The sequence below is a fragment of the Bubalus bubalis genome, chromosome 1, assembly GCF_019923935.1.
Source record: "Bubalus bubalis isolate 160015118507 breed Murrah chromosome 1, NDDB_SH_1, whole genome shotgun sequence".
Taxonomy (NCBI): Eukaryota; Metazoa; Chordata; class Mammalia; order Artiodactyla; family Bovidae; genus Bubalus; species Bubalus bubalis.
In genome coordinates this window covers 51,974,159-52,118,337 of record NC_059157.1, presented here as the reverse complement: position 1 = coordinate 52,118,337, position 144,179 = coordinate 51,974,159, and the positions used below count along the sequence as shown (strand labels likewise).

Genomic DNA, 144,179 nt, shown 5'->3' with positions numbered 1-144,179 from the left:
TTTTCCAGTCCTGTGGCCACTGCTGAGTTTTCCAAATTTGCTGGCATATTGAGTGCAGCACTTTCACAGCATCATCTTTCAGGATTTGGAATAGCTCAACTGGAATTCCATCACCTCCACGAGCTTTGTTCATAGTGATGCTTTCTAAGACTCACTTGACTTCACATTCCAGGATGTCTGGCTCTAGGTCAGTGATCACACCATCGTGATTATCTGGGTCGTGAAGATCTTTTTTGTACAGTTCTTCTGTGTATTCTTGCCATCTCTTCTTAATATCTTCTGCTTCTGTTAGGTCCATACCATTTCTGTCCTTTATCGAGCCCATCTTTGCATGAAATGTTCCTTTATAAAGCTGGCTTAAAATTCAACATTCAAAAAACCAAGATTATGGAATCCAGTCCCATCAGTTCATAGCTAATAAATGGTGAAAAAGTAGAAACAGTGATAGATTTTATTTTGGGGGGCTCCAAAATCACTGGGGATGGTGACTGCAGTCATGTAATTAAAAGACGCTTGTTTCGAAGAAAAGCTATGACAAACCTAAACAGTGTATTAAAAAGCAGGGACATCACTTTTTTGACTATGGTTCATAGAGTCAAAGCTATGGTTTTTCCAGTAGTCATGTATGGATGTGAGTTGGACTATAAAGAAGATTGAGCACTGAAGAATTGATGTTTTCAAACTGTGGTGCTGGAGAAGACTCTTGAGAGACCATTGGATAGCACTAAGAGATCCAACCAGTCCATCCTAAAGGAAATCAACTCTGAATATTCATTGGAAGGACTGATGTTGAAACTGAAGCTCCAAAACTTTGGCCACCTGATGCAAAGAGCCTACTCATTGGAAAAGATCTGATGCTGGGAAAGATTAGGGCAGGAGGGGAAAGGGGGCAACAGAGGATGGAATGGTTGGATGGCATCACCAACTCAATGGATATGAATGTGAACAAACTCCGGGAGTTGGGGAGGACGAGAAAGCCTGGCATGCTGCAGTCCATGGGGTCACAAAGAGTTGGGTGCGTCTTAGGAACTGAACAACAACAACAACGAGAGATTGGTGTCCAGATTTTGTTTTCCAGATCACTAACTGCTTATCCAGAAATAATTCTTAGGTGATAATTTGATTTGGCAATGACATGATCATCCATAGAGCTTTTCATCATTCATATGGAATGCTATATTTATGACATACTAAATTCTCAAAGGAATTGGGGTCTTTTTAAAAAATATTCTTCACATTCTTGCATTGATTTGTCTCTCTAGCTGTGGTGGGAAGGTTTGAAAGACGATCCCCACTGATCCTGGTGTTCATGGTATCCTGGTATTCATGCTCTTGTGTAATTCCTTTCCCTTGAATGTGGGTTGGACCTAGTGACTTGCTTCTAAGGAAGTGGACTCTTTTCTAAGGAAAGTGATGGCATGTTAGATCAGCAATTACATTACAAAACCATGACTTCCATCTTGCTAGTGTCCCTCTCCCCCACCCGCCCCCCGCCCCCTGCACTCCCTCCCTCTCCTTTTCCTTGGCTTGCTTTGGTGAAGCCACCTGCCATTTGTGAGCTGCCCTCTGGCGAAGGCATATGGCAAGGAAATGAGGATGATCTCTGACCAACAGCCTGTGAGGAGCTGAATCTTTCCAACAACCAAGTGACTGAGCTTGGAAGCAGGTTAAGGAACTAGGCTTCCCTAGCTAGGCCTTAAGACAACCCTGTGTGCATGCTGAGTCACCTCAGTCATGTCTGACTCTCTTCAATCCTTTTTCATAAGCTGATATATTTTGGGGAAATTTATTATGCAACATTTGAAAAGACGCTGATGCTGGGAAAGATTGAGGGCAGGAGGAGAAGGGGACCACAGAGGATGGCATCACTGACTCAGTGGGCATGGATTTGGGTAGACTCCGGCAGTTGGTGATGGACAGGGAGGCCTGGCGTGCTGCAGTTCATGGGGTCGCAAAGCACTGGACACGACTGAGCGACTGAACTGAACTGATTATGCAACAATAGATCCCTGATACCCTAGTCCTGCCACAAATGTTTTAGCTTCTGGAATTTTATGTTTTAACTTTTGATAAAATAAGTCCTTTCTCATTTTATTTACTCTGAAAAATTTCCTGGGCTATTTCTAGTGTATTTAATATTTTAGATGAATTTGATATGTGTGTGTGTGCTCAGTCGCTTCAGTCATGTCTGACTCTTTGCAACCCCATGGACTGTAGCCCGTTAGGCTCCTCTGTCCATGGGATTCTCCAGACAAGAATACTGGAGTGGGTTGCCATGCCCTCCTCCAGTGGATCTTTCTGACCCAGGAATTGAACCTGCATCTCCTGCATCTCCCTCATTGCAAGCAGATTCTTTACCATTGAGCCACTGGAGAAGCCCAGAATTGAATACAGTTTTGTCAAATACTTCCCAAAATCTTGTTGTTTTTTTCAGGTGATTTTATTTGAAGGTTGAATTGATAATGATACAGGACCATTTATTCAACTTTTCTTTTATGTCTCCTCAGAAAGTTGCAATATTTTCTTCATATTTGTTCTGCACATTCACTCTTAAGATGATTTCTATTTATCTGTTTTGCTCTTTGAGAAATTGCTTAATTACTTTTTTCTCTCAATAGTATTTCTATATGGGAAAAGTGTCTATTTTTACAAGTTACATTTTTTAACCAGTCACTATGGTTCAATCTTTAATGCCATCAAATAATCTCTAATGGGGCTTCCCCGGCGGTGCTGTGGTAAAAGAACCTACTTGCAATGCAGGAGACATAAGAGACATGGGTTCAATTCCTGGGTTGGGAAGATCCCCTGGAGGAGGGCATAGCAACCTACTCCAGTGTTCTTGCCTGAAGAATTCCATGGACAGAGGAGCCTTGAGCGCTGTAGTCCATGTGGTTGCAAAGAGTCAGGCACAACTGAAATAACTTAGCACGCACACATGCACACAATCTCTAATAATGACAATCTTGTATACTCTTTTTCAGTATGTAGACTCCTTATTTATTTTTGTTATTTTATTACATTGAATTTTACTTCCAGAGCAATATGTAGCGTTGATAGCACCTTTGTTTGTGAAATTTAAATGGAAAATTCGAAGTCTGATCATTGTTTGATGATACTTTTTGATGTGATTAAATACAAGAATTGATCTTTTTTACTTTATATAAGGAAAAGATATTGGATTTTATGTCATTTTATTTTTTGGATTCGTTGAGATATTTACCTGATTTTTCTCATGTGAACTAATAACACTACAATTTATACTAACAGGTTCTGTAACATTCTGCAGTGCACGTAATGACTCCAAAATATTCCATCAGGTAAAGGCATTATAGCTTCCACTTCTGTGCAAACCAGTTTTTACTTTTAAAAATTCCTCTTTAACAAATCTCTTTAGGGTGTCCTTGGTGGCTCAGATAGTATCTGCCTGCAATGCAGGAGACCCTGGTTCAATCCCTGGGTCCGGAACCTCCCCTAGAGGTGGAAATGGCAAGGCACTGCGGTATTCTTGCCTGGAAAATCCCATGGACAGGAGCCCGCTGGGCTACAGTCCACAGGGTTGCAAAGAGTCAGACACAACTGAGCACACACACATACTTCTCTCTTTGAGTGTTTTCTCATGTTCCTAGTTCTTTCTTTTGTTATGACACAATGTTTTCTGCTACAACCATAATGAAAAATCTTATAATTTCATTTGCAATGTTTGCCTATCTGAAGACAGTATCACTAACTTGCTTTGTAGGTAACATACAAATACGAAAACTGGCGTGATTATTGGTACAGGAATTGGCTACCAGTGTGTGTCAACTCTTTGAGTCCAAAGACTGTCAGCTTTCTTTAAATATATACAGAATGTTGTCATAAGTTGTCTATCATGTTTATAACTGGCTAGTTCTTGACTTAGCAGTTGGGCTAATTTAAGAGGGTATCTACTACTTACCTGTGGCAGACAGCAAAGAATGGTTTGGAGGCCAAAAAGCCCATCTGCTCACAGTGTCTGTGGACTGTGTTCAAAGCAGGAACTGGTATGATTCACAGTTTTTATCTCTCTAGGAAAAAAGAGTGCAACAGATTGGAACTACTAGCTATAGAAGAAGGCATGGAATGACCTACTTTCCCTGGCTATTTCAGTTGTAAAGGACTGTTCAAAATGTTTTTTTTAACAAGATACACTATTCAGGAAGTATTCATTGCTTTCTAAGCAGCACCTGTCTTGGGCCATACGCTAAAATACAAGGCTTGCAAAAGTTCATTTTGTGATCCTGAGAGAGACACTTATTTTCCTAAAATTTGAGAAAGGGGATAAATTATGCCAATGCATCACAGTATATTTGGCATGGTTATGTACTACCAAGAATTATAAAGAAATGTATAAATAAAAATTCTTACTAGATATAAGTTTTTTTCTATTTTAATTTTGAAAAGACACCCAATTCAGAATATTCTTATTTAGTCAATGTTTTGGAGGAAACTGACTCTTAATCTGAGAGGTAAGTATATAGGAACAGGTCATATTTAAATGTCTCCCACTCCTAGCAATCTTGGTTCCAGCTGGGAGAAATATCAACAGCCTTTGATTTGCAGAAGATACCACTGTAATGGCAGAAAGTGAAGAGGAACTAAAGAGCCTCCTGATGAGGGTGAAAGAGGAGAGTGAAAAAACTGGTTTAAAACACAACATTCAAAAAACTAAGATCATGCCATCTGGTCCCATCACTTCATGACAAACAGAAGGGGAGAAAGTGAAAACAGTGATAAAATTTATTTTCTTAGGCTCCAAAATCACTGCAGATGGTGACTGTAGCCATGAAATTAAAAGATGCTTGCTTTTTGGAAGGAAAGCTATGACAAACCCAGATAGTGTATTAAAAAGCAGAGACATCTCTTTGCCAACAAAGGTCCATACAGTCAAAGCTATGGTTTTTGCAGTAATGTACAGATGTGAGAGTTGGACCATAAAGAATACTAAGCTCTGAAAAACGGATACTTCTGAATCATGGTGCTAGAGAAGACTCTCAAGAGGTCCTTGGATAGCAAGGAGATCAAACCAGTCAATCCTAAAGGAAATCAACCCTAAATATTCATTGGAAGGACTGAGGCTGAAGCTGAAGTTCCAACACTTTGGCCACATGATGAGAAGAGCTGATTCATTGGAAAAGACCCTAATGCTAGGAAAGATTGAAGGCAAAACGTGTGGCAGAGGATGAGATTGTTAGATAGCATCATCAACTCAATGGACATGAGTTTGGTAAACTCTGGGAGGTAGTGAATGACAGGGAAGCCTGACAGATTTCAGTCTCCATTGGGGTTGCAAAGAATCGGACACGACTAAGCAACTGAACAACAGCACCATATTTAAATTATATCTTGGTTTTGCTCTTCACATTAGTGTACAGACTCTGTTTATTCATGCATATGAAATATTGTTGTAAATGGTTTTATCAAGGATTTTTAATGATATGGCATAAACACAAAGCTTTTGTCTCAATAACTTCTTCCTCCCCAACTGTAAAATATAATCATGGTCTGTACTGCTGTGTATGCTGTTTCTTACCAACATCTTGGTTGAGAATCTGTAACTTCCTGTCATTCTAGGCATTAGCTCATACCTATTGAGGTGTCAGAAAATTTTCTGAGACTCTCCCACCACTGAGAGGCATCGTTCCTGTTCCCTCTCCCTGAATCTGAGTGATCTTGGGACTGCTTTAACCATCAGAGAAGCCAGAAGAAATTGCTAGTGATTTCTGAGTCAGGGTCATAAAATACCAGGTGACATTTTTTTTTCCTTGGAGTCCTGGACCATGTAATGAGTTTGATTGGCTGGAAGCTGCCATGCTGTGAGGAAGCTCAAGTAACAGGGAGAAGCCATATTTAACTCTGGTCAAAAATTGAGTCATTAAATTATCCCTGGCTTTGTGGTTTAGTAGCTATGTCCTGTCCTACTCTTGAGACCTCATGGACTATGGCCAACCAGGTTCCTCTGTCCATGGGATTTTCCAGGCAAGAATACTAGAGGGGGTTGCCATTTCCTTCTCCAGGTTATCCTTCTGACCCAGGGGTCGAATCTGCATTGGGTTTCTATATTGGCAAATGGGTTCTTTACCACCAAGCCACCAGGGAAGTTATCAGTTATGTCAGTGAAAATATCCAACTGAGACTTTCCAGCTGAGGCCCCAGACACTGTGGAGAGGAGAATTGCACTTGTTATGCTTTTCTGAATTCTTGGCCCACTAATGCAAGGGTAATAAAATGGTTATTTTTTATGCCACTGTGTTTTAGAATGATACAGTACACAGCGGTGGATAATCAGAATCACATAAAGCTCAGTCTTGGGGGACTGAGTTTCATATGTGATTATAGGCATAAGCTGAGGATCACTTTTCAACTGTGGGAAATGCAAATGTACGGTGGCTAGAACTCTTTGCTCCCAGTACAGGGAACCCAGGTTTCATCCCTAAATCCCACAAGCTTCAACTATGAGTTCTCATGATGCTATGAATATTAAAGAGCCCACGTGCTGCAATTAAGACCCAGAGCAGCTCCCCACCCCCACTCCCACCCCCTCTCCCCCCCAAAAAACACCTTGGTCTTATTTACTTTAAAATTTCAAATTTGGTGTAATGTTTATCCTCCCAGGAATGTTTCTTTATGACTTAGAGGAAAAAATGAAGAAATACTCTTCTCCGCACATTTTTTTTTTTTTTAATTCCTGCTCTTTCCTCTGGTCTGGGCCAGCAGAAAGGGAGAGTGGAGGCTGGTCTCCCTACACGGGATGAGGGTGGCTGCAGGCTTCTTTTTGGTTGATTGCCACGGCACCTCTGGCTAACACTGACGGAGGAGCAACGTCTCCTGTGTAACCGGTTTCCATGTGTTACGTCCCCCAAGAAGTGCCAAAGCCATTAGGAGGGCTTTGAGTCTCCACTCCTCCCCCTCCACCACCACTATTTACCATCACCAGTGTTCTAGCCCAGACAGCCTCCACTTTGCAGGACATTAGAATCACATGAAGACATTAGACCTCCCCAGGGGCTCAGCTGGTAAAAAATATATCTGCCGCTGCAGGAGACGCAAGAGATGAGTGTTCCATCCCTGGGTCAGGAAGATCCCTTGGAGAAGGAATTGGCAACCCACTCCAGTATTCTTGTTGGAGAAATCCCATGGACAGAGGAGCCTGGCGGGCTACAGTCCATGGGGTCACTAAGAGTCAGACACGACTGAGCTCACAGGCAGAATTGCATGGGGGACGTTGTCAAGATTTCAAGGCTCAGGCCTCATCTAATATCAACTAAATCAACCTTTCTTGAATGTGCATCAAGGGATCAATATTTTTTTAAACCACTGAGCCAGGCATCCACTTTTTAATAAAATTCTTTTTTCTTTTCTTTTTTTTAAAAATTGTTGTTTGACTCAGGGAACTCAAAGGGAGGCTCTGTAACAACGTAGAGGAATGGGAAAGGGTGGGTGATGGGAGGGAGGTTCAAAAACGAGGGACATATGTATACCTATGACTAGTTCATGTTGATGTATGGCAGAAACCAAAGCATTATTTTAAAGCAATTATCTTTCAATTAAAAATAAATTTAAAGAAATTGAACTGTAGTTTCAATGTTGTTTTATAGCTGTATACCACATGACTCAGTTATACATATATAAACATCCTTTTTCATGTTCTTTTTCATTATGGTTTATCCCAGAGCATTGAATATAGTTCTCTGTGCCATACAGTAGGAACTGGTTGCCCATCCATTCTATATGTGTTTGTTCAGGCTGCCACTGTTTAAACTTGGCTGCACATTTGAATCACTTGCTATTAAAAAATAATAATATTCAACTTTTGCCTATAATTTATGAATATATAATATGCTGAGACTATGCTACGCTCTTTACTTCTATTATTTACTCTTCACAACAAACATGCAAAGAAGTTTCATTATCTACACCTTTCAGAACTGGACATTAATGGTCTAGGAATTTGAATAACTGGCCCATAGATATGGAGTTCATAAGTTGCAAAGTCAAGATTGCAGAATTTCTGTCTGACCACAAAACCTCTTGTCATTTTTCTGTACCACTGGCTCTGTTCAAGAATACTAATATTCTTCCAATGGGTTATGGTGTTTTAAAAATACAGTTATGAATTCTTAGGGCTTCCCAGGTGGTGCTAGTGGTAAAGAACCTGCCTACCAATGCAGAAGATGTAAGAGATGCAAGTTCCATCCTTGGCTTGGGAAGATTCCCTGGAGGAGAGCATGGCAACCTACTCCAATATTCTTGCCTGGAGAATCTCATGGACAGAGGAGCCTGGCGGGCTACAGTCCATAGGGTCACAAAGAGTCAGACAACTGAGCATGTATGAATTCTTAATGAAAGTTTTGAAAACACCTTTTTACTAAATTGCAACATGAATAAAATGCAGAGTTTTGAAGATTTTTCAAAGGAAATAACCTTCATAAAATATTTCATATTTCTTGGAGATTATTTCTTTAAAGTTTTTCTTTAACCCTACTGCTGTCTTTGCAAAGTATGAAGGAAGAAAATATTCTTTTTTTCCCAAAGACTTTAGACTGAAGGACTTTAGAATGAGATGTAGCAGAAAAAAATGTAGACTTTGGAATTGGACTGAGACTTTATACTTGACTTTAATACTTCAAGTACTTTGGGGAAAGCTTCTAAATGATACCCTCAACTGTAAAATGGAGACAATCCCATTTCCTTTGCAGGATATAAAAATTAAACCAACAAGACACCATATGAAGAGTATCAATCTCAAAGCCTAGTGCATAGGAGATGTTCAGTACATGTTGGTCCTTCCACTGTGCTTCCTTTTGTAGCCACGCTTATCTCACTAACACAGATATTCCAGGGGGAATGAGGATGAAGCACAAAGGAAAGATGCTAAGAGCTAGTCCTGTTTTTTGACCTCTGATCAGGGAACTAAGATCCCACATGTTGCGTGGTGCAGCCAAAAAACAAACAAGAAGCAAAAAACACAATTAAATATTGTATAATACCACTTATATGTGGAATCTGGAAAAATAGTAGAGATGAACTTCTTTGCAAAGCAGAAATAGACTCACAGCTGTAGAAAACAAACTTATGGTTAGCAAGGGAGGAAGAGGGGGTGAGATGAATTGGGGGATTGGGATTGACATGTATAGACTACTACATATGAAACAGACAACTAATGGGAACCTACCATATAGAATGGGGAGCTCTGCTCAGTCCTCTGTGATGACCCAAATGGGAAGGAAACTTAAAAAAATGGGGGTACCTGTATATGTATCACTGATTCACTTTGCTGTACAGCAAGAAATTAACACAACATTGTAAAACAACTTCAGCAAAAATAACAACAATAATAGTTATAAAGAAGATATTATAAAAGATAAAAAAGAGCTAGTCCTGTTCTGACCATTTAAACATAAAGTGATGCTGTGCAGTGGTATTTACAAATGTGGAACATCTCAAACCAACATAATTTACTAAGCATTTAAAATACAGTTCCAATCTAGAAAGATGTTACGGATGAATTTATTTGCAGGGCAGCAATGGAGAAACAGACATAGAGAACAGACTTATGGACATGGTGGGAGGGGAGGGAAGGGAGGAAGGATAGGGTGAAACGTATGGAGGGAGTAACACGGAACGTTGCCATATGTAAAATAGATGCCAATGGGAATTTGCTGTATGACTCAGGGAACTCAAACGGGGCTCTGTATCAACCTAGAGGGGTGATTGGGGAGGGAGGTTGGAGGGAGGTTCACGAGGGAGGGGACAAATGTATACCTATGACTTATTCATGTTGATATTTGGCAGAAAACAACAAAATTCTGTGAAGCAATTATCCTTCAATTCAATTAAATAAATAAATTAAAAAAGATAAGATACAATTCCAAAAGTGTAGGAGGGAAGAGACATGAAGAGACACGGATGCTAGAGGACGAGGCAAACCAGGGGCTCGTGACTGATTTCAGGAGTTCTGTTTTCTTCTGAAATGAGTCAGTGGAAGGTGGAATTAAATTTATGTAACAGGGGTAGCTGGAATTTGGGTGCAGCCTCCTGGCATGTGTTTATCCTGCGCTTCAATTTCTGGAGGCTATGCCTACGTGATTTTGCCTATTATAAACCTCAAATCAATCATCTCTCTCTTTTTTAATTGAAGCAAATTATGCAATCCTTTCTTGTTTGTTTTCCCTAGGGTTTCCTCTGCTTTATCCCTAGCAGGAAAAACTGATCCCTTGAGATTTCCTCTGGGATACGACTATTTGCAGCAACTACAGTTTGATGAATTCTTGATGATTTTCTCCGAATTTATCCTCTTTTTTTTTTTTCCATTCTTGAATACAATCCCTTTGTTCTTGACTGCTTTTCTCTTAGATGCTTTTGAGTAATTAAATATATCCATAGTGTGTATGTGCTACAAATATTGTTCATCATACATTTAGTATCTGTGGTTCATTATTTCTGTGTCCCAGTGTTACATCACAAAGTAATAATCTGCCACTTCTTGTTAACTCCAGCACAGTCAGTTCAGTTCAGACCGTTAAAATCTTTTGCTCCAATGACCAGATCAGCCTCCTAGCTGTTCTCGTTGGTCCTCACTTTCCAGTCTTTTAACACATGTAAGCCAGAACAATCTACTTTAGAATAGAAAATGCTCTTATTTGCTTAGTATCTTTTAAGGGCATCCTCAGACTCGGGGAGCATGATCTGGCCTTTGCCTGGGCTTCCTGCCGCTCTCATGCATGTTCACCTCTATTCTATGTCCTGGTTACCCCGTCCACTTAAGAATTACCTTTAGACATTTTATCTTCCTCTCTCACCTCCTGCTCTCTGCCCCTGTAATTCTCTCTGCCTTGGGAAGTTCACCCTTAGCCTGCAGCTTCTTTTTTTCCTGCTTGTTCAAAACCCCATGTCTCACTGGGGACTTTATCTCATGTCCTCCAGAATGGGTTATGCAATTTTTCATCAATCCTTTTGGCTATGCCTGTCATGACACCATACTCCTTTCAAATTATTTGACTTCTCCATCAAAGTAGAGTCCCTGCCTTAAGAGGTGCTTTCATGCTTAGTCGCTTCAGTCATGTCAGACTCTTCGTGACCCCATGGACTGTAGCCTGCCAGGCTCCTCTGTCCATGGGATTCTCCAGGCAAGACTATCAGAGTGGGTTGCCATTTCCTTCTCCAAGAGATCTTCTCTACCCAGGGATTGAACCTGAGTCTTCTGCATTGCTGAGACACCGGGAAGCCAGCCTCATGAGGTAGGCACCAAATAAATATGTGCTACATGACTGAGTCAATGAATGAAGACAGTGCCTGGAAGCAGTGTGGACCAGAGGGTAAGGAAGAGGGTAAAGCCAGACTAGAGTCTGGCTCCTGGCTCCATCCTAACTAGGCGTGTGATCTCTAGCAAGTCACCTAAGTTTCTTAGTGAGTGAAATAGGGATAAGAATAGGAAACATCTGGTCAGATTATTGTAACCATTAGATGTTAACAGGTATAAACAGAATGGTAAGGGCCCAGGATGTTTTAAGTTAGTTTTATTTATTATTCCCTAGCTTTCTTCTCGGAGAAAGCAATGGCACCCCACTCCAGTACTCTTGCCTGGAAAATCCCATGGACAGAGGAGCCTGGTAGGCTGCAGTCCATGGGGTCGCATTTATTAGACATGACTGAGCGACTTCCCTTTCACTTTTCACTTTCATGCATTGGAGAAGGAAATGGCAACCCACTCCAGTGTTCTTGCCTGGAGAATCCCAGGGACGGCGGAGCCTGGTGGGCTGCCGTCTATGGGGTCGCACAGAGTCAGACACGACTGAAGTGACTTAGCAGCAGTAGCAGTAGCAGCAGCAGCTTTCTTCTGGCAACTTAGTAGCCAAAGTAGAAGACCCAGCTTCTCTGTGGTCTATTAGAAATTGTCTACTTAGCTCTGGAAGAGTTCATGAGAACTGATTTATAAAATGTTGGATTTCTACAACATCAGTTCAGTTCAGTTCATTTCAGTCACTCATTCATGTCCGACTCTTTGTGACCCCATGAATCGCAGCATGCCAGGCCTCCCTGTCCATCACCAAATCCCGGAGTTCACTCAGACTCACGTCCATCATGTCAGTGATGCCATCCAGCCATCTCATCCTCTGTTGTCCCCTTCTCCTCCTGCCCTCAATCCCTCCCAGCATCAGAGTCTTTTCCAATGAGTCAACTCTTCATATGAGGTGGCCAAAGTACTGCAGTTTCAGCTTTAGCATCATTCCTTCCAAAGAAATCCCAGGGCTGATCTCCTTCAGAATGGACTGGTTGGATCTCCTTGCAGTCCAAGGGACTCTCAAGAGTCTTCTCCAACACCACAGTTCAAAAGCATCAATTCTTTGGTGCTCAGCCTTCTTCACAGTCCAACTCTCACATCCATACATGACCACTGGAAAAACCATAGCCTGCTGCAAATGATTAACTGTAACCTATGATGTTGATGTTGTATATTATAATTTAATATTGTAATTATGGAGAAGGTATGTCATAAATTATGGAGAAGGTATGTCATATCTTTGCTTAAACCACAAGAATACTGGACTGGTTTGTCATTCCCTCCTCCAGGGGACTGCATTTTGTCAGAACTCTTCACTATGATCTGTCTTGGGTGGCCTTGCATGGCATAGCTCATAACTTCATTGAGTTACTCAAGCCTTTTCAGCATGACAAGGCTGTGATCCATGAAGGGGAAGTTTTAATACATACTGGTTAAATATGCTGTAAGGAATTAGGATCTACCATAAGCTAAACTATAGTAATGCAGTCTTGATGGCAGAAAGAGTTATATATTAGGGGTCTTTCTCTGCAAACAGTATTTGAGATACTGATCAAAACTTGGCTAGAGGAAGCTACAGAATTTTTCAGATGTGAAACACTGATGAAATCTTAGAGGAAAACTGTCAGGGAGCTCATAAACTGGAGAGAGATCATGTTTCACTGAAGTTAGCGGTGATGGTGTGACTAATATTTCTTGTTTCAGTGCATGGAGAAATGAGAGACAAAGGAGAAGGAGAAAGGCAGGGAGGGGAGGACAGAGGGAAGGAGAGAGAAAGAGAGACATGGAAAGAATATTTTCATCACGAAGTATAGAATCTAGCTACAAACCAGAGTTTTTAAGGTGATCAAAGGTTGGCTGAAACTGCTTGTTAAGTCTCTAAACACAAAGAAGCCAAGAAGACAGATAAGCTTTGGAAAACTAGTTCTCCAAATTAAGAGATTCAGCACAAATTTGAGTTGCTTAAACCAGGGGGTGGGGGGTGGGGGAAGAAAAGCAGAATTCAATTCAGCAATGATTCAGAAATGTTAGAGGTTACTGAGATAACTATACCTAGGTAATAACATCAATGATATTGAATGGTTGAGTGTAATGTTCTTTAAAATTTATATCTTGGTTATTTTGGAAAAAAACGTCAAGAAAATGAAAATAATATGCTATTACATTGTCTTGGGCTTAATTATGTCTGTTTTAGGAAACAGCTTTTTCAGTGGGAAGGCCGTGTTCAATAGAACACCAGCTCCATGAATGAACAAGTAAGAAATTCTGTACTTGCCTTGAGGCAGGGTCGGGCAGTGGTTAGATACACTGCAGTAGGATGTCCTGCGTTTGCATTTTACTGTAAGCCAATGAATTAAAAGGATGCTTCCAACTTCATTGATGATACATTTATAAAACTAAGCCCAAAAATATACTCAATTTTGTACATGTCATAATTGTGATGATCTCTAACAATGGAAACAGTGAGAGACTTTATTTTTTTGGGCTTCAAAATCACTACAGATGGTGACCACAGCCGTGCAATTAAAAGATGCTTGTTCCTTGGAAGAAAAGCTATGATCATCCTAGACACCATACTAAAAAGCAGAGATATTACTTTGCCAACAAAGGTCCGTCTGGTCAAAGCTGTGGTTTTTCCAGTGGTCATGTATGGATTTGAGAGTTGGACTATAAAGAAAGCTGAGCACCAAAGAATTGATGCTTTTGAACTGTGGTGTTAGAGAAGACTCTTGAGATTCCCTTGGCCTGCAAGGAGATCCAATCAGTCAATCCTAAAGGAAATCAGTCCTGAATATTTATTGGAAGGACTGATGCTGAATCTGAAACTCCAATACTTTGGCCACCTGATGCAAAGAGCTGACTCATTAGAAAAGAAACTGATGCTGGGAAAGAATGAAGGCAGGAGGAGAAGGGGACGACAGAGGATGAGATAGTTGGATGGCATCCGTGGCTAGATGGACATGAGTTTGAGCAAGCTCCCGGAGTTGGTGATGACAGGGAAGTCTGGTGGGCTGCAGTCCATGGGGTCACAGAATCGGATATGACTGAGCGATTGAACTGAGCTGAACTTCCTTTTTAATAGAAATTTAAAGCATGTGTAGCTATTTAGGAATTGAACAGGCATTTAAGCCAGGTTGGTCCACACATCGTAGCCACTCTCGCACTGATGTCTGCATTTCCAAGGAGGCTATGCAGACTTTAGTATGAGGGTGCCATAGAAAACTATTCTTCTGTTCAACCTCTGGTTTCCAGGTTTTGTATTTGGAGAACCTGATTAGTGAAATTCATGTTATATATAGTTATAGTGTTAGTGCTCAGTATGCAGTCTTGTCCGACTCTTTGAGACTCCATGGACTGTAGCCCACCAGGCTCCTCTGTCCATGGGCTCTCTCAGACAAGGATACTGGAGTGGGTTGCCATTTCCATCTCCACATCTCCTGCATCTCCTGCATTGGCAGTGCCACCTGGCAGGCATATACACTTATACTTTGTCCCAAAGGCAAGTATATACTTTCATTAAAGTAAGTTTCATTAATCAAATTATGTCTTTCTTGGGATTTCATGATAATATCTGTTCATTAAATATTCTCACCACACAGTGTAATATACATCACATTCAACTACATTGGGCTTCCCTGACAGTGCAGATGGTAAAGAATCTGAGACCTGGTTTCAATCCCTGGGTTGGAAAGATCCTTGGAGGAGGGCATGGCAACCCACTCCAGTATTCTCACCTGGAGAATCCCATAGACAGAGGAGCCTGGTGGGCTACAGTCCATGGGCTCCGAAAGAGGCAGACATGACTGAGAGACCAAGCACAGCACATTCAAGCAGACACAAAACTGCTAGCAACAACTATTTAAGAGGTAAATTGAATACATTTTAACAAGTCAGAAACTTATTGATGTAAATCCTAGACATTTTGGTTTGAAACAAAGCTTAAAAGTCTAAAACAGTTTTGCAACAAAGTCTGAAACAATTCAAAAGTTAGGATTGCCTTAAGGAGCTCTGAGTTGACAATTGCAAAAAAACCCACCATGCCAACCCCAGACCCTCCTCTGAAGTATGTGTTTTCACAGTGGAAGAATAGGCATTGTTTGGAATTTCCCCAGGTAATTCTAATGGGCAGTCAGGGCTGAGACTCTAGTCTAAAGGAAAAGTAGAAGCTCATAATTGAACAGGACAATAAAAATGTGCTGAAGTAAGTACACAGGGCTAAAAAACAAAATCAAAAGCCACATCTGTCAAGCATTCATTAGAATCCTCCTTTGATCTTGAATCCTCTTCAGATGCTATTTACTTCCTTCAGATACTTGTCTCTTAACAGCAGAGGCCACTCTGGTCTTATTAACTCACTTCTCAACCCCTCTTAAGCCAGCAACCATGATCTCCACCCTCCTGAACCTTAACTTACTGAGCCTCTGTCAATATATCATCAATACATTATACATAATAGCATAACCAAAGCATAATATATGATAATATCAATATATATTGCACACCTACCTGAATATTTCCCAGGTGGCACAGTGGTAAGGAAGCAGCCTGCCAGGGCAAGGGATGCAGGAGACACACGTTCAATCCCTAAGTCGGGAAGATCCCCTGGAGAAGGGAATGGCAACCCACTCCATTCTTGCCTGGGAAATCCCATAGACAGAGGAGCCCGAAGGGCTACAGTCCATGGGGTCTCAAAGAGTCAGATACGACTGAGCAACTGAGCACATACTTGAAAACCGCTATGGGTCATAAGTTGTAGTATTTTTTTTAAAACAAAACTTTATACTCTATTCAGATTTCCTTACTTTTTTAAAAGAATTATTTGATTCTGGTTGTGCTGGGTCTTTGTTGCTGCGAGGGCTACTCTCTAGTTGGGTGTGTGGGTTTCTCACTTCAGTAGCTTCTCTTATTGCAGAGCATGGGTTCTAGGGTCGTGGGCTCAGTAGTTTTGGCTCCCAGGCTCTCGAGCACAGGCTCTATAGTTGTGCTACACAGACTAAGTTGCTCCACAGCATGTGGGATCTTCCTGGGTCAAGCATCGAACCCGTGTCGCCTGCATTGGCAGGTGAATTCTCTACCACTGAGCCACCAGGGAAGCCCAGCTGTGCCATTTTAATGATCAATAGGATTATAACACAGAATAAAGCTTTGGACACTATCTTATACTCCAGTTCTCAAGTTTTTTGGTTTTTGTTTTTTAAAGCAACACTTCTCTTTGAAATGTCAGTAGTGAAAGAGATGGTGGGGCTGCTTTGAGTGGTGGTGGTGATGGAAGGCTGATTGCTGTTTCTGCCCATCTTTCTGGCCACCATCCCCTCAGAGGTAGCTTTCTGAGAAGCACAGTTTAAAATCACTCATCTAGACCCCTTTCTGATAGAAAACAGGATATGCCTGCTGCCTTCAGGAAGCTGCTAGGTTTTGTAAATAAAGATACCTATCAGTGGTAGTTATATTATGTTTATTATGTGCCAGGCACTCTCTTAAGCATGTCACAGGTAGCAACTTATTCAGTCCTCATGACAGTACTGTGAGAGTGGTTATTACTACTCCTGCTTTATGGACCAGGACATCGAAGCAGGAGACCTTATGTCACTTGCTGGTGTCACACAGCCAGGGATTGCAGATACAAGTCATGCTCTTAAACACCAATCCTCTGCCTGATATGTTCATGGTGTGCATCTGATAATCTATACGGCACATATGCCTTGTCTTTTTGCAAATGGATTTCCCTGGTCGCTCAAGTGGCAAAGAATCCATCTGCCAGTGCAGGAGACGTGAGTTTGATCCCTGGGTCAGGAAGATGTCCTGGAGAAGGAAATGGCAACCCATTCCAGTGTTCTTGCCCAGGAAATCCTGTGGACAGAGGAGCCTGGTGGGCTACAGTCCATGGGGTTGCAAAGAGTCGGACACGACTGAGCGACAGCACACATACACCATGTGCAATACATTGTTTAACTAATAAATCTCTAGAAGTAATAGCTTATCATGTTGTAGATGCTGGAGATACAGGAGTGAGGAAGACTGAAGAGGTAACTGGCCTCATGGACCCTCTGCAAATAAAAAGGAAATAAGATGATTTGGGTAGGGAATGACGCTACTAAAAATGTACAGTAAAGGGACATCCCTGGTGGTCCAGGGGTTAAAAACCTTACAATGCAGGGGATGTGGGTTCCATCCCTGGTCGGGGAACTAAGATCCCACAAGCCCGTGGAGCAACTAGTCCAGTGCACGGCCGCTACTGAGTCTGCGCGTCACAACCAAGAGAGTTTGTGCACTGCAGCAAAAGATCTTGCATGATGCAACTAAGACCCAACATAGCCAAATAAACAAATAAATATTTATTAAAAAAAATGTACAGCAGGGTAAAACTAAGATCACTAGAACTCGCTGCTTCAGTGACTAGGACAGCAGCTGGGAGCATCCGTGTCATCTGAGAGTTGGCTGGAAAGACAGAAACTTGGCAACCACCCAGACCTACCCCAGAATCAGAATCTGCACGTCCACGCGACTGCTCCCCAGGTGACTCGTGTGTACAGTAAACTCGACAGCAGGTTTCTGTTGCTTAGTGGCCAGGATTCATTTTTTCCTCTTCCCTTTCTGATGCGTGCACACACTCTTACACACACACACACACACACATATATATATAAAAGGATAATGTAGACTTTGCCTTTTGAAATATCATGTTATAAAATAAAAACATTCCTGCTTTGTTTGCACTGTATTTTCAGAAACTTCATCCTTTAAAAATAGTACTTTGTCATAGGTCTAATGATATAATTGGGGGTTATGTTGCTGATTCAACTTGAAATGACTCATAGCTCTGATTAAAAACATCATAAAAGAAAAGCTGTAAGTAAAATTTCTAGAACCCTCTTTAAAATATGCAATTTAATGCTCCAATTCCAATTAAAATATACCATAACATTAATTATATAAAGAACTTCAATTTGCTGCAAAATATGTAGTATATAGAAATGACTCCAATATAAATTTGCTCTAAATTAATATGCCAATTATAAGCATTATTTAAGCATTTAATTAAATGACTGTTCACATTTTGAAGGGAAGAGTCATAATTTTCCAGATCACTTTAAAAAACATCCAATTTTATTTATGTTTATACAATGTTATTTTTTTTCCTGAGGAAAATTCCCTATAATAAGTAATGTTCAGAGTCAAACCAATTACCTTAGGGGTATTAGAAACATTAGAGTTTCTAATGTTTAGAAATATAGAAGAATATAGAAGCATTGCTTCAGGAAAGATTTGTGCCTTGTTTCTTACCAAAATCATTTAGAAAACTGAAAACTACCCAACATCCCTCATCTTTGCATTGCCTACTCCCCAGTTTCCTCTGAGCTTTCATGTAAAAAAAGACAAAAACCACTGGGCAAAAAGTACCAAGGTACTATGTCATTTAAGAGCTAGCTAGACAGTCATCAGTGAGAGGAACCCCCTCAACCCAGTTTACCCAGGACTTTCCCTGACTGTCTAGCACGGACTATCCCAAATGCCAGGAATCCTCTCAGTCCCTGGAAAATTGAGATGATTGGTTGCTCAAAGTTATGACCAACCTAGACAGCACACAGAGTTGGACACGACTGATGTGACTTAGCAGCAGCAGCAGCAGCAGACAGCATATTAAAAAGCAGAGACATTACTTTGCCAACAAAGGTCCATCTAGTCAAAGCTATGATTTTTCCAGTAGTCCTGTATGGATGTGAGAGTTGGACTATAAAGAAAGCTGAGTGCTGAAGAATTGATGCTTTTGAACTGTGGTGTTGGAGAAGACTTTTGAGATTCCCTTGGACTGCAAGGAGATCCAACCAGTCCATCCTAAAGGAGATCAGTCCTGGGTGTTCATTGGAAGGACTGATGCTGAAGCTGAAACTCTAATACTTTGGCCATCTGATGCGAAGAGTTGACTCATTGGAAAAGACCGTGTTGCTGGGAAAGATTGAAGGCAGAAGGAGAAGGGTATGACAGAGGATGAGATGGTTGGATGGCATCACCAACTCAATGGACATGAGTTTGGGGAAACTCTGGGAGTTGGTGATGGACAGGGAGGTCTGGCGTGCTGCAGTCCACAGGGTTGCAAAGCCACTGAACTAAACTGAACTGAGGTCACTTAAAAATAAAACTAAAAATGAATTTCAACACTACAATTACAAAATTGTGAGCACAATATTGTATTTTATTTTGCTAATTTCAGTGAAAACCCCAAAAGAGTTAAACTTCAATATCAAATAGTATAAATTATAATTTAATAGTATCAAATGAATAGAACAAATATTTTGGGAAAAAAATATAGAAATTGCCATCCCTTTCTTCCCTTTCTTAATACTGTGGTGTAGCCTGTTTGAGAGAAAGAGAAGAAAAAAAAGCAGAAAAATAAGCATAATATTAATTATTCACCAGAAAACTGGGCTCCAAGCTAGAGGTAAATTAAGAAAATATTAGAGAGTCCAGTTTTATTTAGCTAGTTTGCCAAAAACTAAAAAAAAAATATAAACTGAGCTTTACTCATATGTAGTGGGCTTTCTTGGTGGCTCGGTGGTAAAGGACCCGCCTGCCAATGCAGGAGACTTGGGTTTGATTCCTGGGTTAGGAAGATCCCCTGGAGAAGGGAATGGCAACCCACTCCAGTATTCTCGCCTGGGCATCCTCCGGATGGAGGAGCCTGAAGGGCTACAGTCTATGGAGTCACCAGGAATTGTACAAGACTGAGTATGACCATGAACAATATACAGATTAACACCACAGAAGTTCCTGGCTTAATTTTTGCCAAAGTAATTAAAAGATGTATTAAAATATGGCACACATAAAACAAACAATAGAGATTCACTGAGTTTTCCTGTAAAGATAAATGGCAGTTGCTGCTGCTGCTAAGTTGCTTCAGTCGTGTCTGACTCTGCACGACCCCAGAGACGGCAGCCCGCCAGGCTCCCCTGTCCCTGGGATTCTCCAGGCAAGAACACTGGAGTGGGTTGCCATTTCCTTCTCCAATGCATGAAGGTGAAAAGTGAAAGTGAAGTCGCTCAGTCGTGTCCGACTCTTAGCGACCCCATGGACTGCAGCCCACCAGGTTCCTCCGTCCATGGGATTTTCCAGGCAAGAGTACTGGAGTGGGGTGCCGTTGCACTTAGAATCATGCTATTTAGCAGACTTTTGACAAACACACACACTTAACTTGTCCCTTCAAAGTAAATATGACATTTCTACATTATGAAAGTGTTTTTTAAAAGAAATGTGTGATATGAAAAAAAGTCTTTTGAAACAGTGTGAAAACATTTCCAATGTGAAATTATTTTATTCCCGAAATGGATATTGAGATCACACAAGAAAATCCAAGACACACCCATCACTAAATAGTGCTTATTAAATGAAAGTACACGTACTTATGAATATGTTAGTAAGAACAGATTAACACAGAATAAATATGTCACATAATTTTGTATTATCAATTGTGCTCGAAGATCAGTGATAAAAATATACTTTATATTGGAGCAAAATGATTATATTTTTGGAGTGATGGCAAAAAATTACAATGAAATATCAAACTTCAAATGAAATCTGTACCATGTTCCCAGCCTTGATAAGAAGGGTTGGGAAGGAAGTGTAAGAGGGACTACTGCATGTCCAATTTCTTGTGACATCATGGGTACAATAAAAATAATGTTTGAGGGAGTTCTCTGGTCGTCCAGTGTTTAAGACTCCATGCTCGCTTCCATTGCAGGGGCACGAGTTTGATCCCTGGTCAGCGAACTAAGATCCCACACGCCTCAAGGTGGCAAGACCAAAAAAATAAAAAAGAGAAGTTTAAAATTAAAAAAAAGTTGAGTTTTATTGTTGCCCTGTAAGGAGTTATCATGACATTTATATATTAATAATATCTTAGAATTGCTCTCTAATTGTTTTAGATATGATTTTTCTTCTCACTTAGATTGTGTTCTTCTCCAAGACAGGGCTGTATTTCTCACTTGCTTTTAAGGAAAATATTAAGGTCATATCAATTTCTAATTAAAAAAAAAAAAAAAAGAAAGTCTTGACTAGCTGTTGAATGTCTTATGTGTTACAACTGGGTATATATACAGATGTTATCACTTTGGAAAATAGACTGGCATTATATATTAATGCTGAATTAATACATATATCAGGTAATCTGGCCATTTTACCTTCAGGAATATATCCAAGAGAAACTCTTGCCCATATATGATGAGCAAGGTAAGAATTCCCTGTAAGAATATTCCTGGCAGTATTGTTCACAATAGAGAAAGCCTGGAAACAGCCCCAGTGCTCAACAGGAGAGTGGATTAAAGAACTATCGTATAACCACACAATAGAATATTATACAGCATTCTTAACTAATATAATGCTGCAACACTTACAACAGGATAAATACCACAAATGTAATATCAAGTGGAAAATACCAAGTGCCAAGAGATTATCTACAGCATGCTATCTTTTTTAAAAATAAAGGTGAAAACAAAATGAAGTATATATGTTTTAGAAATACATACAGATTAAAAGTTAAAAAATATTGTTGAATGTAACATAATTTTAAAACTGATTTTTTTCATGTAGTACTATATTAGCATTGGATTTTTTTGGTAAATTAATTTATGTATTTTAATTGCAGGCTAATTACTTTACAGTATTGTAGTGGTTTTTGCCATACATTGACATGAATCAGCCATGGGTGTACATGTGTTCCCCATCCTGAACCCCCCCCCACCTCCCTCCCCATCCCATCTCTCAGGGTCATCTCAGGGCACCGGTCTCATGCATCAAACCTGTACTGGTGATGTATTTCACATATGGTAATATACATGTTTCAATCTCTCAAATCATCCCACCCTCACCTTCTCCCGCAAAGTCCAAAAGTCTGTTCTTTACATCTGTGGGAATGCAAAGTAGTACACCATTAGATTTTAATTAAAGTTCATGGTTGCCAGCCTCGAAGATGATACCTAATGACCCTCAACTCTTCATGTTCTTTTATAGTCTTCTCCCACTTTGATTAGGATGGTGTTGTGCAACCCACAGGATGTTGTGAAATAAGTGTGTATGACTTCTGAGGCTAGATTATAAAAACAATGTGGCTTCTGTCCTGCTCTCTTGGATGGCTCACCTTTGGGGGAAGTAGCCCCCTAAATGCTATGTCATGAGACTATTCAAGCTGTCCATGGAGAATTCCAGAATTGGAGTATGTGAAGCTTCTTGCCAAGAAATAGTAGTAGGTGAGTGAACCATCTTGGAAAGAATCCTAACCCCTATCCAAGCCTTTAAATATGACCGTGACACTGGGTAATATCTGGACTACAGCTTCAAGAGAAATCATCTGCCAGAGCCCCAACTAACTGCTCCCTAAGTCCTGACCTACAGAAACTGTGAGATAATAAATGTTTATTGCTATGATGAGCTGCTGTGATTTACAGTAATTTGTTACACAACAATACATGCCTGATATGAAGTTAACTAGTTATTATTCTTTTAAGCCCTTGCTTCCAGTGTTGTTTTTTTTCATACCCAGCACCTGGTGTTCACATATTAATAATGAGTTGTTTCAAAATACCTCTTGCTTTGTTATGTTTATACACATTATGTGCATAGTTTATAAACATTACTCAAATATTTAAATATGACAATGAGTTTAATTTCTATACAACAGATCAAGGAAACGAAAGGATTTAGATTAAATATCTGACTGTAACACAAGTACCTTTCCTTTAGCCATTTAAAACTTCTATTAAAAAGAACCAAAAGACTTCAACATTTTTAAGCTAGGATGGCTACAAATTATTGGATTTGTATTTTAGTGAATACTCCTAAAGGGTTTTCTATTTCTCATGTTTCAAACTGATTGCTTAATACCTCTAGATTATCCATGGTTCTGCCTTACCAGAAGTCTTGGTTTCTAGAAATTATTTATATAATGAATAATAGCTGGCATTTTTTGAGCACTCACCAGGGGTAAAGATTGTGCTAAGCCCTAAAGACTCATCTCTTCATTTAATTAGAAGAATGAGAAGAGCTAGACCTATAAAAAGGAAGACGCATTATCCAGAAGCCAGGATCAAATAAAAGATGCATGTCAAATTACATTATTTATGTTTTCTTTATTTTTGATGGCTCCTTGAAGGGCATTTATACTGCTCCATCAAAATATATTTAATTTTATATTTCATTTTTCTTAATTGAAATACTTGGAAGCATTTTGTCACTTAGCAGGAAGTTCACTAAGTTTAAAATATATTTCACTGTAACTAGTAATTTGTAGTTTACATTTTAAAAATTATCTTTACAATGCTAATATTTTTTCATATACTGTGAAAGTTCAAGTTTTGTTTTAGCATGGTAAAGAGTAAATTTCTTAAAGATTATTAATCAGCAGTGGATAGGGAAGCCTGGCGTGCTGCAGTCCATGGGGTTGCAAAGAGTCGGACATGACTGAGCAACTGAACTGAATTGAACTGAGTCAGCAAAGAAGAGATAAAGGACTGCCTTGAGGGTAATGCTATTTAGGGTGAGATAATAGTAGGTGAATCTGCCTGCAATGCAGGAGGCCTGAGTTGATTTCTGGGTCGGAAAGATCCCTGGAGAAGGAAATGGCAACCCACTCGAGTATTCTTTCCTGGAGAATCCCATGGACCGGGGAGCTTGGTAGGCTATATAGTCCATGGGGTCGCAAGAGCCGAACACAACTTAGCAACTACACCACCACCACCACCAATAGTAGGTGTAAAAGCACAGAGCTGATTGTCTCTATAGTAGCAATAAACTGAAAAATAAAAAATAATACCATTTATAGTACCATCAAGTATCATAATACAGGAAGAATAAATTTGACAAAATGTGTATGAGACAATTGATTTTTGGCTATTAATCCTGTATTCTGTGACCTCACTAAATTTATTACAAAATTTATTTATTTATTTATTTTTGGCTGTGCTGTGTCTTTGTCGCTGCTCAGGTTTTTTCTAGTTGTGATGAGTGGAGGCTACTCTCTAGTTGTGGTGTCTGGGCTTCTCATTGCAGTGGCTTCTCTTGTTGCAGAGCATGGGCTGTAGAGCGCGAGGGCTTCAGTAGTTGCGGCTCCCAGGCTGTAGAACACAGGCTCAACTGTTGTGGCACATGGGCTTAGTTGCTCCATGGCACGTGAGATCCTCCCGGACCAGGGATTGAACCTGTGTCTCCAGCATTGGCAGGCAGATGCTTTACCACTGAGCCACCAGGGAAGTCCTAAATTTATTCATTAATTTTAGTAAGCTAAATTTTTTTTCTTACCTTTCTCATTATAAAAAGAAAGTGAAATTGCTCAGTCGTGTCCAACTCTGTGTGACCCCATGGACTGTAGCCTGCCAGGCTCCTCTCTGTCCATGGGATTTTCCAGGCAAGAATACTGGAGTGGGTTGCCATTTCCTTTTCCAGGGGATCTTCTTCCTGACTCAGGGATCGAACTTGGGTGTCTTGCATTGCAGGAAAACTCTTTACTATCTGAGCCACCAGGGAAGGTCTTCTCTACATAAAAAGCATGTTAACTGTTAGCTTAACATTTTAAGTCTATCCATTTTTCATTCCTTTTGTTTATTTTTCTTGCTTTATTGAACTGGTATATTGTAAACTACAAACCATTGCAGTGAAATACTGAAATATATTTAAGTAAATATGAAATATGTCATGTTCATGTATTGCAAGAATCAAGATTAAGCTATCACTTATCCCCAGAAATGGTCTATAGACTTAACACTGCTGCTGCTGCTGCTGCATCACTTCAGTCGTGTCTGACTCTGTGCGACCCCATAGACGGCAGCTCCCTGGCTCCCCTGTCCCTGGGATTCTCCAAGCAAGAACACTGGAGTGGGTTGCCATTTCCTTCTCCAGTGCATAAAAGTGAAAAATGAAAGTGAAGTCACTCAGTCGTGTCCGACTCTTAGCGACCCCATGGACTGCAGCCTACCAGGCTCCTCCGCCCATGGGATTTTCCAGGCAAGAGTACTGGAGTGGGGTGCCATTGCCTTCTCCTATTCAGAATAAAATTTCAGAATGCTTTAAACACTCTTCTTTTACATTCTAAAATTCTTATGTACTGTAAAGGACCAAGAATAGCCAAACAGTTCTGAAAAAGAAGAAAAGCATTGGAGAGTTACATACCTGATTTTAAAGTGCACTTTAAAGCTACCATAATTGTCAAAGATAAGGTGTCCATAGGTGTGTGGATTTCTCTCTGGGCTTTCTATTTTGTTCCACTGATCTATATTTCTGTCTTTGTGCCAGTACCATACTGTCTTGATGACTGTGGCTTTGTAGTAGAACCTGAAGTCAGGCAGGTTGATTCCTCCAGTTCCATTCTTCCTTCTCAAGATTGCTTTGGCTATTTGAGGTTTTTTTGTATTTCCATAGAAATTGTGAAATTATTTGTTCTAGCTCTGTGAAAAATACCGTTGGTAGCTTGATAGGGATTGCACTGAATCTATAGATTGCTTTGGGTAGTATACTCATTTTCACTATATTGATTCTCAGCCATTAAAAAGAGTACATTTGAATCAGTTCTAATGAGGTGGATGAAACTGGAGCCTATTATACAGAGTGAAGTAAGCCAGAAAGAAAAACATCCATACAGTATATTAATGCATATATATGGAATTTTGAAAGATGGTAATGATAACCCTGTATGCGAGACAGCAAAAGAGACACAAATGTATAGAACAGTCTTTTGGACTTTGTCGGAGAGGGAGAGGGTGGGATGATTTGGGAGAATGGCATTGAAACATGTATAATATCATATAAGAAACAAATTGCCAGTCCAGGTTTGATGCAGGATACAGGATGCTTGGGGCTGGTGTGCTGGGACGACCCAGAGGGATGGTATGGGGAGGGAGGTGGGAGGGGGGTTCAGGATGGGGAACACATGTACACCTGTGGCAGATTCATGTTGATGTATGGCAAAACCAATACAATATTGTAAAGTAATTAGCCTCCAATTAAAATAAATAAAATAAAATTAAAAAATAAAATAAAATAATGCTACCATAATTGAAATAGTATAATATCAGTGTAAGGATAGACCTAAAGAACTGAAGGAGAGAATAGCCTAGAAATTGTTCCACTGTTATATGGTAATCAATTCTTGACAAAATGCCAAGCCAAATCAATGGGGGAAATAATTTCAATAATTGGTGTGGAAAATTTGGATATCTGTATGGGGGAAAAGGGTTTCCCTGGTGGCTCAGACAATAAAGAATCTGCCTGCAATGCAGGAGACTGGGATTCGATCCCTGGGTCAGGAAGATCCCCTGGAGAAAGGAATGGCAGCCCACGCCAGTATTCTTGTTTGGAGAATTCCATGGGCAGAGGAGCCCCCGTGGGTTACAGTCCAAGGGGTTGCAAAGAGCTGGACACAACTGAGTGACTAACACACACACAGGGAAAAAATTAACCTTGATCTCTACCTCATGCCATCCACAAAAATCTATTTAAGATGGAAAATAGATCCCAATGTAAAAGCTAAGATGATAAAACTTCCAGAAGAGATAAAGGAGAAAACAACTTCATGATTTTGCGGTTGGCATAGATTTCTAAGATGAGAATCAAAAAACACTAATCATAAAAAAAAAAAACTGATAGATTGGACTTCAGAGTAACACACCAACTAAAAACAAATTAAAAGGCAAACCACAGACAAGACTGGAATCAAATGTTCTCTCTGTTTAATAGATTGACAGTATTAAGTATTGGAGGGTATATGTGGCAAATGAAATGTTCATACATTGCTGATGGAAGTGTAAAATGTTGCAAAACTTTGAAAATGTTTGGCAAGTTTGGCAATTTCTTATAAAGTTTCATATACACCTATCCTATCCCCAGCAATTCCATTTCTAGAGAATAAGGGAGCTAAAAATATATATCCACCAAAAAAAAAAAAAAAAAAAACATGTACAGGAATATTTATAGTAGCTTTATCTACAGCCTCCCTGGTGGCTCAGATGGCAAAGAATCCGCCTGCAATGCGAGAGGCCTGGGTTCAATCCCTGGATTGGGAAGATCCCCTGGAGAAGGGAACAGCTACCCACTCGGGTATACTGGCCTGGAGAATTCCATGGACAGAGGAACCTGGCAGGCTACAGTCCATGGGATTGCAAAGAGTCGGACATGACTGAGCAATTTTCACTTCACTATCTACAACAGTCCCAAACTGAAGCAACCCAAAGGTCTTTCAACAGGTGAAAAGATAAACAAATTGTGTTTCAGAAATACAAATGTACACTCAGCAATAAATTGAATGAGTTACTCACACACAATAACATTGTTGAATCTACTTTCTTATTCCTTTACATAAAGCTTAAGATCAGACAAAATTAAGCTGTGATAACAGAAATCTTATCAGTGTTGCCTGGAAGAGGAGGGTAAGGTAAAAGAGCATGCAGGAATTTTTGACATGCTGGAAATGTTCTAGACTGTTGGTATTACACATGTGCATACATTGTCAAAAATCATAGGACTGCACACTTAAAATCTGTGCCATGCATAAATTTTACCTCCTTAAAGTTATTTGACCAAAACCAAACTCAATTAAGAGATTGAAAGGCAAGCCACAGGATGAAGGAAAAAACAAAAACAAACAAAAAAAACAAAGACATATGCCCAGAATAACACACTTGAAAAAAAATCTTCTTAGGACTCCTTAAGAAAAATCCACACAATTCAATAGAAAATAACAAAAGACTAAAATGAAACTTTATAATAGGACTTTGAAGTGGTAAATATATTTATGAAATGGTATTAACATCATGAAAACGCAACTTAAAACCACAAAGAAATATCATTACAAGACTAACAGAATGGGTAAAACTTTAAAAATGGACAATGCCAAGTGTTTCAAGGGATGTGAAGCAATTGAAACTCCTATGCATCACTAGTAGGAATGTGCATTAAACAACCATTTTGGAAAATTGTTCGGCAATATCTACTAACACTGAACATTTGCATTCCCTCTGACCTAGCAATTCTACTCTTAGTTGTACACTCAATACAAATGTGTTTATTCATTCACCAGAAAACTTTACACAGTTGTTCATGGTAACTTTACTCATAATAGACCCACAGTAGAAACAACCCACATGCCCACCAACAGTAAAATTAATACATGGCAAATAGATGGGGAAACAATGGAAACAGTGACAGACTTTATTTTTGGGGGTCCAAAATCACTGCAGATGGTGACTGCAGCCAAGAAAATAAAAGACGCTTCCTCCTTGGAAGAAAAGTTATGACCAACCTAGACAGCATATTAAAAACAGAGACATTACTTTGCCAACAAAGGTCCATCTAGTCAAAGCTATAGTTTTACCAGTAGTTATGTATGGATGTGAGTTGGACTATAAAGAAAGCTGAGTGCCGAAGAATTGATGCTTTTGAACTGTGGTGTTGGAGAAGACTCTTGAGAGTCCCTTGGACTGCAAGGAGATCAAACCAGTCCATTCTAGAGGAAATCAGTCCTGAATATTCATCAGAAGGCCTGATGCTGAAGCTGAAACTCCAATACTTTGGCCACCTGATACGAAGAACTGACTCATTTGAAAAGACCCTGATGCTGGGAAAGATTGAAGGCAGAGGAGAAGGGGACGACAGAGGATGAGATGGTTGGATGGCGTCACCGACTCAGTGGACGTGAGTTTGAGTAAACTCTGGGAGTTGGTGATGGACATGGAGGCCTGGCATGCTGCAGTCCATGGGGTCACAAAGAGTCAGACACGATTGAGTGACTGAACTGAACCAAACTGAATAAAATACATACATTACAGCTACTTCTAATAACAGGGGCAAATTTTGCAAAATAGCATACAGATAAAGAAGCCAGAGACAAGATTGTATACCATACAGTCTCACCTATATGCAATTCAAAAAAGAGGCAAAATTTATGGTGTTAGTTTAGGAAAGAGGTAATTATTGGGAGTTGACACCAAGGATTCATCTGGGGTCCTGGAAAAATTTGATATATTAATCTAGTTGGTGGTTACATACATGTATTCAGTTCGTCTGATCTTTTCAAGTCTTGCTTTCAAGATTTGTTAAGTGAGACAAGAGCAGTCTTCGGCTTCCCCTGTAGCTCAGTCGGTAAAGAATCTGCCTGCAGTGCAGGAGATCCTTGGGTTGGTAAGATGCCCTGGAGAAGGAAATGGCAACCCACTCCAATATCCTTGCCTGGAAAATCTCATGGACAGAGGAGCCTGGTGGGCTGCAGTCTATGGGGTCACAGAGAGTCGGGCACGACTGAACAACTATCACTTTCTTACTTACTGAGGCAATAACTTCCTGAGTGCTCTACTCAAGGCCCCACGAATTATGAGATTTTCTCCTCGGGCCTGTAGAAAACTGAACTATTCTCAGTCCTGCATGAGGTTCAGTATTTGCTCCTTTTGCTCCTTTTGGGTGGCTTTCCCCCACCCTCCAGCATTTTCCTCGCAAGCATGCCCGGACCATTACTAAGCTGAGGACTTGATGGTGACTATATGTAGATCACTGGAGTTCTCTCTCTGTATAGCTCCCAGCCTTCAGCATTCTGCGCTGTGAGTTCCAGCTGCCTTGGTTTCTCCAGCCTACCTCCCTCCAGCTCCATCTCCACAACTCATGTTGACCATGAGGCTCCACCTCCGCTGATGCTTTCTAGGTCGTAGTCTGGGCCTCGTCTTGTGTGTTTCTCCTCTCTCAGCGAGCACTGTCTGATGTTGTCAGAATCCAACGTCTAAAAGCCATGGTTTCATACTGTTTTCAGGTTTCGTGGTTGTTTCTGGTGGGAGGGTAAATCTTGTCTCTATTACTCCAACTCGGTCATAAGCAGAAATCCAGATGCCTTCTTTTGCAAATGTGTTTGTTTCCTTTCTGCTTTCCTTTGAAAGAATGTAGAGAGTAACTTGTCTCATCCTTTTCCCATTGGCAGTCTCATAAGCTTTACATATTTCTATTTAAGAATAAGCAGTAAACAGGCCACACCTATGTGACTTTCTTCCCTGGGGAACCAGAGGAGGTGTACCTTACATTTCTAGTATCTCCTATCATTGAATTCTATCTGTGTCACTGATACTACTTTTTGAAAGTATGTTTAGCTCTATCCTTCCTTTTTTGTTTTCAGTGCCTTTCAGGTGCTCCCAATACTATCTGGTTGAAATACTGAATTTACACTGATGGAGTAGCTAAGAGTGCAGATGCTGGCTTCAGTCAGGGTTGAATCTAAGTCCTGCCTCAATGATCCAATAACAGTAACATGCTTTGGTCTCTTAATACCTGGGCAGGCACCGGGTTGAGGGCTTTAACAGGAATTATTTCCCTTAATTCTCAAGACAGTGTTACCTAATATCAAAGTTGGTATTATAATTAGAAGTTGCAAAATGGTGATCAGGAGTTGAAATGCCTGTGCTGAATCCTGGCATTACGCCTTACTAATTTTGTATTATTGGGGGAGGCATTTAACCTCATGGAGTTGCTCTGAGGCATATAAGAGAAAAAAAATATATGAGGTGTTTAGCAAACTGTACACAAGTGCTCAATAAAAGGTGACTAGTTGTATTATTTTTCTGTGAAATGCTGAAAATAAAAGGGATGTTACTTTATAATATTCAGATATTTTTTTGAAACTCAGTAAAGAGATCTCTTCAAGAAAATAAGAGATACCAAAGGAACATTTCATGCAAAGATGGGCTCGATAAAGGACAGAAATTGTATGGACCTAACAGAAGCAAAAGATATAAAGAAGAGATGGCAAGAATACACAGAAGAACTGTACAAAAAAGATCTTCATGACCCAGATAATCATGATGGTGTGATCACTGACCTAGAGCCAGACATCCTGGAATGTGAAGTCAAGTAGGCCTTAGAAAGCATCACTATGAACAAAGCTAGTGGAGGTGATGGAATTCCAGCTGACTTATTTCAAATCCTGAAAGATGATGCTGTGAAAGTGCTGCACTCAATATGCCAGCAAATTTGGAAAACTCAGCAGTGGCCACAGGACTGGAAAAGGTCAGTTTTCATTCCAATCCCAAAGAAAGGCAATGCCAAAGAATGCTCAAACTACTGCACAGTTGCACTCATCTCACACGCTAGTAAAGTAATGCTCAAAATTCTCCAAGCCAGGCTTCAGCAATATGTGAACCGTGAACTTCCAGATGTTCAAGCTGGTTTTAGAAGAGGCAGAGGAACCAGAGATCAAATTGCCAACATCTGCTAGATCGTGGAAAAAGCAAGAGAGTTCCAGAAAAACATCTATTTCTGCTTTATTGACTATGCCAAAGCCTTTGACTGTGTGGATCACCAGAAACTGTGGAAAATTCTGAAAGAGATGGGAATACCAGACCACCTGACCTGCCTCTTGAGAAATCTGTATGCAGGTCAGGAAGCACCAGTTAGAACTGGACATGGAACAACAGACTGGTTCCAAATAGGAAAAGGAGTTCATCAAGGCTGTATATTGTCACCCTGTTTATTTAACTTATATGCAGAATACATCATGAGAAAAGCTGGGCTGGAAGAAGCACAAGCTGGAATCAAGATTGCCGGGAGGAATATCAATCACCTCAGATATGCAGATGACACCACCCTTATGGCAGAAAGTGAAGAGGAACTCAAAAGCCTCTTGATGAAGGTGAAAGTGGAGAGTGAAAAAGTTGGCTTAAAGCTCAACATTCAGAAAACAAAGATCATGGCATCCGGTCCCATCACTTCATGGGAAATAGATGGGGAAACAGTGGAAACAGTGTCAGACTTTATTTTTCTGGGCTCCAAAATCACTGAAGATGGTGATTGCAGCCATGAAATTAAAAGACGCTTACTCCTTGGAAGGAAAGTTATGACCAACCTAGATAGCATATTCAAAAGCAGAGACATTACTTTGCCAACAAAGGTTCGTCTAGTCAAGGCTATGGTTTTTCCTGTGGTCATGTATGGATGTGAGAGTTGGACTGTGAAGAAGGCTGAGCGCCAAAGAATTGATGCTTTTGAACTGTGGTGTTGGAGAAGACTCTTGAGAGTCCCTTGGACTGCAAGGAGATCCAACCAGTTCATTCTGAAGGAGATCAGCCCTGGGATTTCTTTGGAAGGAATGATGCTAAAGCTGAAACTGCAGTACTTTGGCCACCTCATGCGAAGAGTTGACTCATTGGAAAAGACTCTGATGCTTGGAGGGATTGGGGGCAAGAGGAGAAGGGGACGACAGAGGATGAGATGGCTGGATGGCATCAATAACTTGATGGACATGAATCTGAGTGAACTCTGGGAGTTGGTGATGGACAGGGAGGCCTGGCGTGCTGCGATTCATGGGGTCTCAAAGAGTCGGACACAACTGAGTGACTGATCTGATCTGATCTGAAAGTGGCCATGAGAATGTACTTCTTAGACCTTGAACTACACAGCATTATCTGCAATGGCTCAAGGGCCTCATCTGTGAAGCTTTGAAATGCGAAGATACCTTTGTTCAAGACCACCCTTCCCATGGGCTGCTTCTGCCAGTGATGGAGTGTAGAAATACTAAGGTAAATCTATTCATGGAACCACCAGACTCCTACCAGTGTCAATTCAGGGATATCCTGATGGCTTCATTGAACCCTCATTAGACTGTACCACATTTCTAGAACACTTCCATGCAATTATCTCCCCTGCTCTCCTTTGCTCGAGGTCAGACTTTTGAAGAGTTATGACTCTGCTAGTCTCTTCTGTTCATGGGGTTCTCAAGGCAAGAGTGGTTGCAAAATGCTGGTTGCAAAAGAGTGGTTCAGCAAAATGCTGAAGTGGTTTGCCATTGCCTTCTCCAGTGGACCATATTTTGTCAGAACTCTCCACCATGACCTGTCCATCTTGGGTGGCCTTATAAAGCATGGCTTATAGTTCACTGAGTTAGGCAAGGGTGTGATCCATTGCAATCAGTTTGGTTAGTTTTCTGTGATTGCAGTTTTCATTCTGTCTGCCCTCAGATGGATGAGGAAAAGAGGTCTGTGCAAGCTTCCTGATGGGAGGGAATGGCTGTGGGGAAACTGGGTCTTGTTTTGGTTGGCAAGGCCACACTCAATTCAGTTTAGGTCAGTCGCTCAGTTGTGTCAGACTCTTTGCCACCCCATGGACTGCAGCAAGCCCACCTGCTCAGTAAGGCCATTGGATTAGGTATTTAATCCAATTTTGTGCTGATAAATTGGGCTGTTTTCCCTCCTTATAGTTTGGACTGAGGTGAAAGGCAGAGGAGAAGGAAAGATACACCCACCTGAATGCAGAGTTCCAAAGAATAGCAAGGAGAGATAATAAAGCCTTTTTAAGTGAACAAAGCAAAGAAATAGAGGAAAACATTAGAATGGGGAAGACTGAGATCTCTTCAAGAAAATTAGAGATACCAAGGTAACATTGATTGCAAAGAGTCAACATGACTGAGCGACTGAACTGACTGAAGGGAATACTTCATGCTAAGATAGACACAATAAAGGACAGGAAAGGTATGGACCTAACAGAAGCAGAAGGTATTAAGAAAAGCTGGCAAGAATACACAGGAAAACTATGCAAGAAAGATCTTAATGACTCAGATAACCACAATGGTGTGACCATTCACCTAGAGCCAGACATCCTGGAGCATGAAGTCAAGTGGACCTTAGGAAGCATCACTTCAGACAAGGCTAGTGAAGGTGATGGAATTCCAGCTGAGCTATTTCAAATCCCAAAAGATAATACTGTTCAAGTGCTGCACTCAATATGTCAGCAAATTTGAAAAACTCAGCAGTGGCCATAGGAATGGAAAAGGTCAGTTTTCATTTCAATCCCAAAGAAGGGCAATATCAAAGAATGTTCAAGCTACCACACGTGCTAGCAAAATAATGCTCAAAATCCTTCAAGCTAGGTTTCAGCAGTGAGTGAACTGAGAATTTCAAGATGTGCAAACTGGATTTAGGAAAGGCAGAGGAACCAGAGATCAAATTGCCAACATCTGTTAGATCATTGAAAAAGCAAGAGAATTCCATGAAAACATCTACTTCTGCTTCACTGATGATGCTAAAGCCTTTGACTGTATGGATCACAACAAACGTGGAAAATTCTTAAAGCAATGGGAATACCAGGCCACCTGACTTGTCTCTTGAGAAATCTGTATGCAGGTCAAGAAGCAACAGTTAGAGCAGGGCATGGAACAGATTGGTTCCAAACTGGGAAAGGAATATGTCAAGACTATATATTGTCACCCTGCTTATTTAACTTCTACGCAGAATATATAAAGTGAAATCCTGGGCTGGATGAAGCAGAAGCTGGAATCAAGATTGCCAGGAGAAATGTCAATAACCTCAGATATGCAGATGACACCACCCTTATGGCAGAAAGCGAAGAACTAAAGAGCCTCTTGATGAAGGTTAAAGGGGAGAGTGAAACGCTGGCTTAAAACTTAACATTCAAAAATGAAGATCATGGCATCTGGTTCCATCACTTAATGGCAAATAATGGGGAAACAAAGGAAACAGTGATAGACTTTATTTTCTTGGGCTCCAAAATCACTGGGGATGGTGACTGCAGCCATGAAATTAAAAGACCCTTGCTCCTTGGAAGAAAAGTTAGGACCAACCTAAACAGCATATTAAAAAGCAGAGACATTACTTTGCCCACAAAGGTCCATTTAGTCAAAAGAAAGTGAAAGTGAAGTTGCTCAGTTGTGTCTGACTCTTTGAGACCCCATGGACTATAGCCTACCAGATTCCTCCATCCATGGAATTTTCTAGGCAAGAGTACTGGAGTGGGTTGCATTTCCTTCTCCAGGGGATCTTCCCAACCCAGGGATTGAACCCGGATCTCCCGCATTGCAGGCAGATTCTTTACTGTCTGAGCCACCAGGGAAGCCCTAAATAGTAGCACTTGTTTCCACTTGGTTTCAAACCGAGGACTTCTCACAAGTTAGGCAAGCATGATGACCACTACACAATGGAAACTCACAAAAGTGAAAGTGAAAGTCACTTGGTCGTGTCCAACTCTGTGACCCCATGGCCTATACAGTCCATGGAATTCTCCAGACCAGAATAATGGAGTGGGTAGCCTTTCCCTTCTCCAGGGGATCTATCTAACCCAGGGATTGAACCCAGGTCTCCCACATTGCACAGGGATTCTTTCCAGTAGTAACGTATGGATGTGAGAGCTGGACAATGAAAAGGCTGAGCTCCAAAGAATTGATGCCTTCAAACTGTGGTGCTGGAGAAGACTTGTAAGAGAGCCTTGGCTAGCAAGGAGATCAAATCAGTCAATCCTAAAGGAAATCAACCCTGAACATTCATTGGAAGGACTGATGTTGCAGCTGAAGGTTCAATACTTCGGCAACCTGATGTGAAGAACTGACTCATTGGAAAGGACCCTGATGCTGGGAAAGATTGAAGGGAGGAGGAGAAGGGGACAACAGAAGATGAGATGGTTGGATGGCATCACCAACTCAATGGACATGAGTTTAAGCAAGCTCTGGGAAATGATGAAGGACAGGGAACCCTGGAATGCTGCAGCCCATGGGGATGAAAAGAGTCAGACATGACTGAGCAAATGAACAAGTCTCTTCTGGATCTCTCCTTGCTCCTTTTCTCTTAGGCATTCCTCCTGATTGAATATCTGCATGTTTAATCTCATCTTGGAGTCTGCTTTTTGGAGGGCCTGTATGGACTCACTTGAGTTCATGTTTGATTTACCCTGGTAATTATTCTAATCACAACTTGCAGAGAGTTTTTCCTGACCCCAAATCTCAGGAAATGGTCTCTACTGTTCTCCTTAGAAGTTTCTCTCCATTCCTCCAATGGTTCCTTTTACTTCATCCATTAATTTCCTTCCATATTTTAACACTGAGATTCCCCTCCCCTCAAAATACATCCTTTTCTGATTTTTCTTCTTGCTAGTTATACTTAGTAGACCAGTCTCCATCCATTCCCTTTTCTCTCTCTCCTGGAAAGTTTTAATTGCCATCCTTTAGTAGACTGTTCAGTGGGGTCTGCTTCCTATACCTTTGTACCTTCTCAACTTAAAATAATTTTTTTTGTGATTGAAGAATTTTATTTCTCAGCATGTTTCTCTTCCACTGTCTCAAAGAGTTGAAAGGGTTTACACTTGGGAAAATAGGCACATTTATTTCTTTATCTTTACTATTTTTATCTAAAGACATATTCACATATGTTAATATAATTGATTTCCACTTAAAGCTAACCAAAGCTTGTTTTCTAAAAAATACAGCAGCCACATAATTGATAAAATAGAAAATTCCCATGGGAGGAAAATTATCTTAAAATAAGATAATTATTATGTGATTGAATACCCCAATTATGCTTTTCTTTGATAGCAGCCAAATATATATATTTAAAAAAATTTTTTTAAAGGATAATTGCTTTACAGAATTTTATTGTTTTCTGTCAAACCTCAACATGAATCAGCCATAGGTATACATATATCCGGAGAAGGCAACGGCAACCCACTCCAGTGCTCTTGTCTGGAAAATCCCATGGACCGAGGAGCCTGGTGGGCTGCAGTCCATGGGGTCGCTAAGAGTCGGATATGACTGAGCGTCTTCACTTTTCACTTTTCACTTTCATGCATTGGAGAAAGAAATGGCAACCCACTCCAGTGTTCTTGCCTGGAGAATCCCAGGGACGGGGGAGCCTCATGGGCTGCCATCTATGGGGTAGCACAGAGTCCGACACGACTGATGCGACTTAGCAAGCAAGCAAGCAGTACATATATCTCCTCCCTTCTGAACCTTCCTCCCATCTCCCTTCCCATCCCACCCCTCTAGTTTGATACAAAGCCCCTGTTTGAGTTTCCTGAGCCATACAGCAAATTCCTGTTGGCTATCTATTTTGCATATGGTAATGTAAGTTTCCATGTTACGCTTTTCCATACATCTCACCCTCTCCTCCCCTCTCCCCATGGCCATAAGTCTATTCTCTATGTCTGTTTCTCCATTGCTGCCCTGTAAATAAATTCTTCAGTACCATTTTTCTGGATTCTGTATATGTGCATTAGAATATGATATTTATCTTTCTTTTTCTGACTCACTTCACTCTGTATAATAGGTTCTAGGTTCATCCACCTCATCAGAACTGACTCAAGTATATTCCTTTTTATGGCTGAGTAATATTCCATTATGTATATGTACCACAACTTTTTTATCCACTCATCTGTCGATGGACATCTAGGTTGCTTCCATGTTCTAGCTATTGTAAAAAGTGCTGCAATGAACAATGGGATACATGTGTCTTTTTCAACTTTGGTTTCCTCAGGGTTTATGCCTAGGAGTGGGATTGCTGGGTCATATGGTGATGGAATTCCAGTTGAGCTATTCCAAATCCTGAAAGATGATGCTGTGAAAGTGCTGCACTCAATATGCCAGCAAATTTGGAAAACTCAGCAGTGGCCACAGGACTGGAAAAGTCAGTTTTCATTCCAATCCCAAAGAAAGGCAATGCCAAAGAATGCTCCAACTACCACACAATTGCACTCATCTCACATGCTAGTAAAGTAATGCTCAAAATTCTCCAAGCTAGGCTTCAGCAATATGTGAACCGTGAACTTCCAGATGTTCAAGCTGGTTTTAGAAAAGGCAGAGGAACCAGAGATCAAATTGCCAACATCCGCTGGATCATGGAAAAAGCAAGAGAGTTCCAGAAAAACATCTATTTCTGCTGTATTGACTATGCCAAAGCCTTTGACTGTGTGGATCACAATCAACTGTGGAAAATTCTGAAAGAGATGGGAATACCAGACCACCTGATCTGCCTCTTGAGAAATCTGTATGCAGGTCAGGAAGCACCAGTTAGAACTGGACATGGAACAACAGACTGGTTCCAAATAGGAAAAGGAGTTCATCAAGGCTGTATATTGTCACCCTGTTTATTTAACTTATATGCAGAATACATCATGAGAAACGCTGGGCTGGAAGAAGCACAAGCTGGAATCAAGATTGCTGGGAGAAATATCAATCACCTCAGATATGCAGATGACATCACACTTATGGCAGAAAGTGAAGAGGAACTAAAAAGCTTCTTGATGAAAGTGAAAGAGGAGAGTGAAAAAGTTGGCTTAAAGCTCAACATTCAGAAAACGAAGATCATGGCATCCGGTCCCATCACTTCATGGGAAATAGATGGGGAAACAGTGGAAACAGTGTCAGACTTTATTTTTCTGGGCTCCAAAATCACTGCAGGTGGTGACTGCAGCCATGAAATTAAAAGACGCTTACTCCTTGGAAGGAAAGTTATGACCAACCTGGATAGCATATTCAAAAGCAGAGACATTACTTTGCCAACAAAGGTATGTCTAGTCAAGGCCATGATTTTTCCTGTGGTCATGTATGGATGTGAGAGTTGGACTGTGAAGAAGGCTGAGTGCCGAAGAATTGATGCTTTTGAACTGTGGTGTTGGAGAAGACTCTTGAGAGTCCCTTGGACTGCAAAGAGATCCAACCAGTCCATTCTGAAGGAGATCAGCCCTGGGATTTCTTTGGAAGGAATGATGCTAAAGCTGAAACTGCAGTACTTTGGCCACCTCATGCGAAGAGTTGACTCATTGGAAAAGACTCTGATGCTTGGAGGGATTGGGGGCAAGAGGAGAAGGGGACGACAGAGGATGAGATGGCTGGATGGCATCACTGATTCGATGGACGTGAGTCTCAGTGAACTCCGGGAGTTTGTGATGGACAGGGAGGTCTGGTATGCTGCGATTCATGGAGTCGCAAAGAGTCGGACACGACTGAGCGACTGATCTGATCTGATCTGATCTGTTCTGATGGTGGTTTCATTCCTAGTTTTGTAAGGAGTCTCCATACTGCCTTCCATAGTGACTGTATCAATTTACATTCCCACCAACAGTGCAAGAGCATTCCCTTTCCTCCACACCCTCTCCAGCATTTATTGTTTGTAGACTTTTTAATGATGGCCTTTCTGACTGGTGTGAGGTGATATCTCATTGTAGTTTTGGTTTGCATTTCTCTAACAATGAGTGATGTTGAGCATCTTTTCATGTGTTTGTTAGCCATCTGTATGTCTTCTTTGGAGAAATGTCTGTTTAGGTCTTTTCCCCACTTTTTGATTGGGTTGTTTGTTTTTCTGGTATTGAGTTCTATGAGCTGCTTGTATATTTTGGAAATTAATCCTTTGTCAGTTTTTAATTTGCTATTATTTTCTCCCCTTCTGAGGGTTGTCTTTTCACCTTGCTTATAGTTTCCTTTGCTGTGTAAAAACTTTTAAATTTAATCAAGCCCCACTTGTTTACTTTTATTTTTATTTCCGTTACCCTAGGAGGTGGGTCATAGAGGATCTTGCTTTGATTTATGTCATTGAGTGTTCTGCCTATGTTTTCCTCTAAGTTTTATAGTTTCAGGTATTACATTTAGGTTTTTAATCCATTTTGAGCTTGTCTTTGTGTATGGTGTTAGGAAGTGTTCTAATTTCATTCTTTTACATGTAGCTATCCAGGTTTCCCAACACCATTTATTGAAGAGGCTGTCTTTGCCCCATTGTATATCTTACCTCCTATATTGAAAGTAAGGTACCCATAGGTGCATGGGTTTATTTCTGGGCTTTCTATCTTGTTCCATTGGTCTATATTTCTGATTTTGTGTCAGTACCATACTGTCTTGATGACTGTATTTGTAATATAATCTCAAGTCAGGAAGGTTGATTCCACCAGCTCCATTCTTCTTTCTCAAGACTGCCTTGGCTATTTGAGGTCTTTTGTGTTCCCATATGAAGTGTGAAACATTTTGTTCTAGTTCTGTGAAAAATGCCATTGGTAATTTGATAGGGATCGCATTGAATCTGTAGATTGCATTTGCTAGTCTAGTCATTTTCACAATATTGCTTCTTCCTACCCAGGAACATGGAATATCTCTCCATCTGTTTATGTCATTTTTGATTTCTTTCATCAGTGCCTTATAATTTTATGTGTGCAGTTCTTTTGTCTCCTTAGGTAAGTTTATTCCTAGATATTTAATTCTTTTTGTTTCAGTGATGAATGGGATTGATTCCTTAATTTCTCTTTCTGGTTTTTCATTGTTAGTATATAGAAATGCAAGTGATTTCTGTGTATTGATTTTGTATCCTGCAGCTTTGCTAAATTCACTGATTAGCTCTAGTAATTTTATGATACTATCTTTAGGGTTCTCTATGTACAGTATCATGTCATCTGAAAACAGTGAGAGCTTTACTTCTTCTTTTCCAATCTGGATGCCTTTTATTTCTTTTTCTTCTGTAATTGCTGTACCTAGGACTTCCAGAATTATGCTGAATAACAGTGGTGAAAGTGGACACCCTTGTCTTGTCCATGGTCTTAGGGGGAATGCTTTCAGTTTTTCACCATTGAGAATAATTTTGTTGTAGGCTTATCATATATAGCCTTTATTATGTTGAGGTAGGTTCCTTATATGTCCATATTTTGAAGTTTTAATTATAAATGGGTGCTGAATTTTGTCAAAGACTTTTTCTGCATCTATTGAGAATATCTTATGGTTTTTATCTTTCAATTTGTTAATATGTTGTGTAACATTGATTTATTTGCTTGTATTGAAGAATCCTTGAATGCCTGGAATAAACCCAACTTGATAATGATGTATGAGCTTTTTGATGTGTTGCTGAATTCTGTTTGCTAAAATTTTGTTGAGGATTTTTGCATCTATGGTCACCAGTGATATTGGCCTGATTTGTGTGTTGCCTTTCTCTGGTTTTGGTATAAAGGTGATGTTGGCCTTTATGAGTTTGAAAGTATTACTTCCTCTGCAATTTTTTGAAACAGTTTTAGAAGGATAGGCATTAGCCCTTCTCTAAATGTTTGATAGAATTCTCCAGTGAAGCCATTTGGTCCTGGACGTTTGATTTTTGGGAGATTTTTGGTCACAGCTTTAATTTCGGTGCTTGTAGTTGGGTTATTCTAGAAATAATTTCTATCTCTTCCTGGTTCAGTCTTGGAAGATTGAACTTTTCTAAGGATCTGTCCATTTCTTACAGGTTATCCATTTTATTGCCATATCAGTTCAGTTCAGTTCAGTTCAGTTCAGTCACTCAGTCATGTCCGACTCTTTGCAACCCCATGAATTGCAGCATGCAAGGCCTCCCTGTCTATCACCAACTCCTGGAGTTCACTCAGACTCACGTCCATTGAGTTGGTGATGCCATCCAGCCATCTCATCCTCTGTTGTCCCCTTGTCCTCCTGCCCCCAATCCCTCCCAGCATCAGAGTCTTTTCCAATGAGTCAACTCTTCGCATGAGGTGGCCAAAGTACTGCAGTTTCAGCTTTAGCATCATTCCTTCCAATGAACACCCAGGACTGATTTGCTTTAGAATGGCCTGGTTGGATCTCCTTGCAGTCCAAGGGACTCTCAAGAGTCTTCTCCAACACCACAGTTCAGAAGCATCAATTCTTCGGCAATCAGCTTTCTTCACAGTCCAACTCTCACATCCATACATGACTACTGGAAAAACCATAGCCTTGACTAGACAGACCTTTGTTGGCAAAGTAATGTCTCTGCTTTTGAATATGCTATCCAGGTTGGTCATAACTTTCCTTCCAAGGAGTAAGCGTCTTTTAATTTCATGGCTGCAGTCACCATCTGCAGTGATTTTGGAGCCCGGAAAAATAAAGTCTGACACTGTTTCCACTGTTTCCCCATCTATTTCCCATGAAGTGATGGGACTGGATGCCATGATCTTCGTTTTCTGAATGTTGAGCTTTAAGTCAACTTTTTTACTCTCCACTTTCACCTTCATCAAGAGGCTTTTGAGTTCTTCTTCACTTTCTGCCATAAGGGTGGTGTCATCTGCATATCTGAAGTTACTGATATTTCTCCCGGCAATGTTGATTCCAGCTTGTGATTCTTCCAGCCCAGAGTTTCTCATGATGTATTCTGCATAGAAGTTAAATAAACAGGGTGACAATATACAGCCTTAACATACTCCTTTTCCTATTTGGAACCAGTCTGTTGTTCCATGTCCAGTTCTAATTGTTGCTTCCTGACCTGCATGTAGGTTTCTTAAGAGGCAGGTCAGGTGGTCTGGTATTCCCATCTCTTTCAGAATTTTCCACAGTTTATTGTGATCCACACAGTCAAAGGCTTTGGCATAGTCAATACAGCAGAAATAGATGTTTTTCTGGAACTCTCTTGCTTTTTCCATGATCCAGCGGATGTTGGCAATTTGATCTCTGGTTCCTCTGCCTTTTCTAAAGCCAGCTTAAACATCTGGAAGTTCATGGCTCACATATTGCTGAAGCCTGACTTGAAGAATTTTGAGCTTTACTTTACAGTTGTTCATAATAGCCTCTTGTAATCCTTTGTATTTCTGCATTGTCTGTTGTAACCTCTCCCTTTTGATTTCTAATTTTGTTCATTTGATTGTTCTCTCTTTTTTCTTAATGAGTCTGGCTAAAGGTTTGTCAATTTTGTTTATCTTCTCAAAGAACCAGCTTTTAGTTTTATTAATCTTTACTATAGTTTCTTTCATTTCTTTTTCATTTATTTCTGCTAGGATGTTTACAATTTCTTTCCTTCTACTAATTTTGAGGGGTTTTTGTTCTTCTTTTTCCAGTTGTTTCAGGTGTAAAGTTAGGTTGTTTTCTTGTTTCTTGAGGTAGGATTGAATTGCTATAAACTTCCCTCTTAGAACTGCTTTTGCTGCATCCCATAGGTTTTGAGTTGTGTTTTCATTGTCATTTGTTTCTAGAAATTTTTTTATTTCCCTTTTGATTTCTACACTAACCTGTTGGTTATTTTGAAATGTGCTTTTTAAACTCCACGTGTTTGTGTTTTGTTATAGTTTTTTTTTTCTTGTAATTGATATCTAGTCTCATAGCATTGTGGTTGGAGAAGATGCTTGATATGGTTTCAGTTTTCTTAAATTTGTTGAGGTTTGATTTGTGACCCAAGATGTGGTCTATCCTGGAGAATGTTCCATGTGCACTTGAGAAGAAGGTGTATTCTTCTGCATTTGGATGGAATGTCCTGAAGATATCAATGAGATCCATCTCATCTAATGCATAATTTAAGACTTGTGCACCTTTATTAATTTTCTGTTTTGATGATCTGTCCATTGGTGTGCATGGGGTGTTAAAGTCTCTTACTATTATTGTGTTACTGTCAATTTCTCCTTTTATGTCTGTTAGTGTTCGTCTTATGTATTGAGGTGCTCCTATGTTGGGTGCATAGATATTCACAATCGTTATGTCTTCCTCTTAGATTGATCCCTTGATCATTATGTAGTGTCCTTCCTTATCTTTTGTAATCTTCTTTAAAGTCTATTTTGTCTGATATGAAGATTGCTACTCCAGCTTTCTTTTGCTTCCCATTTGCATGGAATATATTTTTCTGTCCTCTCACTTTCAGTTTATATGTGTCTTGAGGTCTGAAGTGGGTTTCTTGTAGACAACATATATATGGGTTTTGTTTTTCAGGCAAATAATAATTAAAATAATGGAATATACACATATACATATACACCCATGAGTAAAGTCAAAACAGTCCAGCAAAAATAACATACAATAGATTGACCCAGCAAACAAAGGAAATCAAAAATTATATTTACAAGTTAAGAACAAAACTAACTAAAGCACAAACTGGAAAACAAAACTAAAGCAAGGTGCCAAGTGGGGAATAAAGCAATGAAAGCAAAACTAACAAATCTGCTGAGAGGAAATGAAAGAAAGAAAAGAAAGTAAGAATAGATATGTTAAGTTAAATAGAGGTAGATGAAGAAGATTTTTGTACATTAAAGATTAACTGCAAGGGGAAAAGAACAGTAGGAAAGGCAAACAAAGGAATAAATATAGAAAAAATATAAAAGGTTAAAAAAAATTAAAAGTTAAAATTATGAAAAAGAGAAAAGAAGAAGAAAGTGAAAGAAAAAAGGAAAACTTCACAGAATAGCAAAAGCCCAATGTAGATGCAGAGGTTTATAACAACAATAAAAAGTGTGACTAGCTATATACATATACATATATACCCACAAGCAAAACCAAAACAGCCCAACAAAAATAGAGTACAATAGATTGGCCCAGTGAACAAAGGAAACCAAAAATTATATCTACCAGTATAAAACTAACTAAGGCACAAACTGGAAAACAAAATTAAAGCAAGGTGCCAATTGGGGAATAAAGCAATGAAAATAGAACTAACAAATACGTTGAGAGGAAAGAAAAGAAAGAATAGATATGTAAAGTTAAATAGCGGTAGATGAAGAAGATTTATATATATTAAAGATTAACTGCAAGGGGGAAAGAACAGAAGGAAGGCATACAAAGAAATAAATGTATAAAAAATAATAATAGATTAAAAAAATTAAAATTAAAAAAAGAGAAAAGGAAAAAAAAGGCAAACTCCACAGAACTGCAGAAGTCCAATGTAGAGGCAGAAGTTTATAACAACAATAAAAAATATGACTGATACAAAAAAAAAGAAAAGAAATAAAGCTCAAAAGCTTAATTATTTTTAAAGTGCCAATAAAATTGATAACTACAACAGAGGGTGGGGGGAAAAGGAAAAAAAAGAAAAGAAAAAAATCCAAAAGAATCTATAGACCAAGTCAAAACATAAGAACAATAAATGTTTTTCTTGAGTCGCTGCTGTCAGAGTCCTTTCCCTCGCTGGGAGTCACAGTCCACCTCACCTCCCTAGGATGCCCTCCAACACTGTGCTGATCTCTGGACCTGTTGTGTGGGCTGCTCAGATTCTAATCTGGTTCTACTCCTCTGTGTTCTTGCCTCCAATGTCCACTGCTATCTGAACTACTGTGTTTTCTTTTGTGGGAGCTCTCAATGACCTTTTATATATTCCATAGACACAGAGTCTGCCTAGTTGATCATGTGGATTTATTCTGCAGCTTATACAACTGGTGGGAGGGTTTTGGGTCTTCTTCCTTAGTCACAGCGCCCCTGGGTTTCAATTGTGGTTTTATTTCCACCTCTGCATGTGGGTCCTCCACTGCGGTTTGCTCCTGCAGCTGCCCTGGAGGACTTGGCTTTGCCCCTATGAGGGCCAGGTGTGGAGGTGGTGCAGCTGCTTGGGTCGCAAGGGTTCTGGCAGCACCAGGTACTCAGGGGAGTTGGCAGCTAGGGCAGCAGGAAATTATAGTGCTCTTGAAGGTTATGGTGAGCAGTATCGGCCAATATGCTCCAGTATTCTTGCCTGGAGAACCCCTCTCCCTGACAGAGAAGTCTGGCAGGCTACAGTCCACAGGGGTGCAAAGAGCCAGTCGGATACGACTGAAGCAACCCTGCACGCATAGATGCAAGACATTTTTTTGCCTGTAGCAGCTCTGCCCCAGTGAGAGCTGAGTGTGAAGGTGGTGCAGCTGCTTGGCTTTTGGGGACCCTGGCGGTGCCAAGTGCACAGGACATGGACTGCCTCCACCACAAGAGTTTTGGAGCTATCAGAGTCTTTTTTCAAGCTTCTTGTTGCTGTCGATCAGAACCCCTCTTTGGCCAGTCTTTCTCTGTAGCTCTGCAGGTTCAGGAGAGTTTCCTTGCCTGGGGTCCGTCTGTTTTTCGGCGTGTCAGGCACACAAAGGGGCCCCCCCTGCCTGGGGTCCTACTCTGTAGATGGGTGCATCAAGCACTTAAGGGAGCACCCTGGGTGGGGTCCTACTCTGTAGTTCAGTGCATCAGGCGTTTGTCGGGGCAGCCTCTCTATTGTTCGGCTACCAATGCTGGCGTGTGGGGAGAGAGTGGCTATGGTGATGATTCCACCCCGCTATGCTGACTCAGCAGTATCGCCTTGCTTCCTTGGCTGCCCGGCTTTCCTCCACAGGCATTTCCCACCACAATCTCCTGCCTCACATCCCCTCAATCCATCTCTCCGCAGTCAACAGCAGCCCTCACGCCACAGGGAGCAGGATTGCTCCACAATCCCTAAACTCCAGCTCCCAGCCGCTACACCTTCCAGGGGATCCGTGACTCTCCTGGATATGCATGGCTGTGGAAGGACTGATTCACATTCCATTTAGGCTGCCACGGATCAGCTCTTTCACTCTCACCCTTAAATGTTTCTCTTCTGACTCAGACAATTGATCCCATGTGGGGATCAGACCCCTGGTTCAGTTCCCCCACCTGCCAAGGGCAGGTCCAGTCCTTCTAACACTCCTGTTTTTCCTTCTAGTTCCTTAGTCCTACCGAGTTTTGCGTTGGTCTATATATTCTCTTCCACTGGTCAGGTACTCCTGTCCGCTCTCAGCTGGTGTTCATTCACTTCTGTGTCTGAAGGTATATTCCTGATGTATCCATGGAGAGAGATGTACTCCACGTCCTCCTCCACCATCTTGCTCTCTCCTAGATATATTTTTTAAATTAACAAATGAAGTTTTTTGCTACAGCAGCAAGAAGGCCATCAGTTGAATTTTACAGTTCAGTAATAGATTTAGCATATGTGACCTCCTTGTTCTTTGTTGATTCATTCATATACTTATCCATTCAACAGTCATTATTTAGCTGCTGAGTGTATAGAGGTGTCGGGAAGTGCGGAGGTGAGACTGGGAGGGAAATCCTTGAAAGGGAAGTCAATTTTTGATTACAGTATACTTTGGGGAATTTCCATGCAAATATCCTTAATGTGATAGTTATGCATAATAGAGTTTTATCTTTTTATAAAAAACTCTACATTCTATATAAGTTTCTTTGCATTTAAATATTCATTCAGGGTAATACTGGATATAAATTACTTCTCTGACCTTCAAATTCCTCATCATGAAATAGGGGTGGGCAAACAGATCCCGTGGCATTGTCATGAAGATTAAATGCAGTAACATATCAGTGTACTCTTTCCTAGCATTCAAAAACCATTGGTGTGTTCCTCTAACTAGGCAACTCAAAATCTAAGTTCTGATAGTGTTAAGAAGGAAGCAAATAATACTAAAACTGAAAACATTCAAAGATGGCAAGCAGGCACATAGAAGTCAGCACAGCTAAGTAGTAAGGCAAGATTTAAACTTGGAGCTTGCCCTAATTACCAAGCATTTATTACAGAATAAGACAGAGAGCATCTTCACTTAGGTCCTAGGTCAGGTTTCCCAGAAGTAGACCTTGAAACAAGGATTCATGTTCAGTTCAGTTGCTCAGTCGTGTCTGACTCTTTGTGACCCCATGGACACATGCCAGGCTTCCCTGTCCATCACCAAATCCCGGAGCTTGTTCACTCATGTCCATTGAGTCGGTGATGCCATCCAACCATCTCATCCTCTGTCATCCCCTTCTCCTCCCGCCTTCAATCTTTCCTAGCATCAGGGTCTTTTCCAAGGAGTCAGCTCTTCCCATCAGATGGCCAAAGTCCTGGAGTTTCAGCTTCATTATCAGTCCTTCCAATGAATATTCAGGACTTATTTCCTTTAGGATGGACTGGTTTGATCTCCTTGCAGTCCTAGAGACTCTCAAGAGTCTTCTCCAACACCACAGTTCAAAAGCATCAGCACTCAGCTTTCTTTATAGTCCAACTCTCACATCCATACAGGACTACTGGAAAAACCATAGCTTTGACTAGACAGACCTTTGTTGGCAAAGTAATGTCTCTGCTTTTTAATATGCTATCTAGGTTGGTCATAGCTTTTCTTTTAAGGAGCAAGTCTCTTTCAATTTCATGGCTGCAGGCATCATCTGCAGTGATTTTGGAGCCCCCCAAAATAAAGTCTGTCACTGTTTCCACTGTTCCCCATCTATTTGCCATGAAGTGATGGGACCAGATGCCTTGATCTTAGTTTTCTGAATGTTGAGCTTTAAGCCAACTTTTTCACTCTCCTCTTTCACTTTCATCAAGAGGCTCTTCACGTTCTGCCATAAGGGTAGTGTCATCTGCATATCTGAAGTTATTGATATTTCTCCCAGCAACCTTGATTCCATCTTGTGCTTCATCCAGCCCTGCATTTTGCATAATGTACTCGGCATGTAAGTTAAACAAGCAAGGTGACGATATACAGCCCTGATGTACTCCTTTACCCAGTTGGAACCAGTCTGTTGTTCCATGTTCGGTTCTAACTGGTGCTTCCTGACCTGCATACACATTTCTCAGGAGGCGGGTCAGGTGGTCTGGTATTCCCATCTCTTGAAGAATTTTCCACAGTTTGTTGTGATCCACAAAGTCAAAGTTTGGCACAGTTAATAAAGCAGAAGTAGATGTTTTTCTGGAACTCTCTTGCTTTTTTGATGATCCAGTGGATGTTGGCAATTTGATCTCTGGTTCCTCTGCCTTTTCTAAATGCAGTTTGAACATCTGGGAGTTCACAGTTTCACATACTGTTGAAACCAGCTTGGAGAATTTTGAGCATTACTTTGCTAGTGTGTGAGATGAGTGCAACTGTGCAGTAGTTTGAGCATTCTTTGGCATTGCCTGTCTTTGGGATTGGAATGAAAACTGACCTTTTGCAGTCCTGTGGCCACTGCTGAGTTTTCCATATTTGGTGGCATATTGAGTGCAGCGCTTTCACAGCATCATCCTTTAGGGTTTGAAATAGCTCAACTGGAATTTCATCACCTGCACTAGCTGTGTTCATAGTAACGCTTCCTAAGTCCCACTTGACTTCACATTCCAGGATGTCTGGCTGTAGGTGAGTGATCACATCACTATCGTGGTTATGTGGTTTGTGAAGATCTTTTTTGTGTAGTTCTGTGTATTCTTGCCATCTCTTCTTAATATCTTCTGCAGGTCTATACCATTTCTGTCCTTTATTGTGCTCCACTGTGCATGAAATGTTCCCTTGGTATCTCTAATTTTCTTGAAGAGATCGCTAGTCTTTCCTATTCTATTGTTCCCCTCTATTTCTTTGCGTCGATCACTGAGGAAGTCTTTCTTATATGTCCTTGCTATTCTTTGGAACTCTGCATTCAAACAGGTATATCTTTCCTTTTCTCCTTTGCCTTTCACTTCTCTTCTTTTCTTAGCTATTTGTAAGGCCTCCTCAGACAACCATTTTGCCTTTTTGCATTTCTTTTTCTTTGGAGTGGTCTTGGTCACTGCCTCCTGTAGAATGTCATGAACCTCCATCCATAGTTCTTCAGGCACTCTATCAAATCCAATCCTTTGAATCTATTTGTCACTTCCACTGTGTAATCATAAGGGATTTGATTTAGGTCATACCTGAATGGTCTAATGGTTTTTCCCTACTTTCTTCAATTTAAGTCTAAATTTTGCAATAAGAAGTTCATGATCTGAGCCACAGTCAGTTTCCTGTCTTGTTTTTGCTGACTGGTATACAGCTTCTCCATCTTTGGCTGCAAAGAATATAATCAATCTGATTTTGGTATTGACCATCTGGTGATGTCCATGTGTAGAATCATCTCCTGTGTTGTTGGCAGAGGGTGTTTGCTATGACCAGTGCATTCTCTTGGCAAAACTTTGTTCACCTCCTATTTACTGAATAGGAAACATTAGTTCCCCAAAGCTGTGCCGGCTCCTGGCAATAATTCTGAATTGGTCTCTGTCAGTATCCTACTATTTTGAATTCAATGCCCCTCAATTGCTTTTCCTGACTGCATCACAGTTCTGTAAGTGGCATGGCTCCCAGGTATAGCTTCCAATTTTCTTCTACTTACTCCTACTTTCCTATCGAAATGCATTTCAACCCCATACACCATGAGTATTTTTATAAGTTTATTCTTTCTAGAGTTAATTGTGATTGTCCTTGAAGGCAGCTTGATGTACTTGTCCTTTGAAGCAATTTTTATTTTAACAGAGAACTTCTGAATGTGCAAAACCTTTATCCTCCCCAAATTAATTTCCAAGGGATTTCAGACACCAAATAGAGAAGTACAAAGGACAAAACTTGATCTCTCTGGATCTGGTAACAGAAGTATGGATTTTGCCTATTAAAGATGATTTAAAAAGTCTATGTTTATTTTTGCTTCCTTTCTATCACACATCATGTGGTGCTTGCACATGGCTTTATGCTTGACTTCTCATTGCTAAGGATAAAGAATTAAACTATATTAGAGCTTGTTTTGGGAAACCCATGGGGCACATGTAGTTAATTAGAGATATGCCCTAGGTTTCCTTTCCTCATTTATCCTAAGGGATATAAAACACATCCCAATAGAGTTTCTTTTGGAAATCTTATTTAGCCAGGAGGCAATTTTTTTTTAATGCTCTCATCAGTTTAAGTGGATGCTTTTAGAACTCTAAACTTAATATTAATTCTAAAGTCTCCCTTTACTTAGGAAAAAATTCTCAAATTATTAGTGTGAAAAGACATTTTGTTTGACTAAATGGGATTCAACATCTCCTAATTCTTACAGCTTCATGGCATAGATGTGGATTTCTTTATTTTGGCTGCTGTAAGTTAATATGCTTCTTTCAATTCGTGTAATCTAACTGCAATGCAGACTTTGATGGTTCAGTTATAAAATGCATATTAAAAGAGGAAGAGTTTCAATTATCAAAATAACTCCCTACAATTCCTTATGCTTCCCAATGTTTTTGAGGAGCTAAAATCCATTGTTCTGAACAATTTTAACTTCCTTCTTACCCCTCTTTGGCAAACACCCCACGTTTTAGAAGAGCCATTTCCTGGAATTTTATCAGAGAACTTTTACTGACTTAACTGCATCTCTCTTTTCTTATTGTGACCTAGTTATATATAATAGGATATGGCAATCCAGAAGTCAATAATGATACTCTGAAATTTCATAATGAAATCAATTTTTTGTCCCTTTAGTACTCTCAACACAATCATACTACTCTTCACTGCTGTTTTTTTTGCTAGTTAGGGGTCATATGTATAGTTTGCATATGATCATAACAACTTATTCATTCCCACATAACTTAGTATATGTGACTTCAGGATTCTCACGGTGTGCTTCAAACAGAAAATATGGGGGGCCTGGCAAAGCCTGGAAATAAAGAAAATTTATCTATTAAGGCTGCCTTTGGCTTCATTGAATTGACAGAAGCCTCTACAAGCCTGACAGAATAGGGTTTTTTTTTTTTTTCTGGTATGATAAGAAGAGTGAACCCCACAACCAGGACTGGTCAGCTGCTCAAGAAAACTGCCAAGACTTGAGCTTTTTACTAGCTTCCTGGTCTGCTATCCTTAGAGTGTGGTTCTCATCTTCAGGGATGAAAGAAAAGAGCCCCACCTCCAATCACGCAAGGCAGGGAGGCACAAGGCAAAACTGCACGTTGGCTGATTTTGTCTTCTGTTATCAGAAAAGTAAGTGCTTTCCTGGAACTTCTACTGAGTGTATACACACTTATATCTGGTTGACCAAGACCTAGGTCACATGGCTATGGGAGTCTGGGGCGGTGTTTTCAGTGTTGTTAAGCATACATTCAATCAGAATTCTCTGGTGGCTCAGAGGATAAAGCGTCTGCCTGCAATGAGGGAGACCCAGGTTGGATTCCTGGGTTGTGAAGATCCCCTGGAGAAGGAAATGGCAACCCACTCCAGTATTCTTGCCTGGAGAACCCCATGGACGAAGGATCCTGATAAGTTACAACCCACGGGGTTGCAAAGAGTCAGACACGACTGAGCGACTTCATTTTCAATCAGAATAGAAAGAAGAAGGGGCAACAGATATTGAGTAGACAACTAGCCGTGTCTGCCAAACAGGGATTTAGGGAAAGGGAAGTGAATGGGTGACATAGTGCCCCTGATCTAAAGCTCACTAGCGATGAATACAAAGAGAGTTCCTGTGAAGTAGGGGACCAGGGACAGGTCACCCTGGGCTTTACCTTGTCACACTCAGTACGATTCTATGCTTGTAGACAGAAAACCTGAACTCTACTCCTCTCAGTGACTCTGTCTTTTGAATACTCACTCACTCGAAGCTGTAGAGGCAGGAAGACAACCAGAAAGATGATTTATTAGTTTATGATGAGAATATTGCCAGCAAACATACCAACTGTTGATGCTCACTAATGAAATAATCTTTCCCCGTAGGCAGATGTATATGTGAAGCAAATCATTAGAATGAAATCAAATGGCGATGTAAATGGGGTGACCTTGGCGGCTAATCTAGTGGAACTGACACGGTAGCTCTCAGCTCCCATCCTCCCCGCAACCTGTAGGTAACAGTACCTGGGAATAAAATACAGTTTTCCTCACCTTCTGAGAGAAAGTAGAGTGTTCCTATGAAAGCTTTCATAAGCTGAAATGGCATAAAGTTAAGAAGTAATTACCTTAGGATATATATTGCTAATGAATGCTCAAAATAAATTGAGATAAAACACAGATGCTCGGATACAATTCAGAGCTGTGGCAACTTAACACAGATGCTGAGTGCAGTTCTCAGGGGATGAGCTGGGTGGCGCCACTCTTGGCGCGCAGGATGTGCGCTGCCTCTATAAAATAAAAGTGTTAGTCGCTCAGTCGTGTCTGACTCTTTGCGACCTCATGGACTATACAGTCTGCCAGGTTCCTGTCCGTGGAATTCTCCAGGCAAGAACACTGGAGTGGGTAGCCATTCCCTTCTCCAGGGGATCTTCCGGACCCAGGGATCGAACCCGGAAATCCTTCATGGCAGGCAGAGTCTTTACTGTCTGAGGCACCAGGGCAGCCCTTCCTCTACGAAGGCTCACTGCAAAACCAAGTGTTAGTCGCTCAGTCTTCGAGATCCCATGGACTGCAGCCTGCCAGGCTCCTCTGTACATGGGATTCTCCAGGCAAGAATACTGGAGTGGGTTGCCATGCCTCTCTCTCAGAAACAAAAGCTGAGTGCTATTTTCACTTTTTTCCATAAAAATAAAAACCCTCTTCAGATTTCTTTTGGTTAGTAAGACTAAGTACTCATGCAGGTGTTCTGTAAAAATCAAAGTGGTATTAAGCGAACTTTTGAAAATCAGGAGACACCTGTTACCGCGCCCTTGGCTGATGCACCCTCACCCTCACACCCCAGTGCCAGCATGTGTTGCCCGTGTTTGCGTCTCTGGCGCCCCTCTTCTTGGCTTCAGATTTTGATGAGTTCCTCTTTTTGACAGTTACATTCTTTCCTCGTGTGTGTTTAATATATTCACTCTGGTTATCCCCAAGACTGGACTTGGTGAATAAATCTGGGGACTGGCAGGAAACAGATAGGAAATGGACAGCAGTGCGCCCTGAGGCTCAGAGAAGGCGATGGCACCCCACTCCAGCACTCTTGCCTGGGAAATCCCATGGGCGGAGGAGCCTGGTGGGCTGCAGTCCATGGGGCCGCTAAGATTCGGACACGACTGAGCGACTTCACTTTCATGCACTGGAGAAGGCGATGGCACCCCACTCCAGTACTCGTGGCTGGAAAATCCCATGGGCGGAGGAGCCTCTTGGGCTGCAGTCCATGGGGCCGCTAAGAGTCGGACACGACTGAGCGACTTCACTTTCACTTTTCACTTTCATGCATTGTAGAAGGAAATGGCAACCCACTCCAGTGTTCTTGCCTGGAGAATTCCAGGGATGGGGGCGCCTGGTGGGTTGCTGTCTGTGGGGTAGCACAGAGTTGGACACGACTGACGCGACTTAGCAGCAGCAGCAGCAGCAGCACCCTGAGGCAAACCAAGGTGGAGGGTTAGCACCAGCCCTAGCATCATGTTGCTTTGGCAGTAGCTCCAGGTAAAGGCTGGGCTTCCCTGGTAGCTCTGGTAAAGAATCTGCCTGCCAGTGCAGACGACAAGGGTTTGATCCCTGGGTCGGGAAGATATCCTGGAGTAGGAAACTGCAACCCACTCCAGTATTCTTGCCTGGGAAATCCCATGGACAGAGGAACCTGGTGGGCTACAGTCCATGGGGTCGCAAAGGGTTGGACACAACTGAGCCACTTTCACTTTCTTCACTTTATAGAGGCAGAGGGCATCCTGAGTGTCAAGAGTTGGACACGTCTTAGTGACTGAACAACAACATATGTACAGTATATATATGTGAAGAACAATTTTTAGCATTAATTTCTGAGAGAATAAGAATTTCTCTACTTAATTCTATCAACACAGCAGACTGAAGTAATTTTGGGGCACAATTAATTTGTAATTGAGGAGAATCTCAAGGGTCATCTCATATCAAGGAGATTGACACAGGCTTAAAATGAGTCTCTTCTACATATTTCTTGTTTTATTTATCTGAACTTTCCTCTCAGCCTTGACCACTGGCCTTGTGAGTTTTCTCACAAATTTAACTACATTTTCATGCTCTACTCCATTACCAGACATTTTCCTTAACCAAACCACTCCAAGACTTAGTGGCTTAAAACAGCAATCATTTTATTATCTTATGTTTTTATGAATTCATTGGACTCTATTAGGAGCTTTTTGGTTTTGTTTTTGGCTGGGGTTGGAGTCGTGTTTAAACTTGACTAGAACAGAACATCAAAGGTGACTCACTCATGACACATTTGATACCAAATATTGGCTGGTTGAGAGACATGCACAGTAGCCTGCCTGGGAAAGACTGAGGGCAGGAGGAGAAGGGGGCAACAGAGGAGGAGATGGTTAGATAACATCACTGACTCATGAGTGATGAGTTTCAGAAGACTCCAGGAGATGGTGAAGGACAGGGAAGCCTGGTGTGCTGCAGTCCATGGGATCATAAAGAGTCGAAAACGACTGAGCAACTGAAAAACAACAAACTGGCTGGTTGCTCTGCTGGGGGCAGTTGACTAGAGAGGGTACACAGGTCCCATGCTGAGCTTGTCACAGCATGGTGACTTGTCTGAGAGGGAGGGTCCCAGGAAAGAAGAAGTGGGAGATGCCAATCCAAAGACTAAACCCAGAATTAACAGAGCATCATTTCTGCAGTGTTCTCCTGGCTATGCAGTTATAGCATCAGTCCAGATTCAAATGGTTGGAAAACAAATTCCCCTCTTGATGGAGAGAGTGACAACAGAGTTTTTGCCATTTTTAATCCCCAACTGGTTTTTGGAGCCACAGGAATTTTTCCCTACTCAGACCCTACACTGAACCAATTAGGTTGTCATTAAATCTGGTATTCCAGTAGGACCTCTTTCACCAATTTGGCCCCTGTCACATTAAGTTCTTCTGCTCCAATATTGTTTTCTTTCTTTCTCTATTACTGTCATTTAAAAAACTGAAGTATAGCTATGTACAATATTATATGTTATATGTTACAGGTGTATACTATAGTGACTGAGAATTTTTAAAGTTATACTTCATTTATTGTCATCATAAAATAAATATGGCTGTGCTGTACAATATATCCTTATACTAATAGTTTATTTTTAAATTATTTTTGCCTTTTTTAAATCAGAAGTTGTGAACATCCCAAGTCAGAGACTACATTCCTTTCACCTTACTTACCATTTCAATATTAAATAAACACAAGGGTTTCCCAGATGGCGCTAGTAGTAGAGAACCCACCTGCCAATGCAGGAGACATAAAAGATGCAGGTTTGGTTCCTGGATTAGGAGGATCCCCTGGAGAAGAGGATGGCAACCCACTCCAGTATTCCTGCCTGGAGAATCCCATGGATGGAGGAGCCTGGCGGGCTACAGTCCATAGGGTGGCAAAGAGTCAGGGACGTAGCACACATGCATGCACAAACTCAGGCAGCCTGAAATGCCATCTGCCTTCTCCCTTTAGACTGTTGCATACAGTCTTCCCTCCTTAGCTTATGGGGTCCTATTCTTCAATGTAAATGTCACCTCCTGTCCAAATTCTAGGTTACAGTCAATCACTTAGCCCCTTGGACTCCGCACAATTTCACTCGTCATTTTCTCATGTATTTTGGATATAACTCAAATGTCCCTCAGTCTCAGTCTGTGAGTACAAATGTAGTCACGAAAGTGACAATACCTGACTTTTGTTAACTTGGCAGCCTTTTTTGCACTGGGAGGTGCAGAGTTGTCTTCCTTCCTACCCCAGAATGAGCCTTCACCTCCTGGTGCTGCAAGAACACTGGAGTGGGTTGCCATTTCCTTCTCCAATGCATAAGAGTGAAGAGTGAAAGTGAAGTCGCTCAGTCGTGTCTGACTCTCAGCGACCCCACGGACTGTAGCCCACCAGGCTCCTCCATCCATGGGATTTTCCAAGCAAGAGTACTGGAGTGGGGTGTCATTGCCTTCTCCGCCTGGTGCTGATGCTGTCCAACCATCAGTGACTTGTGTTTCAACAATCAAAAACCGATCGTAAAATCCCAAGATCCGGCCTCCAACCGATCGGCACAGTGAAAGGGACACTCGGGTCTCCCGTTAGATTGGTAAGTGTAGGCTTTTTGCCAGGGGGGCGTCTCTGCCCACAGTCAGTGCTTTGAACTGCAGAGATGCTTAAGTAGTCTGGGCACTTAATTTTAAAGCCGACAACTGGATAAACACCAGAATAAACAGCAGAAGAGATGGATGTCTGACCTGGGGCCGAGATGAGCTGGCTGACACCGCTAGGGCACTGAACCCGTTTCCAAGTTTCCTGGCAGCCACGGCGTAAAGGGGACACCTGCTAGCCGACGCTGTTGTTTTCACTGTCAGACACCAGGGCTGCCAGAAGCTTTCTACAAAATCCTGGGTGCATTTGTGCGTCTTTATCAGCAAGCTCAAATACCTGCGAACCTGGGCGCCCTGCCACACCCAGGAGAAGGCAGAGGAGCGTGCTGCCAGAAGCTACCTCTGATGGGGTCTGGTCTGGGGAGAGGGACGTGGGCCGGCGCTCGTCTTCCCCTCCTGGTGTCCGCTGGCACTCGACTCCGGGTGTCCAGGCAACACTCCGAGCGAGCAGGCCATCAGGCTTTTCCTTTCCTCTTGAAGCAGGAAAGGAGATGATGGTCCTCAGGTGTTTTTTTTTTTTTTTCGTTCAGACAGCGGGCTGTGCCTGCAAAGGGGCGCCGTCCGCGGAGGTTGCAAAGACACCATCGCCTGCACTAGCCTGCCCTGCCCGGTACCGGCGTACGGTCCCTGCCTGCATTCCCGTCGGGTGGGCTTCTGGCAGCAGGGAGCGAGCTGCAGGCATCCGCAGAGTCGGGATTCGCGGCCGGCGTATAGGGCGGGCTTTTCGGGAGGGCGGGGTTTAGGCGCGCAGGAGCGGGAGGGGCGGGGCCTCGTGGGTTGGCCTACGGGGCGGGGCCTCGTGAAGTGGGTGGGCGGGGCTTCGGGACCGGGAGGGGGCGGGGCGGTGGCAGCCGCGGTTTAGGAGCGAAGGGAGGGGTGGGGAGCGAAGGGGGCGGCTGGCCGCTGGGAGGGAGTGAGTCACCTGATCGCTGCCCGCGCGGCCCGTCGGGCTCGCTCGCCGCCGTCAGTCGGGCCGCGCCGCGCCTCGGCTGTGGTGAGTGGCTCGCCCGTCCCGGGCGCCGTTCGCTGGGAGCGTTCGGCGTGGCGGAGGCGCGCGGTCGGGGCCGTCGGCGGTCTTCGGGCGGGTCTGGGGGTGGCGGCGGAGGGGAGGACTCGGGGCGGCGGCTCACTGGTCTGGGCGGCGGGCGCGGGGGGCCTCTGAGCGGGGCCCGCGCGGGGCGGCTCGGGCTCGGGCTCGGGTTCCTGGAAGGGGCCGCGTCCGCCGGAAGGGGCGAGCGGCCCCGCGCGCCGCCACCAGCGCCGCCACCAGCGCCGCTGTTTACGGGCCGGCTCTGTACTTTACCCGGCGCCGCGGGGCTTGGGGGGGGGGGCCCTCCGCCGCCTCCCGGGCGCACCTCACCCCCGCCCTGATGCCGCGCGCGGTGCGCCAGGCTGTGACACCTCAGCAGCGCCCGCGCGGCCGGCCCGGCTCCGTATTGTTCTCCCGCCCACCCTCGGCCGCCGCGGCCCGCGAGCTGTCGGCCTCCCGTCTGCCCAGCCTGGTGGGAGAGAGCCGGAGGGTGTAGGTGGCGCTTGTGATCGCGGACTCAGAAAGGCCGAGTCGGTGGCTGGAGCACAACCACCACCTTGAGGAGCTGGCTGGGTTTCGCCAAGACTGGTTTGGGGGGGAGCCCCCAGGGGATCCCAGGATCCCCTCCCCCCCCCCCCCATTCTCTTTGTTGGGAGTTTTGCTCAGCACGCTGTAATCAAAGGCTCCCACAGTCGGGTGAGAGTGGGTGTTGCTCGTAGAGACGCCAGCTTGGTGCGTGTTTCAGGCGAGTGCCGTCGCTTGCGCGTCCTTGCGCGGCAGTTTTGTGTCATTGAGTAGAATCGTGCAGAAAGGCTTTTGTGCAAAGTGTGGGTTGGGTTCGGGCTGATTCCGAGGTAGAGCGTAGTAGTCATTGTGGAAGAAATTGCGTGGGGGCGGGGGCGGGGGGGGAACAAGCTGCGAGGTCAGGCTCGGAGGAACAAAGGCTGTTTTGTAGGGACGCCTTGTCTTTTGGGGGAGAATTCTGTCAGTATCGGGTGTGGAGGGCTAGATCTTGGGTTCCTGTGTTTTGACACTCCTTGTAGCCAGGAGGGGTTTGCCTTTCCGGCTGCAGTTCCGAATGGTAAAGGGGGTGGAAACACCCGGGCGTGCGAGTGACGGAGCGCGGTTGAGCGCTTCACATGGTCAAGCAGAGAAGTGGGAAGAGGCCGGCTGGCTTCTTCCTGGTCTTGGGTAGTGGTGCAAGGGCTGGCTGGACTGGAAAAGGCTTCCTATTTCAGCCTTTGGAGTAAAGAAAGACGTTAGTCGTTCAGTCTTGTCTAACTCTCTTGTACCCCGTGGTCTGTAGCCCGCCAGACTCCTCTGTCCGTGGAATTCTCCAGGCAAGAATACTGGAGTGGGTTGCCATTACCTTCTCCAGGGGAATCTTCCTCACCCAGGGATCGAACCTGGGTCTCCCACTTTAAAGGCAGATTCTTTACCGTCTGAACCACTAGGGAAGCCTGGGGACGGGGCGGGCTGGGGGTGGGGGAGACACCTGGTGTCAGCCTGCTGTAGGACCGCCTTGGTTTAAGTGATAGCCTGGCATCGTGCGTGATTGTTGTTGTTTAACCTAGAGCCGTGTCAAGTGCTTTACCATTGTTCAGTTTGTTGGTTGGCTCGCAAGGTAAATGACTCCTTAAAAAGAAAGTTGGGCTGCTGAGTCATTCGCCCCAGCCGGAGAGGTAATTAGAAACAGCTGGTGCCGGTACGCTCATCACATGCCTCCACTATAAAAGGCCAAGGAGCACTCCAGAAGGGTTGCCTCAGAGGCCTGAAGCTGGGGTTGTGTGTGTGTGGATGCAGGTAATCAGTGGGTGAGGTGCCAGCACTCTTAGGAAGCGGCCAACTAATGCTGAGGTGGTGTTTAAACACAGAGCAGCCTCGTGACCTACTGCCTGAGAAGTTTGTGCCAGTGAGAGCTAAAACAGAGGAAGAAATGTGCAGCTAGGAGTCACCTCCCAACAGTACTGTAACAGAAATATTCATTTCTCTTACTGCACTCAGGGTTTTTTTTTGTTTCCCTGTGGTTTTGCTGTTGTGTGGTGTATACATCTCAGAAAACGCGTTTACTCTGTTCTTCATAAAGATTTCTTTAGGAGAACGCCAAAGGAGCCTGCCTCTTGGTTTTTCATGGACGGTGGCTTTTCAGGCACACAGTAGTAGTTTCTGGTGGCGGAGAGGAGAACGTGGGTGGAATTAACAGGTCTCTTTGGGTCAAGTCTAGAAAGTGCTGACTGATGGAAGGCAAACCATATGGCTGTCTGTCTTATTGTCTTAGGAGTGATGACGCTGGTGTCTTTCCAAGTTGGATCATTACTTCTTGCTTTAAAAAACGCCCGAGACCCAAGCATACAGTCCCTATTGTCTACAAAGTTTAGGGATGGGGAATGTGAACTGGGAGCAGCTGGCCCTTATCTGTGGTCACAAGAATGAATCTTTTTTCTTTTTGATGGGCTTTTATCTAAGATATTTTGTAGTGGAAAATGGAGCTTTACTTTTGCAACTAGAAGAGATTAGAAATCATGAATTTTTTAGGGATTTGGGTTTCTAAGGTGGGTGCCAGATGATTCATTTGGAAGAAAACAATAAGCCCTTGGTTTTTTTAAAACATCACTTCTATAAAATAAGAAAGACGTTAATCTTCAAGATACAGACTAACAGTAGTACATGCATGTTTTATAACGTAGATTTTTTGCATTCCCCCCCACCATTGGGAACATAGTTTGTTAACCACTGCCAATAGTACTCTTTCAACAACTAGAGTTTTTGGTTTTTTTTTTTTTAAACTTGTGATTTCCTCTTAGAAGCTATCATTCTTTCAGATGTTCTTAATATAAATTTTTATCTCACATGTAGTTTTTTTTTTTAAATCCCATATATTAAAGATTTAGAAGCTTGAGGGTACATTTCATTACATTGTTGATGTTGAGAATGGGAAGAACAAAAAATGCAGAGTTGCCCATTACCTTCAGACAAGACTCAGCGACTTCACTTTCACTTTTCTGCATTGGAGACGGCAATGGCAACCCACTCCAGTGTTCTTGCCTGGAGAATCCCAGGGACGGGGGAGCCTTGTGGGCTGCCGTCTATGGGGTCGCACAGAGTCGGACACGACTGAAGCGACTTAGCAGCAGCAGCATGATACCATGTATTTTGAATTTGGAGACAAGTCAGGAGGTTGGTTTGTTTCATGGATAGGATCTGAAGTGTAGTAATAAGTGAAAGAGTATAATGGGACCACCAGAAAAGAATCTGCACACTGGAGTATAATTTGTATTTAACATATTCTTTGAACAATTACTCTGTGCTGTTATTCCTCAAAGTCTGCATTTTTAGGGGGCCAAGTTTACAAGGGGCCCCTTTAACAAGGATTAAGAAGACTACATATTGAGCAGATCACTTGGAAAGTGGCATTTCTCCCCTTAGGAGAATGTGATTTACTCAGAAAATCAGCCTTCTAGGCATGCTGGGGGATGGTGAGTATTTACCAGTCAGTTAAAATCTTATAGGCCGTATGCCTTTTGCACTCCTGTACTGTGAGAAATGATGTTGAGAATAATGGTCACAAAACCCCTTAAAATGGCCAGTTGTCAGAGATTCTCATCACAATGCTGATCCTCTCCAAGACTTAGGTTTAAGGAATCATCTCTTCCTCCCAGCTTTCTGACCAATGTTCTGTTAATGGGAGAATCGTCCTAACCCTAAACTCGATTTCCTGAGGCTTCTACATAGGAGACATAAGAGACGCAGGTTTGATCCCTGGGTTGGGAAGATTTCCTGGAGAGGGGAATCGCAACCCGCTCCAGTATTCTTGCCTAGAGAATCTGCATGGACAGAAGAGCTGTACAGTCCGTGGGTCACAAAGAGTTGGACATGACTTAGTACACGCATGCACTACTAAATGGTGTATTTTATGTGGTGGAATGGATGACTTATGAAACTATTTTAATTAAAAAAAAAATATGCCAAATAAGGTAATCTGCCCAAGCCCAAGGTATGGGTAGTTTGAGCACTAATAGCCTGGATCCAGGCCCCTTGGAGAAAGCAAACGTTTCATGACTGCAGATAAAATAGAGCCGTACACCCACCGTGAAACCTGGGCTTCTGGCTGCCATAGTATTGACAGAACTGAAGTGGTGTGTCTGATCACTGTTCAGTTGACAGAGAAGCAGTAAGCAGAGTTACTGACAGTGAGTCACCTAAAGCCAGACTGCTGAAGGTCAAGTTCTTGCTCCGTTACTTACCTGCCGTGAAGCCTCAGACAGGTTACTTCATTTAGTCGTGTCTCCTTTTCTCATCTGTAAAATGATTGATGATACTATAATCTGCGTCATAGAGGTGGTTGCGGATTAGGTACGTTGATATGTGTTAAGTGTAGAACAGTGCTGGCTCCACATTAAACATCAGTGTGGTTGGTTGTGATTGTTTGTTCTTTAGTTCATTGAAATACTTGGTTACAGTCCTGTCTTGTCGCCTCCTTGAGCTGCTTTCAACCATTGATCAGAGGAGAGAGTGAAGAGAAGCGCGTGGGTGTGCTGCACATGGCTGCTACTGGGAAAACAACTCAAGTGAACATCCTGACAAATCACTAGCAGCATCTCAAACAGAGACCACTTCTGAGGGCAAGGAGCACAGGACATGGCTTTTTATTAAAGGGATCAGCCGATTAAACAGTCTCAGCCAAATGCTCTAGAGGCTGTTATTACAGTTAATTGGAATTGGCTTTTTAATAAATGAAGACACCTGCCATCCTGCATCTAATCTATTTATTCCTCCCCTTATGGTTGAGGATGCTGTGGTCCGGCAGGTTAGTAACCTGTCCGGTCTCTTCCTGCTTATTAATATCAAGACAGAACTGATTTATTAATATTGATTCTCATTTACGGCTTGTATGTCGTGAACATTTTCAGTGTAAATTTACCTGCCAGTTACATCTAGGTGGTGTACTTTTTACAAAATGACGTCCCTGTATTAATGTAGAGAGGTATCCATGATGAACAGTGGATGTATTTAGCACATAGCTTCTTGCATCTATTAGTTCAGAAAGGTCATGTCAAGGGTTTTGACCATCCTTTTGATTAGAGTGTGTCAGTTTCTTTCTGATAATGATATATGTCTTCTATTTTATCTCCTTGGAACATTGAATGTGGTTTGGCTGTGTGTGTTCAGTAAACTGTCAGATGCTGCATTGGTGGTATAATGTGGATTCATTTTAGTTCTGTGCTTTGGAAATTGGGAATTTTCGAAAGAGTGAAAGAGAAAACAGTGTTTGCTGCACTCTTAAGTTACTTGAAATGTGTACCAAATTAAAATTCTCGATCATTGAGAATTCTGCTTTCTGTTCCCATCATGGGTGTGAGGATTGAGGAAGCAGCTGGATTTAAATCATTCTTTTAGTTCATCTCCTAAGATAGAAAGAAAATTTATCTTGTGACTTCTTTGTCCTTGTAATAGACTTAGGATTAGATTGGGCAAAAGATAATTTGGGTTGTCTGGGTACTATTCTCCTTTAATATGATCACTCCTCTAGAACCGATCCTTTGTGTTATTGAGGATCAGGGCCAGTTTAGAGAATATTAATAGCATCATAAAAATTGTCCCCAAGCAAATATAAGGAACAAAGACAGAGCGGCTGCCAGGATTTTGGTTGTTAATGACTGTCCTAGAAGCACAGCGGGCATGCCATGGAGTCAGCAGGCTGCTGGCTCCTTTCTCAGTCCTGACACCGTTTAGAGAATGGTACCTCCATGCAGCTGAAGCTCTGTGCAAGTCACGGCCTTTTAAAAAATAAACGTAAGTCATTTTCTTAATGGCTTAGGAAACTTAGTAATCAAAGGATATTTTTGTAAGGAAATAACAGTCCCCCAGGTACTATCTGGTAAAGTCATTTTTACTTTGTCATTTCTTAGATTGGATCTTAGTCATCGTGGTCAGTTGCACTCCATTTCCCCATCCCCCGTTAAAGTCAAATTACATTAAAAAGTGCTTTATATGGTGGGGTCATTTTTTCCATTTGTTTGTTTCCTGGACATTGGCAGTATCCCACCTCTAAGGTTATAGACTAACCATGGTATGCATATAGGGAATGTCTTGCCTTCTCCTTCTGCCTCCCTCTTCCTCAACACACACACTGATCTCTCTTTTTACTGACTGATCAGCCTGTAGGATTCCCAAGGGAGATGTTTTTGCCTAAGGAGGTGACCTTCTAGGACCTTGTTGGAATGGTACGACCCATCCACTTCACTTCCTACTTGCTGCTATCTTCATATCCTTAATACCTTATTCTCCTCTAAAGTGTGCCAACGTCTTTTGGAAGTCAGTTAAATCAGTGAGGAGATGTACTTGTCCTTCAGAGAGTTTGCTATAAAATGGGCAGCAATAAAAGATTTATTAGTCTTTCAATGAATTGATTAGGTTTCAATGATTAGGTTGTTTTTTTGGAGTAAGTGGGGTTTGGTAAGATTAGTAATTTCATTTGTAATTTCATCACTGATTTCATTAGTATTTTGCACTGAACTGTATTATAAACCATGGTTGTCAGATCTTGGCCCAAGACACTTTTCATTTTCAAAGTATCTTGTTGTTCAGTCTCAGCTGTGTCCAGCTCTTTGCGACCCCATGGACTGTAGCACATCAGGCTTCCCTGTCCTTTACCATCTCCTGGAGCTTGCTTAAACTCATGTCCATTGAATCGGTGATGCCATCCAACCATCTCATCCTCTGTCATCCCCTTCTCCTTTTGCCTTCAGTCTTGCCCAGCATCAGGGTCTTTTCCGATGAGTTGGCTCTTTGCATCAGGTGGCCAAAGTATTGGAACTTCAGCTTCAGCATCAGTCCCTCCAATGAATATTCAGGATTGATTTCCTTTAGGATCGAGTGATTTGATCTCCTTGCAGTCCAAGGGACTCTCAAGAGTCTTCTCCAGTACCACAGTTCAAAAGCATCAATTCTTTGGTGCTCAGCCTTCTTTATGGTCCAGCTCTCACATCCATACATGACTATTGAAAAATATCTAGTGTCTCTTTACTGTTTTTCTGAGGAGTGTTCCCAGCATGGCCCAGGACTCTCCTCTAGATAGGATTTACTAATAAAATAAGAAAGGGAAGTAAGAAAAAACCATTGCTCTTTTAGTCAGTTCTTTCACACTCGGAAGTGACTTTTGAAGTAGAAAAGCATTTTTGCTTAACTGAGTAGAGTTCTTTGCTTACATCCCTTCATTCCTAGTTGTCATACCAAAGGAAGTGCTGGGTAGGGCTGAATCTGGAACTGCCACTAACTTTGCCTGCTTCCTTGTCTCTTGGACTGTTGCAAGTACAGTTTAAGCTCTAAATGTATTTCTTTGGGGGGTGTGTGTGTGTGTGTGTGCGCGCGCGCGCACGCGCGCACATGCACGGTTGGCCTTGGAGGTGTGCCGGTTGTCACTGGTCAGATGCGTCGCCAGCTCCAGGCCCCGGGAGGGCTGGGATGCCCCTTCCTCCCTGGCGCAGGTTGGCAGCAGTGGCAGAGTCGCCCAGATCCTGGCACGCATTCCCGCCATTGGTTCTGAAATACCAATGGTATCTCAGGGTGTGGAAACACCCTCCCGTCTGCTACTGAGTTAACTCTGACCAGCCCTCTGATTCCTGGAGAGTAAAGAAGAATTGTGTCTTCAGGTTTCAAGGCACTTTGCTCTCTTGTCTTCCTGTGCATTTGTTCTTCCCAGCTTAACACACACAAAGGCATATTCTTGTGCTTGTAGATCGTAGGGTTGCTACACTCATTTCAACATTCGGGATATGCCTGTTTGTTAGCATTGGATTTCCATTTCATTTATGAAACAAATATTTGTGCTTTATATGCCAGGAACTTTTCTAGATATTGGCAGTGTTTTCAGAGATTATAATCTGCAGGGCAAACCATTACTAGTAGCGTGTGTTCATTGTCAAAATAGCAACATGTCAAATGTGCCTTGAAAACGTAGGGTAGAAGAAGCTTAAGGTTTGGGAAATTTAAAAAGTCTAGAAATGTCAATGATGAGTGCATAGTTTAGGGGAGGAAACAGCTTGTTTTGATAGCTTTTTTGAGAAGAGTAGAGAAGAGAGAGCGGTTTTAGTAGGGGGAGGTTGGGTCAGAAAGATGTGTCTGTGTGTGTATGTTTTTAAAAGTAATGTCAGTGCGAAAAAGTTGAAAATGCAGGATATGTGTTTATTTTGCCCACGGCTAGTTCCTCTTATGGTTGCAAGATGACTGCCACAAGTTCAAGTGTACACGTAAGTATGACTAAGTTTCTTGGAAGAAGCCTTTTTTTTTTCTGTGATGTCTCTCTATCAGTGATAAAAGCCTTTTCCAAAGACCTCATAGTAGATGCCACCCCAGCCTCTCCTCTGTTGAGTCAGCGTTGCATAAGTTTATGTCTAAACAAGTCAGTGTCAAGGGAAGGGGGACCACAGTGACTGGCTGAAATGGATTGTGATCCGTCTTAGGTTGGGACTAGGGTTTGTTCCCCAGAAACGCATGGCCTCAGGTGGAGTAGACTTGTAGGCACAGTCAGGATTTGGTTAGAAAACGAGGGGGGCGAATGATAGCTGGATGGCCCGCAGGGTCGTGCTTGCCTGCTACTTACGCCAACACTACAGGCAGACGGGTACTTTTTTTTTTTAATTGGAGTATATTTGCTTTACAATTGGAGTGTATTTCTGCTGGACAGCAAAGTGAATCAGCTGTATGTACACATACATCCTTTACCTCTTAAGCCTACCCCCTCCCCCAGGCCCCACCAATCCACCCCTCTAGGTCATTGCAGAGCACCGAGCTGAGCTCCCTGTGTTACACAGCAGCTTCCCACTAGCTATCTGTATTACACGTGGTAGCATATAGAGAAGGCAATGGCACCCCACTCCAGTACTCTTGCCTGGAAAATCCTATGGATGGAGGAGCCTGGTGGGCTGCAGTCCATGGGGTCGCTGAGGGTCGGACACGACTGAGCGACTTCACTTTCACTTTTCACTTTCATGCATTGGAGAAGGAAATGGCAACCCACTCCAGTGTCCTCGCCTGGAGAATCCCAGGGATGGCGGAGCCTGGTGGGCTGCCATCTGTGGGGTCACACAGAGTCAGACACGACTGAAGTGACTTAGCAGCAGCAGCATATAGATGTCATTGCTACTCTGTAGACACATACTTCTGAGTAGAGAGAGAATATGTGGTTATCTTTGGATTTGGGGTTTTAGGTGATTTTTTCCCCCTCTTATTTCCTACGATGATCAAGTATTATTTTTACCATCAGATCACATATAAATGTTTTATTTTAACGTGATTTTAAATCACGTTAAACTTTTAACTTTTTAAGTTGTGAAAATTTGCCCATTCTACCCCAAAAATTAGGTGTAGAAGGAATATATTTCTTTCGGTCCTCTGAACAGTTCTACAGTTCTCTGTGATCCTCCTCCTGCTTGCAGGGAAAGGAGAATACATAAGTGTATCTTGTAGCTTCCGATTGTATCTAACCCAAGAGGAACCACTCTCTCTCGGCCTCTGTAGGGTTAGGGTGATGTCTGTGGCTGTGAGTGGTGAGGCTAGTCCAGCTTGGGTAGTTGGTTCATTGCCTGGATTGGCCAGGACCCTTTGGAACCCATGTCCTTGAATCTGGGATACAAACAGATCTGTCAGTCCCTCTTTACACACTCATTCTTGTCGGAGGGAAAGCTGTCCTGTGGTTAGCTTGTTTGCCATACTTTTCAGACTTCAAAAATAATTCCACTTCAGTTTTGCAGTGTTTCTGTTACACTCTAAACTGCTCACAGCACTCTGATGTGTGTTCAGAGGACTTGGTTTCCTTCTTGTTCCTTCTTCTCAGTCCCCATTTTTGGTGCTTTGTTTGGGCTTCCCTGGTGGCTCAGATGGTAAAGAATCCATCTGCAATGTGAGAGACCTGGGTTTGATCCTGGGTTAGGAAGATCCCCTGGAGAAGGAAATGGCAGCCCACTCCAGTACTCTTGCCTGGAGAATCCGCATGGACAGAGGAGCCTGGTGGGCTACAGTCTATGGGGTCGCAAAGAGACACGACTGAGCAACTAAGCACAGCGCACAGCACAGCCCTTCCCATAGGAAGGGCAAACAAACAGCAGAAGTAAAGAAACACTTAGTGTTGTGAATTCATCAAATAGAGAGTAATTGTTAATAGGTTTTTTTTTTTTTCCTAATCGAGAATAATGAATAGCTGTGATAGATGGTTAGGGGAGGCTTCTGAAAGGGTATTACTTTTTTGGGTAGAATTTAGAAAGACGGTACTGCCGAAACACTTTCCATCTCAGATGAAAAACAATAGTATTTGCCTAGTCAGTTGTTCCTCAAATAATATTTGAACTGAGGAATATTTTAGCTTTTTTAAAAATAGGCCTCAAATTAATATTAACTTAGCTGACTAAATCTTGGGATTATGTGTTGGAAACTAGCTCTTTGAAGGCTAGATGGAAAGCCTACAGCTTGATATTTTCCATTTTAGAGATGGTAATTTTGACTTCCAAGTTAACATCAATAATGAGAAACAGATTTTAAAATTTTAGTTGTAGCTATGTTTATTGAGATACCTAGCACTGTACTGCCTACCAGGGCTTAGTGGATTAGGTTATCTTTCAATAAAGCATTTCAATTTAGTTCCTCTACTAAAATTAGAAAGTTTCGTATCTGTGATTCATATTATAATTGCTCTACTGCAGCTGCAGTGGTGGTTGGTGCTGGTAGTTGCTAAGTTGTGTCGGACTCTTGTGACCCTGTGAACTGCAGCCCGCCAGGCTCCTCTGTCCATGGAATTTTCCAAGCAAGAGTGGGTAGCCATTCCCTTCTCCAAAGGATCTTCCCTACCCAGTGATTGAACCTGGGTCTCCTGCATTGCAGGCAGATTCTTTATGGACTGAGCCACCAGGGAAGACCTACTGTAACTGTTGCCTTATATAATTAACATTGTTACTTAATGTTTTTTCCTCTTAATCTGTTTGTTTGTTTGTTTTGACTCAGGTTTATTAGGAGTCGGGATGAGAAGGTGTTTCTGGAGCGGTTGGGAATTTCAAGGGCCCCTTTTCCGTGGTTTGCTTGTGTTTTCAGTTGCTTTGCATAGTATATTTCTCAAGTCTTAGACCTACAGAAGGTCATTCTGACCGAGGTCTAGTTTTAAGGTTTTCACTTCCTCTAGGCAATTAGAAATAATGTAAATCACGGCTGTAATTTTTGCAGCTTGAAAACAAATGCCGTGAATATTTCATTATGAATGTAGGACAGGAACACTTATTATTCTGTATTGAAAGTAACTTTTGGTGAAATATCTCCAGCACTGTGTCCTTCTTTTAAATTTCTATGGATATTTCATTGGGTATAACTTGACTTTGGTTTAAGTTCAGCCTAGTTTAGTGTCAGATTCTTTTTAATGATCTATGAGATTTTTAATCTATGTGATTCAAGAAGTGTTGATCAGAAATTAATAAACCGAATACTGCGTAACAAGGGGAAATGTCTACTCCCTAAATGTCCTTTTAATCTTTGTCTAACGTTCTCATTACATGCAGAGGACACTTGAGGCATTTCCCTCTATTCTTTGTTTTCTTCCTCCTCACTTTTACCCTTGTCCTCAACACAGCATCACTATTTAGATCATGTAATATGAATTGAAATGTTAATATTTCAATTACATTGAAGAAGACCTTTTTAACCTTAAGATACTACCGTCTCGGGACTTCAGTTTCCTCATCTGTAACGGAAGTGTGTTGTATTGGATGAGTGTCATCTTTTAGTTGGCAATTCTTTGGGTCTATAAGATTATCCATTCTCTTGAGCAGACTTGTGTAATCTTAGTACTTTGTTTTTATCTTGTTGAGATCACTAGTAGGCTTACTCATACTTTCATTTTTAGAGGTTCCGGAATCGCTGTGTTTTGTAGCTTAACTTTTTGGGTTTGTAGAACCTTGGAAAATGTAGTTTTCTTTTGGTCACTTGCATAAAGTTGGGCATAATAACGATAAGTCTTATGCCAGGCACTGTGCTGTTAAAAGCAGCCAACCATTCGGCCCTTGATGTAAGTGTTGGTGTTGTTTTCCTTATGGGGAACCTGTAGGGTGAGGTTAAGATCTTAGAGATAACGCTGTTGGAAATATCTGCATTACCTTAATTATATCCCACTACTTGTTCTTTCCAATATCATGCTGCTGGTGGTGCTAAAATTGATTTTCTTATGCATTTCATAATTCTTTGTATTTTGTGTGTAATACTTTATCTTTTTCAAAGACCTTTGGGACACACGTAGGGCGGGGACTCCCCGCTTAAGTCACAAGGACGCACATTTGCCTGTATTCACAGAGCTAGACTGGACTTGATGGATCTTTTCTTCTTATTTTCCTGTAACAAGGTCTTTTCCCACATCAAAGCATCTTTTAAAATTTCTATGAAATTTAATTATTTTGTAATTACTGTGAAGATATCAATGGAGCCTGATTTAAAACAGTGTTTTAGAGTTACCCATGAATTTTCCGGTCAGTGATAAATCTGTATCTACTGATGACTGGAGAAAATATCCATTATAAAGGGGGAAAAAAATAACTGACATTCCTTGGGAGCCCTAAAGACAACTGAAATGGAACTGCCTTTTTTTTCTGAAGGCACATATTTTTGTTTATAGTTTGTTGTCTGAACATTTTTCTGATTCTAAAGTAATATGTGTTTATAGTTAAGAATTTGAAGGCAGAAACAAGGAAAAATTACCTAAATGTAACCATTGTTAATATTTTGATGTATATCCTAGCTGGAGGTCGAGGAACCAAGGTTTGTGGACATGTTCAATGTGAGATGTCTGCTAGACACATACAGGTAGTAATTTGAGCATGCGGTTGGATACGTGCGTACAGAGTTTGAGAATAGGCGAGATTAGACCAAATGTAAATATGAAAGTATACACCAAGTCCATCAATGATCGTGTCTGCTCTGTGGGTCTGGATGAATTCTCGTAGGGAGTGTTACAAAGAGAAGGAGCGATGGGAGGACCAAGTCCTGGTTCCCCAGCACTTAGAGCTCTGGAGGAGAGGGGGAATCCACCAGGTTGACAAAGGGGTGCTTGTGAGGCAGTAAATCATAAGGCCATGGTATCCAGGAAGCCAAGTGAAGAAAGGATTTCAGGGAGGGAATGATCAACCTGGTCAGTGTTGCTAAGATGCTATCTGAGAAGACTCAAAATTTCCCATTTGGCGATGTGAAGGCCCCTGATCCTCACAGAGTAATTCCCAGGGAGTGGAGGGGAGAAGGCTTGATTTTAGTGGGCTCAAATGAAGAGAGAGAGGGAAGAGTTGGGAGACAGTGTGACTATAAATAGTTTTTCTTTTTTTTTTTTTTTTTGAGGAATTTTACCATAAAGGCCTGCTCCCCAGGTGGTGCAGTGGTAAAGACTCCACCTGCTAATGCAGGAGATGCAAGAGATGCAGGTTTGATCTCTGGGTTGGGAAGATCCCCTGGAGAAGTAAATGACAACCCACTCGCATAGGCTTACCAGAGAAATCTCGTAGACAGAGCAGCCTGGGGTGCTCTAGTCCGTGGAGTCGCAACGAGTCGGACACAACTGACCACAGCACAGCAGCACTATAAAGGAGAGCAGTAAATTTTACTGTGGTTCGAAGGATGTGTGGAGGCTCAAGAAATTTTAAGAGCCACTGCAGTATTTTTGTATAACAATGGAAATGTTGTGTATTCCTCTTTTTCTCACAATTTTCCTTGGTGAGACTGCAGAAGGTTGTCAATTTTATTGGTCTCCTTAAAGAATCAGCTCGTGGTTTAAATCATCAGTGTTATCAAAAGCAGCTGCCAAATTTTGTTATGTGAGTGGTTTTCTTGGCAGAAATAAAACAGCTTTCAGAGAATCAGTGCTCTCAGTTCAGTCGCTCAGTCGTGTCCGACTCTTTGCGACCCATGGACTGCAGCACGCCAGGCTTCCCTGTCCATCACCAACTCCCAGAGCTCGCTCAAACTCATGTCCGTCGAGTCAGTGATGCCCTCCAACCATCTCATCCTCTGTCATCCCCTTCCTCTCCTGTCTTCAGTCTTTCCCAGCATCAGGGTTTCTTCCAGTGAGTCAGTTAGGCAGTTTAACAGCTTGTTTCCCTGAAGGATGCCCTTAAATTTTTAAAGAATCTATTTGAATTAATATCTTTGTCAATATGGAATATTAAACAGTATGTATAACATTGTTCCCAAATAAGAAGAAATCTTATTATATTTTTCTTCCCTGACTATCTCCTAGTTTTGTCAAAGTAATCTAAGATTTTGGTTAAAGATAGATTTTTCTCTTTATCAAATTCCTTTTCTGTTTGAGGAATCTTTAAAAAGTTGCAATAAGACTCACAGCTAAGTTATCAGCAGTTTAGACTTTAACTGAGTTTCACTGTTTTTTTTTATTTTGTTTATTGTCTGTTTAAACATCTTTTAGGTTCATGTTTTTACAAAGTATTACATGTTTTTGATTTAAAAACAATAGATTTATCGTAAAGCAGTCTCATCTATCACACACCTAGTTTGGCTTCAGAGATAATATTCATCTTTACCCGTTTCTGCTATTTAATGTTCTTTGGTGGTTACCTCTGTTTCTAGTTTGTTTATGCCCTCATTATATTTATGAACCTAAGATGTTATCTGTTTGCAGATAACAGTATTTAAGGCAGTATCTTTTGACTCAGTATACGTCATAAAGAAATACTGCTTTTCCTTTGGGTTCTGTCTGATTCTATCTCTCACCCTGTCCCCTTTATTTGTCAAGGTCAATAATTACATTTCATTTAATAACCATGATTAAGTCTCCCATTATTTGTTCTGAAAAATGAAAACCAGTTAGCAGTGTTCTTGTTATTATACCTGTGTCAATATTGAACACTGGAAAGCTAAGTAACATGCTATTACATTTCTCTCCTTACAGTTTCAAAGTCACTCGATGCCACTCAAAAACATTTATTTTTTAGTGAAATATAGTTGATTTACAATGTTGTGTTAGTTTCAGGTATGTAGCAAAGTGATTCAGATACACACACACACACATTCAGATTATTATTATTTTTTTTTATAGATTATTTGAGAATTTTGAGTACAGCACCCTGTGCTATATAGTACATCCTGGTTGGTTTTCTGTGTAGTAATGTGTATATGTTAATCTCAAACTCCTAAGTTATCCCTCTCCCTGCCCCTCCTTTCCCCTTTTGTAAGCATGTTTGTTTTATATGTCTATGGGTCTATTTCTATTTTAATGTAAATTTATGTGTATCTTTATTTTAAAATTCCACATATAAGTGATATCATATGACATTTGTCTGGCTTACTTAGTATGATACTATTTAGGTTCATACTTGTTGTAAATGGTATTATTTCATTCACTTTTTAAGGCTGAGTAATATTCCAGTGTGTGTGTGTGTGTGTGTGTGTACACATATATATACCACATCTTTATCCATTTATCTGCCGATGGATATTTAGGTTGCTTCAGTGTCTTGGTTGTTGAAAGTAGTGCTGTGGTGAACGTTGGGCTGCATATATGTCTTTAAATTATGGTTTTCTCTGGGAAAAAGATTGTCGGATTGTATCATAGCTCTGTTTTTAGCTTTTTAAGGAACCCCCATACTGTTCTCCACAGTGACCATATGAATTTACATTCCCACCAACACTGAAGGAGGGTTCCTTTTTCTCCACACTCTCTTCAGCATTTATCATTTGTAGATTTTTTTGATGATGGCTCTTCTGACTAGTGTGAGGTGATACCTATTATAGTTTTGATTTGCATTTCTCTTTAATCATTTGTAATGTTGAGCATCTTTTCATGTGCCTCTTGGGCATCTGTTTGTCTTCTTTGGAGAAATGTCTGTTAGGTCTTCTGCCTGTTTTTTTGATTGGGTTGTTCGTGTTTTTGTTATTAAGCTGTATGAACTGTTTGTGTGTTTTGGAGACTAATCCCTTGTTGGTTGCATCATTTGCAATGTTTTTTCCCATTCGTAGATTGTCTTTTCATTTTGTTTAACGTTTCCTTTGCAGTGCAAAAGCTTTTAACTTTCATTAGGTCTTGTTTTTTTTTTTTTTTTTAAATTTCCATTACTCTGGGAGATGAATTAAAAAAGATATGCTCTAATTTTTGTCAAAGGGTGTTCTGCTTGTGTTTTCCTCGGAGTTTTATAGTATCCATTCTTAAATTTAGGTCTTTAATCCATTTTGCATTTATTTTTGTGTATGGTGTTAGAAAATGTTCTAAGTTAATTTTACATTGAGCTGTTCAGTTTTCCTAGCACCACTTACTGAAGAGACTCTTTCTTCTGTCTGCTTTGTCTTAGATTAATTGACCATAGGTGCATGGTTTATTTCTGTGTTTTTGCTCCTGTTCCATTGATCTATATTTCTTTTTTTGTGCCTGTACTGTACCGCATTGAATACTGTAGCTTTGTAGTGTAGTCTGAAGTCCGGGAGCCTGACTGCTCCAGCTCTGTTTTTCTTTTTCAAGGTTGCTTTGGCTATTCAGGATCTTTTATGTTTACAAAAACACTTCTAACATCAAATTCAAATAATCACTAACAATTACGGAACACTGGTATGTGTCAGGTGCTCCTAAGGGCATTAGGTATATTATTTCATTTGATCCTCCCAGCAGTCGGACAGAACTAAGCGACTGAAGAACAACAATGTAACGTACTATTCTTGTCCCTTCTCCCCCTCCCTCTAAAAAAAGGAATTGTTAGAGGTACGCAGTTGGCCCACTGGCAGGGTTGTCCTCCAGTTATAGAATACTGTTCCGTGCTGTCCACCTCTGCTGATCTCTAGAGCAGACAGCGACCATATGTGCAAAGTTCTGAGAGCGTTAGTCTTAGCTGTGCCCTCTGATGACTGATCTCTAGTCCCTGGTTGTGCAGTCTTACAGATGTCTGGGGCAGATACTTTGAAAGTGGTGTAGGAACGAAGCCCCTTGGAAGAGGCTGAGTGAATTTGGGAATTTTACTCCTCAGGGGGAACTGTTGGAAGTTTTCACTCTGCTTTTTCTTTTCATTTTCCCTTTGAGTATCTTACAGGAGTCCTAAGTTAAGTGGCATAGTAACTACTGCACCTCCCTTTCTGCCCATCAGTTGCCTATCTTAGAAAAACCATAGTTAATGTCATATTTCATGATGAAATACGGAACACTTTCTTTAAAGGGAAATAAGGCAAGGATGCCCTTTCTCACTACTCTCACTACCAAATCATTGCAGTAAGGGTGAAAAAGTGTAAAGATGGAAAGAAGTAAAACTATCTCTATGCAGATGACATGATTGTGTACATAGAAATACTAAGGAATCTACAAAGAAACAGATCTAATAAATGAAGTACGGTTGTGGAGAATTCAAGGTTAACATTTAAAAACATCAATTTTATGTCTATACTATCGAAGAGAACCAGAAAGTGAAGTTTAACAAACAAGTCCGTTTATAGTAACTATATAAAAAAAAACAAAAACCAAAATACTTAAGAATAAGTTTAACAAAAGAGTACAAGATCTCTTTCCTAAGAAACTTCAGAATAATGCTGAGAGAATTAAGGAAGACCTAAGTAAATGGGGAGATATGCCATGTTCATGCCTCAGAAGACTCGGTTTGTTAGATGGCAGTTCTCCCAAAATTGGTGTTTAGATTCACTGCTATCTTGATCAAAATTCTGCTGGCCCTTTCAACTCGAGAAGAAGATAGTCCAGTTAAAAATGGACAGAATAATTGGACAGACATTTCACAGAAGAAGATATACAGATGGCTAACAAGCATATATAGAGATGCTCAACATGATTAGCCATCAAGAAATGCAAACTAAAGCCACAGCGCTGCTGTTGAATTGTCCAGTCGTGTTCGACTCTTTGCAGCCCCGTGGGCTGCAGCAGGCCAGGCTTCCCTGTCCTTCACCGTCTCCTGCTGTACCACTGTATATGTTAGGATAGCTAAGATTAAAAAGACTGACATTACCAAGGTTGGTGAGAACGTGGAGCACCTGGAGTTCCCACACACTGCTGGTAGCAAGAAAAGGATACAATTACTTTGGAAAAGTGTTTAGCAGTTTCTAAGAAGTTAAACAGAAACTCACCATATCACTCAGGAGAAGGCAATGGCGACCCACTCCAGTACTCTTGCCTGGAGAATCCCATGGACGGAGGAGCCTGGTGGGCTGCAGTCCATGGGGTTGCTGAGTCGGACACGACTGAGCAACTTCACTTTCACTTTTCACTTTCATGCACTGGAGAAGGAAATGGCAACCTACTCCAGTGTTCTTGCCTGGAGAATCCCAGGGATGGGGGAGCCTGGTGGGCTGCCGTCTGTGGGGTCACGCAGAGTCGGACATGACTGAAGCGACTCAGCAGCAGCAGCACCATATCACTCAGCTTCACCACTCCTAGGTATTTAGTTACCCAAGAGAAATAAAGTATACGTCTGTGAAGATGTTCCCTGAAGCTTTATTAGAGCAACCCCCAAACTGGAAACAGTACATCTTTATTACGGGTTTCACAGGCGGTGCTAGTGGTAAAGAACTTGCTGGCCAGTGCAGGTAGACGTATCAGACACAGGTTCGATCCCTGGGTCGGGAAGATCCCCTGGAGGAGAGTAGGACAACCCACTCCAGTATTCTTGCCTGGAGAGTCCCATGGACAGAGGAGCCTGGTGGGCTACCGCCCGTGGGGTGGCAAAGAGTCAGCCACGACTGAAGTGATTTAGCACACAAGCACACGTCTTTATTACAATAGTGCATCCACAGTTAAATGGATAAACATATGGTGGTGTGTACATATAATGGAATACTGTTCAGCAATAAAGAACCCAAACATCGAATGTACGCATCCTGATTGTCATTAAACTGAGCGAAAGAAACCGAAGGCCAGAGTACATTCTCTTTACGTAGATAGTATGTGTTATTCTGTTTACACAAAAATCATGGAAAATGCACACTGATCAACAGTGACGTAAAGCAAATCATTGGTTACCTGGGACCAGGGGACCAGGGAAGGAGAGACCTCAAAAAGGCATATGGAATTTTGAGAAGGATGGAAATGTATCCTGATTGTGGTGGTGGTTTCATCCACACATACAAGTATCAAAACTCACTGAATTCTGTATTTTAAATTTAAAACTCATTGAGTTCATTCAGTGTAAATCCTGCCTCTAAGTTGGTAAATAAAATAGTGAGTGACAAGTGCATTGTAGACAATACATAATTCAGTAAATACACCGTATTGGTATGAGCCAATTCTAGTTGCTGGTTCTTGTTTTTAAAACGTAGTTATACTCCATCGAGATATAACAGTCCCATTAACAATCAAATAGCTGCCACACATGTTACACACATCAGAGGCTTCATTGTTTCTTACATTTGTTGTAGTAAGAGGATATAACAGAAGAATCTGCTGCTCTTCTTTTGGTTCTGAAACTTGGATTTCCTATGTTCTTTCTTCCTTTGTTGTTGTCCTTGAGTCTGTAAGGCATGTCTGACTCTTTGTGACCCCAAGGACTGCAGCATGCCAGGCTCCTCTGTCCTTCACTGTCTCCCAGAGTTTCCTCAAATTCATGGCTTTGAGTCAGTGGTGCTATTTAAGCATCTCATCCTTTGCTGCCTCCTTTTCCTATATTCCCCTTCCAATTAATTGAACATTATGGTTAAATGAGAATTGACCAGAAAGTAGTTTTTATTTGAAGTCTTACTGCAGATACCTTTAGGAACTGCCCACATTCCTGTGTAAGTTGATTATAGTGATCATTGTCATATCTTTCACTCCAAGGTATCATTTTCAAACATTTCCAGGCTATATTCTTCTTAAATGTATGGACTGTCTTTTTTGTGTGTGTTTTCAGGGCACCAGTCTGCTGTATGGCACAGGTAGGCACTTGTAGAAAGAACATTTGTCATCCTCAAGTGAAAGATGAAGGATGTTTGGATGATGGTCCTTCTCTCTTATGAGTCCTTGGTGTTAGGTTACTTCCCATGCCCTTCTACACTGAGAATTAAACAACCAAGTTGTGAGACTTTGCACTGAAGTGAATAAAGTCTAGCTCTTTTGTGCACAGGGAACTTCATCTTCATTCTGAATTTCTGTTCTGAAGCATTATAGATCTGCTTCCATGATGGAATATTCACCTCAGGATTTTAAAAGTTTGTATATTTTTTTTAGATAAATTACCTTAAAGTTATTAAAATGTGGTAAAGCCACAGGAATTTGTTTCATTAAAAAAAAATGACTTGGAAAGCAAAATATCAAGAAGTGACTTAAAATTTAAATTGTGTACTGAGCAGAGAGCAGAAGTTATTTCCAAATTGAGATGCAGGAAGCTTTAAAATGCCTCTTCATCCTTTATCAGCATTACAGAATGAATCAGCAATTTGCTCAGGTCAGTGAACCTTTGTTTTGAATTACAACAATGGTTTCTATTTCTAAGAACATAGAAAAATTCAGGTGTAACATAGGAATCTAAATTTGGAGTTAATAAATTCACAGAAATTTAGGCCCGGAAGACTCGGTGGGGATGTTATAGCTTACTGTTTATGTTTGAAAAATGTCAGAAGGTGACTGAGTGTGCCATTCTTAGCTAATTTAGTCATTCCTTAGTTAATGTTACTTGGTAAAAATAGATTACTGACCACCTAGATGGTTTTCAGAATGAGGAAAGTTGAATTTGAATTTCAGAATAACTTGATGTAGGGCTCCACACTAGTGAGGCCAGGGTTGGGTAATTGTATTTCTGACTCTGGAAAAGCTATCCAAGGACTTTTTTCTGAGTACTTGGCTCAGCGCATTGTTCCTCTGTGTGTTGGAGTGGCTGACTGTGCTGTGTCTGGAAGATGAAGTTAGACGATCTGCATTTTGGGTTTATACTAAAAATGCCGTCATTCATTCAGAAGCAGGTACCTGCATTGGGCCAGGTACTCTGTTACAAGCTTGAGCTGTGGCAGAGAACAGGTCAGGCAAGGTGTTGACATTTAAGCTGAGACCTAACAGGTGAGGAGTTGGCCGGCTGAAGAGTAGAAGTCCAGGGGGTGGGGACAGCATGTGCAGAGGTCCTGAGGCTGGAAGGAGCTTGGTGCTTGTGGAGTGGGAAGGAAGGATGGTCAGGCTGGAGAACAGCGAGAGAGGGAGACGAAGGCTTTGAGGCAAGGCTGGATTAATGGGCAACCCGACCATGCAGGTCTGGAGGACATACTAAGGATTTAGAATTGATCATAAGGAATTTGGAAGACATTGTGGGGTTTTTAGCAAGGGAGCTATAACTTTGATGGAGGGGAATAAATTGGAGGGGATCATGAGGGGATTCGGAGGACTGAGGCTTTTGTTATTTTTATTATTATCATCATTAACAGCCACTAATATTTAAAATTTGTTGGCTTTGGGCCAGACACTGTGCTCAACCCTTTACCCTAATCGTCTTCACGTAAACCCCACAACAACCCAGTGAGGTGCTGTTGTTAACCTTGTTTGAAACCAAGACCCAACCCAGCAAGGCCCTGGCAACCTGCTTAGACCCTGTTCTGGTAGCCAGTGGTCTTATGTTTTCAGTGTGTGAGGTCATGGTCCATTATTGGTTCTTAAAATTTGAGTGGATCACAACTGGATTTTTTTTTCTAATAGAGTAGAAATTAGACTATGTTGCACTAGTAAGGATAAAATATTGCTCTGTGAATATTTGTGTCACTTTTTATTTACATAATTATATTTGTACATGTGTGAGCTTGTGAGGCCTTGCAAGAGGATAAACAGCATTTGTCTAGGCAAGAGCCAGTGTGGCTTGGACTGGAGTTGTGGCAGGACAGATGGACACAGGTGGGTCTTAGCTGCAAGGGACAGAGGCACCAGGGCTTGGGGGGAGACTGGACCCCAGGGCCGAGCGTGGGAGGTCTCAGGGACGAGGCCCAGGTTTCTGGGAGGAGTCAGGTCAGTCCACTTAAAGGGAGACCTGAGCCTTTTAAGAGGCATCGTCCCAGGTGGCTGTTTGACTCCCTGATTTTCTAGCTTCTCTCAGCTGCAGCTGTTGGAACTTGGTGTTGGCATACGGTCCAAAGCTGTAAGCTGGCCATGAATTTATGAGGTAGCCTGTCAGCCAGAACTGCCTGAGCAGGGGACTGAGCCAAAAATAAACTCTCTCTTGAGGCGAGTAGTGAACAGACTAGTTGGAGCAACATGCAATGGCTGGATTGCATGTGGGCGGACAGCAGCTCTGTGGGGACTGCGCCTCGCTTGTTTTAGGTCAAAGTCCCTCTCCGTTTATTCTGTGTTCTTCAGTGTCTTTCAGTATAGTTTTTTTTTTTTTTTTAATTCAGGTAAAATTGGTATATAAACATTATATACCAATTATATATGTATAACCTTCAGGTGTTCACCATTACAATTCCACATCTGTATACATTACAAAGTCATAACCACCAAATGTTACCATTCATCACCACGCATACAGTTGACGCCTTTCGTCTATTTTACTCATCCTGAACCCTGTTGCCTTCTAGTAAGTAAAAGTGAAAGTGTTAGTTGCTCGGTGGCATTTGATTCTTTGCGACCGCATGCCCTGCAGCCCGCCTGGCTCCTCTGTTCATGGAATTCTCCAGGCAAGAATACAGGAATGAGTTGCCATTTCCTTCTCCAGAGGATCTTCCTGACCCAGGGATTGAACCCGTGTCTCCTGCACTGCAGGCTGATTCTTTACCGTCTGAGCCACCAGGAAGCCCGTTCCCCTCTAGTAACCAGCAGTCTAGTCTCTGTGTATATGAATTTTATTTTGTTTTGTTTGTTTTCTTTAGACTCCATATATGAGTAAGGATTACACAATAGTTATCTGTCTCCATCTGACTTATTTCACTTAACGTTATACTGTCAAAATTGGAAGATTTCATTTTTTTATGGTGAAGTAGTGTAAATGTACATCATATCTTTATCCATTCATCCGTTGATAGGCATTTATGTTATTTTCACATCTTGGCTATGATAAATAATGCTTCATTGAACATGAGGGTGTGTTTGTTTTATAGTTGGTGTTTTCGTATTCTTTGGATTACTACCCTGAAGTGGAATGGTTGGATTATACAGTAGTTCTGGTCTTCATTTTTTTGAGGAATTTCCCCAGTTTTCCATGGTGGCCTCACAGAATATGAGGGCAGGATTTCTGTAGTTGTGTATCATCATCAGGGCAGATGGTAGGACAGAATGAGAAGGCTGGGGACTTGCCCAGGGCCACTGCAAGGCGCACGGGCACTGTTGAATCCGGCTTGGCTGGGGAGGTGGACAGTCTTGGATAAAGTGGAAGGCAGTGGTCCCTGCAGTACCACACACACCAGATACACAGTTTCATTGAATGATAGCTCCTCCCCACTACTCTTAACAGTTCCTTATGTTGATAACTGAAATACCAACACCAGTTGCGAAAGGGAATTTACTACCCTTTCAATGTGGGCACAACCCGAAAGTCAAGTTAGTCCTTGGACGTGGTTTTCGAGTTGCCATGATTTCATGCGGTATGCTGAATCAGTAAATAAATGATAGGTTGTGATCCTTGACCTTGGGAAATGTTTAACCACATAGTGAGAGATTTTATTTTCATTGACTGTTTGAGGAACTTAATATTTCAGCTATAATGAGCACCTTAAAAATGAACACATAAGTAGAATAGAACTCATAGATGCATGTCTTGTGTGGTTACTGAGACATCGTGTCTTTGAGGTGGAATTCACCTATGATTGGGGCTTCCCAGCTGGCGCTGGTGGTAAAGAACCCACCTGCCAGTGCAGAAGATGTAAGAGATGCTGGTTTGATCCCTGGGTTGGGAAGATCCCCTGGAGGAAGAAATGGCAACCTACTCCAATATTCTTGCTTGGAGAATCCCATGGACAGAGGAGCCTGACGGGCTACAGTCCATAGGATCGCAGAGACTGGGACACAACTTTGGGCCTAGTCTGTCTGGATTTAGTAGTTTTTATTTCTCCTTTCATTTTTGTTTGGCCTATAGCAACTGTGAAAACAGTAATGTTTATTCAGTCATGTAACATTTGAGGACCTTCATGTTTTGGGACATGAGTAAGGTTCAGAAGAGGAGCTTGTGGTCCCTGGGTCAGGAAGGTCCCTTGGAGCAGGAAATTGCAGCCCACTCCGTATTCTTGCCTGGGAAATTGCATGGACAGAAGAGCCAGGTGGGCTCCAGTGCATGGGTCAGATAGACACAATGTAGCAACTAAACTGTCCTTTTTTGGGGGGGGGGGCAGGGCTGGGTCACTTCAGTTGCTCAGCCTTGTCCCACTTTTTGCAACCCAATGGACTATAGCCCACCGGGCTCCTCTGTTATGGAATTCTCCAGGCAAGAATACTGGAGTGGGTTGCCATTCCCTTCTCCAGGGGATCTTCCTGACCCAGAGATTGAACCCAGGTCTCCTGCATTGCAGGCAGAGTCTTTACCGACTGAGCCACCAGGGAGGCCCATAGTTGTTAGTATGTATGTTGGGTATATATATGATCAAAAGATGTTTGGAGGCTACTCTGTATTAGTATGGGCCTCCCAGGTGGCACTAGTGGTAAAGAACTTGCCTGCCAATGCAGGAGACGTAAGAGACGTGGGTTCGATCCCTGGGTTGGGAAGATCCCCTGGAAAAGGGCATGGCAACCCACTCCAGTATTCTTGCCCGGAGAATCCCATGGACAGAGAAGTCTGGTGAGTTACAGTCCATAGGGTCGCAAGGAGATGGACATGACTGAAGCAATTTAGCAGGCACGCATGCACATATGTTAGTATGTGTTTTTTAAAACATACATTTTTGATAATCTTCTCTTTTGTTTTAGCATTTTGAGAAAACGAAGAGTTCCTCTGTGTGGTAACCGTGTTGTTAATGATGGAGTAGTCCTATTTGTTACCTACATTTTATAGTGTTAAGTAAGACTTGTTATGTAAAAAGATTCATTACTAAGATTTGGCCTGGCAGACCTGAGTCTTTAAATCAAGGAAATCCTTCTCCTCTAAGTGTTGGATGAGCTTTGCCTTTTGTAGAACGCGTCCCTTGTTTTGGAGCGCCACGCCCTCCTGCCTGCCGTCAAGTATTGGGAAATGGGGGACGCAGAGCATGTGAAGTGCTGTCTGCCTGTTCCACCGTTTAGCCCAGCCCAGAGTGGGACCTCTGGTGACCTACACGCACCCATTAATGTCTTAAAGCAACAGATTGGGATGCCACCCAGAAACTTCTCAGCCTTCCCGGTTTGCTCATTGGAGCTGTTTTCTTTGTACAAAATGCCTCATTTCAGAGCCATAAAATACTTGCTTCAAAAGGTCTTCCCCCCCCTTCACCCCAAGAATATGTTTCCTATTATTATAAAAATTGCTTATCAAAAATCTCTATTAAATGAAGTGAAGTGAATAAATGCTTCCAGGCTCTCAGGAGCCTTTTTTCTTTTAAAAGATTTCTTTTTATTATGTGTAACATAGGCAAACCCCACTCCAGTATTCTTGCCTGGCAAACCCCATGGACGGAGGAGCCTGGAGGGCCCCAGTCCATGAGGTCGCAGAGAGTCGGACACGACTGAGCGATTCAACAGCAGCCACATGTTGATGGGTACCTGCCGGGGCCGCCGGGACAGACCTCTTTCCCAAGCCGTTCCATGAGTGACCGCGGCCTGTGTCTCTGCAGGGTTGACGACCGTCAGAAGCATGCTCTCTCGGACCCTCCCGACACCGCCCCGGACGCAGAATGTGGCTGGGTGAGAACGCAGTGTTCGCCTACGAGTCGTCGGTGCACGGCGCGCACGTGCTGCGCTGCCTGGACGAGCAGCGGCGGAAGGACGAGCTGTGCGACTTGACGGTGCTGGTGGAGGGCCGGCCCTTCCGCGCGCACCGCGCCGTGCTGGCCGCCTGCAGTGCCTACTTCCACGCCCGGCTCGCCGGCGCGGCCGGCAGTGAGCCGCGCATCACGCTGCCCGGAGAGGTGGGAGAGCTCGCCCTGCGTTCATGCAACCAACTAAGTCTCCCCTGGTTGATCCCGTTAGGGCAAAACCCCGTCTTCCCCGTCATCCCTTGCCCGTGCTTCTGCAGCCGCACATTTAACTTGCTTCGTAGGCATCCTGGCATTTTCTGTGTCAACTGGTTTCCTTTATTTTTTTGGCCGCACCTCAAGGCAGGCGGAACCATAGTTCCCCCACCAGGGATCGAACCCCTGTCCCCGGCAGTGGAAGTGCAGAGTCTTACTTAACTCCTGGACTGCCAGGGAAGTCTCTGATAACTTTGGATGTTAGTTAATATCTGTTGGGCTGTTGAATAGCTCGACCCTCTGTTATGTTTTAATGAAATGCCTCACCAGTGGACACGGGCATTTGGAGAGGTCGCACACCTGGGCGGGACTCCCCCTTTGGATCTTTTTCTGTGATGGACAGCTGTGACAGGGATTAGGATCCTCCCAAGCCTGAATTTGGCTATGACCGACCTGCCCTCATGGACGGGGCTAAAGGGAGTTACTGGGGACAGCCTCCCTGTGCTGCTCAGTTTTATTGTTTTAGCTATGAGTCCGAGTTGCCAGATCTATTCGGTTTTCAAGCCGGATGTTTTACAATTTGGAGGAAACCTAAAAGATCATGCATTCCAGCCTCCTCATTTTGACTGCACGTGGCTGTTAGATACTCCAGAAGGGTTCTCTCCCTTTCTTCTTTCTTGAGATTGAGACAGTGCTTGGGTAGAAGAAAGGTGATTTTTGTGTCATATTTATAGAGCCTTGTTCTTACACACCTTTTCCCCCAAGCCTATTATGGAGCTCCCACACCTAGACACTTAGGTTCTTGTTACCATCCTACCTCTAAGAGACGACTCTTAGGGCAGGAGTGCTGGGTACACTGGCTGTTTTAACAGTTTGTTTGGCTTCATTAGTGACTACAACTAGAAGAGTGCTGAGCCTTGTGGCATTGGGACACACATTTTGTTCATTGTTAAGTTGTATCTGACAATTTGTGACCCCATGGACTGCAGCAGGCCAGGCTTCTGGGTCCTTCACTGTCTCTCAGAGTTTGCTTAAACTCAGATGTCCATTGAGTTGGTGATGCCATCCAACCATCTCATCCTCTGTCATCCCCTTCTCCTCCTGCCTTCAGTCTTTCCCAGCATCAGTGTCTTTTCAAATGAGTCAGTTTTTCACATCAAGTGGCCAAAGTATTGGAGCTTCAGTTTCAGCATCAGTCCTTCCAGTGAATATTCAGGACTGATTTCCTTTAGGATTGACTGGTTTGATCTCCTTGCAGTCCAAGGCACTCTCAAGAGTCTTCTCCAGCACACATTAGAAGTTGTTAAAAGGAATTTGGACAAAGTATATAGAATCTGTCTGTGTACAACAGGTTTGTGTGGGCTGTTCTGTGATGACACTGAGTCTACAGTTCAGCTTATTGCTGGCCGTGCATACATACATCCATGACATGGCAGCTACAGGTTGTCAGTTCTGTGGCAGAAGTTGGAGCAAATAATATAGTACTAAGGCAGTGGCAAGAAGGGCCAGCTATTGGTCAGCTGTTGTTCTTTAACAAGTAGCAACACATATCCTAATCGAGATATCCTCATTATGATCTGTAGTTTCAAATTACTTAAAAAGACTTTCCAAGCAGAAAAAAATTTGATTCCTGTATATGGAAGGAAAGGTATCTGCATGCACGTGTGTATGTATACATTCATTCATTCTAATTTGAATATAAGATACACATTTTCAAATATTTGAAGTGTCTCATCATAATGACAGATTGAAAAGATCATTGTGTAGCTGTCTTTAAAGCCTCTTGATTATTTTATTTAAAAATTCCCAATTGAAACATTTATTGAGATCATTGTAAATTTACATGCATCTGTAAGACATAAGGCGGAGAACCCCTTTGCTGCACTCTGCTCAGTTTCTTCCAATGGTAGAGTGTTTTTGCGAAATTGTGTATCACAACCAGAATTTTGACAGTAATACAATTCACCCGTCTCAGGCTTTCCTGGTTTTACTTGTACTAAATTGAGTATGCTGTGAAATTCTCTACAGTTTCATTTTCTGGGTGGGTCCATGTATCCACTGCCACAGTAAGGAAACGGAACAGTTTCACACCCACCCGAGAATCCCTTGTGTTGCCCTTTTATAATCCCACTCACTCCCTTCCTGGTTTCCCTCCATTCTCCCTCACCCCTCCCTCCATTCCTAATCCCTGGCAACCACTAATCTGTCCCCCTTTCTTAAAGTTTTGTCATCTGAAAAATGTCACATAAATGGAATCATTCAGTAGGTGACCTTTTGGGATTGGCCTTTTTCCTCTTCCCGTAATTTCTCTGAGATTTACCCAAGTCTTAGGCATCCTCAGTGTATTCTATTTTATTGCTGAGCATTCCATACTGTGGGTGTACCGGTTTTTATTTAGCTGTACACCTATTGAAGGAAATCAGGCTAATTCCAATTTTGGGCTGTTACAAATAACATTGCAGTGAGTGCTTGTGCAAGATGAGTTTTCATTTTTCTGGCATAAAAGAATAGGAGTGCAGTTGCTGGGACATATGGAGGTTGCATGTTTATAAGAAACTGCCAAACTGGTTTGCAGAGCAGCTGCACCATTTTACGTTCCTACCAGCAATGTGTGAGTTTTCCCGTTTCTCCACATCTTCACCAGTATTTGATGTTGCTATTTTTATTTTTTTAGCCATTTAAAAGCTAATTAAGTATGCCCAGTTTAGCAGGTGTTTAAGAGGATCACAGAAAAATTACATCTTGATCACTCGCATTGGAATTCAGTGTTTTAAAATTAATTTTTGTGTTTTGAGTCTGGAGTGAAGCTTTCCAGCCCTCAGTAGGGGTCATCTCCCCCTCTCTCTGCAGAGGCAGGTTCAGTGTGAATGTGCAATTTTGAGCTTAAAGGTTTTATTAGCTAGAGTCCTTGAATTCTTTGCTGAGACTGTACTAGGCACAAGTTTTAGGTCTTCACGTAGATCACTTTGTAAATCTGAATCTTTAAAAAATTTTATTAGAAACTCTAAGATAATTGATAGGTAGCCATTTACTGTCCACCATGGTTAGGAATACTTTCATTGCTTTAGCTATACTGTTCTCCAGCATTGACTATTCCACTTCAGTAGTTTATCACGGTTGAGGAGTTGTTTGGAATATGGTAACCACGCAGATCTAGGATGGCAGCAGACCCCAGCACTCGGAACAGGGTGCTTTTATCCACGTTGCTTTATTCCATAGATGCCTTCTTTCCACTAATGCAGAAAGTTGTGGTAATGGTTATATCTTTATCTCATATGAGTAAATCATACTCCACGGATCATCATGAGTGGAAATCTATAAAGTGGAGGGTGTGGTCCCAGTGAACAGGATGTGAGAAGCAAGCTTTTCTAGATTCCCTTAGCTTTACATTTCTGAGAGGAATATTTTTTTCTCACCAAATTAAAATCCCTGTTTTATAAGTATCACTAAGAGGTTTTCATCTTGCCACCCTGCTACTTCTCTCGTCCTTATCTGCTAGACAGCTTTTCATGTGATGTCTTTGTTTTTGTTTTGTATATTAACAGGTGACAGTTAAAGGATTTGAACCTTTAATTCAGTTTGCCTACACTGCTAAACTGATACTCAGTAAGGACAATGTGGATGAGGTGTATAAGTGTGTGGAATTTTTAGGCGTACCTGATATTGAGGAATCCTGCTTTCAGTTTCTCAAATACAAGTTTCTGGACTCCACTGCAGACCAGCAGGAATGCCCCAGAAAAAAATGCTTCTCCTCACCTTGCCAGAAACCAGATTTTAAGTTTTCGCTCTTGGACCAGAAGGATTTAGAAATTGATGAGGTGGAGGAATTTCTGGACAACAAAAATGTCCAAACCCCTCACTGTAAACTGCGTAGGTATCAAGGCAGTGCAAAAGCGACTCCTCCTCTGCAGGACAGTGCCAGCCAAACATGTGAATCCATGTGCTTAGAAAAGGATGCTGCCCTGGCTCTGCCGTCTTTATGCCCCAAATACCGAAAATTCCAGAAAGCGTTTGGAACTGACAGAGTCCGAACTGTGGAGTCCAGCGTCAAAGACATTCAGGCTGCTTCTGTTCAGCCGCACGAGCCGTCGGAAAATGAGTGTCTAGGAGGAATCCAGGACTGTGCAGACTTGCAGGTGATTTTAAAATGTGAAGAAAAAAAGTCAGCGATGGAACATGAAGAAGCCAAGAAGAAAGATCCCGCTTCCCAGGGCTCATCCGGAAAAACAGAAACAACTCCCTGCCCCCCCAGTTCTGCAGACCCCCACGGGTTCTACTCTCTGTCTATCTTACACACGTACGACCAGTACGGTGACTTGAATTTTGCTGGCACGCAGAACACCACCGTGTTAACGGAAAAGCCTTCGTCGGGTTCCGATGTGCGAGAAGAGAAGGCTTTCGGTGAGAGTCCAGATGTGAAATCAGACTCCGGCCCCAGGAAGGAGAGTGGCCTTGCCGCAAGTGATCTGAGCAGCGTGGAGCGAGAGGTGGCGGAGCACCTCGCGAAGGGCTTCTGGAGTGACATCTGCAACACGGACGCTGCCTGCCAAATGCAGTTGTCACCTGCCGTGGCCAAAGACAGCCCAGAGCAGAACTACCCCCAGAAGCGGTCTGAGTGTCCCTGGTTAGGCATCAGGATCAGCGAGAGCCCTGAACCGGGCCAGAGGACTTTCACGACCTTGAGTTCTGTCAGTTGCCCTTTTATAAGCACTCTGAGTCCCGAGGGCTGTTCCAGCAGCCTGGAAATCGGAACTGATGACTACGCTTCAGAGCCCCAGCAGGAGCCTTGTCCCTACGCTTGCGTGATCAGCTTGGGAGACGACTCGGAGTCGGATACCGAAGGGGACAGTGAGCCCTGTTCAGCCCGAGAACAAGAGTGTGAGGTGAGCGGAAAAGGAGTGTGTGCTCAAGTCATTGACCACCGTTAACTGGGCTGACTATGTCTGCTCCTGTTGGGAATGTGATCTGGCTCAGGGAGGGAGGAGGAAACCCATACTCAGTTAAGTATACCACGGTATGATACATACCAGGAGTGGGTGATGAAGTTGGAAGGACTGCTGTGTTCCTTTATTTCAAGTAGGTGTATTTTGTTCTGTTAAGCAGGGAGTGGATTCCTGCATTGGCCATGTAACTGTTTAAATCAAGTGCCAGGTCCCGAGAGGAAAAAGAATAATGATTCTCTAATCATTTGATGATTAACTCCTGGTTAAATACAGCATATATTCAGTCTTATTCACTGCCACAAGGACGTCTAGACGTGGGACTTAGTCACTTAGCAATGACTTAGCAATGACCAGTTGCAGGAATGTGGCTTCCGGTCCAGAGTTTTCTTTATACTAGTTTCTCATAGCTATAAAATTTTTTCTTAGTTTTCCTTAGTCATTTCATCTATTAAAGAATGTCTTAATAATTTAGTATGAACTACATGTATCCAGTTTGTTATTAATCATACTACTCTTGATCTGTGTACTTTGTGTATAAATGTTGGTATTTGATAGATGCTTTTTTGTAAAACTTGACTATAGTTCCAGTAATAATAAAGGTTCATTAGTTCTTTATCATACTCTTTGTTTTTATATCTGTTAAAACAGGTATAAAATAGTTTGAAACAATGAGGTTTCCCCCCCCCCCCCCCACCCCCCCCCCCCCCCCCCGTTGGCTTTGGAAGGAAGTGTTTCATTATTTAAGAAGTAATATGTAAGCATGAAGTTATATATATTGATTTTTGTATGACATTTGTAAATGCAGTGCTTGAAACTATGACAAAGTATTTAAATGAAACATTTAAGAAATTTTAGAATATTTTATGTAACTAATTTATGTAAGCTTGAAAGACTAAGTAGGTAGCCAGAGAAACTGACAAATGTTTCATTTCTTTTTGATAATTAAACTTTCCCACAGTATTATTTTTTAAAGATTATCTTATTATTATTATTTGAAATTTAAATATGTTGAAAATGACTGTAAAATATTCATAAGGTTTTTCTAACCATTTCTGCATTGGCAAGTAAAATGAATTATGTGAAACTGCCATTTTTCTGACAGAGAAATAAATTTTCAGGAATGCTTTAGAAATTATTGGTGGTATTATACACAATATTAAGTCAGTGCTACACAGTAATAGAAGTCAGAGAACAAAACAGAATTTTTTTGGTTTGGGTAAAAATACATTTAAAACACTTTAGAAAATGCCTTAAAGATCTCTGTGGGGTATTGACATGCCCTAGTAAAATAATTTAAATTCTGTTTTTTCATTGTAAGTACATTAATATTTATGTTTATGATGTTTGATTTGCGAAAAAAATCTGCTTCTCAATTTATCTTCTAAACCCGCTCGAAAATAGAACAGAAATAATGAAGGAAAAAAAAAGAATGTATCGAGATTGGAGATGATAGAGGGCTTTTTTTTAGTCTAAATAAAGTTCCCTGGAAAACATAGATGCATATTTTCCTCTTTCTAGATTTAAGTAAAACCAAAAAATGCAGCAATAATTGCTAATGTTTATTTCACCTTCTAGGTAAAATTGCCATTTAATGCACAACGAATAATTTCACTCTCTCGAAATGATTTTCAATCTTTGTTGAAAATGCACAAACTGACTCCAGAACAGCTGGATTGCATCCATGATATTCGGAGAAGAAGTAAAAACAGAATTGCTGCACAACGCTGTCGCAAGAGGAAGCTTGACTGTATACAGAATCTTGAATCAGAAATTGAGAAGCTGGTGAGTCTAGAAGTTTCTTCTTATTCTAATTCCAACAGTTCATTCTGTCTTTCTTTTTTATAAGGAAATAGCTGTTTCAATTCCTAAGTCAGAGATAATGTTCAATTATTTTAAAATTTGCCAATTAATATTAAAAAATAAACTATGTGACATTTTCAGAAAAATAAGGAGATGAAAAGCAATGAGGATTTTCATAATTTTACCTAAGCAAGTATTTTATGTATATAGTGGGATACTGTCATATGTAAGTTGAACTATTTCTGTGTATCTTTGTAAAAAGTGATTTATAGATTAAAGATAATTTCACTATCTAATTCTGGTGGTTGAGTAAAAATGAAAGAAATGATAAAACACTTTAATCTCTTTGTGTTGTGCTTGGTGTCTGTAAATGCTAATGTTTCAGTTGTTGGTTTTAATGAACCAGTAACTTGTTTTGGTTGATAGCAAAGTGAGCCAGCCAACTTGAATCTTTCATCTAAGGGAAAAATTCATGTGCTAATATAAATAGAAAATTTTAATACCTAATGAGATCCTCAGGGATAAGAATGCCTACTTTGTTACATCTTATTTTTTATTCCGACATCAAAACAGAAATTAACTAAAAAAATGGATTAATTTTTACCAGTGTTTTCTTTGTACGGTAGTGGTTGGTACTAATAGAAGGAAGCGTTGTGTGAAGAAAGATAATAGTGCAGGCCAGCTAGAGCTAAAACCCTGGTTAGAGACGACAGCAGAGACAGTGTCTAGATGCAGTAAAAACGTTCATTGAATGTTCTGTTTTCTGTGTGTGCACGGTGTCACTAAGTTGTGTCTGACTCCTTTCGATGCCCTAAAATGTAGCCCACCAGGTTCCTCTCTCCATGGCGTGCTCTAGGCAAGAATACCGGAGTGGGTTGCCATGCCCTGCTCCAGGGGATCTTCCCCACCCAGGGGTCGAACCCACATCTCCTGCAGCTCCTGCATTGCAGGTAGATTCTTTACTGTCTGAGTTATCAGGGAAGCCCGTGTAACTCTGGGCAGGCTATGTCATACCTTTGTCCCTCAGTTTTCTCCTCTATAAGATGGGATAATACCATTTCTTACTTAACAGAAATGAGTATTCATTTATGAAGATTGTTGTTGTTTAGTCTCTAAGTCGTGTCCAGCTCTTTTGTGACCCCCATGGACTGTATGTAGCCTGCCAGGCTTCTCTGTCCATAGGATTCCCTAGGCAAAAACACTGGAAGTGAAGTGAAGTGAAGTGAAGTGTCTCAGTCGTGTCCGACTCTTTGCAACCCCATGGACTGTAGCCTGCCAGGCTCCTCCATCTGTGGGATTTTCCAGGCAAGAATACTGGAGTGGGTTGCATTTCCTTCTCCAGTTTATGAAGATTAAATGAGCTAATACATCCAAGTCTTTAGAAAAATGCCTGGCACATAGTACTCAATAAATATTACTTTCTTCTTCTTATTGCTGTACTATTATTTATCAATTTTCAGTTTTCTCTCCCTTGATTGTTCCTTTCATAATGTCTCTGCCTACTCTGTAGACTCTGGGTTTGGACCTCACTGTTTATATTGCCTCTCATTATAGAAAGATTCCTTTCATGTCGTCGGTGGAATAACTCTTGGTTAATTTTCAATAGAAGGGAATATTTGGTTTTCCCATGGTTCTTAGGAAACTTTTGTAGTTGCTTCTAAGAGTAATAGCCTAATAGACTGTGGATGGATCAGCACGTGAAAAAAAGTATTTTGATTACAAAACGAATAATGATTTGAAAATACTATTTTTAAGGTGGGTCAGTGAGATAAAAACCATGTGTGAAGCATGCTTCAGTTCAGTTCAGTCGCTCTCAGTCATGTCTGGCTCTTTGTCTGACTCATGGACTGCAGCACTCCAGGCCTCGCTGTCCATTACCAACTCCCGGAGCTTGCTCCAACTCAACGTACATCGACTCAGTGATGCCATCCAGCCATCTCATTCTCTGTCGTCCCCTTCTCCTCCCGCCTTCAGTCTTTTCCCAGCATCAGGGTCTTTTCCAATGAGTCAATTCTTCACGTCAGGTAGCCAGAGTATTAGAGCTTCAGCTTCAGTATCAGTCCTTCCAGTGAATAATCAGGGTTGATTTCCTTTAGGATTGACTGGTTTGATCTCCTTGCAGTCCAAGGAACTCTCAAGAGTCTTCTCCAACACCACAGCTCAAAAGCATCAATTCTTTGGCACTCAGCTTTCTTTATCGTCCAACTCTCACATCCATACATGACTACTGGAAAAACTGTAGCTTTGACTAGATGGACCTTTGTCAGCAAAGTAACGTCTCTGCTTTTTAATACGCTGTCTAGGTTTGTAGCTTTTCTTCCAAGGAGTAAATGTCTTTTAAGCATGCTTCAGGTGGTCTTTATATGCTGGGAAAGCCAAAGGGAGATGTTAATTTGAATGTCCTGTTGGAGTCTGTCAGTAACCTTTGAATAAAAAAAAAAGGCGGATATTTATTTGGTCGATAAATTGATGGTATTGACTTTTAATCTTAATTTAAAATTTGATAGTATGTTAAAGGTTAGGTATTAATTCAGTATTGCTTTTACTGTAAGAATTGAATATCTATAATTTACAAACCAAAATCATGACTTTGTTTTTGCCAATAAATATAAGATCTTGAGCAAAGTTCAAGAATCATTCAACTTGTTAATGTGTTTGACTTACAAAGCTGTCATCTTTATAGGATTCTTCTCAAGGTCTATGTTTATTCTTTTCTGTAAGATGAAATCAGAAGTTAGAAAATATGTGTCTCTGATACCATTGTGGTCTCAAACAAAGGTAACCTTGAAGTAAACTTTGCTTTTTAAAGAAAAATAATAAATTGCTAAAGTGTAATTTCTCTTAGAAGAAATCAGATATTGATTGATATCAACTTATAAGTGATCAGAAATCACAGTATTCACAAAGTTCTGGAACTCGGGGTTGAGATGATCACACATGGTTTCATTTCACTGCCCTTGTCCAGGATGATGGTGTAGGAGTCAAATGACCTCACCTGTCTTTGTGAAGGGGAAGTGTTAGTCGCTCAGTCATGTCCGACTATATGCACTCCTGTGGCTTGTCTCCAGGCAAGAATACTGGAGTGGCTAGTAGCCTTTCCCTACTCCAGTGGATCTTCCCAACCCAGGGATCGAACCCAGATCTCTCTGCATTGAAGGCAGTCTGAGCCAGCAGGGAAGCCCAGTCTGTCTTTACTGTTTTGAATTTGGTCGTAAAAATTATTGTATTAACAACAACCCTTTTCTGGTCACAGTCTAACTACTGCTCTAGTCACATGGGCACTGCCATCTCCACACCCTGCTGTGGGCCCTCTGGGGCCTCCCCACTGCCACTCTGTGAGGCCTTTGAGCAGTGTGTCTTGAAATGTGACCTGTGTACAATTGGCATCAGAGTTACCCAGGAGTCCGCCTTCAAAATGCTCCCTCTGGAGCCCCATCCCAGACCTGTGGGAGGGGCCCAGGAACATGCATTCTGCAAGTTTCCAGTGTGAGTCTTTATTATGCACACTAAGTTTCTAGAACCTGCTGCACTAGAACACAGAAGTCAGATGGAGGCTTTGGAGTCAAACAGCTGAAAACTCTGCCTGGCCCCTTGATGGCTTTGGAGAGGTCATTGCCTCTCCAAAACTCAATCCCCTCATCAATAACAAGTAGATAAGAGTAGTATCTCCCTCAGGTCTGGTGCAAGGATGAGATTCAGCTAGAGATGGAAGGCTCTTTGTCCTGCCGCACACATGTTCAGGGCTCAGTAAAAATTAGTAGTTAGGTTTTCTGTGAGTATCTGCTTTTCATTCATATTAAATGTACTGGGTACCAGGGGAAGCAAAGATCAGTGAGACATAGCCCTTGCCAGTAAAATGCTTAGAGTCTCATAGGGAGCCCGCTTGATGTGTTTTCATTTGTTCTTGAGAATCATCTTCCTCCTCCCCATTCTAAGCTTGCAGGAGAGTTAAATGAATAGTGAGGTAGACAACCATATACTTGTGGTGGATTCACCAGTCACCAACATCTTGCCATCATTGCTCTCTGCCTCTTCCTGTGGGTCCTGGTCTCTGTCTCTCTGGCCAGGTCTGTGTCCCCAGCCCTGCTTGGTTGGTCTCTGTCTTTCTGGCCAGGTCTGTGTCCCCCGCCCCGCTTGGTTGGTCTCTGTCTCTCTGGCCAGGTCTGTGTCCCCAGCCCCGCTTGGTTGGCCTGTGGGTCTTTGTCCGTCTGTCCCTGTTAGCCAGTCTTGGATTCTTTGTAACTACAGTTGGGCGATGTTCTCACTATACTCCCTGTCCGTCTTTATGCCTCTTGTTTTGTTTTCTGAATCATTTGAAACCTACCACATTATGACATTTCACCCCTAAATGCTTAAATATGAATCTTCTAAAATGACATTTTTTGATATCTTTATCAAATATATTTACCAATATCTTTGTCATACCTGAGAAAATTAATAAATCTTAAATAACATATGTAGTTCCTATTCAAATTACCCTTATTGTCCCTAGGCATACTTTATATATATTTTTTTCTTTGCAAAGTAGGAGCCAATTCTCACACGATGTTTTTAGTTTTGTCTTTAGTCTCTCAGTCTAGAACAAATCCTCCCCCTTCTCCCTCCATTTTTTTTTAATTAAAAAAAAATTTTGTTTTCTAGGAGAGTCTAGTTGATTAACAGTGTTGTGTTAGTTTTAAGTATAGCAGTGGGTACGTGTCAATCGCTTGCTTACTCAGTTGTGTCTGACTCTTTGCGACCGCATGGACTAGAGCCCGCCAGGCTCCTCTGTGGGGATTCTCAGGCAAGAATGCTGGAGTGGGTCGCCGTTTCCTCCTCCAGGACATGTCAGTATGGCTGAGTAATATTCCATTGTGTGTGTGTGTGTGTATATATATATATATAAAAGAACTGAGTCAAATGCATTCCTTTTTATGGTGAGTAATAGTCCATTGTGTTCCATTCCACAACTTCTTTTATCCATTCATCTGTGGATGGACATCTAGGTTACGTCCACGTCCTAGCTATTGTGAATAGTGCTGTGATGAACATTGGGGTACCTGTATCCTTTTCAGTTATGGTTCCCTCAGGGTATATGCCAAGTACCCCCCCTCCCCCTTCTATTTTTTAATGATAATAGGTTTTTAAGAGTCCAGGCCAGCGTTCTCATGAAGTGTCACACTTTTAATGTGTGTCTGATCATTTGCCCTTGGTTTTATGTAACTCCTTCCTTCAGTCTTTGTATTTCATGTAAACTGTGGAAGTGTGTGTTCTTAGACTGAGATTAAACATTCATACTGGGTCACTTGGGGAGACACCGTGTCAGGGTGTTGTTCCACTTGAGTGCACGGGGGCAGATCATCTCCAAATTTTTTTTTTTTTTTTTGCCTTTGTGATTGCTTTCTGTGGACTGTTAATTAGGCACTTTGTGAGTATCTGGTTCCCCAACACTCCTTTGTCCTTTGGTTTTAAGCATGCGATGATGGCCTTTACAACGGGGACTGCAAAATCGGGATTTTTCCAATTTTGTCATTCCACTTACATTTATTGGCATTCCTCTTTAAAAAGAACTTTCCTTCCCTCCTCTTCTTCCTCCGTCCGACCACATCCTTGTAGTATCACAGTGGACCCATGGATTAATCTTTTTCTAGTTTAATTTCTTGGAACTGATAATAGCCGTTGGTCTTCCCGATGCCGGTGTTTTCCCGGGCTCGCCGGGGAGAGCCAGCCTCCTCAGCCGGCGCGCGCTGTTGACGCGGCGCGGTCGGTGTGCCTGCGCCATTTACGGAGGCGCCTCAGGCTTACCGTGCGTCTGTGTGCGTGCTCAGTCTGGTTGACGCTTTGCCACCCTGTGAGCTGTGGCCCACCAGGCTCCTCTGTCCATGAGATTCTCCAGGCAAGAAGACTGGACTGGGTTGCCATGCTGTCCTCCCGGGGCTCTTCCCGACCCAGGGATCAAACCCAAGTCTCCTGTGTCTCCTGCGCTGACAGGCAGATTCTTTACCACCTGGGTAAAGCCTTCTCTTTACCTGGGATTCTGAGCCACCTGGGAAGCTGCCTCTTGTTTAGAGATGGGGAGCCACCCCTTTCTGTAAAAATCCCTAGTCTCTTATAGCAGGTATTAGGCTCCAGAATGCATGCTTGCTGCTGGAGAGTTGCTCCTTCTGTGTGTGTGTGTGTGAAATATCATGTGTTCATTCAGGATATACATCATGCTTCAGTAAATAGGGGCTTTCCTGGTGGCTCAGACGGTAAAGCATCTTTCTGCAATGCAGGAGACTGGGGTTTGATCCCTGGGTCAGAAGGATGCCCTGGAGAAGGAAATGGCACCCCACTCCAGTACTCTTGCCTGGAAAATCCCATGGACTGAGGAGCCTGGTAGGCTACAGTCCATGGGGTCACAAAGAGTGGGACACGACTAAGCGACTTCACTTTCACTTTCAGTAAATAGAAGTATGTACCTTGCAATAGAAAAGTTTAGTGTTTCTTATTCAGTGCAAAGTTTTTCAAAGTCTTAGATGGCCCTGAAATATTTAAAACCTGACTACCCATAGTTGGAATCACCTGCAGTTTTGTAGGAAAACTTTAATATAAAACCACAGCAGTACTTTTGTGCAAAGCCGGTTTCTTTTTTAACCTTTTAACTATTTTAGTCCCGGAAGAGCATCTATTTAAAGGTTGGCCATTGCAGATGGCTACTGTGAAGCAACCTGTCTAAATGTTAACTGGCAACATTTAACAGCTCCGGCTCCCCTGAAGTTGCCCAAGAGCAGAAGGCCAGGAGATTTATCATAGATTTCACAAGAGAAATCTTTGACCCTCTGTCAACACTTATTTTCTCTTACCTTATAACCAGCTTGATGATTTGGTTTTCTAGCTCATACTAGATTAGGCACAGTGCAGTGGTAAAATCGGAAGGATGAGGTGGCACAATGATAGGAAAAAAGACGCTGTCCGCAGTGACCAGTGATGGTGGACAGGGTGGCCGGGACCGGGAAAACCTGACCAAAACGTCATGGTAGGCTTTCTTACAGGGATAATCATTTAACATGAAAATAATAACAGTACCAATAGGGGTAATAATTGTGCTCAGTCGTGTCTGACTCTCTGTGTCTGCACAGATTGTAGCCCACCAGGCTCCTCTGCCCATGGGATTTTCCAGGCGAGAATACTGGAGCGGGTTGCCATTTCCTCCTCCAAGGGATTTCCTGACCCAAGGATTGAACCCGAGTCTGTTGACGTCTCCTGCCTTGTCAGGCAGATTCTTGACCACTAGTGCCACCTGGGAAACCATGGTGGCTCAGTGGTAAAGAACCCACCTGCAGTGTAAGAGACGTGGCAGGAGCCTTGGGTTCAGTTCCTGAGTCAGGAAGATCCCCTGGACAAGGAAATAGCAACCCACTCCAGTGTGTCTAGTAAGTCCTGTGGAAAGCCCACAGGGTCGCAAAAGAGTTGGACATGACTTAGCGACTAAATAGCAATAATAGTAATTAATAAACACAGTTCCCCTCCCCCTCCATTCTTCACATGTCAGTCACTCACCTACTAGCTTTCTGACTCTGGGCATGTTAAAATCTGAACCCCATCTGTAAAATGTGTTTGATATTCCTGAAATCAGTAGTCATCGTGAGGATTACATAGTTGAAATGGTATGTTTGGAAACATTTAGCACAGTGTCTGGCACAGCTAATGTCCAGTCGTGATTAGAATCTTTGGAGTTATGATCACTTCACTTGAGCTTTTGTGGAGGTTGTATTTCATCCCCAGAGTCTGCACGGGTTTATCTGCAGTCCACAGATCCAAAAAACTCTGAAAACTGTGCAAGTCTGTTGCAACTATTTTGGCCAAAAAACTGACACAAAGCTAGATCAGGGTACCCAGTTGTTATGTATCCTACTTTGTCTATTGATGCTTTCGTGTGTCTTATTTAGAAATGGGAAGGTGTCTGAGAGTGGGGTGCTGCTTCAGATGCTGCTGGAGGAATTATGTGTGCATCTATACTTTGTCTCTAGAATCTAAGTACTTCTGAACTCCAAGATATGTGTAGGCCTGTTAGGGATGAGGGCTTATGAGCCTCAGGATTGAGTATATTTTTGAATGGAATTGGCAGGAAAAATTCCCCATGACCTTACATGATGAGGAGGCGCCATGGATATGAATGAATGCACACCCTAGCCATGTTGACAAGCTCATCAACACAGCTCACCGTATTCTCTTTCTCGCCTACAGCAAAACGAAAAGGAGAGCTTGTTGAAGGAGAGGGATCACATTTTGTCCACGCTGGGCGAGACCAAGCAGAACCTGACCGGGCTCTGCCAGCAAGTCTGTAAAGAAGCGGCTCTGAGTCAAGAACAGATACAGATCCTCGCCAAGTACTCAGCCTCTGACTGCCCGCTCTCCCTGTTAATTTCCGAGAAAGGCAAGAGCACTCCTGATAGTGAGCTCGCGTTACCCTCGATCCTGAGTCTGTCTGAAAGGCCTGCGGCTGGACTGCCTGCCGGGGAGCCCAGCCTATGTTACCCCAGCACCAAGGGAGGCGAGGTGGGTGGTGTGCGGGGCCAGGAGTCCCAGACGGCCGCCAGCACCCTCTCGGAGCCGAGGGAGCCCTGTCGACAGAGTGGGGGCATCTCAGACTTCTGTCAACAGATGACCGACAAGTGTACTACTGATGAGTAAACGCACCTCCGGCTATTTCCTACTGACATCTTGACATTGTCTTAAAAGCCTGATATGGCCACCTGTCTCTTGACAGTATGGTTTGTCTTCCCTCATACTTTGCTGTTAAGGGAATTCCTTTGATGTCAGCCTTGACTTTTCCTTCATTTCCACAGGAGGGGCAGAAATGATCTGCCACCTGGATGCTGAAAACTCCCACATGGAAATGCAGTAAGGCTTTGAAAGAAAGAAAGAAAGTGAAGTCGCTCAGTCATGTCTGACTTTTTGTGACCCCGTGGACTGTAGCATATACCAGGCTCCTCTGTCCATGGGATTTTCCAGCAAGGGTACTGAAAACTGCTCAGTTTTAAAGAATAACAGCTATTGGCAATGATTCTTCCCAGTGTTCAAAGTAAATAAGAAAGTGAAAAACTGTAGCGTATCAGACAACAGTTAAACAGGTTGAAACCTCTGCAGACACTTCCTGCTCTAAAGAAGTAGCCTGCAAAAGATTAATCATCTGGCCTTCTTACAACATACTGGTTTAAAAGAAAATTTTCTTCCAAGTAATGCTGACAGAGTTCCATGCTACTGGGAAGTGAGGTGTCACCTCCTCGGGCACAGTGCTGTAGGCCTGAAGTGGGAACACGTAGAGCCCATCTCGCCTGAACCCTGGCATGTTGCTCTTTCAGCTCTTGCTGAAAGTGGAGACTGGTTGGCCTGTAGCTGTGATCCTCGGCTACGTTGGAAACAGTTAGGAACCCCGGGCAGGAGGCCAGCCTCTGGCAGAGGCTCCTGATCCTCCTCAATGTCGACTTTAAGAGTCCTGGCTGCATCAGCAGTAGATAAGTGTCATTTCCCTCTTTTCCTCTTCATCTCTTCTACATCTGGGTCCAGCATGATCTTTCTGTTTGCTCACATTCTCGTCCTTTTGGGAGGAGAAATAAAACTCAGGACACAGTGACGTGAGCTCCTGTGATGGCAGCCTTGTCTTAGCCTCTCTGGAATCCTGGAGTGCTCACCTGGGACAAGGCTGGGGGCGTGCCCGCCAGAGGCCACTCATACAAGGGAACCTGCTGTCGCAGGGAAAGATGGCCTGCGTTTATCAGGAGTGGCAGTTCATTTCCCATCCTGTCTCTGAAGGTCTGTGGTTTCTTTGTAAAAAGCATTACGATAGATCAAAATGTGTCCACAACAACCATGTAGGTTTGTGAGACAGGCTAAAAACATAATTTTGTACCATTGTGGGTTTGAATTTGGAAGCCTGATTTAGTCTTGCTCTCCTCCCCAAATCTAGCACTTAAGGGCACACCCATCATTTTGGACTTGGGCATTTTAAAATCAGTCTTTGTGTTTATTCAATCCTGTTTTAAGATAGTTTTCTAATAATCGGAACCCTTATCCCATGCCATTATGCAATGGTTCTTAGCCATTCTGCTGGTATAGAAAGCTGTGGACCTGTCAGTGATGAAAGCAACATTGAATATTTGCATTCAGAGAAACATTTGCAGAATCCAGTTTGAAAGGGTACAGAAAGTAATTTTTAGAGTTTGGATTGGAAAGTACTTCATTTCACTGAGGTTAGACACCTGACTTGTGTAGAGTGCATCTTGAGTCTGGCAGAGGGCTTGTGTAGTTAACGTGTGGGAATGGGTCTGAAGCCAGTAGGCCTGTGAGGCGACGTGGGGACCAGGCTTCCCATTTCAGAGTAATTCGTCTAATAGTACCCTTTTTCATGGGGGCCGGTGTTGCGGGAGCTATTACCACTATCTTTTTAGTGGTTTGTATGTTATTTCTATTATCAGCTTAGCTGTTGTAGGAAAAAACTAGTTGGACTTGTTTATTTTCTAGAGGCTTTTATAAGTACACCTAAGAATTTGTCAGGGAGAATTTAATTCTATGATAACGAATCCCATACTACAAAACAGTGATCAATGGTGTGTGTGTGTGTGTGTGTGTGTGTGTGTGTGTGTGTGTGTGTGTGTGTATTCCATCTAGCTATTTCTTTGATACTTGTAATTTTAAATTCAAAATATAAAATAATATAAAACCTTTTCTGGTTTACAGTGTGTAAAATCTTACCCAAGCCGACGGACTCCTTCATTTCCTACCTCAGTGTGCACTCGGCTGTTTTTCGCACCGGTCTGTGTATGTGCAAATGTCAGTCTCGTACTTTAATTGCTACTGTAAATAACTGCTTTGAAAGATTACTTCCTATTTTATGATGAAACCTAGCTGTCTCCAGAGTTTAAATACAGTTTTTAAGGCACTTGGATTAAATTTCTTGCTACATATAAACAGTTTAGCATTAAGGTTTATTTTAATGATATTCTAATTATCGGCCAAGTGTATTACTTCATAAAATAGAGCATTACTTTTAATAACCAGCATGTAATACAAGTAACTACACTACCTCATACCTACATGATTTTCAAGTTGTAATCCAGAGGAACAGAGAGATAAAAATTTTTTTATCTATGTCTTTTGGCCATAAAGTGGGGAAGTTTTTTATATATTGCATAGCATTACACATTTATGCCTATTTTAACATTAACTTCTAAAGAAGTTTTTTCTAAGAAAATTTGTTTTAAATTGATTTTTTTTTGATGCTGCCGAAGACAAATGACAGGATTATGTGTATACAGTGTATATCTTTTCCTTCATGCAGAACTTTGCAAAGGTGATTTTCAGTTTGTATATGGTGTATTTACACGATTATGGTTCCTTATTTTATGAGTTAGCCTTCTCACTGCTTGATGATTTTTAAAAGCTGTTAGGTCTAACTCAGTAAAATAACCATACCTTAAAGTGTTTCTCATTATTTGAATCCTGCAGCTGTAGCAAATAATTTGTTAAGTTGCTATATTCAGAACAAACATGGATATAAATCTAAGTACTACATCTGTACATCTTATAATTTACTATAGCTTAATGCTTAACTAATTTAAAATAAGGAATCAAATATATTTGACACAGTAGACGATACAGGTTGCATGTGGACACTCAGCCACATTAACAACTTGGAGAAAAAAAAATCAAAAAATGGCAATGTTATAATGAATTCTCAGGTGAACTTTTTTTCAGTTATGAAACATCTATTTTGAATTTGTAAATATTTTAACTGTTTTATTAAAGCATGTAATAAACTATTCTTTGAAACCTGTTGGGCAGAATGAAAATTTAAAGCCATAATGGCAAAAGATGGCATACTGATTGTAAAATAAACAGAAATAATAACAGCTATTGATTTTTTTTTGTATCTTTCATAATATAATTTTCTAACAATGCAATAAAACCACTAAATTTATATATCCATATCCTATCAAGATCATGTTTCATTAAAGGTGAACTTTCATAGTATTTAATTTACATTTTCTTCCTATTGTGCTTACCCAAATGTAGCAAAACTAGGAATGTTAGATGTTGGTAATAAAATGACAGTTTAATAAAAGTCTCGAAAACTGCTTCTGATTGACTAGATTTGTACATTCCATTTCCATTTTCTCACCTCTCATACGAATTTACTAATTTTGGTCTTTTGGTCAATAAACAGTATGGCTCTGGCATCTGTATGAAGGAGTCTTTTTCATTAGTTGATTATCATGCCTGAAAAGAAGGTTCTCAGCAATCACCAGGTGTTTAAAGAAGCACAGGTTTTAACCTTGTTTCTGATTTAATTTTAGTCTTCGGCTAGAGCTGTAGGGTTAAGGGGTATCTCTTTCAGTCCTCAGTTTTGAAAAATTTATCTGCAGGATCAAATCAACCATGTTACGTTCAACTTCTAACCAGGCCTTTGTAATCATGCTTTGGGCAGCTGCTCAGAGTTACCGGCAATCCAGATCAAGGTCTGCTGGTCTAGTTATTTTGTGAGTCTCGTCTGTGTGTAATGTTGCATGGTGGGTGGGGGCTTAGTTTTGACCTTAGACATTGACTCTTTCTGGGGGAGAGACTTCACCATTGCATAATACCTTCATGTGCTCTTATGCTTCCAAGGGGTTTCTGGCACCCAGGATGGATTGAGTGAGAGCTCCCCCTAGGGGGTTGGAGGCCACATCCCTATGTCAACAGGCATATTCAGATTGGAGTCTCAGAGATGAGTAGGCTGCCCCTTGCAAAGCAATGTTTAGAGCTAAGAAAGTTGCCTTCCCGAGGATGTTTTCTCCTTTACATGGACGTAAGCAATCCAGAGGCACCTAAAGACAAGCCACTTGGGATTGTTGAGGGACCAGCCTTGGATCCTTGGTCCTGCATACAGACTGGAATTGGGTGGCAAGCGTGGGTCAGTGACACTGGCCTGGCACTGCCCGTTAAAAGCTAGAACCTTACCAGCACACTGTAATGCATTGGGACCCAGCTGCCTTGAAAAAAGCAGGAAAGCAGCGCACATGTTTCCCAGTTCTAACAGCCCTGTGAAGTCCTTTCTGGAGGTCATGCCTTGAGGTTGCCTGCCCAGGCTGAGGGCTCATGCTGCTGGGCTGTGCTCGCAAGGCTGTTGTGCTCTTGGTGTTGCGCGGGGCCCCTACAGTCGTGCTGCTGCAAGTTCATTTATTCCATGTTGCACACATTTTCTGAGGTCCTTTTGCTGTTTTGCAGTTGCTAAGTCGTGTCTAACTCTTTTCAACCCCGTAGACTGCAGCACGCCAGGCTTCCCTATCCTTCACCATCTCCCGGAGCTTGCTCAAACTCATGTCCATCAAGTCATTGATGCTGTCTAACCATCTCTTCTTCTGTTGCCCCCTTCTTCTCCCGCCTTCAATCTTTCCCAGCATCAGGGTCTTTTCTGATGAGTCAGCTCTTTGCATCAGGTGGCCAGAGTATTGGAGCTTCAGCTTCAGCAGCAGACCTTCCAATGAATATTCAGGACTGATTTCCTTTATGATTGACTGGTTGGATCTCCTTGCAGTCCAAAGGAGTCTCAAGAGTCTTTTCCAACACCACAGTTCAAAAACATCAATTCCTTGGCACTCAGCCTTTATGGTCCAACTCTCACATCCATATATAACTACTGGGAAAACAATAGCTTTGACTATACTGACCTATTTTGGCAAAGTGATGTCTCTGCTTTTTAATATGTTGTCTAGGTTCGTCATAGCTTTCCTTCCAAGGAGTAAGCATCTTTTAATTTCATGGATGCGGTCACCATCTGCAGTGATTTTGGAGCCCAAGAAAATAAAATCTGTCGCTTTTTCCACTTTTCCCCTTTCTGTTTGCCATGAAGCGATGGGACCAGATACCATGATACTCACTTTTTTGAATGTTGAGTTTTCAACATTTCACTCTTTCACTTTCATCAAGAGGCTCTTTAGTTCCTCTTTGCTTTCTGCACTTGAGTGGTATCATCTGCATGTCTGAACTAGTTGCTGTTTCTCCTGGCAATCTTGATTCCAGCTTGTGACTCATCCGGTCTGGCATTTTGCATTATGTGCTCCGCATATAAGTTAAACAGGGTGAGAAAATACAGCTCCTTTCCCAGTCCATTACTTCATGCCCGGTCTAACTGTTGCTTATTGACCTGCATACCTGTGTCTTAGGAGCCAGGTAGGGTGGTCTGGTATTCCTATCTCTTTTAAGAATTTCCCACGGTTTATTGTGATCCACACAGTCAGAGGCTTTAGCATAGCCAGTGAAGCAGAAGCAGATATTTTTCTGGAATTCCCTTGCTTTTTCTGTGGGCAGGGGTATTTCTGTCAGCTGAATTTAGGTCCATAGGCAGTAGAATCTGGCAAGTGGGCACTGATGAGGAGACTCTCCGGGGTACTCGTCGTCTGCCACAGCCTTTGGGCACACTGGGTATGTGTTCTGGGCATGTAGCTGTGCAAATGGTTGGATATTGGCTCAATTTCAAACCAAGTGGCACAAATACGTGCTACTGTTGTGTGTGTCATGATTAACTCTGAGTCACTTTAGAGTCTTGGCATGGAGCCATTACCACTTCTGAGTCTCCAAAGGAGTGCTGTTGATCCTGTGAAGGGTGACCCACACTTCTGCTGAGGTCCTGGCACCTATGGCTTAAAGATGCCCGCTGAGCCTTTTCAAAAGCCCACAGAGGCAGTTAGAACCCCACAGAAAGTCATATTTTACAAGTGAAATATAAACGACAATGACCGTCCAAATTCAAAAGGGTGACAGTCTGGTTTAAAACCTCTTACCCAAGCCACTTGCACTAGCTACTGTGAAAACCCACTGGGCCCAGTGCAAGCCCCCAGGCAACACCAAAGTTAAGATCCCCTGGCTTCCACTGTGCACCATGGTGCCATGAGGTTCCAGATCACATGGGTCCTCACCACCCAATTCTATTCTGATTGTGGTTTCTCAGTATCTCTAAACACTGCCCTCCCCCTCGCCACGCCCCCACCAAATATTTGGTATCTGGGGAGTCCCTTCCTGGGTGATGAGCAAGTAGAGAAATAAAGGAATGGTGGGTGGAAAACCAAAAGGAAACAATAAACTGTAGTTGAAGATGTAGCTTAGAGAGAGATGTGGGTGTGAACTCCGGGATGAGGCACGTTTGTGTCATCAGTTTGTTCCCTGTTGGAGGAAATGAACGTTTCCCTGCTCCTGGTTTCCACGGAGAGAGATTTTGAGAGATTTCCCTCTGAGCAGCAGCGCACCGCGCGCACTGCCTCTGCTTCATCTGCGTGGTTGTGCAGTGGGCTGAACACAAGAGGTGCTGCATGCGTATCCCAGGAGGAAGAAGGTCCACGCCCAAGCGGAGCATAGCCAGTTATTTTTTCCAAATTCATGAATCAACTCCCAGCTCTCCAGAGATGGAAGGGGTAAAGAGGTTAACGAATGATCTCCCAGAAACCAGAGCGTAGGAGATTAAAGGGGAAATGTGGGAAGGAATTATCTGGAGGCAGTGACTCTGGTGACTTTGGAAAGCTTACACTATTATGGGTGTGTACTCAGTCGTGTCGGACTGTTTGTGACCTTATGGAGAGCTTACAAGAAGAGAAACAGCAAGGTATAGAGAGAAGCAGGCCTCAGTGAAGGTCATGAACTCACGTTCCCAGCCTCCCCGCTTCCTCCTCTGCTTCTAGAGGCAGCTGTAGGTTCAGGGTTAAAAACAAAGTATTACCTTGTGCTTAAGCCCAAGCACTTCTTTTTCTCCCCTTCACCTCTGTTATCTACACTGTTCTAGATTTTGGACGTTTATTTTCATTTTTAAGTTACTTTTTATTCTGGCTGCACTGGGTCTTTTTGTGGTGGGCAGGGCCTTCTCTAGTTGTGGTCCACAGGCTTAGTTTCCTCATCAGGGACTGAACCCACGGCCCCTGCACTGGGAGGTGGGGTCTCAACCACTGGACCACCAGGGAAGTCTTACTGTTCTAGAAGTGTAAGTGAAAAGAGAATGGAAAGGATTTTAAAAACTGATTGTCACATATCCTCTTTTCATTTAGAAAGAACTCAGATGGTAACAGAGAAGGCAATGGCACCCCACTCCGGTACTCTTGCCTGGAAAATCCCATGGACGGAGGAGCCTGGAAGGCTGCAGTCCATGGGGTTGCTGAGGGTCAGACACTACTGAGCGACTTCACTTTCACTTTTCACTTTCATGCATTGGAGAAGGAAATAGCAACCCACTCCAGTGTTCTTGCCTGGAGAATCCCAGGGACAGGGAGCTTGGTGGGCTGCCATCTATGGGGTCGCACAGAGTCAGACACAACTGAAGTGACTTAGCAGCAGCAGCAGACGGTAAAGCGTCTGCCTACAATGCAGGAGACCGGGGTTCGATCCCTGGGTCGGGAAGGTCCTCTGGAGAAGGAAATGGCAATTCACTCTGGTACTCTTGCCTGGAAAATCCCATGGATGGATGAGTGTGGTAGGCTACAGTCCATGGGGTTGCAAAGAGTCAGACACGACGGAGCGACTTCACTTGTTCTTGGTCTTTTCAGCAGACACTGTTTCCCTTCTCCCGCTTTAGCTTCCATTTACTCACTGTGTGGAAAGCCACTGTTTCCTAAACAGTTAACTTCCTTCTTTCTGGAGACTGGACCTAAATAATTTTCTAGATACAGTCTTGTTAGGCAGGTTTCTGATGTGATATTAATCTCTTTCGAGGCAAGTCTTGCAAATAATACCCAGAGCATGATTAAATGTGGAAATATTCACTGTAATTTAATCTTTCTAAAATAATACCTCTTTGATCCACCTCAGAAACTTTGAGTCTTTTTGCTTTGGACTATTAATTACAAAGAATTTTCTTTTGTGAAATCACTAAATTTCTGTTTGGTTTGCTTTGATTTAAATGATAACAACCTTAAATGAACAGGACCACTACCAGTACCTTTGAAATAAATTTTTCTTTAAAAAAAAAAAAAAAGGAATTTTTTTTTTAACATTGTGTTTCAGGCTTCTTTGAGATTTTTATTTGCTTTTTTTTTTTAGAAGACCTCATCTACTGTGCTCAACATCTGATATTTGAGGTGTCTGTTGTGGTGAATTTAGTCTGCCAAGAAATCCTTCGTACCATGCCTAGAAATTTGGGTATCTGCTCAGACAGCCCTGTTTTGGCCTACCAGATAAATTAGTATAACCTGAGAGGGGAGCTTGGTGTGGAATCAAGAATGGAGTTTGAAACTGACAAGAATGAGGAGTGGAGCATGTATAAATTAAAAGAGTTCAAGCTGCTAAGATAAAGTAGGGGAATTTGGCTAGACCAAGCACTTCATAGACGGGCCTTGTGTTCACTAGGGTCTGGCAGACCTGACAGCTGCAAATGTGTTTTAAATAGGCAAAAAAGGAAGTATGCACTTCAGGATTAAAGGAATTGCACAGATTTAAGTAATGACTCAGGCAAAAGTCCAGATCTTTTCAGAAAGAGGACGATGGGGACAGAAGGAACGTGGGCCTGGAGTGAAGACACTGAGTTTTTAAGCCAGGTTCTGACACTTCATTACTGAACAGCTGTAGGAGAGTCCACTTGATTTCTCCTGTAGCTTCTTTATCTGTACATATGCCATACTGGGTCTTCTGGCCCTTGAGACCAGACTCAGATTGACTCAAACTTTCATTCATATTCTTTTAAACTCCTAGTCAGCTATTTGACACATAGTGAGTGAATACTCTCCTTAAATTGGGAAGGAAGGGTGGATTTCTGGAGAGTGAACGTGGATATTTGTGGTGCGATTGGCTTAGAGTCTCATGGTGACTCTGTCTTAGGTACTTCAGTTCAGTTCATTTCAGTTGCTCAGTTGCATCTGATGTTTTGTGACCCTATGGACTGCAGCACACCAGGCTTCCTGGTCCATCACCAACTCCTGGAGCTTGCTCAAACTCACGTCCATCGAGTCGGTGATGCCATCCAACCACCTCATCCTCTGTTGTCCCCTTCTCCTCCTGCCCTCAGTCTTTCCCAGCATCAGGGTCTTTTCTGATGAGTCAGTTCTTTGCATCAGCTGGCCAGAGTATTGGAGCTTCAGCTTCAGCATCAGTCCTTCCAATGAATTCAAGGTTGATTTCCTTTAAGATTGACTGGTTTGATCTCCTTGCTGTCTTAGGCAGTTTCTTCCATCCAAATAGTTCACCTTATTGTTTCTTGTGCTATATTTTAGACATTGTTGATAAAGTCATTAAAGTCAATAGCTTCCTTTAATTTCACCCAAATGAATAAGTAAGCAGGTAAGTTAAGTAAGCAAACAAAATACTCCCTGGGTACGGGATTAAGAGGTACAAACTATAATATATTAAAATAAGCTACAAGGATATATTGTACAGCAGAGGAAGTGTAGCCAGTATTTTATAATAACTGTAAATAGAGAATAACCTTTAAAATTGTGTCACTCTATTATATACCTATAAAATATAATATTGTACATCAACTATACTTCAATAAAAAAGTGCCTCTGGCACTAGAGCTGAATGGGTAGAGTAGGCTTTATTGCAATTTGGGGGAATATATTTATTTCAGCATAATACAGACAGCTTCAGTGTGAGCACTGCGATAGCTCCATCTTGAGGTCTCCCCCTCCCCTGGGGGATTTTCACAGCCTGCCCGGCTTCACGTGGGGTCTCGGCCTCATGCCAGCTCACCTACTCCTGCCTCTTCCCTTCTGCCCCTGATTGCCCTGGGGAGCCCACGTGCAGCTCCCTCCTCTCTCAGTCTCTGAGGATTGCTTTGGACCATCTCACTTGCAAACTCCGACAAGGGCTCAGCAGAACAGTGGGGATTTCATGGAGCAGGACTGTCTCTTCTAGAAGGCAGCTCATTCATTCATTCAGCAAAATCCTAGTAAGCTCCAGGAGGAACCACTAAACACTGTTTTGGCTCCAGGGACCCATGAGAGAAAGAGAGATGAAAATCTCTATCCTCACCGAGTTTACATTCTAGTCCAGACAAAGGGACCAGAAGCAGAAATATAAAGCATTGAGTATATTAGAAGGTGAAAAAGGCCTTGAGAAAAATAAGCACAGAAGCAGAAGAGCAGAGTGGGAGCTTTGTACAAGGTGGCAAAGGAAAGTCATCTGAGAAGATGCCATTTGAATAAAGAACTGAGGGAAGTTAAGTGAGCTTTAGTTGGTTATACTTTGAAGATTCTTTTTTGACTTAAGTTATGAAGTAAAAAATGGAGAAGAGATCAATCTTGCATGGCTATAGTAAGAATCAAATAAAACAATGTTTGGAATAATTCCTTTTAGAAAACCAGTTAGTACATAAAGCGAAAGTTGTTCAGTTGTGTTCGACTCTGCCACCCCATGGACTGTAGCCCACCAGGCTTCTCTGTCCAAGGAATTCTCCAGGCAAGAATTCTGGAGTGGGTAGCCGTTCCCTCCTCCAGGGAATCTTCCCAACCCAGGGCTTGAACCCAGGTCTCCCACCTTGCAAGTGGATTCTTTACTGCCTGAGTCACCAGGGAAGCCCAATTAGTACATAGCTAGCATATAATAAATTTTAGTCTTGTTATTATATAGAGTGGTGCCCTCTAATACAGTACCTGCTAGCCAGAAGAAGCTGTTTAAACTTATGTGAATTCAAATGAAGTAGTAATAAAAATTCAATTTCTCAGCCTCACTAGTGACATTTCAAATTCTCAACAGCCACATGTTGCTGCTGGCTGCCACTTTGCACAGTGCAGACATGGACCATTTCTATCACTGTAGAAAGTTCTATTGCATACTGCTAAATATAGAGTCTAATGTTGATACATCAAGGAAAATACAGTCTCATATATAACAGGAGTGTCATGGGACATTGTTGTCTTAGAATTTCAGCTTAAGCCTCATAGCTGAGGACAGTGGGAGACATTGATCCCACATATTAAAGAGAGACGTCAGCATAGACACATTTGTACAGGGCTTACTGCACGCATGTGTGTGCTCAGTTGTGTCTGACACCTTGCGACTCTGTGGACTATAGCCCATCAGGCTCCTCTGTCCATGAAGTTTCCCGGGCAAGAATACTGGAGTGGGTAGCCATTTCCTCCTCCAGGGGATCATCCCAACACAGGCATCGAACCTGCATCTTCTGCATCTCCTGCAATGGTAAGCAGATTCTTTACCATAGAATCACTTGGGAAGCACCTCCAGGGTTTACTAGCAGAGGCTGGATGAGAATTTTGGCCAGTGTCTGGTCTCCAGTCTAGATAAGAGAAGCCTCAAGGTCTATTGAGAGACTAGATTCTTTCAGGTGAATTCATTAGAGTGGAGGCTGCTGTGGGGCACAGATGGGGAGTTTCTGATCCTCCCAGTTCAGTGAAAGGGGGCCTACCAGGAGAACCTCACCCAGATGGCGTGTCTCTGGAAGGGGAGGCCAACATCTGCTCCCAGCTGGATGCGTCTGACCCGAGATACTGGTGTGTTTCCCCCTGGGCTGCTCTCTGAGGCAAGTAAGAAAGGGTTCTTAAGGAACCTTGTGGTGCCCAGAGGCCAAAAGTATGAGATGAGCTCAAGGGGCCGTAGACGCAGGAACATAAAGTACCAGATCCTCATCACCCTTCCTGCCGTGTTGGAACTGTTGTGGAATTTTTGAGCGCTCCCCGGCCACCTGGCTCGTCCCTTCCTGTCCCATGTTAGGAAACATGTTCTTCTCCTTCCCTGTATAAGGAAATTACACGTATCCCACCCAATCAGCAAATGACTCACAAGCTTCCTACTCCATTCCTTTGTTCCCTGGCGACCAAAACAGGCAGGTGACCCATATTTGTCATGGGCTTCCAGGTGGCGCTACTGGTGAAGAACCCATGTGCCAAATCAAGAAACGTGAAACGTGGGTTCGATCCCTGGGTCCGGAAGATCCTCTGGAAGAAGGCATGACAACCCACTCCAGTATCCTTGCCTGGAAAATCTCATGGACGGAGGAGTTCATGGGATCACAAAGGGTCAGACACAACCGAAGTGACTTAGCACACACACTCCCTCACCACTGGAAAAGCTGGCCTGCTCACAGCGTCTCCTGCTCTAATAAACTCTGTTCTCCTTTCATTCTGTCTTGTGTCTGGAAGTTCTTTTCTGACCTGTGCACGGAACATAAAGAACCTGATGTGTACTCTTAATAATTTGCAGTGGGGAGCCTGCTATCTGTGTGAAAGGAGAGGTCCCGCGTCCTCAGTGGAGAGGTCTAATGATGGGGAGGCTGGCTGAGCTGCAGGAGAGGATGGGCTGGGCAGAGAGATAGCAGGGCAGCCTGCCCCATTACCACAGAGGGGCCCACCTTGCTGCCAAGTGTGTGCCATGGCAGGTAAGTAGGCTGAAGCCCTGTAAGGACCTGCCTTCATCCTTCATTCAGTCGTTCAGTCGTGTCCAACTCTTTGTGACCCCATGGACTGCAGCACGCCAAGCTTCCCTGTCCATCACCAACTCCTGGAGTTTACTCAAACTCATGTCCATTGAGTTGGTGAGGCCATCCAGCCATCTCATCCTCTGTTGTCCCCTTCAAAAAAAAGAAAGAAACGTCGTCCCTCATAAGGGACAAGACGTTGGTACGGTGAAGGCGAGTGTCAGATGGAGCAGTAACTGTCAGATGTCGCTTGGAAGGTGCCTCACCCATGTCCCTGTGGGAGATCCCTGAGGGGACCACAGAGATGCACCCCCCCACCCCCAGGGGAAAGCTGCTGTCTGGTTGCCTCCCTGGATGAAACAGATCAACAGTATAGAGAACTAAAAACAGGGGCCAAGGAGGAGGAACGGGAGTCAGGGAGTAAAGAAGATGCCGTGTGCCCATTCTGGGGCGGGTCCCAGAGCCAGGAGACCAAGTAGACGTGCTTAAGGCAATTCACAGAACCGGACGAGCAGGGCTGTGGCGTTCACCTCGTCCGAAAGGGGCAAGCACTCCTCTGCGCCTGCCGTTTGTTGCAGGGCAGGTCAGCTGTTACCAGATCTTCAGGTTTTCTTTTCTTTCTTTTTTTTGGATGTAAATCATTTTGAAACTCTTTACTGAATTCATGACCGTGTGGCTTCCTTTTTATGCTTTGTTCTTTTGGCCGCAAGGCACGTGGGGTCTCAGCTCCCCGACCAGAGATTCAGCTCACACCTCGTGTGCTGGAAGGTGGTCTCAACCACGGGACCGCCAGGAAGTCCCCAGGTTTTCAAAAGAAGCCAGACCGCTGGATTTTGGTGTGAAGCTATGCCATTTTTGAAACACAATGTACATTTTGAATAGATTCTCTTCCGGGTTTTTGAACACCTAAAAATAAAAACTATTCTTTGAGTCAAAAATGATGGTACAGTTTTGAGATTTTCCCGAGCTGCCACCAGGGGGTAGAGAAGAGACGTCGCAGAGTATCACAAGTGGTGGAAGAAGAGCAGACGTTACAGGACTGTCTTTTCTGAATCTGGCCCATTTAATGCACCAGGTATGTACAATATTTAACTAAAAGGTTTAGTTTTTATTTCCAGGTCCGGCATATATCATTGCACAGACGCATTTGCTACTAAAGTGTGCAGATTTTCTTATCTGTTCCCTGATTGAAGTCTTGCGGTCTGACTTTTCTCTCCATCTACCCCTCATGGAGCTGGTTTCTGGGAGTCACTCTTAAATGATCTGTTCTTGCTTGCTGTTCTAGCCTCCACCATCCAGCAGGGACTCGGGCTGCCCACAGATTCTCTGACACTCCTCCATTGACAGATGGGATCGATGTCATGGCCCCTCTTCTTCAATCTGGGTGGACTTGTGGCTGCATTCACCAATAGTTCGTGTCAGTTGCTGAGTCGTGTCCTTTGTGACCCCATGAACTGTGTAGCCCCGCCAGGCTCCTCTGTCCATGGAATTCTCCAGGCAAGAATATTGGAGTGGGTTGCCATTTCCCTTTGCAGGGGATCTTCCCAACCCAGGGATCGAATCCTGGCCTCCTGCATTGTGGGTGGATTCTTTACCATCTGAGCTGCCAGGGAAGTCCAATAGAACTCATTTTATGAGACTTCTGAACCTAGCTCTCAAAAGGCCATGCAGCTCCTATTTTTTTTTTTTTAATATACCAGAATACTTGTTTTTGGAACCCTTGGTCACCATGAACAAGCCCAGATATTCAAGGCCCTCAGGCTGTGAGGAGGCCCTGGTCACACAGAAAGACCCTATGTTAGGCATGTCCATTGATGGTACTGGCTGGATCCAGGCTCAAAGCCACAGTAAAGAAGCCTCCAGATGACCCTAATCCCCAGTCATTGAAGCCATATCCAGCTGTTTGAGTCTCCCCAACTGAGATCTCAGATACCATGGAACAGAGACAAACCATCTTTGTCCATGACTCACAGATTCCATAGGATTTCCCAGCTGGCACTAGTGGTAAAGAACCTGCCTGCCAATGCAGGAATCATAAGAGACACTGGTTCGATCCCTCAGTTGGGAAGATCCCCTAGAGAAGGGCATGGCAACCCACTCCAGTATTCTTGCCTGGAGAATCCCATAGACAGAGGAACCTGGTGGGCTACAGTCCATGGGGTCACAAAGAGTCAGACTCGACTGAAGCAACTGGGCAGGCACAGATTCCATGAACACAAAGAAAAATTATAGTTATGTCACAAAGTTTAGGGGGTGGTTACATAGCAATAGATAACTGGAATGAATGCTAGAATATCTGGACTCTAGACTCCAGCTGCCTTCCTGAGATTTACCCTCAGGTACAGAAACTGGGGATCCCACATGGTGCTAGTGATAAAGAACCCACCTGCCAATGCAGGAGACATGTAAGAGATGCGGGTTTGATCTCTGGGTCTGGAAGATCCCCTGGAGAAGGAAATGGCAACCCACTCCGGTATCCTTGCCTGGAGAACCCCATGGACAGAGGAGCCTGGCGGGCTACAGTCTATAGGTGTCGCACAGTGTCAGACACGACTGAGCCATGCACGCACAGACACTGAGGAGGGATTGCAAGGAGCCAACCAGTGAAGTTCTGGAAGGTGAACAGGAAACTGTTTAAGGGGGCTGGAGAGGAGTGTTCTGAGCCTAGATGACCGCGCCTGGGAAAGCTGAGGGGCGAGAGAGCGCCTGGTTTGTCTGTAGACCTGAAATGTGTGTCTAGCATGACTGAATGCTGTGTGTGTGGTCCCTGTGATGAGGATTCCAGGTTGGAGGAGGGGCACGCGATGAGCCAGGAGAGGGCTGAGGAGTCCAGGCCCTGGTAAGTATGTGATGGGATCTGGAATTTATCTTAAAGACAGCAGGAAACTTCTGAAAGACGTAATATGATCAGTCCTGTGTTTGAGGAAGTTTGCTTTGGCCGTTGTGAGGAAAGCTGATTGTGGAGAGAAAGAATGGAATGGAGGAGATGGATAAGAGATCATGGCTATAATCAGACAAGGGATCATGGTGGGCTGGACTAAGAAAGTCTGGGTTGGCAAGTAAGCAGGAGCCAGATGCATGAAACAGGTAGGAAGATGAATAAGAGACCAGGGCTATAGTCAGAGGAGGGATCATGGTGGGCTGGACTAAGAAAGTGCTGGAAGGCAAGTGAGCAGGAGCCAGATGCCTGAAACAGGTAGGAAAAGGGAGACTGCTGTTAGGTGGGAAGGAGGATTGGTAAAAAAGGACAGAAGAATCGTGGACTATTCCCAGCTTTCCTTCTTGAATGACGGAGTAGAAGTGGTTGCTAGTCAGTGAGGCTGTTCAGAAAGATGAAAGCGGGTTTGAGGAAGGCTTCAGCGATGACCGTGCAGTGTGCAAGGCACAGCGTGTGCTTCTGTGTGGAGCGGTCTAGTGCGTGGTTGATACATAAGGCTTGGGTCAAGGAGGAAGATTTGCACCAAAGCTTTACATTTCTGCCTTTAACATACGATCCACTTTTGAAGTCGTGTTTGTGGAGATCCCAAGGTGAGTTCTGGGAAACAGAAACAGTGTCCTACTTGGGAAGTGATTATAGTAGACCGCACACTGTTTGATGTATCAGAATTGCACCAGCCCCACCAAGAATAATTGGGTTAAGGCTTTGCAATTGTGATATTATATGACCTGCTTCATCGAGGCTTTCTTTGCTGGAAGGTAATGTTTTACAATGATTTTAACATGGGAAAGGTCCATGAGGAAGGTCCAAAAAATATATTTATTTTTAATTGAAGGGTAATTGCTTCACAGTATTGCCTTAGTTTCTGCCATACATCAACATGAATCTGTCACAGGTACACATATGGCCCCTCCCTCTTGAAGTTGTATATTTTTTAATGCATTTTGTTCTAACCTTTTTTTCCCCCCACTCTAACTCTTTTCAATAGTGGGGCTTTGGCAGGAGTCCGCACAGGATCCTTTTTCTTTCCAGCCGTAGGTGGCAGCACACCACTGCCTACAATTAGAGCAACCGCGCTTGTTAGTCAGAGCTGCTGCTCAGGAGAGAGCAGCTAACGAGTAATCAGTCCAAGCTGCATGGCAAATTAATGTCTTTATTAAGTGAGCTAACCGGTTCCCTTTATAAACAAGGTCAGAGTATTTACAACCCAGTGCATTTCATAAAGCAAAATCCATCTGCATTGATGTGACTCCACTAAGGAACCCATGATTTATCGGCAAGGAGCACATGCAAAATCTCACTTGGAAAACCGTCTTTTATAATGACTGGTACCATTCTGAGGTAATCATTAATAAAAGGCACCCTTGCTAGGTCGCCTCATTTTTCTCATACGAGGTAAATGAAAAAGTGATTACCTTAAACAGGAACCACTATTATAAGATGATATTGGGTGGCCTGTTCCAAATTGAGTTCTTAGTAATAAAAATAAAGTGTGATCCTTATTGATCAAATATATCTTCTGTCACTTTTGTTGTTCAGTCTCTCAGTTGTGTCTGACTCTTTGTGACCCCATGGACTGCAGCATGCCAGGCTTTCCTGTCCTTTACCATCTCCCAGAACTTGCTCAAAGTCATGTCCATTGAGTTGATGATGCCATCCAAACATCTGATCCTCTTTCACCCCCTTCTCCTCTTGCCTTCAATCTTCCCCAGCATCAGAGTCTTTTCCAATGAATCAGCTTTTTGCATCAGGTGGCCAAAGGACTGGAGCTTCAGTTTCAGCATCAGCCCTTCCAATGAATATTCAGGATTGACTGGTTTGATCTCCTTGCAGTCCAAAGGCCTCTCAAGAGTCTTCTCCAACAACACAGTTCAAAAGCATCAATTCTTCGATGCTCAGCCTTCTTTATGGTCCAACTCTCACATCCATACATGACCACTGGAGAAACCATCGCTTTGACTATATGAACCTTTGTTGGCAAAGTAATGTCTCTGCTTTTTAGTATGCTAAGCTTGTCATAGCTTTTCTTCTGAGGAGCAAGTGTCTTTTAATTTCATGGATTCAGTCACCATCTGCAGTGATTCTGGAGCCCAAGAAAATAAAGTCCATCACTGTTTCCACTGTTTCCCCATCTATCTGCCGTGAAGTGATGGGATTGGATGCCATGATCTTAGTTTTTTGAATATTGAGTTTTAAGCCAGGTTTTTTACTCTCCTCTTTGACTTTCATCAAGAGGCTCTTTAGTTCCTCTTCCCTTTCTTAGCTTTTCTTCGCCATAAGGGTGGTGCTGTCTGCATATCTGAGGTTATTGCTGTTTTTCCCAGCAATCTTAATTCCAGCTTGTGCTTCATCCAGCCTGGCATTTTGCATGATGTACTCTGCATATACGGAGAAGGCAATGGCACCCCACTCCAGTACTCTTGCCGGGAAAATCCAATGGATGGAGGAGCCTGGAAGGCTGCAGTCCATGGGGTCGCTGAGGGTCGGACATGACTGAGCAACTTCACTTTCACTTTTCACTTTCATGCATTGGAGAAGGAAATGGCAACCCACTCCAGTGTTCTTGCCTGGAGAATCCCAGGGACAGGGGAGCCTGGTGGGTTGCGGTCTATGGGGTTGCACAGAGTCAGACACGACTGAAGCGACTTAGCAATAGCAGCTCTGCATATAAGTTAAATAAGCAGGGTGACAATATACAGCCTTTGTCACTTAGATTAGACAAAGCCTTATTTCACATTTAGAGTAGGTTGCACAGGTATAATGCTTAGTGTTTACCATCTACTTCATGTCACATTTTAAGTGAATCAAATGCTTAATTTTGCCTTCATTGTCAGAGAATTGTATGAGAAGCTCAGAATATCTTCTCACAAAGTGTCCAGGTATCAGGGACCTGGTGAATTTCAGGTTCTAGAATAGTGCTGTGCAATAGAAATCTAAGGCAAGCCACACATGCAAACTGCATGTGCAATTTTAAATTTTCTTGATGCCGCATAGATTGAAAAATGTAAAAATAAAGAGAGGAAATTAATCTTCATTCTGTGTTATAGTGTATTTAACCCAATATGTCAAAAGTATTTAGCAGGTAATCAGTATAAAGATTATGGAGGTATCCTACATTCTTTTTTTTCACTCTGCGTATTTGAACTCTGGTGTCTTTTTTTACATTCACAGCTCATCTCTGTTCCATCTAGCCACATTTCAAATGCTCAATATTCACCTGTGGTCGATGGGCTCAGCTCTAAACACCTAGTATCTGTTATGGATTGAAACATGTTTCCTCAAAATTCAGATGTTGAAGACCTAAACCCCAGTACCTCAGAAAGTGACCTGATTTGGAGCTGAAGTCTTTATAGAAGTAATCAAGTTAAAATGAAGCCTTTAGGATGCATCTGAGCAAAGGTCCATCTAGTCAAGGCTATGGTTTTTCCAGTGGTCATGTATGTATGTGAATTGTACTATAAAGAAAGCTGAGTGCCGAAGAACTGATGCTTTTGAACTGTGGTATTGGAGAAGACTCTTGAGAGTCCCTTGGACTGCAAGGAGATCCTACCAGTCCATCCTAAAGGAGATCAGTCCTGAGTGTTCATTGGAAGGACTGATGCTGAAACTGAAACTCCAGTACTTTGGCCACCTGATGCGAAGAGCTGATTCATTAGAAAAGACCCTGATGCTGGGAAAGATTGAAGGTAGAAGGAGAAGGGAATGACAGAGGGTGAGATGGTTGGATGGCATCACCGACTCAATGGACATGAGTTTGGGTAAACTCTGGGAGTTGGTGATGGACAGGGAGGCCTGGTGTGCTGTGGTTCATGCGGTTGCAAAGAGTCAGACACAACTGAACGACTGAGCTGAACTGATCTGAACTGAACCTCCTCAATGGCTGCTTGGTAAAGAACCTGCCTGCAATGCAGGAGACACAGGAGACACAAGTTTGATCCCTGAGTCGAGGAGGTCCCCTGGAGGAGGAAATGGCAACCCAGTGCAGTCTTCTTGACTGGAGAATCCTATGTACAGAGAAGCCTGGTGGGCTACAGTCTATGGTGTCGTAAAGATTGGCTACGACTAGGCACACAAGCACACAACAGTGCAGAATGCATCCTAATCCAGCATAACTGATGTACTTATGCAACGAGGACCTCTGGAGAAGACAGACTCACATGCAGGGAGAGCGCCATGTAAAGATGAAGACAGAGATGACTGATGTGCCTACAAGCCAAGGAGCACCAAAGATTGCTGACAAACAAAAACTAAAAAGGGTGGACTCTTCCTCACACTCCTCAGAAGGAACTAACCCTGCCATCACCTTGATCATGGACTTTTAGCTTCCAGATATGTGAGACAATCCATTTCTGTTTGTTCGTCACCCAGTTGTGAAAACAAATACCGCTCATGCTGTTGGCAGTGGGCACTTTGTTCTGAGCTTTCCTTCTCTTGCCTTGAACCTCTTCTTTTCTTTCTGCACCTCCTCCTCTGCTCTCACTCAGCCTCTGAGCACCCTCTCATGGAACCTCCGAGAATCTCCCTCCCAGCAGACATGTAGGCTGGGAGTTTCCTGTTCATTAAGCATGAGAGGGACACACCCTGAGTGGTGGCACAGAAGCCTGGTTCACGTCAGGTGTCCAGCGGGGGTCCTGTTACCCACTAGATGGTGCCCCCGTTGTTGTTTTGTTGCTAAGTCATGTCCGACTCTTTGGCGACCCCACGAACTGTAGCCCACCAGGCCCCTTGGTCTGTGGGATTTTTCCAGGCAAGAATACTGGAGGGGGCTGCCATTTCCCTCTCCAGGGGATCTTCCTGACCCAGGGATCAAGCCCGCGTCCCCTATGTCTCCTGCTTTGGCAGGCAGATTCTTTACCACTGAGCCATCTGGGAAGCCTCTAGAGCTCCAGGTGGCCCCCTAGAGCTGCTGTTGTGCAAGTCAAAGTACTGATCCACAAAGTGCTTTCGAAAACCATAAATAACTGTATAGATGAGAATGAGCATTTTGTAGATGGGATGAATGGTTTTCAAATTATTTTAATTTCTTCTCCCTGTAATTATCTGAGCTCCCCACTTTACAGGAGGAAAATAAATTCATGGGGAAAAGGCCCTGACTCTTTTTTGCCATCTGGCAGGGGTGGTCTTCTATTGGTTGTCTCTCTAGTCTGTAAGGTACCTGTCTCCAGCCAGTGCAGAAGCACCCCCCTCCCCCAGAAGCATCCCCTCTCCCACTCACAGACCAGGTGCTGTGGGTGACATGGATCCCACCCTATCTCTAGGAACGGGTCCCAGTGTGTGTGGATATACATGTGCACACACACACATATTCTTTTAGTCTATCTCTGTTTCTCTGGAGAACCCTGATTGATATAACCATTGTTCTGGTTAATTCTTGGCAAGTGCTCATAAATACTTAAAAAGATAAAAGACAAGGGAGGAGACCTTTCGCATTTAGCCTGATTTCCTGCTGCAGATATCACAAGTTGGATCAACATATGTCCATAGTTGTAAAGATGTTATTGTTGTTTAATCACTAAGTTATGTCTGACTCTTTGTGACCCCATGGACAGTATCCCACCAGGTGCTTCTGTCCATAGGATTCCCCAGGCAAGAATACTGGAGTAGGTTGCCATTTCCTTCTCCAGGGGATCTTCTTGATGGGATTGAGCCTACGTCTTGTCTCCTGCATCCGTAGGTGGATTCTTTACCTCTGAGCCACCAGGGACGCCCTATAGAGATGTTGAAGTGAAGTGAAATTGTCAGTCACTAAGTCATGTCTGACTCTTTGACAGTATCCCACCAGGCCCCTCTGTCCGTGGGATTTTCTAGGTAAGAATACTGGAGTGGGTTGACATCTCCTCCTCCAGGGGATCTTCAAGACCCTAAGATTGAAACTTCATCCCCTGCAGGTGGATTCTTTTATCATGGAACCTTCTCAGGGGACACCTAACTGGTCTCTCTTTGGATTAAAGAAGGCATGGACAGGTTTATGGGAACTACAAAGTTATTTCAAGGTATTTTGAGCCCAACCAAGAAAAGAGAGGTGCTTTCTGTCATAAACCTCCTCCTTTTCTAACACAAATTCCCTTTTCAGCCTCTTATCATCCTTAAACCCTTCCAAGAGGAAGTTAAAAAAAAAGGTATACATTCTCAAATGTCTGAAAATGATTCAAGAGAGGAAAGTTTACCTTTTAACTCTCCCCATATCAACCTATTTTCTACTGCCAGCATTGAAATTAATCAACTACAGGAAAACCTTCCTGTATGAAAAGAACCACTCCTCCCAGTTACAGATTTTTTTCCCCCAGTTCAAATGACTATGTCGTTTGATAAAGGTGTTACATGATCTTTAAAGTCGTTAGCGGAACAGCCCTGAAGGGCACCCAGTTTTCAGTCTCTGCTTTGCTCTTGCCCATCCCAGCTGTTTCTACTCTGTACTCTATTATCTGCAGGCCGTTTGCAGTTCATCATGGATCTCGGGAGAGGCATGGGGGAGCATATCAATAGAACTATCTTTGGAAATAATGACATTTGGAAATAATTTTTGTCTGCTTCATAACTGAAAGCGATCGCTCCCCGGAATGCCCTTCGCAGGGAGGCGAGGCTGCTTACCCAGCCTGTTTCGGCTTGGTTCTCTTAGATGCTTGGGTTTCAAGACCTGCGTGTAATTACCCTAGATGGGCTGGCATCGCCTCCCCTCCTGTGAACTTCATTCCTCTGGATCCTGTTCTTGTTGATCCTGCTTCGCTTTTGGATGGATTTCTTCAGAAAGAGCTGTCCGATGTTCCAGGGTTCTCTGCTCTGTTGTGGTCTGCCTTGCTCACTGAAGATCGCCGCTGTGGTCGTTCCTGGGCCCTGGGAACCAGGGTGCGCGTGCAGCTCTCCTCTGTGCTCTCTCTGGCCGTGAGTTTCAGCCCTTGTTCTGTTTAACCCTGGTACCATTTCTTTCTACTTTGCCTTGCTTTTCTAGCTGGTTCCTTCTGCATCTTCTTCCACTAGGTTAGCTTACCTGCACTGTTGTGTGTGTTCAGCCGCTCAGTCGGTCACCTGCATTTGGCACCAAATAGTTTACTCTGCGGAGAAGGCAATGGCACCCTGCTCCAGTACTCTTGCCTGGAAAATCCCATGGACAGAGGAGCCTGGTGGGCTGCAGTCCATGGGGTCGCTACGAGTTGGACATGACTGAGCAACTTCACTTTTGCTTTTCACTTTCATGCACTGGAGAAGGAAATGGCAACCCACTCCAGTGTTCTTGCCTGGAGAATCCCAGGGACGGGGGAGCCTGGTGGGCTGCCATCTATGAGGTCACACAGAGTCGGACACGACTGAAGTGACTTAGCAGCAGCAGCAGCAGCAGCAGCAGTTTACTCTGAACCCTTGCTGGGAGCTGATGCTGGTGGCCAGATGGCAACAAGAAGACGTTAAAGGCAGCCTTTTAACCTGTGACTTGAGAGACAATACTCTTTACTTCCCTGTGAAAACAGTTCCTGTTTTTCCTCAGTTGTGGTAAATGATGTTTTAAAAGACCACTTCTTTTTCACTTGGAATTTAAAATATGTTTATTACCAAATACACATTTTAAGATTTTTTTTTTTTAATCTAAAGAAACATGGCTGTTTCTGACTTTTGGTAAGTATTGCGTTTTGTTTGTTCTTTTCCTTTTTCTTTCTTTAGAATTGCTGGCCATAATGGAGATTCCAATTACATATAGTTTTAGTATTTGGGGCTTCCCCTGGTGGCTCAGCTAGTAAAGAACCCTCTTGTCAATGCTGGAGACTCGAGAGACTCGGGTTCAATCCCTTGGTCAGGAAGATCCCCTGGGGAAGGAAATGGCAGTCCACTCCAGTATTCTTGCCTGGAAAATTCCATGGATAGAGGAGCCTGGTGGTCTACAGGTACTTATTATTTACTGTATTAACTAAGCTCACTTTTTATGTTAGTTTAAAAAAAATGGATTACTGTAATATTTAAAATTTAACTAAAAAAATAAAAGTACATGCAGCTGGGGTATCTCTAGTCCACATTTCAGGTTTCCACATCTGTTGCATGTGTCTCTTAACTTCCAGCAGACTAGCGGGGAATGTTCCACAAAAGAGCAAGCAAGAACATACAAAGTATCAGAGATGTCGTCTCAGAAGTGGCACACTGTCATCTCCACCCATATGTTATTGGCCAAAGCAAGTCACCTGCACCAGCCTGAAGCCAGGGCAGACAAATATACTGCCTGTGATCAGGTCATGGCTAATATGTGGCTGCATTGAGGGATGAAGAATTGGAAGCAGTCTTCCAATATGCAACAAACAGCTCGTTTTCTCTTTGGGAGTAGAACTGTTGGGAATGGCTCCAGGTGCAGACATCTGTCTCCAGTAGGAGAAGATGAAGCAAGGTCTAGACAGAAGGAGATGGAAGAGAGTTTTAATAATATTCTAATTCTTTTTTTTAATTTTAAAATTTATTTTTAATTGGAGGATAATTGCTTTACAGTATTGTGTTGGTTTCTGATTCTTGCATAAATTAGTGCAAGTTTGATTTCTGTTACTTGCAATCAAAAGGTTATCATACACATATAATTTGTGTATATCAGAAGGCCTTTATATAAAAAGAAGCTTCCTTTATCCCAGTGCAGATATTTACAGGCCAATTCTGGAGGGGTTAACATTTCTTCTTCTTTTTTTTTTTTAAATTTCTTCATATTAGAAGTAAACTATGTGTATTTCATTGAGTTTATTAGTTGATCAAATTAAACTGAGCTAACACAAGTTTCAAATAAAGATATTATCTAACACTGCAGTAAAATTATTCATAATCAATGTAAATTGAGGAAGGCATATAAAACTAGGACAAAGTAATAATATTTATATTATTAAGTCAGGAATGTTATAGTTTTTAACCATGTTAATTAAGGCAGTTATGTGAAATATTGAATTTATGCCTGGAAATTTACCTCAGTAAAATAATCTCACAGAAGCAAACATTCATAAGCATGAAGCAGTTTATGACAAGCTCATTCATAATACTAAATAAAGCAAACTGAATAAAGCAAACTATCTAAATTAAGAGAATGTGTTATTAAATTATGTCAGTTTTTCAAGATGGAATATTGTATAGATGGAATATTATATTATATCAGGATGGAGTATTGTGTAGTTTTTAACCATGTTAAGAGAATTATATAAAATATTGAAACATGTTTATGACCTAAGTGAAAATGCAAAACATAAAATATTATTTACATGAATATTCAAACTATGTATATATGAACACCCAGGAAGTACTCTGGAGCTAATGCATGGGGGCTGGGAAAGACCCTGCCTGTGGGTCTCTGGCACCCCATTGACATCAGAGCGCTGAGTGGAGGGTTGCAGACTGTGGGGCATCCATAGGACCCAAGACAGGTTGGCTCTCCCCACAGTGCTTCTTCACACCATGTGGACTCCTACAAGGACAATGAGCATCACAACTTCGTTTGAATTTGATCTGGACAGGCCAATAATCTATGTGAGCCTGCTTCTGCTGACTCCAGAAGTCCTGAGTCTGCCGTTTGATCCTCAAGACAATGCCTTCCTGTCCTGGGCTCATTCCTATGCTGCCTTCCACAATCAGTCTAACTGCTGGGTCTGCAGAGTGCTTCCCTCTTCATCAGTGGAGGGCTTCCCTATGGTGGGCGTCTCCACTTCAAGGAAAGGACTTCCTCCAAGTCTGTGAATACCTTCGACAACAACAATCATATGTGATGCCTCTTCTTAATCTGATGACATCTAACAATCCTATAATGGACTGGTGCAACACTCTGTACCTTAACTGTGGACATAATGTGACTTCTAACTTTGCTGATTGTTCTGCTTTTGCTGTTTGCTCCCTGCATCTGTAACTGTGTAACTGGATTTGTTTCTAGCCGCATGAAGGCTTTTAAGTTACAAATGGTTGCTCACACTCTTGCCACTTCGGCAGCTTCCTCGAACTACTACTTGGGGCCCCTGGATCAGAGATCCTCAATATGAGGGTTAGGAGAATATGTTGCATCACCAGTTTAGGGAAGATGCCCCTTCTCAGCTCAGAAGCAGTTACAGAATGAGAACGACACCCCTTTCCCTAGGCAACATAATTCTCCTAAAAGAAAAGGGGAGAATGAGAGGGTAACAGGCAGGAAAGCCAGGGGTGTCCAAACAGAGGAAATAGGCTGCAACTGTCAGACATTTTTTATCTGTTAAGCGGCAGGAGGAAACAAACTACAAGTGTGAGATTTTTGGCTTCCCTGGTGGCTCAGTTGGTAAAGAATCCCCCTGCAATGCGGAAGACCTGGGTTTGATCTCTGGGTTGGGGACATCCCCTGGAGAAGGGAATGGCTACCCACTCCAGTATTCGGGCCTGGAGAATTCCACGGACTGTATAGTCCATGGGGTCTCAAAGAGTTGGACATGACTGAGCGACTTTAAATGTAAAATGTAAAAGAAGTACTCGCTTTACACATGCATATCTATGTCCACAATAAGCACAACACACACACACACACACACAGTCATTATCTTTTGGAGTGCAATGGAGACAAATTGTATTATGAATCTAGCTGTAATTTCCTCTTACTCAGGTAGAAGATACTCATCATCTTTGAGTAAAATTACTCTTCTATGGGCTCATTGTTCATGCAAAAGTCAAAATTCTATCTTAGAATCAACAAATTGAAACTGTAGATGCTAAACAACTTTGAATAAAATCATCAGAGCTGAATTTTGTGAGCAGAATCAAATCTCTGTGGGGTTATGGTGGGGTTTGAGTGAGGATATGATGAATGATGTCTTTCAGTGAGAAAAATCGGGGTCAGGACTATTCCCTGGGGACTGAGAGCTCAAGGTGACAGGTGGGTTTGGGGAGCCCACAGAGAAGGAAAACTAGTGGAGGGCATATGGCTGAGGGACTCAATTCAAGGACCAGTGTATATTTCCCATCCAGGATTATTGTTTTCTTTCATTTTTCTCCTTTGTAATGTCCTTGTTATCTTTCAGTTCAGTTCAGTCGCTCAGTCATGTCTGACTGCGACCCCATGAATCGCAGCACGCCAGGCCTCCCTGTCCATCACCAACTCTTGGAGTACACCCAAACTCATGTCCATCGAGTTGGTGATGCCATCCAGCCATCTCATCCTCTGTCGTCCTCTTTTCCTCCTGCCTCCAATCCCTCCCAGCATCAGAGTCTTTTCCAATGAGTCAACTCTTCGCATGAGGTGGCCAAAGTATTGGAGTTTCAGCTTTAGCATCAGTCCTTCCAAAGAACACCCAGGACTGATCTCCTTTAGCATGGACTGGTTGGATCTCCTTGCAGTCCAAGGGACTCTCAAGAGTCCTCTCCAACACCACAGTTCAAAAGCATCAATTCTTCAGCGCTCAGCTTTCTTCACAGTCCAACTCTCACATCCATACATAACTGCTGGAAAAACCATAGCCTTGACTAGATGGACCTTTGTTGCAAACTAATGTCTCTGCTTTTGAATATGCTATCTAGGTTGGTCATAACTTTCCTTCCAAGGAGTAAGTGTCTTTTAATTTCATGGCTGGAATCACCATCTGCAGTGATTTTGAAGCCCCCCAAAAATAAAGTCTGACACTGTTTCCACTGTTTCCCCATCTATTTCCCATGAAGTGATAGGACCAGATGCCATAATCTTCATTTTCTGAATGTTGAGCTTTAAGCCAACTTTTTCACTCTCCTCTTTCACTTTCATCAAGAGGCTTTTGAGTTCCTCTTCACTTTCTGCCATAAGGGTGGTGTCATCTGCATATCTGAGGTTATTGATATTTCTCCTGGCAATCTTGATTCCAGCTTGTGCTTCTTCCAGTCCAGCATTTCTCATGATGTACTCTGCATATAAGTTGAATAAGCAGGGTGATCATATACAGCCTTGACATACTCCTTTTCCTATTTGGAACCAGTCTGTTGTTCCATGTCCAGTTCTAACTGTTGCTTCCTGACCTGAATATAGGTTTCTCAAGAGGCAGGTCAGGTAGTCTGGTATGCCCATCTCTTTCAGAATTTTCCACAGTTTATTGTGATCCACACAAGCAAAGGCTTTGGCATAGTCAATAAAGCAGAAATAGATGTTTTTCTGGAACTCTCTTGCTTTTTCCATGATCCAGTGGATGTTGGCAATTTGATTTCTGATTCCTCTGCCTTTTCTAAAACCAGCTTGAACATCTGGAAGTTCATAGTTCACATATTGCTGAAGCCTGGCTTGGAGAATTTTGAGCATTAATTTACTAGTGTGTGAGATGAGTGCAATTGTGCAGTAGTTTGAGCATTCTTTGGCATTGCCTTTCTTTGGGATTGGAATGAAAACTGACCTTTTCAGTCCTGTGGCCACTGCTGAGTTTTCCAAATTTGCTGGCATATTGAGTGCAGCACTTTCACAGCATCATCTTTCAGGATTTGAAATAGCTCAACTGGAATTCCATCACCTCCACTAGCTTTGTTCGTAGTGGTGCTTTCTAAGGCCCACTTGACTTCACATTCCAGGATATCTGGCTCTAGGTCAGTGATCACACCATCATGATTATCTTGGTCATGAAGATCTTTTTTGTACAGTTCTTCTGTGTATTCTTGCCACCTCTTCTTAATATCTTCTGCTTCTGTTAGGTCCATCCCATTTCTGTCCTTTATTGAGCCCATCTTTGCATGAAATGTTCCCTTGGTATCTGTAATTTTCTTGAAGAGATGTCTAGTTCTTCCCATTTTGTTGTTTTCCTCTATTTCTTTGCACTGATCGCTGAGGAAGGCTTTCTTATCTCTCCTTGCTATTCTTTGGAACTCTGCATTCAGATGCTTATATCTTTCCTTTTCTCCTTTGCTTTCACTCCTCTTCTTTTCACAGCTATTTGTAAGGCCTCCCCAGACAGCCATTTTGCTTTTTTGCATTTCTTTTCCGTGGTGATGGTCTTGATCCCTGTCTCCTGTACAATGTCACAAACCTCCATCTATAGTTCATCAGGCACTCTATCTATCAGATTCCTTGAATTTATTTCTCACTTCCACTGTATAATCATAAGGGATTTGATTTAGGTCATACCTGAATGGTCTAGTGGTTTTCCCTACTTTCTTCAATTTAGGTCTGAATTTGGCAATAAGGAGTTCATGATCAGAGCCACAGTCAGCTCCTGGTCTTGTTTTTGCTGACTGTATAGAGCTTCTCCATATTTGGCTGCAAAGAATATAATCAAGCCTTCAATAAATTGTCTTGAATGCTCATCCAGGCATTTGCTGCACTTTTAGGGACTGAAGGAGGGGCTTGCAACTCTCCTCGAGTACAGCAGAAGCCTGGCTTGCATGGAGAGTGGTAAGAAGTGCAGTGGGGCACTGAGGGGAAGTCCTTGGAGCATGGCCTAGAAGGAGCGTTTATTTGGGGACCCCATCAGAATTCCGTTAGTATGGTAGAGTGAGAAACATCTTTTTCTGTTTGCCCAATACCTCATTTTCCCCCTCCATCTTTTGCTGCGGAAGGATTTTACTTTCCCACCATGCTGAACTCAGGAGAGCCCATTTGACTCACTGCGGCCAGTGAGGTATGTGCGCAAGGATCATGCACCACTTCCGGGCAGAAGCACTAAGAATCAGTGCATATTTCTCCCATGTCTCCCTTCCCTCAGTCCGTCCCAACTGGTCCTGGAATGTTGCTGCTCCTCCTTACTGTGGTTCATTGAGTGAAGGTGAGTGGGTCAAAGCCACAGCCAACTTTTGTTTGACATGTTACATTGGTGTGATGGTTAATTTTACATGTCAGCTTGAGTGGATCACAGGGTGCCCAGATATTAACTAAATATTTTCCCCAGATGTGTCTGTGAGAGGGTTTCCACATGATATTAGCATTCGAATGATGGGACTCAGTAAATTTACCTCCTCTGTGTAGGTGGGTATCATCCAACCTGTTGAGAGCATGGACAGAACCAGAGGAGGAAGAATTCTTGATTTTCTCTGTTTCACTTCTTGAACTGGGACATCTCATTTTATCTTCTCCTGTGCTTGGGCTGGGATTTCTACCATGAGCTCCTCTGGTTCTCAAGCTTTCAGACTTGGACTGAACTACACAGCCAGTTTTCCTGGGTCTCCAGGTTGCAGATTTTGGGGATGTCTTAGACTCCATAATCGCATGAGCCAATTTCTCATTATCTATCTACAGTTTGTTTTGTTTTTCTGGAAAATCCTGACTAACAAAGCAGGCAATAGGTAAACATTTGTAGCAATAAGTTATTGAGACTTGGGGTTATTTGTTACTGCAGCATAGCCGGGCCTATCCTGACTCATACAATGGGACTTTTCACAAACACAAAGAAGTAGCATATGCAAGACTAAACCTCCTGTGTCATCCAGGAGGGACAGCTGATCTATGTTACTCGGCATCTGCAATTCAAGTCCTGTGAGTCTTTGAGTGAAACTTTGACTTGTACTTGCACTTGGTCTACCATGTTCAGGCCAAGAAGGATATTTTGGTGCCTCTGAAAAATGTCTTTTCTTCACCATAAGTGGTGTATTTGCTAACTCTCTCACCAGCTCCAATCTCAACTTTTGCTTCTAATGTTTTCCTTTTATTTTACATTCAGGAACTCCAGTGATAACTGTCTAGTGAGCTCTGTACTCTCATTCAGAGACAGTGTTTGATGAACATTGGTTTGATTTGTACAGATTTGTCAAAAATGACATTTAAGAAAACAATTGCTGCCTTGATGAAACCTGATTGTTTCTGTCTTGACTCCTTCCCAAATTTGTATGTATATTATCAAATTGATCAGAGTATTGTTTTCCAATGAAATGATTTGATTTTAGGCAGATAATTTCATGTACATTAAAAAAAGGACAAACCATGTAATTCTGCCAGAGCAGGGACCCAGATTAATTAGAAAGGCCTCATTAGTTCCGGTGCGGGGGGGTGGGAGGAGTTGATAGGCGTGTCCCACTGACAGTGGAGAAGTCACCACACCGAGATGGGCAGCCTGAAGCTGCTCTCAGCAGGCGGCCCAGTAAACACTCAAACTGCTTACTCTTCTGCCCAGGTGTCTCTTGATAAAGGCAGATAGAAGACACAAAGCAATTACCCAGATAATTAAGGAAAAACAAACCTGTGTGTGGCAGGTGACTTGGGGAACTTTTACTCAATTTTCTAGGCAACCATTGAAATTCTTTGCCTCCCTGTTGTCAGCAGGAATATGATCTGGTTCATAACAGCTACTTAACAATTATAATGCTCTCAGTTGGTAAATATCACTTCCTAGGAACTCCTGTACTCATCAATCTAGAGTTTGAAATAGCTCGTGGGATCTCAGGGCTGTATTGTTCCCACCGATTCATTGCAAAACCCCCAATAACTGCTGTGAAAATGTTAGGCTATTTGTGAAACTTTGGAAACAGCTTCTGGCAACTCTTGTTTTGTGATTCTGGGTAAGATGAGACCTGCACCCTCACAGGCTGGGCAAATGAGATTCCAGCTGTGATGGAGCCCAAGGAAGAGGATTCACTGTCAATCTCTGTATGAGGCATTTGCTACATTTTACCTCCAACACATTCCTAGGAGGAAGGTCCTACTATCATCACTTCAGAGATGAGAAAATGCAGCCTTATCCAGGCACACACTGGTGAGTGATGAAACTAAAATTTCCACCCAGATCTTTTTGATTCCAAAGTTATTTTTACTCTCCCAGTGGCTCGGAGAGAATCCAGGGCACCTATAGACAGCGTAAGAAAAAGCAGAGACATCACTTTGCTGACAAAGGCCTGTATAGTCAAAGCTATGGTTTTTCCAGTAGTCATGCATGGATATGAGAGTTGGACTATAGAGAAGGTTGAGCACTGAGGAACTGATGTTTTCAAAAGAGTCTCTTGGACCCAAGGAGATCAAACCAGTCAATTCTAAAGGAAATCAACCCTGAATATTCACTTGGGGGACTGATGCTGAAACTGAAGCTCCAATACTTTGGCCACCTTATATGAAGAGCTGACTCATTGGAAAAGACCCTGATGCTGGGAAAAATTGAGGGCAGGAGGAGAAGGGGACAACAGAGGATGAGATGGTTGGGTGGCATCACCAACTCAATGGACATGAGTTTGAGCTGACTTCAGGAGATGGTAAAGGACAGGGGCGTGCTGCAGTCCTTGGGGTTGCAGAGTCAGACCTGACTTAGTGACTGAATGACAACAGCAACATAGTTTAAAAAACCTCATGGGTGTTTCTGGTGTCAGTGGAATTGGAAATTATATGTTAAGGCAATAGTTCTCAAAGTTTAGCATGTGTCAGAATCATCTGTAAGACTAGAAAACACACTGATGTCTGGTACCACACCTAGAGAGTGTCTCATCTGGTCTGGGTTAGGGCTCAAGTATTTGCATTTTTGACAAGTTCCCAAGTGATGCTGCTGCTGACACCCAGGGACCATACTGTGAGAACCAGCACTACATTCAGGAACTCAGGAACTCAGAGAATTTTATGTGACAGTCAGCATAATGGGAATGAAATCAGGTATCTGCAAGATCACCTTAGAAAGAATGGTTGGGAATAAGTCCCGACCAATAGTGAAACTGACATATTCTAGAGAGAATATGGGGGAGGTTGTAATTTCATTGGTTCTGTCTTGTTGCAACAAAAATTTGAAGCGATGGATGGACCGGTGTTACCGCCCTCGGATGGACCAGTGTTACAGCTCCGTGTTACAGCTCAGTTTATTTAGAAAGCAAAGGAAAATACATCCTGGAGGTATGAAGGTGGGCTGACCTAAAAGATGCGAAGAGAAGGGAAATCCCTGGCCCAATTTTGGCTCCTCTTTTTATATGTCTTTTCCTCCCCCGGGCCTGCCCTATGTAAATTGGGCCAGCCAGGAGTGCTGTTTGTTCTACCTGAGGTCCTCACTCTGGTCCTCAGACCTTCCTTTGTTCTATTTTCGCGGGCTTTTCCCTTCTTTGTCTTTTAGCCACCCCCATTCTGGACTTTTTTTTCCCTATTCTAACTACCTAACAGTTGGAAGAGAGGCATTAATTATTAATAACAGAACAGACAGTTTCCCTCTGAAAGGAAGAAGTGGCGGAACAGTCCGTTTCTACCTTTCCTACTGATTCTCTGGACACTAAGCAACTTTGGTGGTTCTTTAGTCCCTAAGTCATGTCTGACTCTTGCGGACTCAAGGGGCCTACCAGGCTCCTCTGTCCATGGGTTTTTCCAGGCAAGAATACTAGAGTGGTTTGCCATTTCCTTCTCCAGAGGATCTTCCAGACCCAGGAATCGAACCTGGGTCTTCTGCATTGCAGGCAGATTCTTTACCGACTGAGCTACAAGGGAAGCAAGCAACCTTATGAACATTAATTCAATTAACTCATTTGATTAATTTATTTTTCCAGATGTCTGATATCTGAAGAGGTTTCAAGCAGGACGATTTTTTCAGGAGCACCACCCTGCCTAATCCCCGCGCGTGCCATTTGTATTGAATTCTATGTAAATGGTGCCCCCTGGAGGAGTGGAAAGGAATATCATCCTAAGTGAAGGATCTAGCGTTGTTAAACATGATTTGTATGCCCCTAGATTCTACTCTCACATTAAACTAGAAAACTGAGGACCTATGAGCACAGTCACTCTGAGGAACTTTCCCTTGAGAAAGACTTTTCTAGGCAATATTCCAAGTAACGCAGGATCTACAATTCTTCAAACAAGTGAAAATGGTAGGAAAAGATGGTTAACACATCCAAATGCTATCAGGATGTGTATTTTGCTTCTCTGTTTTGTGGGGATAAAATTATTGCAAGATTTGACTTTACAAAGTAGAAATTTTGACTGAAACTGAAACAAATGTGGGTCTTTTTGAGACAGCAAGAAGTCTCTTGGTTGGAACCCTTTGGTACAGAAGGGTTATTCTATGCCATGAGCCATGAGCATAAAACCTGGAAGAGGCTCTGCATAAGACCCACTGATGTTCCATGTCTCATGACCCTCTTCCCTCCATCAGAAGATCAAACTTACTCTTTGTGTCATGCTTTTCTATGACCTGCTAATATTCCAAGATCCCCTGTATTCAAAGTATATACTTAACAGCCATGTGTCCTTACTTATCCTTCATGGGCCTGTCTTTCCTTATTTATGGGATGACTACAAAGATGACCAATACAGAGATATAGATTGATAAAGCTGAGGACAGTGATTGACACACCCTGGCATCTATAAATGTTACTTGTTACTGTTATTATTCAGACATGCTTATGAAGAAGGCCTTGTGGATGACTTGTACATATTGGATATTTAAGGGATTGGCTTCCCTTGTAGCTCAGTCGGTAAAGAAACTACCTGCAGTGCAGGAATCCACCTTCGATGCAGGAGACCTGGGTTTGATTTGTGGGTCGGGAAGATATCCTGGAAAAGGAAATGGCAACCTACTCCAGTATTCTTGCCAGAAAAAAATCCCATGGTCAGAGGAGCCTGGTGGGCTACAGTCCATAGGATAGCAAAGAGTCGGACACCATGTAGTGACTAACCCACCAAGGGACTGGAAAGTGTTTAATTAGTGGAGATAATATTGGGTGGGCTTCCCTTGTGGCTCAGCTCATAAAGAATCCGCCTGCAGTGTGGGAGACCTGGGTTTGAACGCTGGGTATGGAACATCCCCTGGAGAAGGGAAAGGCTACCCACTCCAGTATTCTGGCTTAGAGAATTCCACGGACTGTATAGTTCATGGGGTTGCAAAGAGTCGGACACGACTGAGCGACTTTCATTTTCACTTTCAATGTTGGGTAGTCTAATCCATGTCTACAAGCGGGAGAGCTAGAAAGGCATGGAAGATAGTTAGGTAAGAGAACCAGTAGAGAGATGTAACCTTGAATTCATCTGGAAAGCAGGTTATCAGGAGTAAATGATTCCAGGGATTTTCCTGGTGTTTCAGCAGTTACCACTCCATGCTCCCAGTGCAGGGGGCCCAGATTCGATCCCTGGACAGGGAATTAGATCCCATGTGCCCCATGCCACAGCTAACACCTGGCACAGCCAAATAATTAAAAATAAGCATTTTTAAAAGGAATACATGATTCCAATCTGATGACATTAGAAGGGGCTGTGGACATGGGAATCGTATTTGGGAGAGAAGAAACAAATGGTGTCCATGGTCTGTGACCCAAATTCCTTCTTAAGAGTCATCTCGCCCTAATGAGAGTTGTTCATACTGCCACTGGTAGGCTACTAGGATCTGGAAAACAATTTATATGAGCTGTGACCAGCATTTAAAAAAGAGAACAGAATGTAAAAGTCCAGTGTCCCTTCTTTGCACATAGCGAGTAAATATTGTTTCACGAATCTTAGTTATGCATGTCCAGGTGGCCAGGGTCCTGGTGCACAATGTGTGTTATTTTTATCATGGATTTTGGTACAAGGAGTTTGAAAGTCACTGCTCTAGTGTATTCACTAGGGTAGGGAGTTTTCTCTGCTTTTGCAAAGTCTTCTTTATCTATTCTTCAGGCTGCTTTTTTTCTCCCCAGCCTTTTCTGAGTCAAAGCAAGTACCTACTTCTTGCCCTTCTAGTGGGGGAGTCTGGCCTCAGGTTACCTTCTAAAGTGATCTCCTCACCTCTGCAAAATCCCAGAGGTGATGGCGAGCCTGCTGGGGATCAGTTCCTCCCCCCTTTTTTTTTTTTGTTTTTATGACCCAGTTGCTCACATATTTCAAATCTTTCATTAAAGTTTTGGTGAAATACTTTAAACTTTGCTGCTTACCTTTAGTTCTCCTGAAGTCTAAGAAAACAGTGGCCTGGAATTGAAATCCTGTGCAGGGGTCTCTTCTGCCATGCTCCTGCTTCATCATTGTGATTCCCTGACCTCAGGGCTACATCCATCACAGCTGGAGAGCTCTTCTTGCAATTTACTACCTGCAAATGTTTATTCGTTTGGGGAGGAAAATGCTGCCTCATATAGAGTTCCATGCATTTTTTATTTACTTATGAATATTTTAAAATGGCAGGTCAAGTTTAAAATATCTATTTTAGATCCGTCTGTTTCCTCTCCTCCTCTTGGCCCTGTCCATGCTTTTCCAAGGGGTCTTAAAGGAAGAAGAAGACTTGGTCTGCTTTTTTACTCCTTATCTCTCATTTCTTGGGGCACTTTTCTTCTTGATTACAGAGGGGAGATGGAAAAGGATGGATCTGTCATTCCCGCTGTGCATTGGCCATCCCTTGGTTATTGCTTCCTGTTTTAAACACGTGTTTATTTATCTATGGCTGTGCCATGGCATGTGGGATCTTAGTTCCCTGACCGAGCATCAAACCCATGTCCCCTGCATGGAAGCATGGAGTCCTAACCACTGGACCTCCAGATAATTCCATTGGCTATTCCTTCTTAGGTTGAGATGGACCAAGTACAGATAGCCCCTGAGGGGGGACATCCCATGCTGCTTCCTTCTTGGGGTACACGTGTGAGTTCTTTACGCACCTCTTAATATGAACCCAGAGCTCCATCTCTTGTTTCCATCAAGTTTCCTACCAAGGGAGACTAACTAGCTGAAGTTCTTCGAATCCCACTGCAGCTTTCACTACCAGCGATACACCCTGCCGTTCTTTTTCCATCACTGGGGACACCCAGACCGTGCGTGGACCTCTTGTTTGGAGCACAGTAAGCATGGCTTTAGCCCGGCTATCTGCTGCAGTCAACCATGACTCACTGCGGACTCAGGCTTCCTGGAGTGCCAGGTAGCAGGAGGGCTGGTTTCCCCACTTCTATTCTCTCTCTCTCTCTGCCCTCTGAGTCCTCCTCTCCCCTGCTCAGAGAGGCTCAGAGAGTGAGCAGCTCAGCACGACCGCCCCATCAGCCCGTGTCCCCTGGGGATCAAGATGCCCACCCCTTTTTGTTTCTGACACCCCAATATCTGTGTTTCCCTTTTTTCTTCCTCCATGGGAAGTACTGAGGCTCTCACCTTTTCACTGATGACTCATGATAGGCAGCCTCTCCTCCCTCTCCTCTTCGTGGTCTTGTGCTTGCTTAGGGCAGGGGAATGGCTGACTCAGTACAGCTTGCTGACTCCGGTCTATTAAAATGTGCTGCAGGGGTTCACGCCTCCAGCTGTTGGCAGCTGTCTTTTGAGTGGGAGGTGCTTGGTGTGTCTCTGCCTTCTGCTCCAGGTCTCAGTCAACGATTCTGAGACAACAGAATTACTATCATCAGCACCCCACTGTGTGCAAGATGAGGGACCTGTATCATCTACTCTATTCATATTTTAAAGAGTTAAGTTGGTTGTTTACTTTGGCAGCACTTGCACCAAAAATAGGGCTTCCCAGGTGGCTCAGCAGTAAAGAATCCACCTGCAATGCAGGAGACACAGGTTCGATCCCTGGGTCAGGAAAATGCCCTGGAGAAGGAAATGGCAACCCACTTCAGTGTTCTTGCCTGGAAAGCCCACAGAGGAGCCTGGGGCGGAATGTAGTCTGTGGCGTCTCGAAACAGTTGGACATGACTTAGCGACTAAAACAACAATAACAAATACTAAAATTGGAAGGATACAGAGAGGATTAGCATGACCCCTGCACAAGGATGACATGCAAATTTGTGAAGCATTTCATATATATATTTTTTACAGTGGAATATGACTCAGCCATAAAAACAAATGAAATAGTGCCATTTGCAGAGGCAAGGACATAGAGACACTCATACAGAGTGAAGTAAATTAGAAAGAGAAAAACAAATATCATATAATATCCCTTATGTGTGAAATCCAGAAAAGTGGTATAGATGAACTTACTGACAAAGCAGAAACAGAGACAAAGATGTAGGGAAGAAACTTATGGACACTAAGGTAGGGGGAAGAGGGGCATGGGATCACTTGGGAGACTGGGATTGACATATATACACTATTGATACTGGGCATAAAACAAATAGCTAACGAGAACTTACTGTTTAGCACCGGGAACCTTACTCCATGATCTGTGGGCATCTAAATGGAAAGGAAATCTAAAGAGGAGTGGATATATGTATACGTAAAAGCGAATCACTTTGCTGTATGCCTGAAACTAACACAGCATTGTAAAGAAACTACACTCCAATAAAAGTTAATTAAAAGGAAGAAATAAGTAAATTGGGCCTTAAAAAAAAAAAAAGAGTTAAGTTGCAAGGCTCTGAAACTGAAATTTTGAAATGTCTATAAAGATCCCTGAACATATTGCCAAGAGATGGTGTCTTTTCTTGAGAGAAAAGCTGTTCTGACTGGAAAGGCTTGTGGACGTGGGATTGGACCTGCTTCGCATGGCAGCTGTCCCCGAGCAGATGTACCATGCTTAGCCGCTCACTGGCGTCTGACTCTTTGCAACCCCATGGACTGCAGCCTGCCAGGCTCCTCAGTCCATGGAGATTCTCCAGGCAAGAATACTGGAGTGGGTTGCCATGCCCTCCTCCAGGGCGTCTTCCCAACCCAAGGATTGAACTTAGGTCTCCCGCATTGTAGGCGGATTCTTTACCATCTGAGCCACCAGGGAAGCCCAAGAATACCGGAGTGGGTAGCCTATCCCTTCTCCAGTGGATCTTCCCAACCCAAGAATTGAATCAGGGTTTCCTGCATAGCAGGTGGATTTTTTACCAGCTGAGCTACCAGGGAAACCTGCTCCCCACACCGCGCCCCCCCCCCCCCCCCCAGCAGATCCTTCTCAAAATTAAACAGCAGAAACTAAAAATGCACAAAAGAAGGGGAGGAATTCCCCTTTCCCAGAATAAGCAAATCTATCTTGGTCTGTAATGCATATCCATTAAATAGAAGTAACTAGAAAAAAATAACATCATAATTATACTCAGTACAGTTTTATTTTCAGGAATCATAGAATTTGTGGGATTTCAAATATTGACCTGAAAAAAAAAAGGTATTTTAAAAACTACCTTTATATTATTTGGCTATTTTAGTAACTAGTTTACCATCCTTATGGCATGTCATGTGTGAATTTTGGATATTTTCCCCCAAATAGCATCTGTTCATTTACTGCCATAGAAATGGACTTAACTATTATGAAACATTCAAATGATAAAAAATGTTTGTTAAATGTCCACCCCTCTTTTTTTTTTAACCTAAGGTGGATGCTAACTTGGGAGGGTGCTGGGGCAAATTAACATATGAGGTGGGAAGACAGTGTCTCTGCTCTGAACACACACTCAGAAATACCCCTGCAATGTATATCACCGTGACTTCTTGACCGAGTCACATTATCAATGAAGTGAAGTGAAGTTGCTCAGTCGTGTCTAACTCTTTGTGACCCCATGGACTGTAGCCTACCAGGCTCCTCCGTCCATGGGATCCAGGGGGGACTGGCAATTCTCTTGCTGAAACTCTCAGAATTAATGCTCTTCTTTATCCTCTTCATTCTCTGCTCTGACTTGGCCTCCCATCTTTCTTTTTTTTTCCATGCAGGATCTTAGTTCCCCAACAAGGGATCGAACTTGTGACCCCTGCAGTGGTAACATGGAGTCTTAACCACCGGACCACCAAGGATGTCCCTGGGCTTCCATTTCAGAAGCTTCTGCAATGACTTCAGTTGCAGCATTGACATAATCCCTTCCATGGCCACAGATCCCAAGGAGTTGCCTTTCAACCTGCCCTGGTGACATAAGTGTGTGATTTCAAAATTCAAGGTTTCCTATGGCCCTCACTCAACAAGGAAAGTGTACCCTCTTTTTACCAGGGGTACTTTGATTCCTTCTTTCAGCTTCTCATACCTTCTGAGCTCAGATCAAGCTTGAGACAATTTACCCAGCATCTAGACTGAAAGGACATGAGTCTGAGCAAACTCTGGGACATAGTGAAGGACAAGGAAGCATGGCATGCTGCTGTCCATGTGGTTGCAGAGTTGGACATGACTTAGCGACTAAAGAACAAGATTGAAAGGAAACAGTATACTTACAAAACTACATCCCAAATAGTTTATTCTTGGTAACTATTGGTTGAGGCCACATTCTGGCTCTCACTTTGAAGTGGGGATAATATTCAAAATGCATACTTAATGACCAGTTGTCTTGGCACCGTGATGGAATGGGGAACTGACTAATTGCTAGGTCAAACCAGTGCACACAGGCTGAATATCAGATTGGACAGGGGTCCCAAATGGGCAGGCCTTTGGGCCATGTTGCCAGTGGGTGAGTTTTGTTAGGTATGCAGAGTGGTTTTGGACTCTGTTTCTGAGCCTTTAGGCCTTTAGGATGCATGTCCTCTCACATTTCCAGCCATGAAATTAAAAGACACTTGCTTCTTGGAAGAAAAATTATGACCAACCTAGACAGCATATTAAAAAGCAGAGATGTTACTTTGCCAACAAATGTCCATCTAGTCAAAGCTATGGTTTTTCCAGTAGTCATGTATGGATGTGAAAGTTGGACTATAAAGAAAGCTGAAGCCCGAAGCATTGATGCTTTTGAACTGTGGTGTTGGAGAAGACTCTTGAGAGTCCCTTGGACTGCAAGGAGATCCAACCAGTCCATCCTAAAGGAAACCAGTCATGCATATTCATTGAAAGGACTGATGCTGAGGCTGAAACTCCAATACTTAGGCCACCTGATGTGAAGAACTGACTCACTGGAAAAGACCCTGATACTGGGGAAGATTGAAGGCAGGAGGAAAAGGGGATGACAGGATGAGATGGTTGGATGGCATCACCGACCCAGTGAATATGAGTCTGAGTAAACCTCGGGAGTTGATGATGGACAGAGAGGCTTGGCGTGCTGCAGTAAGGAGTTGGACACGACTGAGCGACTGAACTGAACTGATCTTGTCTCATGTCTTAGAGCTTACTGGCTTTGCTGATTTGTCTTACCTTTGCTTTCTGGAAACCATCTGCCTGTGCCAGACATTTTTTCAAGCCTTTCTTTGTGGCCCCATCTTTGTCCTGGGGTGGTTCACTTCGATTTGTCTCTCCAAAGATCCCAAATTATTATCACTTGGACAGGTCCTCATACACATGGGAATTGTACGACACCTCCTCTGATTCCTGGGCCTAAATTTCCACAGAGGTAGGCGTCCCATTCTGAATCTGAGCTACATCAGTATTGCAGCTACTCATTAAATTATAATTGACTTGGAAAGGAGAAACTAAACATAGAAGCAGACAATGGCCAGGCCCTATATAAAAATAGAACTCTGACCCACAACCTACAACAAACTTGCCCAGGAAACCAGCCCCTTTACTGACAATAAACTATCCAGGAAGCCAGCCTGTAATATGTCAGACTGCTGACTTGTTAGAGGTCAGACTACTATTTCTAATAACAATCTAGGGAGCATTGGCTACACAGTAATTTTTGTAACAGTCGACCCCAAATGCCCAGAACTTGATTAAAAATAGCTTCCCAATTTTTTGTCCCGCTTCCAACTGAGGGTCAACCAGAAAATGCCAAATATGTACCCTTAACCGCTCACAGAAGACACCCTGCTATGATTTAGCCCTCCTCCAGCTTTCCTGAGCCCACAGCCTCCACTCAGAGCATACCTGAAGCCTCTCTGTTTTGTACCATCAAGTTTTCTACTTTCCTGCCTGCCTTTGCATCTTTGCCAAGATGCCAGGGACAGTGGCCTACTCACTTCTTATCCAAGTTCTGAATAAATAGCCCTTCATTATTCTCATTTGATTGGTCTTTGTCTATTTCCACAGAAACACATTCAATTCTAACTCTTTAGATGTCATAATGATAATAAAAGCCTTCAGTAAAATTTAGGCAAATTATTTAAAAAGGAAAAATAAGATTTTTTTTTTTTGCATTATGTAAAACTTTAAGGAGGGTGATATGGAGGGAGGAAAATGTCCCCTTTAGCATTTTTTTTAAAATTTATATTTACATTTATTTTTATTGGAGGATAATTGCTTTACAATATTGTTCTGGTTTCTGCCATACTTTAACATCTTTTGAATCTCCTGATTCAATTTTCTGGTTTTTCCTACTACCACATAAATTTGCAATAGACCAGCCGACTGTAAAATGTTGAACTTTGCTACTTTTAAGCTGAAAACTTTTTTTGAAGCTTAAGGCAGTCATTTCTGCAAGAGATGGCTTTTGGGTTTATTAATTAAAAAGAAGGCAGGGAGTATTTGAAATATTATCATCTGGGTGACTTTATTCTACATTTATAAATACAGCCTCACCACCATGAAGAGAAATTGAAAAGAGTTTGGAATAAGGTGATAGCTTAAAACTGAAAATAATTCTTTTTAACATGAATAATTACCCCACCAGTTTTATAACCTAATAAAAATCAAAGAAAAACCCTGGGCATTTTAATTATGAGAAATCACATGTATTCTGGGAAACTAGAGACATAACCCACATACTTGTACTTCAGAATCCTCATTTCAGAAATTCTCTCCCTGGAGATTTTCTGAAGAAGTGGATTTCATGAACTGGCTTCTTGGCAGGATCCAATAAACACAGAGTTCAGTAAGAGACATACTGGTTTTGAGTTTGAATTTAGCAACAATTTACTTCACATTAAAAAAAAAAAATTAAAAGTTTTATTGGGCTTCCCTAGTTGCTCCGATGGTAAAGAATCTGCCTCCAATGCAGAGGACCCAGGTTCAATCCGGAAGATCCCCTGGAGAAGGGAATGGCAACCCACTCCAGTATTCATGCCTGGGAAATCTCTTGGACCGAGGGGCCTGGTGGGCTATATGTAGTCCATGCTGTCTCGAAGAGTCCAACACGACTCAGCAACTGAACAACAAATGTTTTATTGGAGTATAATTGCTTTACGATGTTGTGTTAGTTTCTACTGTACAACGAAGTGTATCTGGTATACATATGTCCTGTTCCCGCTTGGGATTTCCTCCTAACCCCCGCACCCCAATCCCACCCATCTAGGTCAGCACAGAACACTGAACAGAACACTCTGTGCTATATATCAGGTTCCCAGTGGCTATTTCACACATGGTGGTGTATATATGTCAATCCTATCTCCCAATTCATCCCACCCTCCCCTTGCCCCGCTGTGTTCACCCATCTGTTCTCTATGTCTGTGTCTATGTCTGCCCTGCAAACAGGCTTATCTGTACCATTTTTCTAGATTCTGTATATATTTGTCAATATATAGAGAGTGAAATAAGTCAGGAGGAGGAAAACTTCACATTGAACTGAGATGTGGAGTAGATGTCTTTGGACACAGTTTCCATTATATTTGTTCCTTTTAAAATATAGATTTTTTTTCCTTCTATACGCTAGACAGAGATAGAGGAGAGAATACCCCGATAATTTTCTCACTTTCTAATAATCCCTTTAAAGTTTACTCTAATGTCTCTTATACACATTACTCATATTATGACATAATTCCTACATTCTTCAGGGAATTCCCCAAAGACTCTCTTTCTGGGTGTCTCCATTGGTGGTTGTGCTTTGAAGAAAAGGACATCAGAGGTGCTCAATTAGCACTTGTTGACAAGTTGATTCAACACAAACTAATGTTACATTAACCTCAATTTGGAAGATATGCTGAAACAATAACAGTCATTTAGCACTTATTTTGTTAACACTGGTTTTGGATTATCTGGCCTGTTTTCACCCACCTCTGTGATTTCTCTAATGAATTCACATTGACGATGCGTCTTTTGATTTCTTAATTATTCATTTTTGTTCTTGTGTAAAATGAGAATGTCTTGTACTCACTCAGCCCTAGGTTTATTTATTTACTTATCTGTGGCTGCGCTGAGTCTTCACTGCGGTCCTCTGGCTTTCTAAAGTTGCTGTGAGTGGGGGGCTCATTGCCAGGCATGGACTTCTCATTCCAGTGGCTTCTTCTCATCTCACAGCATGGTCTTTAGGCACCCGCGTGCTTAGTTGCCCCCAGGGCATGTGGAATCTTCCAGGACCAAGGACCGAACCCATAAATTGGCAGGTGGAGTCTTATCCACTGTCCCACCAGGGAATTCCCAGCCTGAGATTTTTAAGGATTAAAAAGACTTTCAGTGTTAACCTCCCAGCTTACCCTTCATTTACGGACATGACTCTTCTCTACTTTCCCCAAGCTTCACCGTGCCTAGAAAGCACCTGGAGGATTTATTAAAACTTGGAGTGTTAGCCCCCAGCCCAGAGCTTCTGCTTCCTTAGGTCTGGGGTGGGGGGAGTCCAAGAATTTTGCAAATTTCAGGAGTTTCCAGGTGATGCTGCAGGTCTCAGCACCACACGTTGAGATCTATTTCTATTGTATCCTGTGCGAGAAACAGGAATTCCTCTGTGTGTGTGTGTGTGTGTGTGTGTGAGTGGTGATGGAAATGGCGGTGGTGGTATAGAGGTACAGTTTAACCAGGGCCACGTGGGGACATAGATCATTGTGAGGAAACTGCAGGGCTTTTGGAATGAGTCCAGGTCCCAAAGGTGTTCGGGAGAGGGGAAAAGAGGAAGAGAAAGCCTGATGTATTCCTCACAGCTGGATGCTTCTCGCATTTGGATTTCATTGGAATGAAACTCCTAAATGGTGTAAGCACCCCAGAGGGGCTGCTACATTGTTATATCTCAGACACACATACAATATTGGTATCTGCCGTTTATGCTGTCAGACTACATCATTAAAACTCTCTGCAGTGGTGGAGTAGCTAGATAAATATTTGTACATCTGGCTGCACACAGCCACTATTTATGTTTCCTTATTCTCCTGTTTTGTCTCAAGAAATCTGAGTCAGATGGGGTAATTGGCTGTGAAGTTGAATTCCACCATCATAGTCATTCACCTGCTTAAAGATGGAAGTGGATGGATGATTTAGCGAGACTTGTAACCTGTTTATTGTCTGCCAAATGCTAAAGACAAGCAGCTCTTCGCAGATTACTGGATGTCTCCAGCTATTATGGATTCTTATAAAGACACTGCAAACAGGTGAATGTCAGTTCAGCAGAATAACAGTACACATTGGTATTTGGATCATTCTTGCGTACTATAAAATTGCAAGTGATTTCAGATTCTGAAAGGACTTTATAAGCTTCAGGTCTCAAGGCTCAGATTTTAACGGCACATTGTCTTTTCCATTTCAACTTTGTTTAAAGTATTTTATTATGGAAAATTGCAAGCATATCTGGAATTAGAGAGAAGAGTATAATAAACTTTGATGGTGCTATCACCCAGATGCAATAATTATCATTATTTTGCCAACTGTGTTTAACCACTCTGCACTCTTGGGCCTCAGTAACTTTACTAGTAAATACCTCATTTCTGGGGCTTCTCAGGTGCTGCTAGTGATAAAGAACCTGCCTGCCAATGCAAGAGACATATGACACATAGGTTTGATTCCTGGGTCAGGAAGATCCCCTGGAGGAGGACTTGGCAACCCACTCCAGTATTCTTGCCTGGAGAATCCCATGGACAGAGGAGACTGTTGGGCTACAGTTGGTAGGGGGGTCTCGAAGAGTTGGACACAGCTGAAGAGGCAGCATGCATACACGCATCTCATTTCTAACACGTAAAGACTTTAAAACAACATACCCACAATAGTATTATCACATCTAACAAAATTATTATTTGAAATATTATTCCAATACATGTTGAAAGTTTTTCAATTGTCTCAAAATTTGTTAATTGTCCTATTTGTTCCATCAGGACTCAAACAAGTTTTTTTTTTTCTTTAATAGAGTTTGGTTGATTTATCTTTTATGCTTCTATTATTGTTTAACAGTTTCCTCCTCTCCCACCTCTTTGTTTTTAAACAAGCCATTTATTTGTTGAAGAGATGAGTCATTTTTCCTGTTGATTTC

At 42.5% G+C, this 144,179-nt stretch overlaps 1 protein-coding gene and 1 non-coding gene across 4 annotated transcripts; both read left to right on the top strand.

Annotated features, from left to right (window-relative positions):
* The first annotated feature begins 57,353 nt into the window (after nt 1–57,353).
* BACH1 (BTB domain and CNC homolog 1) lies at nt 57,354–117,923 on the top strand. Of its 3 annotated transcripts, none has more exons than XM_025281838.3 (5): nt 57,354–57,472; nt 83,147–83,440; nt 87,028–88,365; nt 90,001–90,207; nt 117,684–117,923. In XM_025281838.3, the coding sequence occupies exons 2-5, from the start codon at nt 83,207–83,209 to the stop codon at nt 117,777–117,779; spliced, it is 1,875 nt and encodes a 624-aa protein (XP_025137623.3). In that variant the 5' UTR covers nt 57,354–57,472; nt 83,147–83,206; the 3' UTR covers nt 117,780–117,923. The 3 variants fall into 3 exon arrangements, with proteins under 3 accessions (XP_025137623.3, XP_025137615.3, XP_025137603.3); XM_025281830.3 differs by lacking the exon at nt 117,684–117,923 and adding an exon at nt 111,016–111,279; XM_025281818.3 differs by lacking the exon at nt 117,684–117,923 and adding an exon at nt 98,434–102,323.
* Nucleotides 117,924–135,946: 18,023 nt separating this feature from the next.
* On the top strand, nt 135,947–136,051 carry LOC112587358. The gene has a single exon (XR_003111848.1). It is a non-coding gene; the product is annotated as a U6 spliceosomal RNA (small nuclear RNA).
* The last annotated feature ends 8,128 nt before the right edge of the window (nt 136,052–144,179 follow it).

Coding starts and splice junctions, on each gene's coding strand:
- BACH1 (XM_025281818.3), top strand. CDS start 83,207: ATGTGGCTGGGTGAGAACGCAGTGTTCGCCTACGAGTCGTCGGTGCAC. Junction 83,441..87,027: donor GCATCACGCTGCCCGGAGAG/GTGGGAGAGCTC, acceptor GTATATTAACAG/GTGACAGTTAAAGGATTTGA. Junction 90,208..98,433: donor AATCAGAAATTGAGAAGCTG/GTGAGTCTAGAA, acceptor TCTCGCCTACAG/CAAAACGAAAAGGAGAGCTT.